The 144,179-nt window shown below is 39.4% G+C and overlaps 2 protein-coding genes across 4 annotated transcripts in view; both read left to right on the forward strand.

Moving 5' to 3' along the window:
* Positions 1–3,345: 3,345 nt before the first annotated feature.
* On the forward strand, positions 3,346–75,239 carry LOC120324841 (propionyl-CoA carboxylase alpha chain, mitochondrial-like; the record flags this gene model as incomplete). The annotated part of the gene is made up of 7 exons (XM_039389382.1): positions 3,346–3,603; positions 37,105–37,182; positions 41,681–41,728; positions 41,825–41,893; positions 70,217–70,330; positions 71,833–71,886; positions 75,177–75,239. Coding segments are annotated over 7 exons (684 nt in total), but the record flags the coding sequence as incomplete, so codon positions are not given.
* Positions 75,240–95,955: 20,716 nt separating this feature from the next.
* Positions 95,956–144,179, forward strand: part of LOC113993001 (propionyl-CoA carboxylase alpha chain, mitochondrial) — a 211,046-nt gene continuing 162,822 nt past the window's right edge. Inside the window, exons 1-7 of one of the 3 annotated variants that reach the window (XM_039389393.1) lie at positions 95,956–96,021; positions 104,306–104,437; positions 110,862–110,898; positions 116,682–116,760; positions 124,601–124,703; positions 129,724–129,818; positions 136,370–136,520. In XM_039389393.1, coding sequence (XP_039245327.1) covers positions 95,995–96,021; positions 104,306–104,437; positions 110,862–110,898; positions 116,682–116,760; positions 124,601–124,703; positions 129,724–129,818; positions 136,370–136,520 — 624 coding nt within the window. In that variant the 5' untranslated portion in view covers positions 95,956–95,994. Of the gene's footprint in view, positions 96,022–99,627; positions 99,649–104,305; positions 104,438–109,563; positions 109,736–110,861; positions 110,899–116,681; positions 116,761–124,600; positions 124,704–129,723; positions 129,819–136,369; positions 136,521–144,179 lie in introns of those variants that run through there. The other 2 variants (XM_039389398.1, XM_039389403.1) reach the window with 2 other exon arrangements.

A 144,179-nucleotide genomic window follows, 5' to 3' on the forward strand; every position in this document is an offset into this window, starting at 1 on the left:
TTGTGGCTATGGTTTTAATTATATGTGGGAATGTCAGGCCAAGATGCTGTAACCGTAGCCTCCCTTTAACACACTTTTCCTATTTGTTTAGTGCCAGAGCTACAAGGCAAGAACAGGCACCAAAAGCAAAATTGTTTCAATATTCTGTTTAAGAGCTTACAACAGGGAATCCCAGAAGTACAGGAAAACCTGTAGGCCTGCTCCGTGGAGGTGCATGGCAGTACCAGGCCGATTTTGTGCTCCTCGGCAGGTTTCGACGTGCAGGAGGGGAGCGGAGGGGGAGAAATTGAGGGAGGTAGAGATGCCCGGAGTAATTTTTACCCAGTAAAGGGGTATCTTGAAAGCCTCCTTGCTGTTCGGTGGCACAGATTCTGGGATGCTTCTTAGTTTTGAGTAGGGTAAAGGTAGACTTAATCTCTACTCCTCACGGTAACCTACTGACTACTCCTCCCCTGGGGCTTGAGATAGGGGCTTTGCTGTAAGTCCTTCTTCTTTCATCCCCTGTTTTTTTGGTTGTTGTTTTTTTTTTTCCCCGGTAGAGTTCGTATTGCCCGCTCCTTCGCCAGTCTTTCCCCACGTCATCGGTGTGATTGGTCAGGTGGGGGAAGCAGTATGTACCTGCCCGCATTTATTTATCTTGGGTACTCGTTTCGAATAAAATATTACTTTAGAGAACAAAGAAAAAAAAAATAAAGGAAAGAAAAAGCAAAGCGAAGGATCATTCGCTTTAGGAAATAGATCAAATAACTCCTCCTCTCGTTCCTCCAACTTATCCCCCATCCAAGCGGCTCCGAAGACCTCATCGAAGCAAGCAGCAAGCCTGCACCGTGCTCCAGACTGTGTTTGAGCAGTGAGGGTAAGCAGGCCCTGTGCTTGCCAAGCGGGGCCACGGCAAGTCCCCCGTGACTCCAGGCTCACGTCCAGCTCGAGGGCTCTCTGATCGCTCGCCGTCGCGGCCCGACGTGCTCCCAACAGCAAAGGGGAGCGGCAGGGGCTTTCCCCGCTGCAGAACCCTCCCGTGCCGCAGGTACCGCCGCTGCCGTACCAGGGCCCTCGCCATCCGCACTGTCCGCACCTGCCCGAGCGCTGCCCGCCCCGCGCTACCGCTGCCCGCCCGTCGCCGCGGCCGCTTTTCTGCTCGCTGCCTGCGCGCTCGCTGCGCGCACCGCGGGGACCACAGTGCCGGGACGGGCAGCAGCGGGGCGCAGGGGCTTCCTCGTCTTGGCCATACTACACCCGCTAAGACTCAGGGCTGTGGCCATCAACCTTCCTCCCCATCACCCCCACCCGCCCTCCCCCTCTCCCCTCCCCGAAAAAAGGAGGAGGCGAGTTTCTCGTTTTCAGATCTTTATTAAGTAAACTCCTGGGACTTTGTAAAGACAGCGCAGACATCCACGGAGGACCCGTTCCGCCCGTGGAGGCTATCGGACCCGCACGAAGGCGTTTTGCTAACGTGAATTCCCCAGCGGGGTGTCCCGCAGAGCCCCGCGGGAAGCTGCGGAGCGTCCCTTCGCCCGCGCTCCCCAGCCCAGAGGGGAACGTCGCTGCGATCCTCGACGGCACGTGCGCCGTAGTTGCCCGGGGCAGCGGCCTCACACACCCCTGCCCCTCGTGAGCCCCTTCCCTGCTCTCTCGTCAAGGGTCGGCCTCTGCATCCCCTCCTCGCTTTCTGCACAGCAGCCGCGCGGGTGCCTCGATAAAGTTGGGGTGTCTGCAGCAGGTGGGCTGTCGGTCCCGGAGAGGGGTCCAGATCCTGTCCCCCGTGTCTTTCCTTTAATGGATTGATAACAAACTGGTGCGATACCCCCACGTCTCTCCCTGTCAAGATTCTTCGTGCCTACAGATCTGGCAGGGGTGCACTTAGAGACTGCCTGCTCCGGTCGGAGAGTCTGATGCTCAGCGGCAAACACACACCGTCTGCCTCCCGAGAAGTAAAAACCTAACCCTTCTCGGCTGGGTTTTAACAAAAAGGGTTAGCTGCGTTTAATTAAAAGCATCGACGGTTCACCGAGGCCAGGGGAATTCGCGTTCAGGCGGTGCTCTCGCGGCTGAGAGGGATTTGACTGGCAAGTCCTTCGGGCTGCTCCCGCTCGCCTGAGGGTTCTCTGTTTTCGCGGCATTAGGGGGAATGACTGGTAAAAAGCAGAGACGATTCTTGCCGCAAAACCCGATGAACGCAATTTTGCAACGCGACGAGGAGATTTTTTTTTTTTCCGGTTTGTCTTACCCGGGGAAACACTGAAAGCGGCTCCCTTCGGCCAGTGCACCTGGCACTTCCAGGCTTCGATCACTGACCCCGGCGACACACAGACCCGCAGACGCGGGAACAGTCTCCGCAGAGCGCCCAGGCTCCACGGCGAGGGGCTCGGAACCTCCCCCGGCACGGCTGCCTGTCCTGTCCTCCGCTTCTCCCGTGGCAAGGACAGCGGGATGCCTTCTCCCTACCCGGGCACTGCAACCTGCTGCCCTGAATTTCGCTGCCGGGCGAAATGCTGGACTCCCACCAGCGGGGTCACAGAGTGATGGGTTCCTGAGTCCGCTTCGGTGCACCGAGAGAGTTTCGAGTCGCTTTTCCCCGTGCCCGTCAACTTAGCGTTTCAGCAAACGCCCACCCGTGGTGATCTTTAAACGAGTCCGCCGCGCCAGGGACATAAGGTGTTCTCGGGCTTTTGGGAAGGCTGTCCCCGCCGCCGGGGATACTCCAGCAACGAGGGGCGAAGTCCCCGTGGAATGCCCCAGCGCCAGTTCTCGGGAGGCACACGGGGGACACAGGCACACGCTGTGCCATCACTTTGTGAAATTTGCCTGCCGGGCTCCGGAGCCTCGGAGTAACCTCCCACAGTTAATCCCGGCCGCTCGCCACCCCCGTCCAGCTCTTGCAGCCGGAGGGACATGGAGGAACAGGGTTGCGGCTCCCTCCCGGTCCCTAGTATCCCCCAGAGCCCGCTCCGCAGTGCCCCCGGTGCTGGGAGCTCCTTGGGGCGCCTGTGTGTCGCCGCACCGCCGGGCGGGATCCTGTACGCGCCTTCGGAAGAAGCAGCGGCCAAGAAACCTCAGGGAGGTTCGGGGAGGGTGCTCTGCGGCGTCGAAGCGGTGTGCCCCGCCTCGGGGAACTGTGTGTGGGGCGGTGTTTCCAAACAGTACCCCAAGAAGCGGCGCGGATGGGGCAGCAGTGGGAGTTGTCAAGGCTCAGCCTCACTCCCAGGCACCGCCAATTTTGAAAGGCCGTGCCAGTGGCTGGAGACCGGGACCACGGAAACTAAACCTCGATACCTCGACACCTCGACGTCTGTGAAACAGCGGGAGAAGGGAAGAAGACATCTTTGTTAAACTATATATATTTTTTTTTTTTGTGGGATAGACAACATTCACGAGCTCTTTCACATTAATGCCCTTTATCTTTGGTTTCCACGGCTTACATTTTCAAGGTTTTCTAATGGCACCCACGCGGGACCAACCCACAGCTTGAGGGCTCCTCTGCTGCCAGCTCAGGAGAGGCTATGGCAGCCCAGTCCGCTGGCTTGCTGGCCCTGCCTGCCCTCAACACCCACATCTGCTGGAGACACAAATAAGATTGAAAAAAGATGCTCCACTGCACAAAAGGTAATGTAACTATAACGATAATCTGGTATTGGAACAGTTACATGGGAAAAATCCTATGTTTTCTTTGTCTATACAGTGGCAACAGGAATAACAAGCAGCAGGGACAGGTGGAGGTGCAAAAAACGGCTTCAGGGTCAGATTCTTGTTTCCCAAGCAAAACCAACCAACCACCACCAGCAGCCAAAAGAAAACTCATATGTTTTATTTGCCTTCCACGGACTTGTATATTTAGCACATCTTTTATTGTCCCACTGTGCTTCCAGAAAGTTGCTATACCTCAGCCTGAAATCACAGGCTACGGCATGAGCTTTTGGCAATCTCCCTTCTGCTACAGCTGTGAAAGGAGATTTAGCCTCCAGCAGCATTCATTCATCCCACCACTCATGCCAGATATTAAGTGACTAAATTAGCTGTTGGGGTGGTTCCTCATGCAACCAAAACGATCAACTCCCATGTGCAGCACACTAGAGATATCACCACCTAAGCCAGAGCAACACTGACATACAAAAAAACTCCCAACCAATTATAATAAGCAGTGATTACGTCATATATGGCTCACACCAGTTTTGCTGTTACCAAAGAATGGCAAAGTTAGGGGCTTGAGCCCTTGAAATGAACAGGTACATTAATCTTTCATCTTAATTTCTGCAGGAAATGAAGCAATAGAAATCATGTAGGGATTTTTGTCTTTAAAATATGTTCCTTTAATACTCTCAGATAATAATCCTTAAATGCATTACTTCTTGCCTTCATGGGGTTTAAGTGGATTTTAAATAATTCCTAGACCTCGCACAGTCCTTTCATGGATAAATACCTTTTATCCTCTGTACCTGCATGTATTTTGCTAAACAAGTCTCGTGGTGGGGTGTATTAGAAATATCCAGATGGGCAATGCCAACTTCTGTGGTACTATCAGGAGTTGCTGAAGAGATAATTGAGGTGTCAAGAGGCTGCACTGGGGACTGAGTAGCAAGAACTGATGAACTTATAGAGCAAACAGGCCATTTTAATTCAATATTCCAGAAAGGGAAAGACAAATAGAGACACCCCAGCAGAACTCTTTTCAAAGAATGTTTTCTATAAAATCTCAATGGTGTTATGGGCATATCCCATTTGCTTGAGAATATTTACTTTTCTGTTGGTTATCTGAGAGTCTTTGATGTTTACTCAGCTGACCCATCCTGATTTCTTGCCCTTTGCTTCCCGTAGGCACCTTTTGTCACTGCATGCCTACATGCTTTATATTCAGTCTCCATATGGATCAGAGTTGTCTCTTGGGCAAGCCAGACAAAATGAAACCTCCAGGTTTATTTCAGCTGATTTGAACTGCTGCCAAGGCAAGGACCACACTCTGTCTCAGGGACTGAGTTTTAAAAACCAAGTAAAGAACAGAATACTCAATTTCTACTTATTTCCAAAAGGTATTCCTGCATCTTCTTAAGGTTGAATTTTACGAAGACTCATCCCATCAAATTCTAGCCCCAAGCTGTGGTTTGGTTTAACACATCTGTAAGGCAGTTTTCCTTCTATTAAAAAAATGGTTTTAAATCTAGCATAATTGAATGTTTGATTGTGATCATTGTGAAAGGGACCTGGAGCTTAGCAGAGAAGTAGGCAATCAACATTTTTTTTTCTTTTTAGAATATATCTTAGTGAAATGAAAATATATAAAACAAGGACATTGGTACTCTTTTAGAAATCCATATAAAGTACTGAATTTTATAAGGCTAATTCAGCTCTATGCAAAATTATTCTTTGAGACATATCCTAATTTCTAGTATGCTCAAGAAAACTGAATTTTAGGCTTTTGTGTCTATAGAATTAACAGATTAGTAAACAAAAAAATCTTCAACCAGTTTCTCCAAGCAGATGCACAAACCATCCTGCGTACCCCAAGAAGTGGTCTTACTGGCTAGGTTTGTGGGCAGCCTTTAGTGAAGAAGCCAGGTGCCAGCAGGGGCTGAAGAGCAAAGATCTTTCTCTCCCCAGGAGATGTTTTCATCAGGTCAGGATTAAGGAACATAGCGGGGCAAGTTGGAGTATCTTGCAGGACTGTCAATCCAACATCTTCCAAGAACAGTAGATTCACACCCACAAAACTATAAGTAAGGAAAATGTGTGCTAACTGTAGCATATGAGCAGAAAACCTATTATGAGCCTCTAGAAAAAAAAAATCATCTGTCTGTTTGGGAAAAATAAAAAGCATATGCTTGAAGCTGTTGTCATATAAACACGTGCCTAGAACATGAACTTTTCCAGCATGCAAATAAATTGACTTGTCACTCAACATACTTTCTGTACACTGAAATTTAAAGTAATTAGAGGAGAGTTGCTGGGCTCCATTCAGAAATATTTTTTTTATTTGTATAACACTTGGGTTATTTTCTGTATTTTCAGAGGTATTAGATTTCAGTTTGCTACAGTTAATGCAATAGAAATTCTGTAGTCATTATTGACTGCAACTGTGAACATACAATTTGAGAATTAAAGTCTAATGTAGAAAACTGGCGATGGAAATTGAAAGCAGTTTGTGCTCATACTTCACCTTACAACCGATGGTTAGAACAGAGGTGGTTTTCGAGGAGTTACAGGGGGATGTGCAAGCTGGTTTCAGAGAAAAGCAAACATCCACAGACAGCACTGTGGTCTGCAATCAGTGAGTTGGTCTGAGAATTTAGGCTGATTTGTTCGGACAGGAAGAGATAACTGGAATTTAAAGGTTATGACAATGGATTTGATGATACATGATGACATTCAACATATCCTCCTGCATTAATGTGACTACTCATTTCTCATTAGGGTCAGAATTTTCTCATTAGTAAATTGGCCTGTATGATCCAAAAGTGCTCTTGCTTTCCCTGTGGCTGAAACAAAGTGCTGCCCTGATGAGAAGCAACATGTGGATAACTAAGTCCCAACCCTCTCTGCTTGGGGCCCTTCAGTGCTATGCCAAGCATAGGCTGGTGAGATCTGAAGCACACCCCTGTCCCAGTGCCAGGTAGAGTCTTGGCCCTTCCAGACAAAACAGCTTCATGTTCTCTTTGCAGTTCAGCATCCCTGTGATCTGCTTTTATTTTCTTTTCTGTAGAGATACAGAGGCTCAGGCTTACAACTCAGATTGTAGGGGACTCTAAAGAAATCTTGATGCAAGGGGAACTTGCCTGTTTCCATCAGGAATGACATCACTTACTCACGGGGTTTAAAAGGGACCCAAGCATCTGTGATTCCAGTGACACTGGGATTAGATGTTTTTGTCCCTGATTAGCTTTTACCTGAAACTATAATTGGAAAAACATTTAACTTTTTCTCAGCAAGGAGATGGGGGCAGCGTCCGGCTGTGTCCTGCTGGTAGCCAGAGCTCAGTATCTTCCCTGTCCACTCCCCAGAGTCCTCTTGGGTAACCTGGTCTGGGAGTCACCTAAGTAGCAGGATACAATGAGCAGTACACCTCTGTCAGCTCCTCACTGTACTGATCCCACATAAATCACTGTGCTGTGACTGTTGATGGAAAAATTGTGAGGCTTTGGAAGTAGAGTTAGGGTTCCCAAGCATGTAGTGCCATGAGCCAGTTTTGCTGTATGGGGTTTCCCCCTGGAAATCCCCAAACCCTTATACTGGAGAGACACTCAGTCATCTCTCAGGAACATGGGTTAAAAAGATGGAGATCTCCTATAATGAAATAACATAACCCTTCTCCTCTGACAGCAGCGGATTATCCCTGTGAAGCCACTGGACCCACGGAGTTGGGTTAAATCTTCCCCTTTCAAAGATACAGTTAATCTCAAAGGTATAAAATCTTTGGGAATATGTTCAAGCATTTTTGTCTTCCAACATTTCTAAGAATTTCCAGTATTTCCTTTCTGTTATCTTAAACTGCCTCTAAGATAAACAAAATCCATTTTAATTTATAGATATTTATTTTAAAAACAATGAAATGCTACCATGCTACAGAATCAGCTGTAGCTCAGGGGTATGAGCAAAGAGCAAAAGCAGCAGAGTCAGGCACACAGGTTGCCTTCCTTTCTGTGCTTTAAGGGGTAAACACTATAGACAAGGTAATTCAGATACCCAACTCACAGAGAACGATTATCAACCTTTGATAGAACTGACAAATAATACAATCCCCCTGATTTATTGCAGTGATGTCTTCTCACTGTACTTCTTTGAGGTTGAACAAGAGACCCCAATATGACCCCAATATGAAGTCCAGGTTTCATGGCTCTATGACACTTCCCATAGAAAGGGATGCATGAATGGTAGAGCAGCTCACCTTGCCTTATTGATGAAGTATTTGAATCTTAAGGTTTGTAGTCTCAATTCTATAGTCTCCATATTCCACGGGGATTTTGGGAGCATTGGTGAGAAAACACACATTGCTGGGAATCATAAAGTGATGCACACATAATCTGGCTCACACCTGAAATGTGACATGTATTGCATATAGTCAGCTTGTTCATGTGCAGTTCATACAATAAACACATCAGCAAAAGATTACCGGTGTCTATTATACTTAAGGTTGCCAAATATTTTCAATTTAATCATCTCCTTTCCTGTTTTCATGTGCTCAGTTTTCCTAAAAAAGTATCCTGTGGCTTCAAATTTCCTCTCTGTGGCTTTTGCTCCTAGATGATTTTCCTAAGTCTCTTTTTTACAGTGTTCTTTCATCCACTTTGAAGTGGCAATGGTTAAAAAAAAAGAAAAAGAAAAAAAATGTTTTCCACACAGATTAAACCTCCCGAACTATGACAGTCACAGCAAAGTTAACATGGACATAACCTTCATTGAAGGCCAGTGTCCTCCAGTCAGGTTTTGATTAATTTTCCACTAATTTTGACTGTTTTGTAGTAGGAACCTTTCATTTTGAGAAAGAATTTAAGGCAGATATTTAGCACAGGTTGTCCTCAGTCTGAAGCCTCCAGATATATTATGCTCATTAAGTGTCCCATTCCTCTGTCTGCATTTTTGTTTCTAAGAAGCAGAGCCTGTACCCTCTTCAGGATGAATAACATGGAAAGAAGGAATTTACAAGCTCCACAAGTTTATTGGTTCCAGATTTCTTTCCTTTCTTTTTTTCCCCCTCCACACATAATTTGAGATGCCTTCTCCTTAAAAGTTTAGATAAATATGTTGAAAACATTAATACATCATAAAGGTCAAAAGATTAAGCATTCAAAAGTCAGCCAACCTCAAGTACTATTATAGTGAGATTTGCATGATCTATATCCATCTCAAAAGATAAAGTATCAAGGACAGATACAAACTTGCTTCAGCATTTCAATCTGGTTTCTAAGCTTCCTAAAAGTTCATGTCCTGTTAAATTCTTTACTCAAACATAAACTAGAGAAAATTGACTTTACCATGTTATCAGAAATTAACATGAAACTCCCCTGATCTTGGTAAGCAAGACATGTGTAACACTGAATTAACAGTGCACTGTCATTATAACACTTGTATTTTTCAGATATGCTCTCAGCTTACCATTTTTCAGGCAAAATCAGTTAATCTCTGAGTTTAGACAAAAAGTTTATTACTTGTCACAGTGGCATAACTAATTTCAGGAAAACAAACAGACCGCCCCATATACTAGATGGGGCAGTCTAGCGATCTAGCAAACTAGATGAATTATGCTTCAAGGGAAAGAAAAACCCAAACAAAAACCAACAAACTAACAATGAAGTTACCCTATAACAATGGCTGCTAGGTATATATTTCCAATTAACTTTGTCTCTACAGATTAGTTCTGTTAATCTGAAACTACACACCAGTTATACAGACCAGAGCAAGATGGGAGGCACTTTGCCATCTCTTTCAATTTAGAAGGATGGCTACTCTGTTTTCTTAGTTTAGGGACTTCAGGACAGCAAACATGGGCCAGCTGTAAGGAATTAATTAATTCTCCCTATTGCACTGCAACTGAGGAGCTGGGCTGCAAGGTAGCCTGTTTTAAAGAGTGATTAAGCTTCATTTTCTCTCTAATCTTTATTTTCTAAGAAAGTGATATCCAGGACTGATAAATGCTCAGTATGGCTGTGGGTAAAACCTAAAACTAAACTACACTAAACTTTGTTTTGGAGTGAATCTGGAAATTAAAACTGCTCCATGTTTTCTCACTCTTAAAAAGGACTAAATCCTGACTCCCAATCTGCCTGAGAAAGCTCTGAGGGAGAACAGCAAAAGCAGCAGGAGCCAGAACCAGACAAGCTTTCCATGACAGACATCACCTGGCAGTTATCATGCATAGCAATATGAGAGATAGGTACTGGGATGCGGTGGTAAAAATCTGTCTCTCTCTAAAGAAAGAGCCTGAACTGCTGATTTACAGCTAAGGTAAAAGCTATTTACTTTTCTCCAAACACACTACAGAAGTTGACGTTACTGAACAAACATGTCTCAGATCATCTGTAGGCACATCAGCCTAGGAAACTTGCTCTAGCCAACTCTGAGTGTAAGAAATCCTTTTTGTCTTCTATAGTGCCTTTTGCCAAAATACCCTGTCTTATACAAAAAGAAGCCAGTAGAGCTTTTCAATATTCTTTATGTTTACTGACTCCACAGCTGCAGTGCTAGGATATTATTTAACTGTACTTTTTCATTATTTCTATTATCATAATTCAGATCTTCCAAGAACCATCTAACACTTTTTCCGTATCTATTAGAAAAGTAACTGCAGACTGGGGAATGTGGCAGTATTTGTATGTATTTCCCCAGATATTCACATTACCTGTAAGGACTGAGAAAGAGGCATATATCTCTTCCTCAACTCTGTTTATACCAGAGTGAAATTACATTTCCTATTTGACTGCATGTTTTATTTTTTAATCACTTTTTCTTCTTTTGAACAATTAGAAAAGGATAAAGAAAAGGTGAAATTGCTTACGTGAAGCAAAAGCAGTGCAGTCTCTGTAGGAAAAAGACACATCTTTATATAAAGCAGGTTTCAAAGAAAAGTTAATTTAATCAAATAATTTACAAAATAATAAATGAAACACAATTCTGCTTGGACTGTATTACTATTAGAGAGATCAACTATTCTCCCTTACAAATTTTATCAGCATCCTCATGGTACCTTAAAAATGTTGAAACCCTTACACTGCATCTATAAAGTCTACTACAAGATGTAGTGAGATGAACAACAAAAAAAGAGGTGAGGAAAGAAAATCCACCCCTTGGGCATCTTCCAAGTAGGCAGGAGTGCCTCTCCTTCCAAGAACCGGTGTCCTCAAGGATCATGTAGCACTTGGTGCCAAGTGTTTTATGGTCACCACACCCCAGCTGGCAATGGGTTTTGGACCACAGCATTGGCAGTGGGAGCAGGGTGAGCTGACTGCTGCGTTTCTGAATGTAGCGTGGTTCTGTCAACACTGGTGTGATCCAGAAAGGCACTTTATTACTTCCTGAGTAGGTTTCACAAGCAGATTAGGTTCCCGGTCCCTAGGTGTTAAAAATTGCAGTTAAATTAAACATTTAAATTCAAAAGGCAATCTACCAGATGCCCAATATCGGTTCGGGAGCTCCTCACAGCTGCATCAGAAATGCCGTGCTTTAGCCCTCATCCCTCGTTAGGGCTTCACCAGTCCTTTTTGCTCTGAATTGGGAGTCTGAATTTGTTTCCAGAGACAGTCTGATTGATAAGGGATAAATTTTAAGTGAAGTGGACTTAGAGCTGTTGAAGGGTCGAGGGGTACAGCACAACTTTCCTGGGGAGCCTTGTAAGTGAAGAGCAGCTGAGTGGGGGCCATATCATTTACTCCTGGATTGCAGCAGAGACAGGAATGCAAGAGTTATAAAGCCAGAAGGAAGGCAGGCAAGAAGAAACATCAAACAAAAACCTAGGTGGTAGGGCAGTCAGCCAGAAGAGGGAAGACACCTAGCCAAATACATAAATAATCCTGGGAAGCCAGAGCAGAACTCAGTAATTCCCCAGTGCCTGCAAGCCTGTGGTTAAGGAGCTGACACTGGATCTTCCGAGGCAAAGGACAGCCTATAACCTGGTGTCCCATCACTTTGACAATGTTTTTTGTGGCACTACATGCTCTTGCATTTAAGGGTCACCTAACACACTGGTGATACCAGGAGAAGCATACTATATATTTTGCAGTTAGGGCTTTCTTACACAACATTTTAGATTAAGGTACATTAATCACATCCAAATCCTATGCTGAAGTGCTTTTCTAACCATCACACATGTGGTAGTTTGGTGCTGGAACAGGTTTGCCAGGGAAGTGGCCATGCACCAAGCCTGACAGAGCTCAAGAAGTGTCTGGACAGCACTCTCAGGCACATGGTGTGAGCTCTTGAGGATGGTCCTGTGAAGGGCCAGAAGCTGGACTTTGAAGATCTTTGTAGGTCCCTTCCAACTCAGGATAATCTATGACTCTATGTATATTTGGAGTATGTTTGGAGACATAATAAAGCAGGAGCCTGTTTTAGACAAGAGGCTGCAAGGCCTGGTGTGACATTGACGTCCTGTTGTACAGGACAGCACCCATTGTAAGATGATGTTGCAGTTTGTGTGCTATTCCAGGCCACAGTTCCCTCTGCAGGGAAACAGGAATCAGCTTATGGTAGCTTCTTCAACTGGATAGGGACAATAGCCAAGCTGTAGGCTGAAATGATCACCCTAGATCAGTGAGGTTGTTCATTCATCCCCTGCAGAAGACAGCCTACAGCCACCTTGACCACCTTGCATAGGGAACCAGATGAAGAACAATTCTTTACTGAAATCACATACTTGTCCCATTTTTACCCCCAGTGCAATGGTACAATAAATAATTCCAGTTCTGCCTTATTATACGTCATACCTGACAAGCAGAGGCAAACATATATCTGAGAAAGCACAGCCAAGAGAGTGGATTTAGCCTACATACCGAGAGTGTCCTGGACTCAGCAAACTTGCTGTCTTTAACTTAACATAGTGTTAAATACAGAACCTATACTCAGGTAAGAACCTAATGCATTAACATCTGAGTAGGTGTAAGTTGTAGATTGTACAGTGGCTCAGCAAAATCTCAAACAACTCCCTTGGATTACTCACAGATACTTTTCAAGAAAGAAGTATTCTATCAAATGTTATCATTTTAGCTCCCAGCCCTCTAGTCTATAGGATAGGATAAAGAGCTGTTTACAATTTTTGTAAAGTATTTTGCACAGTATTGAGGCTCAAAGATTGCTGCATTGTCTTGATCAAAAATCCCATAAAACTGCCTTTGAGAAGACTGTAAGAAAGCAGATCTTTGAGAGGAATAGGCCAGGAGGTTGTATGGAACAAAAGATGGCAATTAACATGAGCTATAGCTCTGCTACATCAGCTGTAATAACTTATTAATTACATCTGGTCTTTGAAAATGTATATTCCTGTCCACTGCAGGCTAGAACTGTGGACTACAAACAATGTTTAATAAAAACTGAAGACACAATGCTATTCCTTAAGTAAAGCAAATAAGAACAGCTGAGGAAATAAAACATCCAGGTTTAGAGAAGAGTGTAAACTCAATATTCTTTAAAATATGTCAATCTGTCGGTTTCTCAGATAGAAGTCCTCAAGCCATCAGAATCCATGTAAAATTTAGGATTTAGGAACAGCAGCTATAAGGAATGCAATCTTTGCCCCTTGTGAGGGCTTGGTTCCCCGGTTATGAGCACCATGGTTTCAGAGATAATGAAATGTGTATATCACACCAGTAGATGAAGTTTCAAGAACAGGGTGAAAAAAGGTGCAAAAGAAAACAGACATCAAAAGAAACTCCAGATCCATATGGTAGAAAACTATTTGGACACACAGAAACTGTCTGAATAGTCATGCCTGTGAACACAATCACAATAGCGAAAAGGGCAAATTTTACTTTCCCCCCCCCCCAACTCCTGACCAGAAGGTACAGTCTGCATGGAAAATCATTGTTGTTTTGGGTTTGTTATGTTTGGGTAAGACCCCCACTCCTCATTCAGGATTGCTGCTAAAACCAGATGTTCTGTGGGGTGCAGCAAGAGCGGGGCTGCCCCTGAGAGGGCTGTGGAGTGGGGTGCTGCATGGACCCCAGGGCCGGCCATGCATGCCCCTGATGGGTGCCATCCCAGGAGTGCCAAGAGCCCTCGACATTTTTGTGAAGCAGTGAGCCCAGGCGACAAACTCTCTGAAGTGCTGGGCCCAGCCCTGGCCAGACTGCAGAGATTTGGCTGAGGTGGGGCATGGCTAAGCCAAAACAGTCCAGTGCCCTGGGTGGAGCTGGTTGTGCATGGAGGTCACTGGGAAGCCTGCTGGGGACAGTAGGGCTTGAAGGTGCCCTTAGGGACCTGACACAGAAGTCACAAGTCAAGCAGGAAGCATCAGTCTGCTCAGAAGTTTGAAGCATTTTGGTAAAGACACTTTTTCTGTTCACTACTTGAAGAGAAATGTGCCATGCTGTCGTCTTCTCCACTCAAGCACTTGCTAGCACAGCCCAGAAGACAGCCAGATCCCCCATGGTTAGGAAAGCAGGATCTCTTACATCATTGCAAAGTAACAAATACACCATGGCATAGCTGAAATAATGTAGGCAAATATCTCCTCACCAGCACAGCAGCAGGCAAACTCCAGTTTTTGCCTGGTTGCTCCGGTTCCCAATCAAGGGACAGTCCACTGCAGCTGTGCAACCCAACATCCCATTCTGTGTGCAGATCCCCACTTTCTAGTTTTGAAAACTCAGTCCAGATTTCTTTTCACTCTGGGGCTTCACGAACTGTGGATGTGTTTTCAAATACCAAATACACTGACTACATTTTGGAAAGGTCTCACTGTAAACACTCAATGAGTTTTTCCTGCAGACTTCATTGTTACAAAATTATAAATGATGTGGAAATGAAAACAGGCCAAACCCAATTACAAACATGCATTTTCTGTTAAGAATCCATTTCTTATGGTATGAACTCATTTTTTGGGAAGTATGCCAAAGCAGTTTTGAATTTATGTCCATCTCTACCAATGGGGAATTACAAATACGAAAAAGATGCCAGAGCTTATTGAAGGCAGAAGAATGTGGAAATAAGGATCAACTTTTGCTTAAGTCTGCTATATAATATTTAGTATCTGTGTCTATTACTGGTTGTGTGGGATATTCTGGACATTTTTAATTCAAATACCTATAAGAGTGTGATAAAATGGCTGCTATTAAAAAATGCCAACAATCCAAATAATGCATATCCAAAAGGTAACAAAGATACCATTCAGTGGCACAGTTATTAGCAAGGAGTCCTCATTAGAGATTGGTAATGTCCTGTTCCTTGTAGGTGCAAATTTATCATCCAATTCAGTGGTGCACCATATGAATGTGAAGACCATGGTCTGACTACTTCCCTTCCTTCCTAGATAAGAAGTTATTACTGTTCAGTCTTCCAAACTGGATGCTTAGTGTTACTCAATAGAGCAGAATTCCTTCAGTGGCTCTGGACTACTTGTGAGTTCTACCCCCTTGTTATATATATATATACTCATTTATTCTGAAGTGTCCCTAACTTCTAAAATATATTTCATCTAAATATTATATGTTGACAGTAAAAAGACTAATATACTAAAATATCTCAGTTTTCAGAAGCTGAAAACTACAAAAATATCTGCTGACACATCTTTCCTGTGGATGCTTTAGGCAATTCAAGAGCAAATTTAATTAGAGTGTTGTAAATTGGAATAACTCTCTTGATAATAGTTGAGTTCTTGTTTCAGTGTAATTGGTATAAAAACTTTTTGTTCCCTTTCAAATAATTTTTTGACAGTGAAACTACAATGACCACAAAAACTAGCAGCACAAGTAGAGGAGGAGGTGGAGTAACCAAACAGTTTAGACTGTTCATTATAAATTCCTGTGGAAGAAGAGATAAGACTACAACAGAGTGACTACTTGTGTGGTGGCATTATTTGCAGAAGGCTGCTGTTGACACCAGAACATTAAGTATGGCTTTAGTAATCTCCCAAGTCTAGTGTAAAAAGTTTCATTTCCTTTGAGATCTGCTTCAATAAAAGTGACACTACAGGATGCCTTGGGGACAATATCACAGTCTCACTAGCACCTTTGTCAGACAGAAAATGCCTGTCCCTGTTGTTCAGGAAACTGATATCATTCTGCCAATAGCAAATTCATTTAAGCAAAGCAACTGGTACTGTGGTTTGAGATGTAAAAGAGTTGCAAAACACATACCTGCCTCTTCCCACAACTATAAAATAGCTCTATGCTGGACAGAAATCTCTCAGGGGGAAATGTACAGAGGGATTTGAGCCAGAGCCTCCTACTGCAGCATGAAGGGATGGAGTTGTGGAGGCTGTTGTGGCTGGGCCACCATGACACGGATCCGTGTCTTCTTGCAAATGCACATTAAGAAGCCGTGCTGTCACCTGCCTCTGAGCTATACCTGCAGTTTCCCTATCGCTCAGGTCTCCAAGGTGTGTGGGATCTATCCTGAGGTCCTCAGCCTCATAAAAGTCTGCGTGAGGGGCTCAAAGGAGCACAGCAGTTGGTCCTCTGAGAGGGGACATTTTAAGGAGGGAGGTGTTCTCTTGCATTTATCAATATATTATTCTGCAGCACTTATTACAGCTGCATGCACTATACCAAGAAAATAATATAACTATTTCATGTAATACACAACAAGTAGCCACCTGGTATTTCCTACAGGCTTTCTTGTCAAAACCTCTAACTGATTTCTACTTTATTCCCTCTGTCCAAAAAATAAAGTTACGGTATTGAACTGAGCTGCTTCTTGTAAGGATTAAACAGCTAGCATTTATATTGCATTTTAAAATGTTACATGCTGTTTTGGTTAATAAGTCATGATCTATATTAGAAATGGCAAGATCAAAAACAGTTAAACCTCTACTGTACAAGAGTACCGCACTGTACACCTGCTCAGCAAGCACTGAACATTTTTTATGTACTTCACAAAATGGTAATATTTTGCTTTTAGCAACTGCTTTTGCTTTGGCCACAGTGCGTTTTCCTTTATTATCCTACTGGCATTTTGAAATTCATAAACAAGTCTCAAAACAGTTTTAAAACCTGTTTTAAAGAAATGGTTCAGCAGTAGAAAACAACAGAGCCTCTGTCTACATATATCTTCCACAGCATTCAGCCTCTTCCCTGAGGTGTTGGACTTCAGACACGTTTTATTAACATTCTGGAGTTGTACCCTCCTGACTAACCAGCCATTAGTTGGCTCACTGATCCTTAACTGCAGATCACTCTCTCTCTTATATAGGCTGCATTTCCCTTAGGTTCCAAAATAATTAGTCTCCCGGCTATGGATGTGATTTCTGTTTAAAGGAATGCAGAAGAAGCACCTCAGCCACTGCTGGCAAGCATCCTTCTTCACACTAAGCTCCTTGTCTGGTTGATATTCATAGAACACCAGATTCTAATTCTACTTAATAATTAGGCTAATACCAGACATACTTACATTTGCCTTCCAGAGCAATTTTCAGCACAGTAAGCAGGGAGTTGCACACACAGAGCTCCCATAGCAACATGTTATTATTAACCGAAGTTGTATGCACAGCTCCATGTGCTAAAAATTCACCAAGGATCAATTCAGCTGTCAGATACACAGGGGCAACTTCCATGGGATGTCAGTGGAAGGCTCAGAGGACAGAATAATCTTATAAAAATATAACAGTGTGTTATGGTAATAATCACCCAGAGCTTTGTTAGGTCAATACTGTGAGCTGACCTGTTTTAGATCACAGAGATAAAAACCCAGGCTCTCTCTTTTGTCAGAGATAAACATAAGGGCATCATCATAACAAAATATTTGAATACTGTTCCTCAAAATGTGCTGTACTGCTGTAGAGGTGTGATACTTCTATGCTAAGGAGGTGATGGTGCATCCTGATGAGCTGTGTGACTGCAAGTATCACTTTGGAGAACTGAAATGGAGAAACTCTGCTCTTTATCTTGGACTACTGAAAAGACACTGCAAATGATATCAGAAGGAGATAAGATAAGCTCAGGGCAAATATTCACCAAATAACATAATCAAAATATTTTCTTTCATAGCATATACTGACAACCTCTTCATTTAGGAAAAGGAAAAACAAAGGCAAAAAAATATGCTGTGCCTGAAGAGTCACTTCTGCACAGAGTCACAAAGACCCAGCAAAATTTCCCTAAGGGTTTAAGACTGACTAATTGTTTTGATTGTCTTTCAGTCATATTATGCCTTTTGTTTTTGCCTTCTATTTAGTGAATATATCAAAAGCAATCAGAGTTGTAATAGACTAAAGAAATTTTCTGACAAAAAGGATAGATACTGAGAGGCACTGGATTTTTATACTTATTATCGGATCGGACTAACTCAAGTGTGTGTGCGTGGGGGAAGAGACAGGTTGAATCTCACCGAAGTAATGGACTCATGGCAGCCCCCACGAGACTTCGGTGCAACCCCGGGGCCGCCGTCAGTCAAAGGCATCCTGGGAGCGCTGCCGACACCACATCCTGGAGCCCCCGGCCCAGCCCAGGATTGGCCGGCACAGAGGGAGCTCCGCTCCCCACCCCGCCCGGAGCCCAGAGTGGCCGGTGGGCCGAAGTCCTGCCTGGGAGGGGCGGCCACAGGGGGCCAGAGCAATAAAACCAGTGACATCTGCTGTCCATGTCGCTTGAGAGCTACCGCCTGGAAGCTGGACTCTCATAGGACTTTGGGGGTAGCTGTATAATTTTTTATTTTTCTTTCTTTACTGCTTCTTCTCTGAATGTCCTTTCCTAATATTTTGGGTAATTTGAGACTCAGTGGGCTGGATTTTGCTAAATTGTATGGGTTAGTATGTGCTAAGTTGATTGTGTTACCCTTTAAAGTGTTGCCAAGTACTCTTATTTGTTCTAAAGTTTACCAGTAAAAGTACCCTCTGAGAAAACTCGTGCAACTCTTCTACTGTGCAGTCTCTCTTAAGGTGTTAAAGGAACTGAAGGATCATCTAATGATCCAGAGGGTGGATATTGTTGGGGCCTTGTATGTTTTTAAAGTAAAACTCCCTTAGTGAGCTCGTAGCTTGAGACTTGGAGTCTTACAGGTGCCTAGTAAGTAGCTTTCGCTTCTCATACTTACTGCACTGTGTAATTTTAGTGACTCTAGGAATATGTTTTAGCTTAGGTTACTAGACATCATGAACCCATGAGAACAAAACGCAAGTACGTAAACAGCGATAGGTCCCCATAGAAAGTACTGAGTCATTTCAGCTCCCCCTGCACCCGTACACAGAGGTATGAGGACTGCTCCCTTCCTCGTGCCTCTGTTGGGATGTTCCTACCTTCCTCAGGTAGGCAGGACTAGGCACAATCTGCCTCCCTGCTGGGACTCCTGTGATTCAGTGTGGCTCTGTGCTCTTGCAAGTCCAATTAGTCTGCTATTTTTAGGTGCCTTCTTGTATCACAGTCAATCATATCTGTAAACGCTGTGATTCAGACACCTTGCTTGCAAATGTAGCAATGTAATGCGTGATACTAGTTTTACTTTTGCAGAAGTAACCTAGAAAATTTCTTTGGAGATAGAATTAATCCTCTGTACATGTGCATATATGAGGTCTGATGTATCTGTTTCTTACAAGGATGACTGGACAATCTGCATATTTACTTTCTTTTCCTCTTTATTTTATTGAATTCTATCTTCTTTGATAAGTAATTTTAAAATGTTCATGTCAAGCATTTGCTTTGATCTGTTTTCCTGGTAATTAAATTGCCTGTCTTTAAATTGACATAATTTAAAATAATCCTAATTAAGACAACTTCCCCAAACTTCAAATACTGGTTTTGAATTCCAGTGTGCAGAGAATGAATAATGATTCTCTGAGTATTCACTTTAACACTTTCTACTTTTCCCATACAAGGAAATTGATTTTCTCACCTGTCATGTTAACTAAGGGCACAATCCAGCAAATTTGTCCTTTTGCAAGTAGGTCTTAGTCAGAGAGCAATTCACTGGAACTAATTACAAGATTTGCTCAAGCGAATAAGGATGGCCTGGGTAAGATCATTTGGATAAGTGTGTATTTACATTAAGTGTAAGCCCTTGCAATAAGCGTTTCATACTGATGCTTAAGAAGATATCCCGTGTGAAACAGTAACTGCAGTTCACATAGAAAGTAGAAATAAAGATTTTTACAGGTTGAAGTAAAAATAATTATCGTGGATACATAGATATATGCAATAAATTGCTTTCAATCTGTATTTGAATAATTTATGATCAGATGATCTGACTGTACCTATTTCAACTCTTGAGAGAACCTAGTAGTGCTAGCAAATACAAAGGGGCTAGGATGATATTTGTGTCTCATAAAACATATCTAAAAAACCCCAGTACTTTATTTTAACCAACTACAAACATCACTGTGTTTTTTGCTTTTATGACACTTACAGAGCACTAAGACAGAAGATAGCTTATGGGCAACTGTGACAGTGAGGAGAATATGAAAAAAATATATATAACCTGAATGCCCAGCTAGGAGTAGTCTACGGAGGCTGTGAAACAATTATACATTACTATGTTTACCTTGGCCTTTTTACATTTACATATTAGAATGTGTGTTGGAGGGTTTAATTGTGAGGTTGTCAAAAGTAAAAACACTTTTAGAAAATGAAACCATGCAATATTACAGGGGAAAAAAGAAAGATTTGAAGGTCTTTTGTTCAAATGGAAATACAGAAAACAACATGTTGTTTAAGCAGGATTCTATTTTCTTCTACTCAAGTGATGAAGAGGCTTTTGTAAAGAAAGGCTTTCATTTTATACATGCAATACTCCATCACAACATGATTACCCTAATTTGTATTCCACTGTAGAAATAGGCTTTTTCAGCTTAAACAAATTAAGCAACAGTCACTAAGTGTACATGACCAGCATTCTTTCAAGTAACCTGTTATCAGCTCTGGCTACAGCTTTATCTTGATAAAATGGAAATCCTTTTTTATTTTCCTACTTTTCTCCCCAGGATTATGCCAGTCAGATTGCCTAGAGAGGCACCATGATTCACTGGCTGGAGAAAGGGACAGTGCATCCAGAGATTATTTCCTACAGCCTCACTAAATCACTGTGTGATCTGGGTCAAATCCTGACTGCCTTTGGGCCTCTGTTTAGGAGAGAGCCTAAGTACACACTTAACTCTGCTCATGTGAATAACCCAGCCACACTCAGAAGGTCTTTTAAGCAGCTGCATGTGCTCCCTGCTGAATAGAGATTGTTCTGCTGCTCTTTTCCTCTGGCTTTGGTTGATATTATATATCCTCAAGGATGACAGGACAAGCTCTATCTCTATCTGTATTTACATTATTTGTCCTTTAGTTGTATAACTATGGATATCCCTGCTGTTTGTACACACCCTTCTAAATCAAACTCTGACCTGGCGGATCACTACCAGTGAGGCTTTGCCTTCATCACCTTCTCCTCCTCAGTACCTCCAGGTATATGACCAGGGTCTCTTCTCCCCTACTGCTGAGTCTGGATGAGAAAGTCTCACTGGTGCCCACTTTTCAATGTGCAGCTGTGGGAATGGTATCTGGCTCCATATGGGCTTGTTAAGATAATTATACTAAAAAAAAGAGAGAGGAGAAATAAGGCCATTCTAGAGGTGTGGCAGGAGGAAAGGAGGTAACCTGTCAGCTCAGGAGGCAGTAGTGACCAGAATTTGGACACTTCCCCAGGGAATAAAAAAGATGCTGCCTTCATGTCTTCATTCTGCCTTAACAGAGGCTGCTTCATCACACAGATCTTTCCAAAGTAGGTAGCTTCTAGCAAGAATGAGCTGAATGGGAAGAGAACATATCTAGCTCCAAAGAGTGGGAACTATTGCTGCTCCTGCTGAAGTGCTGGAGAAACAGCACATTTGTTGTGATCTCCTTTGACACAGCTGAGAGCAGCTGTCAGAAACATGAGAATTAGTGGTGGCAGAATGCTACCTTTCCCAGACCTCTCCCATCTCCCTTTTTCCAGACATCCCTTGCCGGACTTTCCTTTCTCCTACAATTTCCATGGCCTGTCAGAGAGGAGCAATCACAAGGCTGCTTCATGTGGGAAGAGGAGCTAAGGGTGACCATAGCATAGACAGGGCAGTGCCCTCACTGTTAGGGCACAATCCCAACACAGCTGGGCAGGGTGAACAGAGCAACATCTGTGATAGCAATAGGTCTCATCAATAGTCCAACAAGCTGGAATGGGGCACCTGAGCATGGGAAAGAGGGTGTGGGTTGAGGTCCCAAGTGAGTCTGGTCAGGACAATTGGGGCTTCTGGGTTCACTCAGAGCCCAGCAAAGCCATCTCTCCCATCATGGTGTGACCTTTCACCTCACAACAGCCTGGGTTTTGAGGGGTACTTGATGTAAAAATTTCTCATTTTGGCCAGTCCCTCTGGTTCCTGGGAGTGCTTCTCAGACCTGTAACATGGCCAGCTAGTGAGGTATTGAAGCCTCTCCCAAACGAGTTTACAGTTTGCCCCAAACTTACCTCACTTGGTACTCTGACCTTGCACTATGACTGCTGGAGGGGCAGTGTGTTGGCAATGGATGGGGATTGGGTGATGAGGCTTCATGAAGGGAGGCATGAAAAACTGGAGTGAGTTTTCAGGGATCATGTAAGGCAGGAGCCAAGGATGTACACAACTCAGGTGAGGCAGTCTCACAGCAGCCAAGTGGAGCGGTGACAGCAAAGGTTCCACTGACAGTCCAACCATCATCAGGCAGAGACAAAGTCATGAGTTGGGTCTGGGGTCAACCCAGAAAATCTGAATAATAATTCAGGACCAGACAGCACAGAGCAGGCCTAATGAGCCAGACCTGAGCTGAAATGGGGTCAATGGCCTGATGGTATGGGTGCAGTGAGGCTGACCAGGACAATTAGGGCCCTGGAGCCCAGCCCAGCCTTCCCCAGTCACCAATCTGGGTCATGGATTGAATGGATAACAACTCTTTCTTTTTCTCAGACAAAAAAAAGCAGAGAGAGAGAGCAAGCAGTGGTGGTAGTGCTCTTCCTTCGGTGTTTAACATCTTATTTGTGCTCAGGCATTCCTGAAATCAATACCTCAAAAGTTAGTCTTTGTTAATTCCACCACCCTTTGAACTACCAAAATCCAGTCCTTCCTAGCACCATATGGTGAATACATTGTCCCCTCTTGTCATCACAGAATCCAAGGAGGAATACGAAACCCTGGGCATTGAGAAATTCATACCAGAGCGAAGTTGTAAAGACTTAGGGGGTTTAAACAGCCTTCAAGGGCAAGTGAGGACCTGCCAGGAATATCCTCATGGTTGACATGAGGATTATCACCCATGTGTCATATGTCATGCCACATACAGAAGATATTCTATTGCCAGTTCTGGGTGCCACTATCAGGAACAGAACTGAGTAAATACTTTTTCTCATGCATGTTCCCCTTTCCTCCCTCTGTTTCATTTCCATCTCTGTACTCAGGGGTATGGTTGCACTGTGTGCTCAAGAAGAAAGCTTCTTTTCCTTTTGATAAAATCAACTTCCCTCTCTGCTCCAAGCTTTCATGCCATGGCTGGAATCCAAGCAAATGATTTAGCCCCGTTGAATTTATTGCATCTTTTAAGGAATTCCATCATCTCCTTTAGCCTGTCCATGCCCAGGAGTAGCAAATTCTAAAAGCAATCTTAAATTTAAATGTACCATTCTGTTTACTGAGCAGTGAACCTTCAGGCAATAAATACTACGGCAGGAATTCACCAGGACTCTGTTAGGGCTTGACAGCCCAGACAGCCATTGCGCAAATCTTTGTTAGTCCTGACAACGTTGTTTTTTTTTTTTAATCAAATGAATTACAAATTTGTTTTTAATCTGTGGGTTTACTCGTAAGGCTTTAGAAAGGATCCAAAGCTGTTTAAAACTATTCACATTACAAGCAGGCAGTAAATTTCAGTCTACTAGGCAAACTCATTGTCACTCCACGTGAACAACAGCACAGAGAAGAGGCTCAGCAAAACTTTTGTCCATGTACTGGAGTTCTTTAATATTGAGCAGCAATCCTAGCAATCACTTGATTGTGCTAACTCCTCCTTGGTCCTACAAGTGTGACACCTCCTGGAGTTGTTCAGCAAGGCCCCAAGCTGAAGCTAATTTCTATACAATGGGGTCAATAACACTGTGAGTTCACGTTTGCTCAGACCTGTGGGGCCATCGTGTTTACCTGGTTCTGTAACACCCTTGTCCCAAGGCTCTAGAGGAGGAAGCAAGATCTTTACATTGGCACAGTCTGTGTCCTCCCCAGCCCACAAGTCTGTTTCAGTATTTCTTTATGGTTGTATTTACCTCCAGGCTGCACTGGAATACTTTTTTTGGTTCTTTTTGCATTCTTTCTGTGAATTTCAGATTCTCATCCTTTTCCTCCTGAAAGAACTCTCTCAAGTTGTCTGGATCCCAGCCACTTTGATGCAGTCTTGCAGAAACCCTTTAGTCCATGAAATCACAGGAAAAACACAATTCCCACAGAGACTTTACTCCACAGTGTCAAAACAATTGTGATTCCTGTGCTAATCTTGTACGAAATTTCACTAAGGGGTATCACTTCATCACATCCAAGTGTGATATCTTCCCGAAGTGTGCATGTGCTCTCCTTGATAAGTACTGCCATTTAGGGCTGCACCTCACGAGGGGCTTGGAAAGCTCTACAAGGTGCTCTGCTTCCCAGCCTTTCCCTGCCCTCCCTGCTGCAGGATCTGTGCAGACTCCAGCTAGCTCTGAGGCAGGCAGTGCTTAACTCCTGGTTTTCACATCATGCTTCTGTCAATGGGCTTTTAACATCCTGAGGATGTGAGAAAGTTAAAAGTTGTGTCTGATCCAAATCATCAAACTAGGGGTAACCAGACATGGTCCCCAAGACAAAGGGACCCTGCCGATATCCTGGGATGTCTGTTTAAGCTCAGGCCTGAGCCTTCAGCCTTGCTTTAAGCTATGTTGTTGGCAGTGTACTTGTCTCCAGTCTCTGTTCTGTCTCCTGGCTGGCCTTTGTCTTCAGCTCTGTCTCTTGCTACTCCACCAGTTCCAGGATAAAACTACACTCAAGTCATCACACCGCCTTCAACAGTCTGGGACTGTTGATGGACCTCGATACCAGCACCCAGGTCTGCCCACCCTGTTGAGATCCTACAGTACTGTGCCCTGTAGGTAAGGGCTCTCTGAGTCACCCCTTCCTAGGCTTTGAGGTTCCTCTTGGGCAGCTGGGAGCAGCTCAGGCTGCTACTAAAGAGTCCTAGGGACTGGATGGCTGGTGAAGGGGTGTGGGTGTGTGTGACCAGCAGCAAGAAGATGGGATGATGCTGAAGCTGTCAGTGAGGCTGGGCAAGGGTGGAACAATCAAGCTCTCTCTGAACAGTCCCTTGGCTGGCAGCAGGGCTCGGGGAATGAACAGGATGATTTCTAGAGCAGTCCTTGAGGGTGGAAAAGGGATCAGATCACCCCTTAGGCCATACTGTGTTGAGTGAAGGCTCGGACCTTCCCCGAGGAGACCCCAAGGGCTAGAGGGGTGACAAGTCACCCTGGAAGCCAAATGGGGAATCCAGGCTCCCAGGTGGAGCCTGTGCCTCTGGTCAGGAGTGAAAGCAGTATATCTCAGAGGAAGTATTCACAGGATGAGGATCAAGGCACCCATGAAGTCAGGGGTTCAGGATGTCCCTGAGAAGATTAGGAAACTGGAGAGAGGAATTGCTTCATGCTGGAGAGCACTGGAGGCTGGTAGTCAGAGTGGCTGAGGTGGCACTTATGAGAAATCATAGGGACTTGGGTATTCCAAGCCCTCTCTGATCAGCCCTCGTCGCTGGGGTGATCCAGGCTGTCCCAAAGCAGCTTCTTAAGCTATGTGATTGCACAAGGCCAGGTTGCCTCTGGGGGCCAAGGAGATCACAATGTCACAGAACAAGGCAACCTGGCCTGGAGATTAAGCCACCCCTGAAGCCAGGTGTAGAATGAGGTCAGGCACCTCTAAGAATGGGCCAGGGGTGCTTTTGTTGACTCTGAGAAGCTTCTGAGGCCAGGGAGATTCAGGACTTTCCTGAGGAGACCTGATGGCTTGGGAATTTGAATGATCATGACTAGAAGGTTCATGTTCCTCGGAGAAAGAGCACACACGGGCTTCAAACCACCCTTGAGGCCAGGCGGCCAAGATAAGGATCAAGTCAGCTCTGAAGCATGTGGGTCATCCTTAGGTGCCTTTACAAATGGAAGAATGTTCCTGCTGCAGAGCCCAAACATACTCCAAAGCCTGGGCAGCTGGGCATGGGGTTGAAATCAAGGTGCCCCAAATGGGTAGGGAGTTGGTAGTTTGGACCCCAGCCTGGTTTCCCAGTGTCTGTGGCTGGGCTTTGGGTCTTCTCTGGGGTGCCTGGTAACACCCTAGCCTCCAACTCTTGACACTCTTAGGTGAGTCTGGTATGAAGGATCTCTCCTCACAGTCAAGGTTTTTCTGTAGGTACATAGCAGAGAGATGTAGGGAGATATTGACTTGTCTGACTCTAAGGCTGAATTTCCATCTCTTGCAGTGCATTGAGCAGAATGCTGATAGGAGAAAAGGCTGTTTACAGAATATATAAGCGATACTTCAAAGAATTTTTCTAGCTTTGAGTTCTTCAGGCACAGGCTTTTGTGCATAAAGCATTTCACGTTCTATAAACCTGATACACTATCTTCCTTATTAGATGAAGTATTACAATTACTCCAGTTTTCTCCCTGGGTTACTGCTTAAAATTTAGGTGATGATACAATAACTTATGATTCCTGTCCTGAGTCTGGGGTTATGTTAGAAGATGAAGGTAACTTTCTGCTCTACAGAAAGGATCAAGGAGATTCTCAGTATTGAGAGCTGCAGTTCCCCAGGATCCCCTCAAAATAATGAGAGAGTAAGTTGCAGTGTATTCCAGTATCTTATAAACCTACTTAACTTTATGCATGTTAATAGCTTTAATAACTGAGATGGGAATGTGTATTGAGAGTTACAGCATTACAAATGTAGACATGCAGGACGAGGGTCTTTGTTTTTATCCAAACTCGTATATCCTTTAATTATTCTAGATATTTTATTTTTGCAATTCGATTTTTGTATATCTACAATTTCTTTTGCAATGGTGATGTATGTTAGGCTCTTTTCTATTTTTCAAATGTTCAGTGGTAATTGTGTATAATCTTGATCCATTAGATATCTTCCTTTTCTTACAGAAACAGAATTTTATATTTTGTGTGCAGTATCCATTTCAAAATAGAATAGGCAAAAAGACTGTTAGTAGAAATTTGTCAGTCATACTGATCAAATCATACTGAAAGCAGAAAACTTTATGTGCAAATGGAATAAGATTAGGCTTTTTTTTTTCCCAGTCCCTTTCCTAGTTTTTTTTTTCCCCAGTCCCTTCCATTTGTAAGGAGCCTTAGCTTCACTTGGAAACAGGCTTGCATTAGGCCATTTCTCATCAACTTCTTTATGCACCCAGCTGGTGGTGTCTGTGTGTAATCCCAGCCAGTTTCCCTTTGCAGCTGTGGGGGGCCTCCTTTGATGCGTCTCTGTAGGTGGCTGCCAGTCCCTCAACTGGGGCCGGCAAACAGAATCTCTTCTATAGAGGAAAAGAAAACACCCCCATAGATGCCATGTGACTGTTTGCTTTATGCATGCAGGAGGAACTGACGTCAGGTGCCTCAGGATATTGTTCTAATGCAATAACATGATGTTGTGGTGTGTATCTCTGTGCATCTATCTAACGCAGAGCCTGTGATGAAGGACAGTGTGGTCAGTACCTCCCTTCTGCTCTTGGTCTCTTTTACTTTCAAGGCTCTCCACATGTACTGAAAAAAACTCTGCAGTGTCTGCTTGTGACTTTCAATTGAAAATACGATGAACTCTTCTAGACGTACTAAGTACAGTTTTCTTGTGTTGTTCTCACCTGTGCAGTTGTAGGCACTGTTCATACAGCAGAGCAAATCATAAGCATGCAACAGAGGGGAAGCAATGCTGATTTTATTTTTGCTAGTCAGTTGGGAAGAAAGGAGGAGAAGTTATTTCACATATCCTTGGTATGCAGCAGAGATCACAGAATGGTTAAGGTTGGAAGGGACCACTGGATGTCTTCTAGTCCAACCTGCTTGCTCAAGTAGGGACCCCCTAGAGTATGTTACTCAGGATAGTTTCCAGATGGTTTTTGAACATCTCCAGGGAAGGAGACTCCACAACCTCTCTGAGTATCCTGTTCCAGTACTCAGTCACCCTCACAGTAAAGAAGTTCTTTCTCATGTTCAGGTGGAACTTGCTGTGTTTCAGCTTCTGCCTTTTGCCCCTTGTCTTATTGCTCAGCACCACTGAGAAGAGCCTGGCTCCATTCTCTTGACACCCTCCCTTCAGATACCAGTGTTCTTTTTTTTTGGTCGCAGCTTTCACCTCTTTTCAGTTTGAATGTACATACTGATACAAGAGGTTTAAAAAGTAATGTCAAACAGTAAAACTAGGCCAAATTTTTCAATATTATGTGTAAATGCAAGGAACTTGTGTTCTGCTGGGGTGACCGTGCAGCTAGAGCCTGATGAAAATATCCGCGTTTGGGTGAACCCACTTGCCCAGCAGTTTTTTGCCTCCTCTGGTTCCTCCCTGTGGCATGGGAATGTGCCAGTTATTCTGGGACATCCTGGCTCTCATTGCAGAATGTGATTGTACATACAGCCTGAGAGAATTTACTGAAGACTATAAAAGCATGGTATAAAAATGATGTAATAATGCGTGAATTGAGGGGGTGATGTAATCTGGTAAAACCTCTCTAACAATGGCTACTGCAGTTACACAGTCTTCTGGCTGTAAAGGAACTGCCTTCTTATCTGCTTGAGGACCTAGATTGTATCTAAATTCTGAGGGATTTATTCTTAATATAACTATGTGTATTGCCTATATACCTTTTCCTTATGGATTTTTTTTTTTACTGTCTTCTAGCTCTCTTGGGAGATTGTCACAAAGCTGTCTTGGGGGTGAACTGAAAACTGCATATGACCTACTCCCTTTCCTTTACTAAATGTCTTTCATCTTCAGAAAGTGTAGTCTTGATCTGCTGCTGGAGCAAGGATAAAGAGGACGCTCAGGCCTACCCTCATTTCGCACATTACCATTGTAGGAAAAAAACAAATATTGGAAATAACACTATTTAAAGGAAAAAAGTGTTATGCTTTGTGAACACTGCTTTGAACGTCTTGGATGGTGCCTTTTTTACACTTCTGTGTTGTGGGCAGCTTCTGCTTCTGTTGTATTTCAACAGAAGTCTGAGATGGTAACAGTGATGCTTCTTAGGCACTCTTATCATGGTAGAACTCTTTTATAGCGTTTCCTGGGATGACAGTTCACTTAGATGTGACAGAGTAGTGCCAATCCCTATCAGCTGAAATCCAGGACACCTGCAGTGGAGAACCCACACTCAGCTGCATGGGTCACTTTAGAAGAGGATGACTTGGAGTACTGTGTGCTGGGGAGCTGAGCAGTGAGTAGTTCCTGCAGAAGATTAGCAGCACCCCTCTCATGCCGGCCTTGCTTGTGTTCCACAGGGCAGGAGCTTGGATAAGGCAGCTGACACAGTTGCACTTTTCACCCTCACCCCGGGGAAGTTCGGTGGGTGGATGGGTCTCCTCTCTGTACTGCAGGTGCACAGGCAGCCCCATACGTGAGGGAATGGCACAAAGCTGTGTTGGGAGGTTTAGGTTGGATATTAGGAAAAGGTTTTTCACCCAGAGGGTTGTTGAGCACTGGAACAAGCTCCCCAGGGAAGCGGTCACCAAGCCTATCAGAGTTCAAGAAGTGTTTGGACAACGCTCTCAGGCGCATGGTATGATTGTTGGGGACGTCTTGTGAAGAGCCAGGAGTTGCACTTGGATGATCCCAGTGGGTCCCTTCCAACTCAGGATAATCTGTGATTTATTTGTTCAAGCATCACTGAATGAAATTCACGAGCAGCTGTGTCCCTTCCAACCCAGGATATTCCACGGTTCCATGTGGGCGCTCGGGGCTCGGTGCCGCCCCGGGGCAGCCCCTCACGCCGCGCGCGCACGGGCTCAGCTCGCGCGCGGGGGGGGGGGGGCGGGGCCACGGGCGCGCGCAAGCGCAGCCCCGAGGAGGGGCACATGCGGCGGGCCCCTCGCGCCCCTCCCCGCCCTGGGCAGGCGGGCGCGCGCCGGGATTGGCTGCGCGCGGCGGGGCCCCGGCGGCGCCGGCGCGGGTGAAAGGGCGGCCGGGCAGCGGCGGCCGCGCGCGGACATGGCGGCGGCGGCGGTGCTGCTGCGCTGGGGCGGCCGGCGGGGGCGGCCGGGGGTGAGCGGTGCCGAGGGGCCGGCCTGGGAGCGGGCACTGAGCTGCGGGGCCGCGCTCCGGGGCGGCGGAGGGTCCCCGTGGATGGAGTCGAATGGGCTCGCCGGGCGGGGGCTGTTCCCTGTGTGCGGGGGGGAAGAGGGAAGTTGGATGTCAGCCCCCCACGAGGAGCGTCCCCGTGTGACGGGCGGGAACCTCCGGCTGGGTGAGGGGAGCTCTCTGTCCGGACCTTGCGGCCGCGGCGGTGCCGGGGGGTGCGTGGGGGTGTTGCCCCTCTGGCCCCGGGTGGGCGGTGGGGAGCGGCCGGGGGTGCCCGCGGGTGCCGGCTGGGGGGCGGCGGTGCCGGGCAGCTGTAAGAGCTGCCTTCTGGTTTCTGTGCCTGAGGGCTGCCAGCATCCAAGAGGTCGTTCCTTGGTGTAAACAATCGGCGTGTTGCCGGGAGACCATGGCGGTTTAGTTATTTTTATTTTTTTTTAATTAATTTTATGCTGCTGCACAGCTTTTTGATGCTTCAGGGTGGTGGAGTCACCGTCCCTGGAGGTGTTTAAGAAAAGACTGGACGTGGCACTCAGTGTCATGGTCTAGTTCATGGTGATGTTCGGGCACAGGTTGGACTCGGTGATCTGCGGCATCTTTTGCAACTCAGATGATCCTGTCATTCTGTGATTCCAGTTTCCTTCTGCTCTCTCCCTCTGTTGAACGAGAGCTTATCAAAGCCCTGGGGTAGAGGGTAGTTTTGTGCTATTTTTAGTTGGAAAATCTAGGCTAATGGAGAAAGCTTCGTGGAACTGTTATCTCTTCTCTCCTCACCCACCCATTTACCCCAGATACTTAGGGTGCTTTCGCTGAGGCACTTGCTTTATTTTCATCTGTTACTTCTACAGATTGTGTTAAAAGAAGATTATTTTAGATAAGAACAAGCAGCATTAACACATAGTGTTGTGTAACAGTTGAATGACACTACAACTAGTTTCATTATGGGAGGAGTAGTGCAAAATATCTCTAATTGTTTACAATAGGAAGAATTATTTTTTTTTCCTGAAAAGGAAAATTTATGTGGACGTCTGCAGGTTCCAGTGGAGAAGAAAGGAGTGACTTGCAGAAAATGTTTTCCCCAGTGTACCCCTGGGGGTGTGGTGTAGGATAGATTTCTGCCTAGAAATGTTCCCTCCTAGCAGTACTGTAAAGAACTCATCACATGTCTTTAGGGATCATGTAAAAGAGGTGGTTTATGTGGGCAGGGCATTTTGAGAAGGGATTAAAGAGGAAAATAGCATGTGTTTTATGCAAGTATTTTTCCTTAGGAAATATACGTAAGTAAACTTGTTTTCTTGAAAAGCAAAAAAGTTGTTTAATTGGAGATGATGACTTGAAATTAACAGAGGGCTTGTCCTCCTTTATTTTTGGTAGCCTTAAGTGTGTGTATATATAGATGTGGAATGCTTCTGCTGTTCCTACTAAATAGTCCTAAGACTTTGGTGTCAGTCCTTTGGAGCCTCCCTGAAAAAGGCCTACTTTGTCTCCTTCTATGTGGCATCTCAAGGGCGTGGTCTGGCTGCACCAGTGTAAGCAGAATGGAAATGTTACATTAATGGCACCTTTGTGAAATAAAGTGTTTTTTTAGCTGCCTAGTAGTGTTGTGATTGATGTAACTGAAGTGATTTCTAACCTTTAATATCTGTGTATGAAAGTCAGCGTCAAGACAACAGTATATTGGGAAACATCTAATAAAACAAATTTGCCTAGAAATTGCTTTCATAGATTCTCTAATGTTTCGGTGACAGACAAATAATATAATTGATGTCTTCAAACTTTAGTGTGCTAGGAGCTGTTAAAATTTTTGCAAAGACTAGTGGCTAATGAGATGTCCTTAATTTCCTTTGCTACTTTCATGTGGGAGTCAATAAAGGACCACAGGAGAAGGATGCAAAAAACCACTGAGCTGCGGATTTGATTCTTTGCAGTGTTTCTAATTTAGTGCCTATCACTTCTGTTTAGGTTTTATGCAGAACTGGTTCTGTTTAGAATATAACCAAAATTTCATTTTGAGTGCTTTGCACTTCTGGAGCTGGGAGAAAATCTGATGTTGAAAGAAGTCTGTAGTTACAGAATGAGGATGAGAGATGGCTTTTGCTATTTCAGTTGTGAAACTCTTTTGAGAGAGCTGTCAGACTCAAAAGGTTTAAAATAGTGTAGAACAAAGTGATAAATACTTCATGCATTCAAGGGTAAACTGCTGATATAGATTTCATCAGCGTAGATCAGTTTTCTAATCACTGAACTAAATGTATGGAAAGTTTCTCTGCCATCTGTGCACCCAGCGTTTAAGTCATGGAAGTTATCTGTACAGTAGGAGCTCCTTGCTCTCTTCTGATATTGTTTTTAGCATGCTGTTATTCCAGGGAAAAATTTTCCCCGTTGTTTGAGAACAGAAGCATCAGGCTGATGGGATGCAAGATTGGTATCATTTGTCATTAGGGAAGGGAGTTCACATGATCACCAGTCTGGGGAGATGAATGTAGCCATAGACTTCTGGAGTTCAGTGATTGTTTCTAGTATGTAAACTACAGATTTTAGTGCTGACAAGCACTATCAAAGCGTAATGCAGGTAGAGATTTCTAGTTTTCTTCCTGCTTCCAGGAGTAGCTTTTTGGAATTTGTAGGGAAAGCATGCTGTGCCATGTCCTATGGGCAAAAGTTAATTCTGAAAGGACAAAAAGTTGAGATCATTAAAGTCTACACTGAGTAAAAAATGGCACTCTTGTTCTGAAACACTTTGTGCTTTAATTATTTCGTTATTTTGCCTGCCCCAAACTTGCATTGATTGTTACACTGCCATGATCTGTTTCACAGGTGCTAGCCAGCCTTCCTAGAGCTGTTTAAGCTGCTGCATGAGAAACTGTTCCAACTTTCTGCAGCTGCTAGGTCTTGATCACAGGCTGCTCCTTTTGAGCTCCTGTCTCCCTCCAACTTGTGCCAGCACTGCTGTGTAAATATCTTGGATAAGCTGGACTAAAGTCTGCCTGAGAACATATTTTTCCACACTCCTTTTGAATATCTTCTCAGGTGGTTGTATTCCCATGTCTGGTTCACTATGTGACTATATGAACTCCAGGGACTGGCACAGAGGAGAAGCTGCATGGGCATAAGAATGACCGACTTTAAAGAAACAGCCTTAGATGGATGAGTGTGTCTTTGTTTGTAGTTTGTGTGCTGTGTTGGCAAATACGAAAACCAGATTTTCTGTTCTTAGAATTATGAATGTTTCTCAAACCCGGTCAGAGGGAAAGAGCTCTTATGTGTAGTGCAGCGTGCTTTACAGAACCTACATCTGTGTTTGCAGTTGGCTTCAGGGGGATCTGCTTACAGTTACAAGTGCTTGGCTCTCCAAGACTCTGGGAGTACAAAGGAAAGGAAAGCGCTTCCTTAGAGAAAAGAACAGAAGCATTATGTTTGCTTTACCATTTACAAGATTCGTACAATATTGTACTAGGAAGCTGCGTTTTCTACCTTATGAATTGAAAGTCTTGCAGCCACCTGAAGGTGCCTGCTTCCTATGTGCTTTATACAGACTCTATCAGTAAAGTTCCATAAACAGGGAATTACGATGTCAAATGAGTTGAAATAAAAAAGATTTGGGAACATTTGCTGTATAATCAAAATGTGAAAAAGCCCCCATTGTCTTCATGTTTATAACTGCTCGTGAATACTGATGGTTACGAGTAGATACACCACGAAGATAAGGGGGTTATTCTCATAGTATCTGAAACCTGAATCTCTGAAAATGTAGGGGCAAAAACCTTAATGGAAGAAAGTCGAATTTAAGTCTAGTGAAAATAGGTGTGCTAGTTTGGCTGTTACTATTCGGTATTGCTTACTGTATTTTCTAGTAATTCTAAAATATACATTCCTTCCCATACTAGACTTAGAGCAAATGTTGATATATGATGCTTTTCCTGTCTGAAATCTGGAATTCTGTACCTCTGTTTCAACACTGAGACCTTTTTCTGCCTGTAAAGCTCAGTATCAATGAGTTATTTACAAGCTGACCAGTATGGCGAGGAAATTTCCTTCCTCAATGAGGGCATGTAAACCTTTAAAAACACACGGGTAAACCATATCTGAAAAACGAGTTAATGATCTATTTTGCTGTTGTATGCTGTGTCCTTAAACCACCTGAAGAGGTTTCCTAGGGCTGCACTGGGTCCCTGAGGGGAGGCAGGTTCTCTGTGAGGTCTCAAAGTGGCAGTGTGCGATGGGCATACTGTTCTACAAGTTACTGTGTAGTTTGAATTTTTTTATATGAAGTTATTCTGTAACTGTTACAGCTGTTTAGGTTTCAGCTCAGTTTGGCTATTGCACCATTAATAGATAAAGCAAGATGCTTTTCTATAATATAGTGCTAACACCATTTTCTGAAGATTCATTAGAGGTGGGAAACTCCAAGCCAAATGCAGAAGTTCAGAGTTGAGCTCTCATAAATTAATAGTCTGCATTCTTGGGCTTTCAAGAGTCAAAAGTTTTATCAAATTGAAGTAACAAGTCATGACAAAAATAGGTTATACCTGATGACTCTACTGCCCTCTCCTAGTTTTGCAGGGTACAAAAAAGTCACTAGATCAAGCTGAGCTCTCTTTGCAGTATTCTGAGGAAATCTCTAAGTAGGGTATAATACCTAGGGCATGTGTGGTTTTGTGGAGGCAGCCAATTAAGGATGTAGGTTGAGGGTTAGATTGGTTTTGCTGGGTTGGTGGTTTGAGAGTTCTTTGGGGGTTTCAGTGTAGCTTTTAATGAACCTACCTATGGCAGGAACTTTGGAACATGGAGTAGGTGATGACACCTGAATAGCTGTGGATTTGGAGATGGCAATTTAGCAGTGTTCCTTTGTGGCCTTAGACGTGAATTATTTACAATATGCTTGTTTATTTTTAAGTAATTATTCAATTGCTCATAGTGTCTGGGAGCAGACCTCTACAGAGACTTTTCTTGAAGTGGATTCTAGATTAAGCAAGCTCTTAAACCTTAGTGTATATTGGTACAGATACATACAGAACCTCTTCTTTCCAAAGCTGTGAATTAGAGTTGGAACTTCCCATCTGAGTTGAGCAATATGTTTGATTTGTTTTAGGAAGTTACCCCACATGTATCCGATTCAGGGCTGAACCTGTTTTTTTTACGTGATTTGTGTGTGTGTGTGAGAGGAGGCAGCTAAATTTTTAAACATAGGTACGTAATTAGGTTAGGCTATTGCAAGATTTTTATGTGAAATCTGTCCAATTCTGTAGTGTAAAAACAGAGTTGAGTGTTTTTTAAAGTTTTTCCATTTTTTTTTAATTGCTTGGCGACTTTACTGTTTCTGTATAAAAAGTTTGAACAAGGCTTTTTTCAAGATGGCTAAGATTCTACAACCTAATGCTAACTGATTTTTCCCATCATAGCCTTTTCTTCCAGTCTCCATCTGTGCATAGCTCTTCTGGTTTCTCATAAGCATTCAAACCCATTTTTTTATAAAAGGTGTTTACAAGAAAGTTCAGAAGCTTTTTCTCCCTTGCTTGGTTGTCCCCTTTTGCCCTGCTAACTGCAAGTATTTAGATTAGCCTCACTGACCCTTAACAAGCACTTTCTCCAATGAATAATATTAACTCGGTGGAGACTTTTTGTGTGTGTCCTGTATGACCTTCTGTAGACTATTTGCTGTCCCTCAAGCACTTCTGTCAATAGTGTTTCAGAGGAGAGGAACTCAATCTGCTTGACTCTGTGTACTCTGGAGCAGGAGAGTGTACTCTGCTGCTACTGCTGTAGCTATCCTTCCTCTGACAGTATCTAGAGCAGAATACAATCACTGAAGATGTTACAGTCGCTCTGTAAACTTGCAATAAGGACCAGCTGGTAGGTGTGATTGCAACTGCAAGAATTCTGTCCTTAACTGCATCCCTTTAATGCCTGAAAAGGCTTGTACTGTTACATCCTCAGGTAGGAGTAATATATCCCTGCAAAAAACAAACAAACAAACAAAACCCCCCAAAAACTCCCAACCTCTGGTTGTTCTGATTCTAGTATATCAAATGATTTGCATTTCAGTTTGCTCTGGATTTTATTTTTGAGGAGTAAAGTGAGAAAAATGAAAGAAGCAAAAAACCCTCAGTGAAACAAAAAGTGAAGGGGAAAGAGCCCAGCATGTGAAACAGGGTGGAACGGTTGCTTTCAATTGACTTTTTCTAGTGTCAGAATAATTAATATACATGAATCATTCTGGAAGGTTTAAGCACAGCTGGATTAAATGGGAACAATGTATGCTATGTCTGCCACTAGTGAATGGCATCTAAATGGTTTGTGAAACTATAGTAGCTTTCTGCTCATGAGGTTTGGTTGGAGCTGGCATGAGATGGTATGCTTTAAGGCTTCCTTTAGTTCTGTATTACAGTACTTTTATTGAAATATTTTTTTCCTTTATAAGATTATAGTATCAGCTGCATTACAAATATGATGGCCTTCTCAGTCCTGGGCTGTTTTCTGCTTTCTGTGATGCAACATGAGAATTATTTTCAAACTTGATCAGACCAGAGGGCTGTGTAGGGAGTGTGCTCATTCCAGTTGCTGCCAGCCACTGTTACTTCCAGATCAGTATAAGCTTTCAGGAAACTTAAAATTTTAACAATTTTTCAATTATCTCAAGTTCACTACCCTTGTGGAAGGTGCAAGTGAATTCTCTACTTAACCTCCTTATGCGAACCTATGGTTCCTTATTTTTTGGTCTTCTAATGTAGTCCATATTCATATTGTTTTCCCCAAAAATACAGGAGAACCTTCTCGCAGGAGAGCCTTTACTTTCTACTACTTAGATTTCTGCAGCTCTTGAAAACAGTTCGTTCAGATAGAATTGACAGATTCTGAGTTCTGGCAGTCGCCAGTCACTACTGTTTCATGCTTCCTGCTAGACGATATTTAGTGTTAAGGATTTTGCAGTCTTTTTGATTCCAAGTGGGTGATCAAGTGTGGCTCTGCTTATACCTAAGCTAATGACTTCATATCTAGAATTTCTGAATTGTTTCTGGTTACTGTTTGTGGGTGTGTGCTTGGGGAAGGGCAGTTCTGTATGAGCTTTCATCCACTTGATGAGAGAGTGAAAGGGATATGGAAGTTTCCTCAGGATGTCAGTGTGTGAAATGTTTTTAATGGCATACGGTAACAGGAGAAAATGGTTTAACTCCCTCTTTCTTCTGTAGTGTGAAACGCTGTGTTCAAGATGGTGCCTTATAACTTCACATAAACTGTATTCGTCTGTGTATGATCCGAATGAAAAGGTAAGTAATATGGTGCATGTTTTCTCTTTGACATTTTACTGTACTGCTGGCAGTTGGTTTAAGCTATCCTCTCCCTGGTGCTGCTACTAACAACGGTAGTTCTGGTATAACCTGTCACTGGTTTAATAGCATGTTTTTCTTCCCTTTTTTTTAAACCAAAAGGGAAGTTACTTTTGTGGGATGCTTGTCAAGATTGGATACTACTTCAAGTGTATACCAAAAGGTTGAATAAGTGATTGTGAGCTTGGAAAAGTTGCATACTGGCCTGAACATGTTATTATTATGAAACAACTGTTAATGTTTTGCATAGTTGTGGGTGGTAATGGGCCTGTTAAAACATCTGGGAGCTAGACTAGCCAAAAGCTTTTTGTGGAAACAGAAGTATGTAATAGTGGCAGCATGATTTGTTAGATGATCTGGCGTGAGGGTGGGAACTTCAGAGCTTGGATAAAGATGGGCCTTTAAGGCCTGCAGAGAATAGCAAATCCTCATCTTGGGTCTTGTGCAGCAGCAATCTCAATTTACAGTTATGAGCCAAGAAAAACTTTCCTTATAGAAGATTGTCTTGGCATGGCCTACAAAGTAACGCACTAATGTGACTGAAGGTAAGCTAGTATTCAAGGGCAAAGATGATAGCAATTCAGGACTGATATTCTACCAGTGTAGAAGCCCTTTATATACAAGTGTAGAAGCAATTAACCATGAGTAAGATAGTACTAGGAAACAGGGAAAAACAGTATGGCTTTACAGATTTCTTCAGAAAATTTATTTTTTCTTTAAAGTCCTTGCTTAATCAGGTCTCCTTCCTTTTCTAAATGCATAGTTATGTTTAGATAATGTAATTGGGTATTTGGTTTCTCTCAAATAGGAGCTGTTGTTTCAACCAGTGGCTACTACGGATGGTTTAAGCTCTTTTCTGCTTTTTTCATTCACTACCCCTTCTAATGTTTTTGTAATGATGAGACTTTCATGTGAAACCTTTTCAGGCTAATTAGTGGAAATGACATTAAAAAATGTTACTTCAAAGCAGTGTGTGGTTTTTAATTTTTTCTTATTGTGCTGGACTTGAGACTAGCCTCTAACAGCAGGAGCAAGAGACCAGTCTCTCAGTGTCTTTATTGTAGAATTGGAAAATTAAAATGAATGTCAAATATTCTTAACATCTTGATACTGAAAGTCTTGTCTTGTACTGTGACCTCAGCTGATTAATAAAACAACTTTTACATACCAAGAAGTAAGTTGAATGGAGTATTCGATTCATTAAACTTTTCAATGCCAGGTATTTGGAAGTATTTTTTTAATTCCCCCTCAAGTCTGTGTGCCTAAAAATCTTTAGGTACCTAGAATGTTGAAATTTAGATTCAGGAACAATTGATATCTTTTTTAGATCAGATCTCCAGCTAAAAAAACCTCTCCAAACAAATTGCTGGCTCCTGTGGTGTTCTTAAAGTATTTGTACCTCTGATAATTGAGCTTGCTTAAGAGCGTTTAAGATCATCTTTTGAGTGTGGTGTGCCTGTGTCCTGGGCAGTGTTATTCAGCAGATCTGGCTGAATTTGCTGTATAAGCTTGCTGTGCAGCTCTTACCTGGAGGGTTTCTTGTCACTTAATTTCTTTATGGTGTTATCATGTGGTAGTATTTTTAAACTGGTCATGTGATGTCAGCTCAGCCCTGACTTTGAAAAAGTAAATTTGGTTAAGGGCACCTTGAGTTTGTCTGTTTGGAGTAGGGGAACAAACAGTATGTATTCTAGTTTGTCAATAGCACTTCCTGTTGGAGTTTTGTGGTGTTCCTTCCTCTCCTCTAACACCTATCTTCCCCTCCCCAGATTAACTAATGACTGTGAGGCTAACAAACAGTTTAATTGTTACAGCGGCAATACTTCCTTCCCCCCAAGTCCATATGAAAACCAGCTGTTTGGTGTAGAGGGGGAGAATAGCTGTTGAATGTCTTAGGGTATAGTTGGATCAACCTGATGTGGTATGATTGCAGGTTGCCCCTGAAAGGGAGAGGTCCTGCTGGTTCCCTGTCCTGTTTTTATTTAGAGCATGGGAAACAGAGTAAGACAGTTCGATTACTGGTTAAACTGGTGCCCTGTCCTGGAGCTGGATCCCTGCTAGGTCTGGTGCATGGAAAGCAGTGGGGATAAGTGTGTAAAGCAGGACTGTCCCTTTCAGTGGCAGTCTGTATTTACAACAAAGCAAGTGCAGTATCAAACTGCACCTGTGTATTTAGTAGCAAGGTCTGTGACAAGAATAATTTTTACTCCCAGCAACGAGATTTTTATGCTGAGCAGCTATGCTCTTGCACCACTCTTTTCTTAATGGGAAGGTTTTGCTTGGGGTTTGAGGCTTACTGACTTCTGACAGCTTGTTATCCCCTTCTTACAGCCATGACAGAAGTATTGAAGCACTAAGTGCACTCCAGTGTGAAAGGTGACAGTGAATTTCAGTGGCGTACTAAGTTTGATTTGCTGTTCTGTTGCACTGTGTATTGAGTGTGTAACAGTGTCTGGTAGTTTGAGACCCCCAAAATCCAATTCCTGAGTCCAAGCCCCCCTCACACAACTCACCCTAGTGTGAGATGGGGTTTTCCAGACACAGCACAAGACAATATAGGGGAAGGGAATTATATTACAATCACTATACAAATAAATATTATAATACATCATCTACATAATCTTAACTATCTTTCCTGTGATAAATCAGTATTTACATTGGATCAAATCTCTTCTCCCTCCAATAAAAGTCCAGAAGGGAAGAAGGAAAAGATCCTTTCCACTCTCAGAACAGCAGTGTCTCTTCTTCCATGCAGCAGCTGTAGCTGGATCTCTTTCCATTATACACAAGGGGGGTCTCATCTCGGCCCTTCGACTCCAAGCGAAGGTCTCTCTCTCCCGTGGACTGCGGTAACCAGGACAAAAAGGCTCTCTTCACCACGTCATATCACGAAGTTCAGGGATCTTCGTGACGGTCCCTTTCCTCAGGGGGTTTACCTCTGAGACACAACATCTCGGGCAGCTTTCAGTTGCAAGCCTTTACCTCAAGAGTTCTACCAGAGCTCCTGTGCTCTGTCTCAGGCTGCCAGCCTGGCAGCAGCAGCAGGGGGGAGGCAGGCCACTTCCCCCACATTCCTTCTGGCTGTCCCGGTCCAGCTCCGGGACATCTGAGCTTCTTAGCTCCTCTCGCTGGTACTGCTGCATTCCAAGACTCCCCTCAAATGGGAGTCCACCACCCCTCCTCTCTAGGAGGTGTCTCAGAAGGGGTTTTGGGGGTTTCTTGGTTCAGTTCTTACCCCAAAAGTCTGTCCGTAGAGCTTAGTTTCTCTCTCTCTCTCTCTCTCTCTCTCTCTCTCTCTCGCCTCTTCCATCCCCCCCCCCCCCCCATTAGAGATCTCTCTGTCTTCCTGCTTGGCTGCAAACTGCCTCTGCTGTTTCTTCTTATCTCTCAGTTTTCTGCCACTGTTCTCCGTTTGCTGCTGCTCTGCCGCTGCTTTTCAGCATCTCCTGCTGCTGCTCACAGAGGAGAAACTCCTCCAGCTCTCTGCTACGGAATTCGGCCCAGTTTAACGCTGTTCCAAGTTCTTGTAGCCCCTCAGCCGGGGGCTGGGGGGGCCCAGCCCCCAACGGGGCTCCTGCCTCTTCTCCTCGTGGCTTCAGAACATGGCCACTCTCATCTTCAACTACAACATCACCCTTCTTTTCTGGTTTGATGTGATGTGTTTTAATTTTGCAGGAGCGCTGATTGGGTTAACACCAAGAGAGACACCACCCCCTCGGGGGTTACCATTTTTTTTAACTCCAGGGGGAAAAAGCACTTTTTTTCCCCACCACACAGTGTCATGATGGCAATGAAAGATTTTGCCGGGTTCCTCACCTGAGGCTCACATACGAGTAGGGGCTAGCTGGTATAACTCAGCAGGAGTGCCTGGACAGCATGGAAGTGTTGGTCTTTTACCCCCCCATGCCCTAGGTAGAGAGAATTCTCTCTTCCTTATGATTGGAATGTCTTTTAAAGTTCTCCCATAACAGATGAGTATTGTATTCCAGGTCATCTATACTGATTAGGGGCACTGACCACTGTACCTGTCAGCACCGTATCTGCATACTGCCAGTATGTACCTGTGCTGATGCGAGGCAGCATACCTGCTGGCACCTCTTCCCTGGACTTGACTGGTTCCTAGAGCTGCTGCTGTAGGGTTCTAGTTTCTGCACAGTGCCTGGTAAGGAGAGCCAAAGAATGCTGGTGTGAATAGTCAAAACTTTTTTCTTCTAAACCTGTGTGTGTGCTAGGTAGATCTAGTAAAGCATACTGTTTGTTATATCATCACCGTTAAATCAGCAGAACTCTTTCAAAAGTAGGTGATCTCAGAATTACAAGCTCATGGATAAACCATGGTTTTAGTGGAAGTGGAGGAGAAAAGAATACATGTTTCTGGAGGGAGAAAAACTTGTGTTCTGTTCATATCTCAAGATTCTTATTGTTCTTTTCCCTTCAGACTTTTGAAAAACTCCTTATTGCCAACAGAGGAGAGATTGCATGCCGAGTAAGTATGTAGTCTTTTAATTTTTTCTTTTTTTGTAGTTAATTCTTACATTATCGGTATTTTAAATATTCATAATTGTCACTTCTTATATGGTAGGTCATCAAAACGTGTAAGAAGATGGGGATTAAAACTGTTGCCATACACAGTGATGTGGATGCCAACGCTGTAAGTACTACTTGAATTCAAATGGTAAATGGGGTTCTTAGTAATTCTGCAAGACTTGCCGCTTTTATACAGGTTTGTTAATTATTGTGGTAAGCATATTGGCAATTCTGAAGTATCTTTCTGTATGTCCTTTTCCTCTGTGTGCTTGAACGGAGTGGAGATACCAAGTTGGAGGGAGAATTAGACAAGTATTTAGCATATCTTTTCTGTGAACTCTTCTATGTTTTGCTTGTGTAAATGTTACCTTCCTCTTTGTGTGGATTAAGCTAGATACATGTGCACACAGATATGTGCACCTAGTGTGAGTGGCAGTGACACTTAAATTATGTTTTGCTAATGTACACAAAAAAGGCAGTGAAAAGTGGATCTTAGGAGATGGTGTAGAGCTTAGTATAAATTTTTCCTGTGCCTGGTAAATCCAGCTCATTGCTTCCCCCTTCCCAGAGAAGTGCCCTCTCCTACCAGGTGTGCTGAACAGGCCTACTGGAGCTGTTCCATTTGATTTGGATATTGAGGTGCCTTGAATATTCAGCAGCATGGCAGGAAGGTGGTAAAATGACTTTCTGGACAAGTAAGGTACTTGTCTAGCTACTTGCCCATTTTCAGGTCCTCATAGTCTCTATTTTAGAAATAATTGAAGTCATTCATGGGAAAAATAGGGGGATAATTTCTTCTGTGATATAACAGCAAGTGTAGTCATACTTGCATATCCTTGTTGACTAAGAGAACACACTACTACAGTAGAACTGCTACAGGAGAAATGGCTAGGGATAATCCCATGTCCCAGGATAGTTTGTTGAAATCTGGAAGGGAGTGAAAACCCTGTTATGATTTAATAAAAGAAGTCACTCAGACAAGATATCAGGGAAAAAAATTGTGTATTGTATGCAGGACAGGACTTGTGAATATAGATGTTGAGTTACTCAACTTTGGAAGAACTGAAGCATGGTTGATGAAATCTGAAAGTAGTTAGAACTTAGGTGTTTTCAGAGTTAAGTGAAAGGTGAGAACTGTTGGGAGTTCTGGACTTTGACAGTGTTTTTGTCAGAGTTCCTTTGTGGTTCTAATACTACATGACAAGCTCAGTTCATATGTAGATAGAGCAAGGGACTGAAATGGGACTTTCTGGAATGCTCTACTGAAGGATTTTTATGCCAAGTAATTCATTTGTTTGAGGTGAATGGAAAGTATACTTGGTCTGGATTTCAACTGGTAGCCGTAACTGGTAGAGTGTAGTAGCCTGTGAGTGCTCAGAGGACTGAAATGAAATTCTTAATGGGGAGATGTCAGACATCATGATAAATTCTGTTTCTTTTGGAAACCAAGGGTTATGTGAATATGAATACAAACTACTGTGTATGACCTATGATTCCTCTAGTAAAACCGAAGCATGCTGATGGATGCTTGAATTCCGTCTTATATATATGATATCTGCTGTTAGGATAAATGGATTGACTGTTTAGCAGCACTGCATAGCCTTGTTCACTGGGGTGAATTCATCCTGAAAATAGACTTAAAAAGCTGTTTAAAAAAAGAAAACATGTTCTTTCACCAGTCCATAATAGACTTGAGAAAATGAATTGGTCTTCTCTCCAGCGTGTCTGTTTATTGTGTGGACTCTACGATCTGGAGACTATGAAAAAAATCTGAAAGCAGTAAGTGAAAACAAAGATTGAAGAACATAATGAGGGAGTTAAGAATGACATGAAAAAGTATAATGACATGAAAAAGTATAACTCATGACCTTAGGGAAGGGAGTACAAATAGTGCATTATAAAGAGGAATTTGAAAATGTGTCTGTGTTGCTTCGATCTACAGTGCTGTCTTAGCTTTAAAAGACAGATAGGATCTTTAATTTGTAATAGTTCACGAGAGAAAGGAAATCCAAGCTGGTATCTCAGAAATGCATTAATATACTTATGGCAGTTCATAAAGATAACATGAAGTGTGCTAAATGGGATGCTGACATTCTGAGTTCATGAACAAGAGACGGGACTAATAAATGCTGTAAGGCTGACAGTGTTTGCTTAGCTCTTTAGATCCCTGCTTATGGACTGATCAAACTGATCTGTGCAAGGTTAAGCAGTAGCTATGTGCATTGAAGCTCCAAGTATTTAAAGAAAATGAGAGGCAGGCTACTTGAAATACTCTTCTGTAGGTTTAAAATAAGGAAGTGGTATTAAGTCTAAGCTAGTTTTTTGGTCTAATTATACACATCGTTTATGTCTACCATACATCCTTTAATCACTGTGTTGTGTGCTTGCACTGGAAATAGTTTAGCTGATGTTGCCTGTCTTAATGACTTGGATACCTCCAGTTATTCATTGTGGGAATGGCGTGGCCCGTTGCAGTGATGTGTGTGATTGCCAGTTTGGATGATCTTGATAGATGAGCCCAGAGGCCAAATTCTTTGACTCTGTTGCTTACCATAAAGTATCCAACCATAATTGCCCATAATTGTGTTCAGGATCCATCAACAGCTGCCTTCTCAGTTGTACCAGTCATAGTGAAATCCCAGACACTCTGAAATCAAACCTGGGAGCTGATGCAACCTACCAAAGGAACCTCTGTCCTCAAGGAGCTAGGAGAAGCCTGTTTGTTTAGCAGTGGGATGCTGCAAGAGTTGTTAATATTCTTTTGATTTTCTGCTTGACAGAGCATCTCTCACTCCTTCATGACTTGTATTGCAAAGACATCAAATATGATAGGCAGCTACCCTGATGATGATGGTCATTGAACCAAAGGCAGAAATAAATGTCAAGGCATGCAGTTGAACTAGTTGTCCATCCAGTGGCATGTGGTTTTAGGTGACTAAAGCAGGTAGGGATGGTTTACAAAAATATTTTTTTTATTAATGTGTTTAGAAATAGCACTAATTGGAGTAGATAAATTTTCTGTTTAGAATGTGGAGTAACCTTTGAGGTGTACTAATGGCCCCTTATTACATTGCCTGTAGCTATATAGATTACATCATCTCTATAGCTACTTGCTGAGAAATGGGTAGCCTGATACTCTTAATATGAATTCATTGTTACAAAAATAACTGTAAAAGAGGGCGATCCAGTCTGTCTGTTCCATCTCTCTGGCTTTCTGTCATATTGGTTGAAAACAGAACTGAAATTGAAGTGAGGCAGAATTCCTTCAGTGCGTTCACTAAATATTTAAGGGGAGAAAGAAAACTGTCCCAAGGTTTCTAGCAATTCAGTGATATCTTTAGTAATAGCTTCTAATTTATTCCCTATCCAGTGATATGCATAAATGACTCAAGCAGGCATTTTCACTGGTGTTTGGATAGGAATGGTATACAGTCTTAAAATAATCGTCTTTGAATGCAGGTAGTGTAAGACTCGCTAGTGAGTAATCTTATCCTAGAGCTTCATTTTGGTGTGGTTTTTTTGGTGAATATTCAACTTTTCTTTCATTTTTTAAAAAATTTTAAAATTATCTGAAATCCTTGTGGAGTTTACGGTGCTGAATAGAGGTGCTGGGAATAGCTGAAATACATATAAACTTTCCATGAAATGGCTTTCTCTTGGTCTTTAGACTTAGTTTCTGTAGAGCACCAGGGCAAATGTTTTGAATATGCTGTTAGAGCAATATTAATTTTGACATACTTATCATTAATAGATAAAACTGGCCACTAGACTATCAGAGCATAAAGGAATTTTCATTTCAAGGAATTAAAACTTTACCATTATGATCAGGAAGCAGCAGAGAGGACTGTTATAAACTGGGAATGTTGCAAAAATTGAACAACCTGCCAAGAGCCAAATAAAGCTTACCTGAAGAGGGAAAATACAAAGAACAAACTGCTTGTGCTCTTAATTTAAAAAAATGGCCAAAGATCTGAAAAATTTTTATGGATTAAAATTTTTACAGTGATAGTGAAGAGAGCATTAACAAAACTTAAAAGGAGATGGGTGACTTCAGAGACTTTTGGATGCATCTGTATTAATGCAAAATTGCAGATAGCTGGAAATGGTATTAAATGGGATTGAATTGCATTTATCTTTGTGGAGGTGAGAGCATGTGTGAACTGGGAAAAAAAGTTACGTCTAAAGTTATTTGTGCTGTGGAAGAGAAGCTGCTGCTTTAGCAATTGTCCTGATGTAAAAATAATTGTGGTGGTTGGGGAAAACAACCTGACAAAATGGCTGCTGAGACCCCCATGGAGCATACAGTTGCTCACGTGGTACTGAATGTTTTGAAAAAAAGTAGGTCATAATGGATGCTTTTAGGGTCTTGAAAATCCTGGCCAATACTTTTTTATTACATTTGTTATTTTGGGGAAAGTAGAGGAAAAAAGTTGTATACTGTTCAAAATGCTGGGTTTTGTTAACTTCAGTGTTCAACTTTCAAAACATTCTTTACACTTAGGTGAAGTGGGGAAGGACCAATAGAATTTGGATTGTTTTTTTAATTAAAACATCTGGTGGAATTATTTTTGATATGAGAAAACAAGCAAAGAAGTTTCAGCTGAACAAGAGTAATCCTATGTACTCTTTCCCCCTGAACTGATTGGAATAGAGGGTTAAGATGAAAGAGCCTCCTCAACCATAAATGTAACACTGATGGTGCAAACATTGTCAAGGAAAGCTAGAGAACTATTGTAATGCCTAATGTAATCAGCTAAAAGTATGATAAATGAAGAACAAGCTTTCACTAATTGGATCTGAACAAAAGAAGGTATAGCATAAAGCAGTGAATGAGATATAATTTTACTTGGCATTTTTTAACACAGCAGGGATTCTATAGCCATATGAAGCAATGAACTATAAATGACTGAAAAAATCCCATGGGAAAGTAATGTAAACTACTAAAACTTAACAGAGTAGTGGGCAGTTAGTTATACTTCTTTCATATAAGGTTTTTTTCAGTCAGTCACTTAAGACTTCAGGTGTTATTGTATTAAATTGCCTGTTCTAAATCTTGTTCTGCTAGATAATACAAAACCAAAAGTAATGCAAATGCTTTTATTGGTGTAAAGGTAATTGCACAGATTTGAGCTCTTCTCCCAAAACTGTAGTCTTTTTCAGTGTCAGAAAATTGAAAAAAATCAAATTAATTAGAAATAGAAGATCTGTATTCCTTTCCTGACTTTATTTCTTTTTTTAAACTTGGAGTCTGAGGCAGTTTTTCAGAAGGAAGTTGGGGAAAATCTCATTTACGAAAGTTGCAAAGCTGAAGAAGAATGTAAGCTTCTCTACTAAGTCTGTTTTGAGCCGAATGAATTTGGGTGAGCAAGATGAGCTTTTTGCTGAAGCAATAGAAACTTAGAATTTTGCTGAAGACTTCCCTATAGCTTAATGGGATGCTGTCAAGTTCTTTTGTTCTTAAGAAATCTAGGTGGCAAAAGTAGAGAGGAATTTGGCATTTAAGTTTTAATCTAAACTTTTTTGTGTTTTTTTAGTTTGAAAAGTGGAAGTTTATCCAAAACTGAGGAGTTTCATTTACTTGTAACTAACTTAGTGGTCTTAACATTTGTCCAGACTCTTGTTTACTTGGTTTTTTTCTGTTTACATCTTTAAAATGTGCAAAGCTTTCTTCCGTCATCTGCTACAAAACTAAAAATTCAGTAATTTTGACAGCTCGTTGTATCCGAATGGCACTTCAGGGGTTTGTGCTCAGATAACTTGAAGAGATCTGTTTGAGTACCTATATGAAAAGGAAACTCTAATATTTTAATGCCTTTTTGAAATACACGATTCCCAGGCTGCTGCGAAGGGTATATAGAATGGACTCTGCCTCCATGTCCTGTCTGGAGAAATTCATTCTTCATACATGGTGTTGTTTGCAAGGTGTGCAGAACAGGAACGTGCCAGATCACACCAAGAAAACATTAGGGTCAGGTTTGCAGTTGCTGTTCTCCTCTTCCTTCAAAGTATTTGCCTCTTGTTTCAAAAGTGAGACAACATGTTGCTTATTTCTTCACCAGATGTGGCAGAGATGATGTTGCTGTCCTGTCTCTGCTTTATTGAGTGAACTACTGAACAGTTTTGTAAAACATGAGGAATGCAGGTGATGGTCATCCTAGGAGGGGAAATATCTCTGTGGAAGGAGTGTGAGAATTGTATCTTGCCTGCCAAGTACAGTCTGCTTTTTCTTTTTTAAAAGTGTATCATTACTTTGAAACTGTGTGGGTTTGTGGAGGGTGGTGTTGATGAATCAATTTTTCATTGGCTATAAGGAGCACTGCTGTAGTCTGTTTTGCTTGTGCTGAACTGTAGACTTTCTAGGGGTGGTGGTGGAAAGTGCTGTATATAGTAATTTTAATGCAATTAAACATTGTCAGTTGACAAAAAAAAAGATAGTTATACCACGTTGCTCTGTAAGAGAGGCACTGCAGCAGCATGGTTTCTGTCTCACTCTATTGGAGACGGAACAGAAGGTCCCTTGGATGACTCCTCCTTTGAGGCATTGAGAGTGTTCTGTCTCTTCCCTAACTTCATCCTGCAACCATGTCCTCAGCAGCAAATATTTCATCGTGCAGATTCACATCTGCTGTTCCTGTGGTTTATGTTGTCCCAGCTGTGATGTTTGTTATCAGCTGTGGTTGTGGTTATTCACAGATGATCTGTTTTCAGGCACTATTAATGAGCAATACTATTTGGTAATACTATCTCTTTTTTTGTCTGTGTGGGTGTAAATACTGGTGAGCAGGCCCTGGGCTCAATTTCCCTTTACTATAATGATCACTTCTAGACAGAGATAGACCTGATGAGGCAGGATTTTTGTGAATAACATTCACAAGTACTTAGAAAATGACTTTTTCCAACTCATGTAAGATGGTGCTGATTAAGAGTAGTTCTCTCCCCTTCTTACCTTCCTATCTTTTGTGTACCTACAGTTTTGTACTACTTGTGCAGCCTTTCGTTAAGTGGATCCAGGATGCTTATCTCTAGGAGAACAGTGGAGAAAAGAAAAGAAAGAAATGTGGATCAGCAGGCTGATGTGACTCTTTGCATAGGTTAATGAATGCTAAAGATAATGTCATCAGGACATGTGGTTGGGAACAAGGAGAATACCTGATTAACCTTTTGAGAGACATTGTAGATTTAATGTTTTGAGTTAGTCCCATCACACATCCCACCAACGTGGGATGTGGGGAAAAGGGAACGGGAAGGAAATAAGATATCCGAGATACAGATTCACACTACGTGAAAACTGGATTAGGAAGCAGAGCCATCTTAAAAGATCCTTGTAAGAAGCGCGGTATTTAAAGCCAGATACTTTCTTAGATTGTTAGCTGCTAGGGTATTGTGGAGTCTGTGATTCCGTGGATGGGATCCTGGTACTTTTTTTCTAGGGAAGAGTGTTAAACAAGGAACTGACTTGCTTATGAAAGGCCTGAAAGATTGAAAAACTCAAGGTTGGAGACAGGAAATGAAATGAAGGTGCAGTTTGCAAGATATAAGGTATAGATGCATGTCACTTTTACGGATATTGTGGTTTTAGGTTATATTCTTCTACTTGTTCACAAAAAGCATCTGTCACTTGTTTGCTTTCAACAAGGTAACACTGTAAAAAAGATGTGTTTGAGATACCTTTTTTTATTACCACTGAATTATCTATAGGTATCAACTAACATACTTTTATAGTTGTTTGAAACCAACCACCTCCAACCCTTATGTATCTTGTTTATTATAGAGGGAGAATGGTAGTCAGTGTTTGAATAGTTGGTGCAAGGTAATAGCTGTACTGGGTGGTAACTTGGATTTATGGAGATGCATGTATTAGGTTTAGGTACAGTACCTCTTGGTTTCTGTCTCTGTCTTGCTGTGCTAATAGGGCAGTGCTCTCAGTTTCATTCCTGGACTTCAATTTGATATATAGTGTTGTATGAATTCTTGCAGTCCCTTTGTAGCTGGTGTTTAATGTCTGCTCACCTGTTGACCTGTAATGTTACTGGCCTTGTAAAGTAGGGCACTGACAGTTGTGAAAGTGAAACTGCTTTTAATGTGGGCTTTGCTGTTGACAAACTTGCGACAGCATGTCATCTCCCTTGTTTGCTTTTTGTAGTAAGGGAACATCGCTGTCCCGGAAGCATGTCTGTAAGGTTGATCTCTTGTAATTTTGTTTTCATATGTTTTATTCAGTGTGTAGTATCCTGAAGCATTATGAATTAATCTGAGAAGCAGCTGTAGTTTCAGAGTGACCTGATGATACGTGTTGGGGGCAGTGAGTCATAGTGCTTTGGAAGGGGGGAGCAGAGGAAAAAAACCAGTTCTTTACATTCTTTCTTCCACATAAGTAGTCCGAGCTGCCTGACTAAAGACATGATGTACTCTTCCTTTCATCTTCAAAGACCTTTTTTTCGCAATAATACAGAAATCTTAGTCTAGACTAGTGCCGGTCTGAGAAAACCTTTTGAGAAATCGTAAATTTGTTTTGTATCCCTTTGACTGTACAATTTCTTTGTAATATTGGATTATGATTTTGTCCCATAGCTCTCTTACAGCATACAGCTATCATACAGTGAAGTGCAGTTGGTGCGTCTTGGTGTGTGTTGGTGCATAAAAACAGATGTCACCAGGTGATCTTTCAGCTCTTGTTAGTTGGCACTTTTTGGCAGATTCTTATCTAAGTATGTTACAGGCACTTTCTCGAGAATCAGGTGACCCACCTCAGTACAGTTATTGCGGGGTTATATCTTTATTTACCTTGGCAGTGGTTGTCTCCTGAGAACAAAAATAGCCAGATTTTTCCCGTTGAGTGGCTTTGTTTGTCATGTGGTCCCACACAAAGTGGTACTTTGTCAGATGTGTGAAACTGCTTGTTGTTTGGACTACTTCTTTCTAATGCTCTATCATCATGCTGAACTGTGAAGATCCTGAAAGATGTTAAAAGGCTTGGTTTAAGTTTGTTCATGTGAATGTCTAATGGCGAATTAATGAAAATCTGTATGTTTTGGTATGGACTTGGGAATGCTTTTGATTTTGTCTCGTTTTTCAGTAACATGGATATATAAAAATCTGTGGGTAGCTCCTAAGACTTTTTAATAGTTATTTGTCTGTTCTTGGATGGTATCAATGCTGTATTTTCAAGGGATGCTTTGAAAGTAATCATAGTTAAATTTGGGGACTGCTTTCTTATGATACTCACTGCAAAAGTTGTTCCGTGCCCTCATTAATTCCTTATGGTACCATATTGTAAGAGTAGAAGAAGAGCGTCTTTGAGTAGCTGAATTTATGATTAACATGTGTTAATCATAAATCTCTCCAGCAGTCATAAGTTGATATTTAAAAGTACATGGAAAGAGCAGGGCTGTGGTCTTTCATGTCTTGGGCTTTAACAAATGCTTGGTGTTTCTGCCGGGCATCTGAGGCTGAGACTAGGTGCTGAGTTCCCTTGTGGATTGCGCTCTGGTCCAGATGCTGAGTTGCAAGTGAAGGAGCTGCAGGGAGGAGATGAGTTGACGTGCAGGATCAGGAAGGACAAAACAGACTGACAGGCTCTTTGCAGAGAAGCTGCAGAGCCAAGAGCTTTGCAAGAGACTGTGCTGAATGAGCGGAGGATAGAGAACTTCAGTATAGGGGAGGCTGTGACTTCTGCCACTAGGCCGTGTTGTGGTGAATGCCATAGATCTGATCAAGAATAAGAAGCAGATAAAGCCAGCTCTAGAAAACTGAAGGAAACCTTGTGATTCCAAGACATTAGTACACATGTGGGGTTTTAGTCATCCTGATACTTGCTGGAAAGACAGAGTGAAAGCACTTGAGGAGTCTTCTGGACTGTGTGGAGAGTTTCTTGGCACAAATGATTGAGTTAACCAGAGGAGATGCTGTGCTGGACCTCTTAGAAAAAGGAAGGAAGTGATCAGGGATGTGAAACCCTAGGACCACTCTGAAATGGTGAGGTTTAATTTTCTGAGAGGAGCAAGACAAACAGCAGAATCACAACCATGGACTTCAGAAGTCCAGAGTTTTTTTGCCTGAGCCAAGGGTTTGCTTCCCAGGATCTCATGGAAGACTGCTTTGTAAGTCAGAGAGGCCCAAGAGAGCTTGTTGATCCTCAGGGGTAATCTTCTACAAGCACAAGAACCAGAGCAGAGTTCAAATGCAGAAAGTGAATATAGAGCAGATAAAGGCAGAGCTGAGTTACCCAGAGTGTGCAGGGGCATAATTAAGGAAGCCAAAGCTCTGCTGGTGTTGATTACATATTGAAGGGGTGACAGGAAGTTTTTGCAAAGGAAAAGGAAAATGAGGGCTCATTGAGCAAGGTGACCTGATAATGGCAAAGGGTATGGAAAAGTCTGAGATACTCAGTACCTAATTTGCTTTGGCTTGTACTGGGAAGGTCCACTCCTTGGCCTCCTAGGTCCATGAGCTTGGTTGCAGTGTCAGGCAAAAGTGTAGCCCTGTTCACAGTAGGAAAAGATCAAATGGGATTATATAAGTGAATTGGGACATAGAAAAGTCTGTGGGAGGGATGGCATGCATCTGGATTGAAAGAATGAGCTGATTTCATTATGAGACTGTTCTCTCCCATCTTTGAAATGTTAGTATTGTCAGAGCATCCTGATGACTGGAAGGGGATAACTGTTTCTTTGATCCAGAGAACTACAGGAAGTAATTGGAAAAAAACATGGTGTGATTTTTTTTTGCAGGCTGTGTCTTGTTCTCATGAAGTATGAGAATGATTGAGAGCAGTCGACATGAGTTTATTGCGGCAAATTGTGCCTGGCTAATCTGGTGGCCCGTCTTTGATGTGACCTGCTCTAAAAAAAGCAGTAGATATCACTTACTGTGGCTTTACCAGGACTCTTACTGGTGTTCTGTAGTATCTTAGTAGCTGAATTTGTGAGGTAGTCAACTTAGGTAAACTACTAAGTGGTAGAAAAATTTGATCAGCTCTTTAGAGGTCCCATCCATCCTCAATTATTGTTCACTTTTGTTTGTTGCTTGTTTTAAAAGCTCACAAGGTTGGAGAGAACTCAAGTAAACAGACTAAGTTAATCTGTATTCTGTTGTCAAATGGGCAAATACATGATTAGTCAATAGTCCTTGGTTTTGCAACATGAAAGAAGGAAACTGTCTCTTTGACCACTTATTGCATCATTCATGGCTGGGCTTTGCGAAGAAGATTATTGCATCATATTTGATGGGAAAAGGAATACCTCTTCACAGATAATTTAGATGCTTATGGAAGTATGACCTGTTTGTGTGGTTTTTTTTTTTCTAACCTGGGGGCTGTTTTTTAAAATTTCTTTTCACCCATGGCAGAACTATCAAGTTCAGCTTTGGAGAAGCTTTTTTCAGCGAAGATTTTCATTGGCATATGCAATTATCCAAGTACTGATGTGATTCTGAGAAGGTATAAAAAGGGAATAATGAAAGTACATATAAGTCTCTACTTGTCTCTTAATAAAAGTTGAGTGTAAAATTTTGAGAATAATGTCCAGGAAGTTTAATAATAGCTCATGTTTAAGACACTTTCTTACATAATTTTGCTATTCTTGTGCTTAATGTTTTTCAATTTTGCATGTGGTGCTTTAGCTGTTTCAAAGCTCTTCGCTTCAACTTTCAAGTGATGGTTTTGTTCCAACACGCACAGCTGTTGCTCTTAACTAGCTCTTCTGGATGCAGCTAGTTAAGTATTGGAACTGCCAATCCCCTAGAAATTCTCCTGAACCCAAGAAAAACTTAATTTGCTGAGCCTGATATTTCATTTTTTTTTCTGTAAAGGCTTTTCCTGAATATAATGAAGGTAATGGTAGTGCCTGGCTAATGTTTGTGCTCTGTGGAGGTGAGAAGCTGGTACTTGGAATGTGTTGTAGACTAACTGGAAAAAAAAGCTTTAAAAAAAAAAGCAGGGGTAGGTTGGGTGGGAGGGGGCAGCAAAAAAACCCCCCAAAAAACAAAAAACAAACAAAAACCACAACAACAAAACAAAAACCCCAAATCAACTGTGATAACAAGTTTTAGGTACTGTGACATTTCGGTAGCATTAGGACCTTCGCAGGTTGGCTGCATGGTGCAGTGAAAGCTTGGTCCTGGAAGCCTGCCTGGCTTGGCCTGCCTGTTGGCATTTTGTTTGGTCACTTACTTGTGCCGTGAGAAATGATCCCAAACGCCTTTGAGTGTGGATGACTTAGTGCTATTGCCTGATAAAACCAGATCCTGGGTTTGTGAACCTTCCTTTCTATAAAGGAGAATGAAGTGTAGAATGGTTGGGCTTGGTAAGCTTCGCTATCTGCCACAGTTGACCACCTGCTGGGATTTGAAAACCCAGTGCTGTTCTTTTGTTTCTTCTCTACTTTGCTTGCTCCTAACTTTTAGGTAGATTGAAACTTAACAATTTGTGTGTTTGCTTGTGTTGTTTGCCTTGTTAAACATAGCAAAATTTTGGAGAACTGTGGAAACCACTGTAACACCTCTTGTACTTTGGGTTTGAGAAGACTTTTTACTGTGTGTAATACTTGATGAATTCAGCAGTTGGTGATTCTTTATGCAGTAATTAAATGATGAATTCAAAGCTTTATTTTTACTCAACCGTAGTACTGATATGGATTTTGCTGTTGTATTTTGTCATTTTAATGTTCTTTCATGTTTTTAGATCAATGTTAGCTTTTATTTGATAAAAGAACAGTATGTAGAGGGTCTGTTGCTACCTTAAATACGTTACTGTTCTCTGTAAATGCAAAGTTTTGACTAATGTGGGATTTTAGATGTATGAATGATTGGGGTTTTTTGGATAATAACCTGAATTTGAATAGTAAATATGGTTTTATTTTACTCGTGATACAGTTACTGTTGAAGTGCAATTTGTATTTAATTTCTACTTGCTGAATGTTTTGAAGAGTTTTTAGTACCATTCTTGAATATGGGTTGAATTGAGCCTGAAGTTTTGTTATGTGCTTCCTGTTCAATATCTCTGGAGCTCAAGATTGGTAGATAAACTTATAGACTGTGAATTCTGCAGTGGTGACACTTGCTGACAGCAGTTTCCCATGTACTTTTTTTTTTTCCTTTAGAGGAAGTACTGTAATTCTACTGCAAGTTAACTTCAATAACTTACGAGAAAGGTGTAGGTTTTTATATCTTAATGTGTCCATCTCGGTATTTGTCTGATATTAAAGTTTGTTTCTGTGACAGTTTTTTTTGTTCTTTCTATGGGCAATTCTTTTCCAATTTAGCTAACAAAAATAAATGTGGGGTTTTTTTTTCTGTCAATTAGTTCTGAAAGCTAATTTTTTTTAATTAGGCTACTGAGATTCAAGAAGTGGCACCACTGTGTTAAGATTTTTTTTTTGTAAAGCAGTTATTATAGCTCTAACATAAAGAAATTTAAACAAAGTTTTTGATTTGAAGATATGCCCTTTTAAGAAAGTCTTCAACTGCTGGTGTGTCATTTATTTCCGCCAGCTGAACTGAAGCGTACAATCACTATTATAATTTTCTGCCTTCAGATTCCTGTGAGTAAAGCTAACACATTAACTTTCGTAAATTCGTTTTACAGGCAGGCATGCCTGCCTGTGTATTCCCTGCACCAGTGTTCTTTATGCAGAAGAAATTTCTGTTGTATGCCTTCATGCTGTTAAGCCAACAGTGGCGGCCTCACAGTGCAAATAGTCAGATCATGTGCTCTTTAAGAAACCAAAGGTGTTAGCCTGGGATGAAGGTGGCTGCTTGCTTTTAAGTTAAAATGAAAACACACTTATATATGAATTTCATAACTGAATGACATTTCTAAAATTTTTTAACTTTGAAGCTTGTTTGGAGTGATACTTTGTAGAGTTGCTTGTTTCTTTTCTTGTAAGTGCTCCACTTCTGTAAAATACTCATTATTCGTTCCCTCCCTAGCAGCCCTACTCTAAAGCTGGGAAGGAAAGCACTGAGGTTGCATTCAGTGGAAAAGGGTTCTCTGTTTCTGCTCTTAGTTTTGCCCTGCTTGATGTGCTAGAGCAAATAGGTTATATTTTATTTTCAGACCCTTTGGTTCTTAAGGGGAAAATGCTTCAAGGTCTGTTGGCCAAGCATGTGGTGTTTAACCTTTCTGGGCCAAGTTGTTGTAGAATCATTTGTGTATCGTACTTAGCATGATAGATAAGGCTGGTAAGGTATGTTTGATAAGCCAAAGAGGTGAGGGGAGTGGGTCACAGATTTGAGAGTAGGAAATCTGTAAGCATTTTTAGACGAGAAGCTGTCTTTACTTAGCTTGAGTATTTTGACAGGAAGCTTATGAAGAGCTCTTCAGTTTTGAACTTTGTTAGTGATTCACACCTGCTTTAAAATGTAGACTTTGAATAGTGTATGTGTCAGGTAGGTAGTGCAGCCACACCTAAACGACTTCATTCAGCGTTTTTTATGGAGCTTTGCATTTCTGTTATATTTGCATTTACATATATTTTAGAACGTTTAGAACATTTGAAGGAGAAACCTCTGAGCTTCTCCTTGAAAAATGTTATGTTAACATTATCTGAACAGGAGTCTGTAAGTTGCTGCCTGTCCCCTGTAGCCCCACAGGAGGAGAGTACTTTGAAATGGGACAAGGGTTTCATTGTGAGCCTGTGATCCTATTTCAAACAGTCTAGGGCAGCGGAGGTGCAAGAAAGTGTATGTGAGGGTTCCTGCCAAGTTCAGGCTCAGTTGTGTGGGCTGGCAGCCGCTGGATGCAGAACGAGCATGCCTGTAACAGTATCATCCATACCTGCAAGAGAGCGCTCTGCTGCTCTGACTGGGATTGAGTGTTTAAAATGTCTTCAGCCAGAAAAATGCTGTGCAATGGTAGGATGTGCATCTTTGTACTTTCTTTGTTCTTTGTTTGTTTCTGTAGTGTTCTTAATTTTTGGTCTTTAGTTTTGACTGTTTTTCTTCTCCCTGACAGTACATACCACACATGGTTGTGGAATTCCCTCACACTTTCCCCCCACATTCTTTCAGTATTGTTTTCCTCTTTTCTCCCTCACCTCTTCCATAAGTGATGCACCATACATTGAACAATATGATCAATCATTGTGCAAGTTTAGCGATGGTGCATGATTCTCTTGGGCAAGAAAATGGAGTGTGTTACAGACCTAGGAGATGGTCATATGTGTTATTCCCTCCTCATTCCTTAGCATAAAGAGCAACTCTTAGATCCTGTGCTGGATAGCAAGTCCTCGTCTTTATCTGTTGGATGTTGCTTTATATGTGTAATTGGACTGAGAGAGATGGAAGGACAATATTATTTTGGAAGTAGGGAAAGAGTCGATATTTTCTGAGGAAGCAGCTCCTACTAAATTTTTGTTTTGCTCCTTGACTGGTCACACACACACATCCTTCCCATCCCGCACTCCCTATCAGCTATTTATTGAACCAGAACGTTGCTTTTATGAATATCTGCTTTTTGTCATGGAAAAAGTGAACTTTGTCAATGAGTTTCAAAGCTGGCATTACTTCTTTCGGAGCTCTGAATACATTTAGATTGTTTCAGCAGGAAGGATACTTAAATCATTAAACTGAACTTTAAAACCTCAGATAGATTGATGAATTTTCTCCTTAAATTAAGGAAATTTACCCGTCCTCCTCCTCTCCCCTCTGAAGAACCTAGATTTTTTTTTTCTCACTTGAACCCTCAAGATGAATTGCCTTGCTTTTCAGCATGTCCTTTTCTGCCAGCCTATATACACATGGTAAAATGGATGAATATTTGACATTTACCATGTTAAAACAAAAAGCCAACAAAATTCATGAAAATCTCCAAGAGCTGCATCTTATCCAGGTGGCCTGCTGTTTGAAATATGACTCCTGGTGTGTATTGTACTCTTAGCCCTAGGATTCAGTAATGAGATTGAGTGGTATCTTGCGTGAGCACTTCTGGATGATTGACAGTGAGGTGATGTGAATCATCATTTATCAGGATATTATCATGCCTACCCTTGATAATTTTTCCCTGCTGTCTGGGGAGGTGGTGAAGACAGATAGGACTTTGTGATGTCAAAGTAATTAGTGTGTGTTGGTTTCCAGCTGAACAAACTGGAAACTAATGATCAGGTAAATGAAGATGAAGTGCATTAGTGTAAGGATGAAGGTGCAAGGACCTTGGGGAAGAGCTTATCAAAATTTCATGGGGGTTATTTGAATATCTTACAATTTGTGCAGTTGCAAGCAATATTTTAAACTACTAGAGGATACTTCTGCAACAGTCTATTTACATGTCCTTTGTTGATATCTCTTCTAGTGAGAGGGTCAGCACTAGGGTTAAGGACATTAGACTCTATAGGAATCATAGGAACTCCTTATGATTTTTATAAAATCTGAGTAGTCAATTTCCAGCTAATGGCAGCAATTTTGAGTTAAATGTTAAGGAATTGTGGTGTACGCTGGAAAGATTAGGTTTTCCAGAGACTCTTTCCATTTTGAATTGGGGAGATTACTATAATTTGGCTGTTATATATTTGATCCATGACTGGCTCCTTTCTATTATTAAAATATTTTAATGTTGCTTGATACCTATGTAAATATCTTTAAAAATGTGGACTTCACCATATAATCTGTGATACTGCAGCAGGCCTTTAATAGGCATGGTAGTTTCTTGGTACAAGTTCTGAATTTTTTATGTATGGGTCATTAGTGCAATATTTTTATAACCTGAGAAAACCTTTTGTGTGGGTGTGCACAGCTATGCCAATGTTTCAAATGATGCTTAATGCACAAGACCAGCTGAAAATAATTGCTATACCACCAGCAAGTGATCTGAGTTAATTTTATCACATGTGATTAGATATTGCTAATTGTAATTAACTGATTGAAAAGCTATCTGCTTTACATGCTTGCTTTTCAATTATTAAAATGGTAATTTACTCATTGTCACTTATCAGTAAACTTGTATTAACATGCCAGTTTCACGGATGCCTCCATGAATAGCATAACTGTAACTGCAAAGTTTTCTAATTGAAGCTTCATGGCAAATCTATTCTTCTGGCTAATTTTTATGTACACAGCTTTCCTCTTTTTATTTCACTTGCTTCTTTAGAGGAAGTGAGTGGGCTAGAATCTCAGGCAGGAATTTGTCCGGATTAATATGGCTCATCAGAGACATTATATTTAATTGGAGAGCCTGTGGTATGGTCGCAGGAGGCTGAAGGGAATTATTTAGCATTAGCAATGGCTCGTTTGGGATTTGTGCACTAATCAAGGAGCTTGTGTGTTAACTGTAGGGATGATGGGAGTTATGACGATTATGACATGTGAGCACATGTCTGAATGAGAACTGGACAGGCAATGAGTTAATCAAGAAATATATTAAATGGCTCCCATGCTGCTTCATTATTACTTGGTAGAGTGTCTGTCAGATTGTGTACTTTACCAAAAATAAAATCTAATGAATAGGTGTTTTTGCAGGTAAAGTTAATACCAGATTTTTAACAAAGAACCTTTTTTTCCCCCCTCTGTTTTTGACGTGCATGTGCGCTTTCAAATGCTGTGTTGAAAAAGAGTAACTAAGTGCATAGTCTGAAAAATACATTTAAGCATATGCCTCTCCAGTTTTTGTATTTTGTCAAGTGCTTGTTTTCAGTAAATATGAATTATTTCCCACTCTCAGCTAGATGTTTTTAACATATTTAAAATTTTACATAATAAATAGCTTGCTAAAATATAAAATTGATTTTCAGTGTTAGCAACTTAGCTTCAAAGAAATAAAATTGCTAATATTTTCCATTATCAGTATGCTCCAGGCCTTGTGAAGTAAAAAACCAAACCCAATACCCTCTAACTGTAGTGCATGGACTATTTATATGCCAGGTAGACATATTCTTTGCCCAGCATGGTTAGAGGCATCCATTTCATACCCTCATGAAATTGTCAGTTATGCTGGAAAAATTCATATTTAGAGGACATGGAACTAATAAATTGAGCTCACCTTAAAAAAGTTGTGTAAACCCATAAACCAACTGAATTATATCTGTAGGAACACTTATCCCAGAGCTAGTGGACAGGTGACCATGTGCACTTTTCCTGCTATTGTAAGCACTGCCAAATTTAATACAACTTTCTACCAAACTGTAACCTTCATGTATTAGCTTAATTAGAGCAGTACTGTGGCTAGTACCCAAAGTGTTAACCTGTAGGAGGTTGTTATTGAAATCCATTATCTGTGGAGTCAGTATTAGTGGTCAGCAGCAGCAGAAGTAAAACTGCAAGTAAGACCCTCCCTTGGGTGCTGTGAGCTCAGCAGGTTAAACTGTCAAAGCTTCTTAAAGGATGGATAGTTAAACCCCCTGGAGTTATAGGTAAACCAATCATTTGCTGTCAGCAGGAAATATGACTTTATTTAGCAGGTTGGAGGGGAAAAAACCCAAACCTAAATGCTAACAGGAAAGAGGATTTAGAAGGAAATATTCTGTAAGTGCATGTGTTGCTGTGCTATGTAGATTCTATGCAACTTTCAAAGATTTTTTTTTTTTTTTTTAATTCCAGGCTTTTTTAAAACATTCATTTTAAAACATTTAGTCAAAACTAAAGGAATTTATTTATACAGATTTGCTCCAGTGACTTATAAAACTACTCATAAGATTGAGTTAATTTATTAAACCTGTGAAGATTATCTATATCTTGTGAGGAATGCAAAAATTTATGCCTCTCTTAAATGGAAACAGTTGTTACCTTGCAGAAATAGGTTGTTTCTTTCCTTCAGCGTTGTGTCCGTGTTGCCTATATTGAATGTAATTATCTCTTTTTACCATATGAAATATATTTAACATTGACTAAGTGTGCAATATTTAAGATCTATTTATATTAAGATATATTTAAATATCTATTTATAGAATTTATATGTATAAGTCACATGTATTTATGATACTGTAATTAAGCTATTCTGATAGTGGTACTTCCCACATTTTCTAGTTTTTAGTTAGCATTCAAAGGTGAAGAATGGGAGCATTTGACTTAGCACTTAAATTCTTGCCTCAAAAAAGAGGATCCCAGAAGTGATAGCTTCTTGTAGAAGGGGGTGAAGTAGGTGTGGGAGAAGACCCGACACTTTACTATTGTTTAGTTTATTGGAACAAGATTTGGGCTTAAACTCTTGGTCGGGAGGAATTTCATAGTGTCCTGTGCAGAATGCTCTTCTATATACCAAGACCTGTTTCCTCAATACATGCACTGTTTTTAAACTAAATCTGCTTGATATCCTGAAATAGTAATGTCTGAGATTAAGGGGATACAGCGGAGACTAAGATTCTACTTGCTATCCCTAAGTTACCTTAAGATAGAAAAGTGTGCATCATAGAAAATAAATCGGGAGGTGGACACATTGTTATGGAAACTACTCAATAATCTAAAAAACCCCAGACAAATCAAGGATTTTTCTAGGGTAGTGCTAAAATAAAATTTTTACACTTTGAGATATAGCCATGACAGAACTCTGAGGGCTGTAAAGAAAAGAAAAACCCTTGTTGAAGAAATTTTTGTCAGATGGTCTGGAAAAGGGTGGGATCACATAAAGTCTGGCATTGGCATCTGTGGGTTGTCCAGTTTTGGTATTAACTGTGTGAAAATTGTATTTGAACAGTGCTGGTTTTCTTGTCTGTTCCTGCCTGTTTGTTAGGCTGTGCGTAGTCCTTACAGACTTGGTGAGCCAGCTACTTGTCTGGACAGTCATTTTCAGATTTACCAGATACCCATTGCTTCACTTCATGTATGGATAATGTGTTTGGCATTGTAGAATATAGACATACAAGTTCTCTTTAAGGATGGAATGGAGGTTACTATAGTGGTCTGTTGATCAATAGATGCCTTTTCTAAAAGCATTACACCATAAGATGAAACTGAGAAATACGTTTTATGCCTAGTTCAATTTTTTTTGTAAGCAAAGATAACCTTGTGCCATGTCTAACAGTCATCTTGAACTATTAATCTTGTAACTTAGTTCTGCTGAACTGCACTTTATTTTTTTTGTTGGATGTCCTTGACCCTGCTGGCTGTTAGCTACTTTGGTACCCCTTTACTGGATATATTTTTTACATGTAATTCTTTATGTACTTGACATTGGGGTCTTCTGTCATTATTTTTATCTAGTACTACACAAAATCTGCTTAAACTTTCTTTGAATACAGTGTTGCAAACACTGACAGACCCTTTTTTAAAATCTAAGTTAGGGCTAAGAGTTAGTGGTGAGTTGACTGTTTTGTAACAAATGCTGCTCTGTGTTTTCTTACTGTGTTTGTAATGTGATCAAGTGACTGTCAAACAGACGGCATAGAAGCAATGACACTTCTGGCATGGGCAGATTTCTAAAAGTCATATTTTTTTAAAAAGGTAAGCCTGTACTGAAAAATTACTGAACAAGTAGATTTTATGGGACTTCTGGCTTACTGTGTTCTGTGAGTTCCCACAGCAAGCATGCTTGGTGCTTTTTCTCCATTACACTGTTTTTATAGTCTTCATCTTGACATCCACATCTTGAAATCTCAGAGCTGACTCATCTTTCAAAAGAAGACTTTTGAGGGTAAAAAAAACCTAGGATGGGTTTTATATGGAGGACTATCTTATTCAAAGTTATCCTGTAATGAATAATTATAATACATTGGCAGAGAATTAATTTTCTTGTAGAACTAACAATTTTATTGAAGACCTAACAAAGTATAATTTTTAGAACTCTGAATGTTTACATTAATGGAATTTTGAAGGAAAAATGTGCTACTTTTATGAATGTTATGTAATAACCTATTATTAAGTACCAATATTTAATAAGGCATTTAAAATTATTTAATTTCACTTAAAGCATAATCTTATGCTGGCCATGATGATAATTTTAAGGTTTTATGACTTAATTTTTATTTATTGTAGGTACTGCTTTGGTACTTGGCCTCAGTGGTAAAACCTCTCTCGCTGGGTACCCAGAAGTGGTTAAGGGGTCTGTATATGTACATGTATACATACATACACGTGCATGTATATTTTCTATTGTACATGCATGTATTGCATAGACATAAGGAAAATCTTTGTTTTAGAAAACCTGCACTGGAAGTTTCTCACCCTTCTGTGAGTGAAGGCATTCTTTATTCACTCACAAACTGTTTTTTCTGGTATTTTCTTTGAATTATTTGGCATTTTAGAACTGGTTTCTTATTATGTCTGAATTTCTGTAAGTCTAAAGTACTTCTGAAAGGACTGTTTGGGCTCTCTTGTCCCCTCTCATTCATTCACTGTACTGGATCTGATGATCGTGTGGCTGGGAAGATGGTTTAACTTGCTGATCTGAAAAAGTTTAGTCTTCCCTCTCCTTAGATTACTTTTGCACTGGGTCTGTTCAGTTCATTGATCTGTCTCAGCAGCATTGCAATTGCTACGACTGAGTGTGGAGGAGAGTTTAAGGGTGGAATCCTTCTGTGAGTGGCATCTTGTATATGCCTAAAGTGAGGCATATTATAAAACTTAATGCAAGTCTCAATATATTGTTCATTTTGGGCCTGAAGTTAGTCCCCACACTGGGAAGAACATAACTCACTGTAGGGCCTGCATCTTTTGTTTCTGATTTTTTTTTTTTTTTTAATCTTCCAGCTACTGATTGAGAATATGTTGCCTTTAGCTGCTGTCCATACTTCCCTTGTCACCTTTCTTTTAAATACTGTTGCATAGCTGAAATGCCGGGTAGCTGTGAATTCACCTTGCTGTTGCTGTGAGCTGTTCTCTCAACCATGGAACTGGTTTCAGGGATCCCTGAGTTTACTGCTGTCTTTGGATGCTGGAAGTAATTTCTGCAGCCTATCATCTGTAGACTTCATCTGAATGGCTGTTTCCTGCGTTCATCCATCTGAAAGAGGAGCTCCATACGAGTTAAGCTGAAAATGGTGGATAGGAGCATGCTACCAATGTGTTGCTTTGTAATGTGGCTCAGTTTAAGCTACTTTCTCTGAATCCCAAATGTCTTGTAGGATATCTAGCTCAGTTAAGAGCTAAATCTCTACTATAGGAAGTTCTGTAGATGACAGCCCTTGCTACCATGAGATACTGTTTCCTAGACCTGTCTAAATAGTAGCTTTCCTGTCTCCCAGGTGTCTTACTCCTATGGAGAGCAAAAGGAAGCATGCTTGGTGAGCTTGTTTTTGGGAGAGGCAGGAAAAAGAAACAGCATGAGAAAGATGTGTCCTATTGCTTTGCTAATGTGCTTAGAAGCTGAGATTCCATTAGGGAAAGGCTGACATGTGGGTGCAGATGTGTTTGAAATGCAGGGAGGCTACTAAAAACACTGTAGGGCATCACTATTTTGTTAACATCACAAAAAACTTATTTCTTTTTCTAAAACACTTAAAGGTGCAGAATCACATATACTCCAAAGATGAAACTCTTGCATCCAGACAGTATAGTGGGCTACTCTAAAGAAATCTGATGAATTGCTCAACTCTTGCAACTCTTCCTTTGGTAAACAGATTTAAATGTCTTCCCAAATTGTTAGTGTATGCTCTGAAGTAAAATTCTGTTACTCCTGGAGACTTGGTCTAGATAACGTGCTCCAAAATAAAAGCGGTTGGCAGATGTATGACTGCAGTTGCTAGCTTGCAGATTGTTTCTTCGCAGCACCCCAGACATCAGCAAAAGTTGTGTTGAGTGGCTGTGCTGCCTCTAATCTTCACTTGGGTGAAGTAACTTGCTAGCTGCCCCACCAAAAGGAGACACGAGTGGAAAGAGACAAGGGAAATGCTTTTCCTGCAAGATTGTGGCGAATGTTTTGTTGATGCAATGACTTGGAGTTAGAGGATAGGACATTCTGGTTTTCCCCTCCTGATTCCTCAACCTGTGTTAATTCTTCAGTTCATCCAAAAGTAGACTAGTACACAAGATGACTATCGATCTACTTTTTCAGTGATTCTACCAAAGAAAGACTGATTGTTCCTGACTGATGTTGATTAAAACGTGGAAGGTTGCAATACAAACTAACCATTTAATTCTGCTAAATTTTCAATAGCAAACGTGCGTACTTGTTTCTAGTCTTTGCTGTGTTGGAGGATAAAATACAGGAAGTACTTGTAACAAAATTGATGGAGAAGCCTTCTTTTTCCCCATTGTTCTAGAAGGTGCTTCACTGAAGTTACTTGTCCAAGAATAAGCATATGGGAAAAGACTTTAGGAGCCAAAGCCATTCTGGAAGACTCTTCTCTGGATTCTTATCTGTAATGTCTTCAGTACTCAGGAGGCATTCTCTTGTTTGCTGCAGCAAGCAGAGCACAGTTTGAGTATCACTTCACGACAGCCTTAATGTGGTCTCCTTTTCGCAGTAGGAGTGATCAGGTCTCTAGGTACAGTGGGGAATCCTTTCCAGTTTATGAGGCAAGTAAAATTGTGTCTTATTAACAGCCAGTGAAGTTCCAGAGCTTTGTTCATGGGAGGGACAATTTTGAGATTATTTTCTCTTTTTTAAAGGTTATAAAAATAAATCAGTGTTTATAAGTGAGAGTGCAAACAGATGAAAATCTTGATGTGTGTTGAAAAGTGCATTCTCTTAGTCTTGGTTAGAAATGCAGTCTTCCTCACCTGGTTTATATTGTCTTTTAAAGACTGTTCAGTTCAACCTGGATCCATTCATTTTAATTTTAGTTGAAATTGGTGGATTTTTGAGGCCTCTAGTTAATGAGGCTATTACTATCTTCAGGTTTTGACCAGCTGGCAAACTTGAACGGCAAGACAGGGAAGTAAAGGAAAGGGGGTTATTTTTTTTCACATTTATTGTTCTCAGCTGGTGTCCACCAATCAGGGATCTAATCCCACAGATGCTAATGGATGGGCTGTTTTGAGGGTCATTGTAGACTTGGAGGGGATTGTAAGTAAATACCCTTCACCAAAACATGTTTGAAGACCACTGAAGAATTGTTTTACATAGTCCTTGCATAACTGTGGACCATCAAATTAAAATGTTTTAAAATAGGCTTGCAGAGAAATCTACTTTTGCGGACTCTGTAGATTGGCTTGTTTATTTGCATAAATTTTTATTTAGGTTTTTGAAATGCTGAGTAAAAAGAAATATGGAAAATATGGGATAGTTATGCTATTTGTGCCTTTCACAGTTCTGTTTTTCATGTGCTATAGAAATGTTTCCATTATTTTATTTTAAGGTTAAATGCTGTAATCGTGTGGCAGTATTTCTTTGCAGACAGCACTTTAAAGGCTGTGTGATACTGCACACTGTGTGCTCAGACTTATTGTATTATTCCTGTGTGTATTTTAGTGTGAAGCTGCTAAAGACACCTAAGTCACATGAAAAATGTGTTTTTGCAAACCAGTAAATTTGAACCTTTTTTGCATCCATTTGATTTTTTTTGAACTCAAGGCTGTTAAATGTCACAGGTTTTTTGTTCTGTTTTGTCTGTCTCTTTTGGCAGTGGTGCTGGCAAGATTTGAGGTGGTTGCGTTTTTTTTAGCTACCTTACAAAGGATTTACTCATTAGCCCTATTTTATGGGTTGAGCTAATTGTCATTTGTCTTGCTGAGCGTATTATGCAGTTTGGGCCAATTAAGTGAATCCACTTACACCAACGGATGTTGTTCCAATGTGTAATATTGATTTGAGCTATAAAAGGAGAATGACTTTGTTTGATTAGATTTCTTTGTCTAAACAATGCTTGATCTTATCTAGTATACCAAGCAAAAGTGTTCTCTTCATTGAGGTTTTTTTAATTGCTCCTTAGGTTTGATCAGCTGTAAATGCATCTATAAGAGTTGACCTATAATATAAATTCTGAAGCAGTACAAAAGAATTAGGGGGGAAATACAGCTTGCAACTCAGTATAACTGTCTCTGCTGAGTGAATATCAAGTTGTATTGAGATCTGGGGATGTGTAGGCTGACCCACCCTGAAAAACTGGGACACTTGGGAATCCCAGACATTTACCGCCTTGGAGATGGAGGAGAAGGGGAGTGAGTGTGTGTGTGTATGTGTTAATTAGGCATTTACACTGAAGTACATTACATCTGTCACATGATAAGCCTCAGAAACTGCTGAAGTATATAAAATCTCTGGAAACTAGGCAGGTGGTATTAAGCACTCTGTTAGGAAATGCATGTAGATGTATTTTTCTTTGTTGGCTCTCAAAGTCAGCCTTTACTTTTTGGAATTAGTAAATGAGAATCACTGTGAAACAAATTGGGAAGAAAAACAGTTTTGTCATGAACCAGGTCCACATGAAGGTAACAAACTCTGGAGTTGCTGAATAATTATCGTACTAGGGATCTTTAAATTATCTTGGTGTCTTTGTTTATATATTCATATGCACTAAAACTAAGTGGTTAGATTGCATATGCATTGCATATGAATGTGGTTTAGTTCCTTGCCTTAAAGTAATTTTTAATACATTCTATATCCATACTGAGAAAACTTTTCTATGTTGCAGTGTTGAGAGGCATGCATATTTAATATGCATTGTAAATAATATAGATTTCAACTAGTGATCTGCAGCAGCTGAGTGACTCCTGAAGAAGGTTACCTTGATTCTGCTGTGTGAAACAGAACATCTCTAGGAGACCTACGTATATTTTAGGTATAAAGTTATTAATTTTGATATCTTGAAATCATGATTATTTGAGATACAGTTTTAATTACAGGGATAACTCAATAAATTAAGAGTATGGCTAGGCAAGAGAGCATGTTGCTGTCAAATGAATATATGTGCCACTCTCCAGGGTAAAGGAGAGCTAACATAAGCTAGGTAATTTGGGTACTTACAAGCTCTGGTTCCATGCAACCCTACTAAATTGGGTTATCTCCTGCAAAGCAGACATTGACTGTTTTTGTGGTGCTTATATACCAAACTTTGGGTTGTGGACATATTTGTCTTCGGGGGTGTAGTGGCAAGCCCTGGCACCAACCTTGGTTTATAAATCCTCCTGAAATACTGAAATATGATGTAGAAGGGTCTCTGAAACAAATTGCTGTTCCTGTTATTACCTCTTACTGCACTCTGAACCCTGAGAGCTGCTGCAGCCTGGAGCAGTGTTTGGAACCAGTCCAAGCCAGAAATGACTGGCTAGTCAGCCCTGATAGACTCCTTGCTTTACTTGCCTATTTGCTGGAAAGGTGGTGAAGAAACACGAAGCTGTTCCTGTGTAAAGATCTGGCAGGATTTGCTGATTTAGGTGCCTTGCCGTGAAGGTAGCTCCTGGACCTAAACTAGCTTTGGAACTAGTGGCCATTTCTGTGCAGTTTGCTTCTGGATTAATAAGCCTGTTGGACTTGAGCTAGTTCTTGTGGTCAGGAAAACTTATGCAGTAAAATAGTTGTAGTACTTAAAATTGTTTCCAGTTGACTTTGTACCTTAATCCAAAAATAGTTACATGACGTAATAGTATTCATTCTGATGTTCTTCAGTGGCTGCTCTTTGTAGTAGTAGGACTGTGTTGGTGTCTCAGTGTGTGGGTGTGGAGTTTCTCTCTTAATACCTAAAAGTAGCTAACTATGTTAAGTTAGTTCTTGTCTGTAAGGAAGCTTTTGGTTTTGTAAAACATACATGCTTAATTAAGCTTAATCTTGAATGACGTTGTTTAGACATGTAAACCACATTGGAATTCAAAACAACTTAAAGCATATAAATTGATCGTGAATATAAAGGTATTCAGGGGCCATGCTGTTTCTTGAACTTACTGCTGTAAGAAGGATGACAGGCTAGTCTTGATAGCATTTGGTCAAAATAGATTGCTGACTTAGTTGCGGAGGTGTACTTAAGAGAAAACGTTAAAATCCTGCTGCGGGATTGTCTGTGCTAGTTCTTAGGATTTTTTGTTTTGGTTTTGCTCTGTTTATAGTGCGAGGCTAATGCTGCAGTGGTAAAACAGAACCGTTGTGACTTTACAGAAGCAGTAATTCAAATGTGAAATGTGCGGCAATTCCAGGACATTATGTGAACTCTCATATACTTGAGTATATAGCAAATTCAGAAGCTATTTAAGACATACCTCCAGAAAGAAACTTCGGATTAGGTGGCAAGTTAATGTTCCTTTCTGGGATTAACTTTTGCAAAATTCAGAAAAAGTCACTAAAACAGAAGAAAAAATGCTTAATAAGGACTCTTGTCCTTTTGATACATGTTTATTATATTTACCTGACTACATACTTCTCATTGTGTTGTTCAAAATACTGTCTGACTATTGCTTGTCAGTGTTTCTAGATAATTTTTTTTCTGGCCTTACTTTTTCTGAATGAGCCAATAGTGTATGCAGGCTACTTTACTTCTTACTAGTTTGTCATACTTGACAGCCTTCGTACTACTTGCAAATTAAATTCCTTTTCACAAAGAATGAAATTTCATGTTTATAAACCAAAAATATTTTGTTTCTCCTATGTTAATACTCATCTTCTAAAAGAACACCCTTTTTAGACAATGTATTTTCAGTTTCAAATGCTGAAGATGGTATCAAATAGTTCATAAAATAGCTTTTAAAATTGGTAAGCATTGGAAATGTCAAATTGTCATTCCAAACAAGTCTTACTGACATAGCTAATAATCTTACACAGTTTAGGCAATGGCATGCTTTCTTAAATACACACTGAAAGGGAGCTTACAAAAAGCAGAATGAGATAAAACTGGTTGTTTGGTTTCTTGGTTGTGTGTATTTTACTACAAAGAAAGTATTCTGAACTCTGAAAGCACGTTAAAGACCAATCTAATTAAACTTTCAAAACTTTTCTTAAAGTTAAGTGTGCATGTAAGTTGTACGTAGACTTTTAACTTCAAATCTAGCTATTTTATTTTTCCTGGTAAAACGTTGGAAATGTTTGTCCCTTTTGTATTTAACTAAAAGTATTTGGCAAATGCATAAAAATAAGTATACAATGAATTAGGAATCAAACATGAGCCTGCTTAAATAATTCTCAAGATTTTCTGGTTCGTGTGTAGCGATATTGAACTCTTTAGTCATAGGCTTTAATTTGTGCATGGTGCTGACCTGATGCTGTGCAGGGACACTCATTGCATCCCTTCATTCAATTCACTCTAATTATCCCCAACTTCCTGGGGAGCCTGCTTAGAACTGGTCATGAATGTTTGTTATTAAGTATTAAGATATTAGACTACCCTGGTTACATGTAACAAAGTAGTTTTTGTCTGAATTTACATATAGATGATCAGTATAGGAAGCTGAAATTATATTTCTCATGATTTTATTTAATCAAATTAAAAATAATATATTGGAATAATAAAACATTTTGACAGTGACTTAAGCTCAGAGTTAAATGAAATGAGATTTATTGTGCAAGTACTTGTATGTCAGTGTTGGTAATTTCAGTGTGCATTTTAGAGTGGTTATGGTATGTAAATTATCTCTGAAACAATCAGATTTGTGTGCATGTAACTGGGTGATGGTAATTATTTTTGCTGGGAGCATCTGTTAATGCAGAATATTGCCTCTTCAGGTTCATGTGAAAATGGCGGATGAATCTGTCTGTGTTGGCCCAGCTCCCACCAGCAAAAGCTACCTCAACATGGATGCCATCATGGAAGTCATTAGGAAAACCAGGGCCCAAGCTGTGAGTCTGAATGAGTCTATCTGCTGCAGCTGTTTCATATATAGAAAGCAGAAAAGCCAGAGTTTGTATTTTTTTTTTTTTTTTAAGGTGTTGGGGGGGAAGTGATTGAATATGCTATTCCAGTTAGTTCATGTCACATGAGTTAAATGTGTCTGAAATCGCTACTGGAAATCAAAGGCTTTGTAGCATCTGGCAGCACTGGTCGCTGATCCTGCAGGTGGCTGCTGGATTCAGCTTTCACACCAGGGAGCAGCTTCAGTTCATTTCCAAATTTGCTGGGGGAAAAAAAAAAATCCCAATTAGTTTTAAGCGCTAACCCTTTATATGCCATAATGGCTTTTTTGAATGTTTTACAAAGTGTGTCCAGAAAGGCTTTTGCCTAAACTTAGTTTGAATTACTTTCTATGTTATATAAATGTTATTTGAAGGATGGTAAGGTAAATAGTGCATCCTGTAATTGTTTTTGGTTCAGAACGTTTATAAAATGCACACGAGCTTGTGTGTAAATGTGGGCTAGTCTGCCTTTCTTCTTCCAAATTGGCCAGAGATTCAAAGCTTAGCAGGAATCAGTTGGAAAAACTAATATGTAGTTGTGTTCACATGCCTAATGTTCTTTGTTCTGTCAGCGAAATAAATGTATTATTCAGAGCTACTCTACACAGAGCATTTATTAAAATAAAATTTGTGTATATATGAGCAACACTAATTACCCTGGAACAGTTTGATCAGCATTGTAACTTCTTTCAAAGATGATGTTTTGCTATGGTGCTTTCAGGGGCCAAAACCTTTCCTATAAATAAAAAAATATTATCTTCCCTTTGAGTTTCTGAATCTGGAACTCTGAATCTGGAACTGAATATTGGCTCTTTTTAAAAGAGGGGAATAAAAGGGCTTATACTTTATCTATCAGAGTATTAGATCAAGAACCTTATGTGAATTGTGAGAAGTAAAATGAAAATTTTTCCCATGCGCATCTCAAGTAATTACACTGGGTCTATATTGGGACGCGCGTAGCAAACCAGGGTGCTTCACTTAGACAGCTGAAGACCCTGTACTGTGCTCTCCAGCAAGGGTCACTAGAGGTTGGAGTGACCTCCTGTTACTGTGGACCTGTGCACCACTGTTGTGGTCAGTGCTGGAAATATTTTGGGATTAGGAGTTCTTTATGGTGGTTATTGAGAAGAGCATGGATGAACATACATGTGGAAATCTGCAATGGAGCTAAAAATTTAGACAGAAAGCAGATCACCAAAGTTCATTGCTCTTCAAACAGCCCCTTTCTCCCTAGTTAAGTAAGGAATGTTTGCTTCAGAAATGCTAGCTCAACAGCTTGACTTAGGATAGATAAATCAGTGTGTTGAGATAGTTTCTTTAAGGTATTCGACCTATTTAAATGCTTAGTGATCTACTTCGCCTTCCCCAGTATCTGAAAAGGTGCTGACAAGTTTGGTGTCTGGTTTCAGAACTCAATCAGCTTGAATTTTTTTTTTTTGTCTTCCAAGGTACACCCAGGATATGGATTTCTTTCAGAAAATAAGGAATTTGCTAGACGTTTGGTAAGTTATTTCTATTTTCTTAGCTGTGACTGCTGCACTAGGTGGCATATATTCATTCCGAGGTATCTGAGGAATCGAGATAACTTAGAGCAGATCTAAAAGATACCATAAGATAGGAGATTTCAGTATGCTTTCTGTGCATGTGGACTTCTTGCACTTTGAGGGTGTAATTGCAGCCTGTGTTTTCTTTTGGGAAAAGAGGAGATGCCTGTTTGTAAGAACCTTATCCAGGATGTAAGAACCTTTTGGCATTTTCACTTATGCCTGTACTGTTTATGAGGCTGCTCTGCAAAACTGGGTCACTGAAATCATCTAGGTTGAAAGTATGTGGTTTTAAGTGATCATTTTGGTGATTCATAGCACAGCTGGTGAACAGCTGTATCAGCAGCCCCGAGAAGGTGCTGAACTGCACTTCAGGATGGGAATAGAAAGCTGTTTAAAAACTGGCTTCTCTGCTGGTGGTATTTTATCGTGGAGCTGCATTCTCTGAAAGGGCCAAAGAGCCAAGAGGGTGCTGTTTTCACTTCATGTCTGAATTTATAAAAATTACTGTTAAAAACCTCTTCAGTAGGGTTTTTGTATATCACAGACTGATATATGGCCTTTTTACTGATTTGATTTTTTTCCCAAAAGTTTTCATGCAGCTGCTTATAAATTTGAGCATTGCTAGGAGAAAGTTACATGCACAATGTTTGAACAAAGTCCTGAGTGGGTACTGTATGTGTAGTCACTGCACATCTTGTGTTATTATCTACTGGTTTTGCTCAGAATAAGGACAAGCACATATTACATTGAAGTTTACAGTAAAAAACCATTGCATTACCAACTTTGTTACAGAGTAAATGAAGTATATAGCTGAAGAAACATCTTGTTTTACAGGCAGCAAGATAAATTTGTTTCTGGTTTTGAGAATGATTTGCACCTTTTTGATTCAGGGTAAAAAACTTAGATGAAGAATGTGATTCTAAAGTGATAGCTCTTTCACCTTCAGCATTTGTGGAACAGGTCTTGTTTCCACATATCTTCCTTAACCATGTCTCTTTTGGCTTGAGTTCTATCTGTGATACAGATCCTTACTATTTAGTTGATTATTTGGTGTTAGAGAACACCACCTGCTTATTAAGGAGACTACTGGAGAATGAAATCCAAAAATTCTCATACTTCATAGTTGCTGGCATTTTTTTTAAAGCCCCTAGATAAAAACAAGTGCAGATTCTATGTGATGCTGAATAATCCTGCCAGGTACTGGTAATGTTTAAGTTGAAAGGAATTCTAAACACTTGGTGTTTGCCAGGATTTACCGAATCTGGGGTAATCTCTTACATGTTATTTTCATGCAGTTTAGCAGCTTTCTTTTATCACTGTTCTGCTTCACGTACCAGAAGCTCTTCTACAGGGAAGATTCCTGGCTTAATTTATAACAAACTCTGTTCTCACTGGATTAGACCAGCAGGATAACTGGCTTTAGTTGGCAGTTCCTGCTTTTTAATAACAAAATAGTTAATGAAACAGAAGTGCTTGCATATGCTATTTTGCGTTTTATTTTACTGCCAAACTTTGAAATTTGGTAGTTATTACTCTGAACTGGGCGCATATCCTAATAGTGTGGTTGTTATTTGGTGATGTGACAGTCTGGAACACTTTTTTTGGGCAGAATTAAGAAGAAATGGAGGAAGTACAAACATTCCTGTGGATCCCCTGCCCCTTTCTATTTCTCATCTTTTCACTCGGAATCTAGGAACAGTTTCTGAACAATTTCCTGAAATAATGTGGTGACTAGAAACATGTTTGAGTTTGGGTTGGTGCTACAGTCTCAAAATAGCTTTAATTATGTTTCAGAAACCTGGTGTGTTCAGTTCTCTAAAAATATACTAAAACAAGGTAATGCTACTTTGCTTTCTGAAATGCACTATTTAAAGTCTCAATTAAGACATAATCATGCTTCCCTTGTTGTCAGTAGCTCTAGAAGATCAAACCCCTAGTGAGAACTGGTGAAGTGATCTGTCTTTTTATCACTCGGGCTGCTTATATTTTTTCCAGATACCCTGATTAATATAGTTAGGAAGAAAACTTGCTTGGTGTTTCTTTATTAAAGAAGTAACAAATGTGTTTAAGCTGTTGTAAAGTTGAAGATGTTTTCATTCTGTTTTGTTTTTCCCTCTCTCTTTCTTTGCGCATATACTATTTTGTTCTTTTGTACTGAAAGTACAACACTACTGAAAGTAGTGTTGGAACTTGTGAAACCTGGGCTTATTTCCTGGTGTGCACCTGTACTTTTAAACCAAACTACTTAAATGCAGAAACCAGGGAATACAGTAAACTTTCTAAACTTGCCAATTTATGTGTAAGAGCAGTAATGAGCTCAAAGCAAAGCTTTGTCTTCAATTAACACATGGAGGGTCAGTTCACATGTAATCCCACTTGTGTGATTTGAACAAAAGTGTGTCTTTATGTTCGTTATTATCTGAATGATTTGTGGAATAGCATACAGCTTTAGGCAGTACTTTTGAAGAATTTGGATGGATATATTTGGAGTATTGAAAATTGCTGGTTTTTATTTTTTTCTTTATCAAAAAAAGCAATCAGTAGATGAATATCTGACATGTTGTTCATTGTGATCCAATAAAAAAGTTGGTGCATTCAGTTCCCTCTTCATGTGTATCTATTTTGGTTGCTATTGATGACTGACAGAAAAGAGATCCGTGGCGTTTATATTGAGTAAGACTGTCAAAGATTTCATAAACATTAAGATAAATCTCTTAAAGATTGGTATTTGAACATGGAATCTTGTGATGAACTTACGTAAAGCTGATAACACTATTATGTAGAATGACAAAACATGGATTTGTGCAAATGTTTCTTAGAATCATGTAGTTTATGCATGTGAATGTATTTTCATGTAAGTAATTTCTGTCCTTCAAGGGATAATTGCATAATATTCCATATTGTCATAAATGTAAAGGTGAAGCTAAAATCTTTTGCCACGCTGAAAAAAAAAAAAGAGTCAGTATCTTTTGCCAAATGCTATGCAGAGCTGCAAGATCAGTTTGCTCCTTCGTGCTTTAGAAGAATTTGCTAGTGATCTCTATATTTAGGTTAGCTTACTTATTGTTTCGTGTTATAAAATTAATGGAGACCCTTTCTGAGAAGCTCTGTCACCTCTGTTGTCTTCAGCAGGCCTTTGGAATTTGGGAAGGAGAAAGGCCTGAGACTAAGGTGAACCTTTTGGTTGGCCTGTAGTTGAAAGATACACTTTTCTGAAATTGCCATGTTTCTTTTCTTGCTTGCAGACGTCCAGGGCAGCTGTTTTGGTAGGGGATGGGAGTGCTGAGTCAGGTCTCTTCACCTATTGAATAGTTTGGGGTTGGCCCATGGTCACAGTGACTCTTATTTCCTTTTTTCTTTTTTTTTTTAATCTGGGTGCAGAAGAATATGGGGGAGATAAGAGTGAGAGAAAGGAAGTGTGTAACTGTGTTACACAGTCATTATTTCACAGTCAATGTTGCTTCTTATGGTCTAGCTGATGTTAGCAGCAAGTAGTTGAGGTTATTTATGTTCGTGCTTCCTTGTAATGATTACAAACACGAACCATGATCCACGGTGACTCCGTGTGTCAGTTGGTCACAATGGGATCAGTTTTCTTTTTAATTAAATGGAAAACGCAAATGAACTTCACTTTCCCAACTGCCATGAAAGTCTCTTGGGAAGCTACTGTTCAAAACAAAACAAACAAAAAATCAACTAAATTATTCCTTTGCAAAGTCTATGAAAAATACCAGTTTTCAAGATCATAAATCTTCAGAGTATTTTAGTGTCTTGGACGCATGTATATGATAGAGTTCCTGCTTTCATAAAAGGTGATGTGATGTATTTTCTCCAAGAAAACGATTTAATATGTGCATAGAACAATCTCAAAATGATAAGAGTTAAAGCTACAAATGTGACCTTTATCTGGAATATTCTTTTTTGAATGCAACCTTGACAATATTCTGATGCTCTGTTTCTTGACAAAAAAATAACCAGCTACTACCCCCAAAATCTGCTCCTTGCAATAGAAACCATAAACATGGTGGGACAAAAGGATTCAATTTTGGAATAAGATATGAACCTTCTTGGCATTCTGAGTGATACCTGGTTTTATATGTCTTTTGTGCCCTTTTAGCAACTACTGTTTGGTGTGACTAAGGGGACAACAAAGCAGACAGTGCTGTTTCTCTTTACCTTTGAAGCTAGATTAACATTCTTGGTGGAATTAAAAATCCCAACAGTGTATTGTCTGAAATAAATGGTCAGACAATGTATATGGAAATGGTTGATCACATGTTTGTAAATGGCTGCTAAGTTTGAGAAGGAAAAGGTAAGCCAAATAGCAACTGGTCATCTTCTGTAAGGGTACATGTGTCTGACCTGTGAAGAGCTTTGTGCAAGTGGATCTACAACATATGCATATCTAATTATGGGAGTCTCAGGATTGTTTCTTTACAATTGTTGTGCATGGCTGTTATTTGTGAGCAAATTGTGAAGTTCCCTTATCGCTTAACAGTAAGCCTTTATTTTTCACTTGTATTTTTTAAAGCTGCCTATTTTCTTAAGTTGGCTTGGGTTGAAAGCTTTAACATGTGCAACTGTCCTTAGGAAAAATGCAAACACAAACCCTCTCAATTTAAATAGCAATGACCAGTAACTTGAGGCTGTTGGTGGATGAACTGTGGGCTCGTATGACTTCTGGAATAATTTAATGCTGTGCATGTGATTAGAGAAGATATTAGAGAGATTTTTGCCTATCTGGACTATTGTAAGTCATTTAGTATTTCCCATGAGATGCCTTTCAACAGCAGCACTTTGGCTTGACACACTTATTAGGGTGTGTGGTTCTGCAAATGAATGGATTTATGGACTTCTAATTTGTAAAAATTCTTTTTCTTGACATGCAGTGTTACTGCAATAGCACTTATTTCCAGGTTTACAGAATCCTTCGTGTTTCTTCTGAAATCCTTTGTTCTGTCCTCTTTTTTCCCCACTGTTGCTATGTCTAGTTGTGAGAAAAAAAACTTATTACTCTCTTTCCTCAATTGCAATTCTGTTAACAACCATATATGCTTGTGTTTTTCCTCATTGCAATAACAGAAGGCTTGACAGTGTAATGCTATGTAATTCTTTTTTTATATAGGTAGTACTTTGAGGTTAGAAGGGACCTCTGGAGGTCATCTGGTCCAACACCTCTGCTCAAGCAGGGATACTCAGAGCTGGTTGCCAGGGCCATGTCTCGAAGGCTTTTGACTGTCTCCTAGGATGGAGACTTCACAACCTCCCTGGGCAACTGTATTTGGCCACCCTCAGTCAAAAAAGTGTTTCCAGATGTTCAGAGGGAACCTCCTGTGTTTCAGCTTTTGCCTGTTGCCTCTGATTCTGTCACTGGACACCACTAAGCAGAGCCTGGTTCTGTCCTGTTTGCACTCTTCCTTCAGGTATTTGTATTCAGGTACATTGAGCTCCCTGTGAGCCTTCTTCAGGCTGAACAGTCCCAGCTCTCTCAGCCTTTCCTCATGGGAGAGTTGCTCAAACAAAAAAAAATAAATCTATGAACGCATATCAACATAAGCACTACTTAATAGTAATGTACCTGGTTTGTCAGATTTTGTCAGCAAAAGGCTTTAGTGAGTGCAACAGGAATGATGACCCCTAGGTAAGAGTAAGAATTTAATAGGTTGCTTGCAGCCACCTAATCATGCTTAGTGTTTCATTTTGCAAATCTTCTAAGGAATTCTCTGGAACTTTAAGACTTCCCACCCATTATTATGAGTGTATCTACCTTTTCACTTTAATTGTATTTGTAGATTTGCTTATAAATAAGCTCTGTATTTTCCCAGCATATTTCATTCATTTGTATTTCAGTCTGAATGACTGTGATCAATAACATTGGTAAAGTACTGTGTTGATTGAACAGTTCCTGCTGGAGTTATGCATGTGTTTATGGAGAAAGTCATTAAAATACTTAGCACTTGGAATGTTTTCAGCAACGAAGTTTTGAATTAACAGAAATATAAAAGTTGATTTCCTAAAGGTGGGTGATGTGACTTGTGCAGAACCTAGTATGTGCTTCTGACTTGCTCCTTGAAGGCCAACTCATGTGTTCAGCTCCTGAAGATTAGGTTACTAAGCGTGTGGTCAGATTGCTGTTCTGATTGTGACCATGCTGCCTGAAGAGATTACTGCTCCCAGTGGCTTGTTATTGTCTGTCCCCATGAGCAGTTATTGCCCTCCTTGGATATGCTGGAATGACAGTGACATGTAGTCACTTTGTAAACCTGTTAAAATTATCTTTGTTTAAACACATCACATATCTCTTGCTCCCAACTCCTACCGTATTAAAGTCTTTAAGCTAGTACAGCTCATTATAGCAGAGTCAAGTTAGGTTTCTGCCTGACTTGGAATGGAGGTAAACTCAAAGGGATGCTATCTTGGGATTAGGGTTATAGGGGTATGAGGGGGAAAAAAAAGGCAACTGACATTGATACACTTTTAACTTATTTATAGCTGAATTGGTATTTGACAGAAACCTTACTGAAAGGGATTTAGGTACTTAATTTAGGCTGATTTAGGTACCTAATTTACGTTTTGAAAAGTCAGTTCTTAATGCAATCTGTTCATGATGTATCATTATCAAAAATGTTATTTAATAGGAGCATTTAAAGAACTTATTTAAAGACTGTCTGTTTAATTAAGTTCTTTCATACCCCAAAATACGAAGGGGGTTCACAGAATGGTTTTCACCAAACATTGTCTTTCCCCCTTCTCCAGTATGTAAATTTACAGTAACTTCTTGAAACATTGCTAGCCTGAATTATTGAAAGCTTTGAAACTTGGAGTGACGGTATATTTAGTAGGGCTTTTATTGCACAGATGCCGTGGAGGCAAAGGTGGTGTTTTCTGTGACTCAGCAGGCCATTGCTGTTTGGAGAAGATGATTTTCAGGGTCTTCAACTCCCTGTGAGTATAATAGGAAGGGAAAAGTTGCTACAAGTTGAGTTCCTAACCTTGGAGCTTATTGGTAGATAATCCTGTTTTATTTGATCAGCTAAGATTTGACACTATTAATTGTGTAAAGTTGGCAATTTATGTATGTTGTCATGTGATTTTTTTTTTTTTTTACTGATCTCTTGAAAAGTTTAATGAAACAAAAATAAAGCTGTTATCAGTGTGTACACATTTGTCCATCATTCTGATTTTTACATGAAACTCTATAGGAAGCATACACCTGCTGAACAGTGGCTTACTGTTTAGAGGTGGGTTCTTAAATTGTAACTAAATTATGGCTTTCAGTACACACAGGGTTAAGTGAAAAGGTTGCAGTAATATCTAGTGAGCTTTTTTTCTTTAATGTGCTCATTAGCAGTGGCAAGTGCAGGTTTTAGCACATGTCAGTAATTTACATTTCATTGCTGAGTGGCTGCCCTTGTTCAAGAGTTGTTTTTAAGCCTGATGAATATACTTGTGTTGAGAATAAACTGAGTAGAAGAATTGAAAGCCAAATACCCTGCCAGGCTTTTCAATGGGTGCTGAAGTTTCTAGTGGGTCACTGATTAGTAATGCATGGAGCAGCAGAAGAATGCAAAGATGATGTCTAGAAAGGTTACTTCAGGTAGGTTTTACCATCAAACTCCTCTTTCTTTGTAACTATCTTTACAGCCGTTTTCCTCAAAATTTCTCTTAGCGGTCTTCTCTTAATATGGGAATGTGGTACATTAGATGGACATCCCAACTAGGTTACTTAGAGGTGGCATAGGAAAGTAATACTTGTGCAATGAGTCCTAGAAAGAAATGATCTTATGGGTTGTGCAGTTTGCTGCTATCAGGTTGTGATCATAGGAGTCTCAAGGATATTTGCTCTCATACTTTTTTCTTTCCTCTGTCTCATCTGATACTGGCTTGAAGATGTGTGTCATTCTCTGCAGTAATAGCAAATATATGTGTGTTGGGATGCAATAGCATTGCGGTTGGCAATTGAGATGCAAGACAAAGGTTGCTAGCTTTTTGGGGGAAAATTGATGCTTTCATGTAGCAGCAGCTTAGTTTGGTAACAAAACCATATGATTAACTAAATGTATTCTTGCTATTTTCCAAGCTGCTCTATTTTCAGAGCACTATGTGGAAACTTATACTGTGAAATTATACTTTCCTTTGTAGAGAGGCCTGCATATATTATCTGTCCGAAAGGATAGGTATTGCTGAATTTACATATGTACCCAGACAACTGAGCATTTTTATTCCAGATGCCTGTTAGGATCATACTGACATGTTCTTCAGAGCTCTTGCAAAAGAGTGCTGGTGCTTACTCTCTCCCACTCTCTCTGAGGTATTGTGAACGCTGTTTATATTCAAGCTACTTATTATACAGTTTGGGGATGGGGAATGCATTAAACATTTAGAATGGGGGAGAAACCAGCAAAAGATATTCCAGAACATTCTTGTGAATAAAACCCTCCAGTTCGCTGTGTAAGAATTTGTGAACCCTTTTATTAGCTTATCTGAACATTAGGTGCATATATTTAAATGAGAATGTTTGCAGAAAGTAGAGCCATTTGAATATTTTTCACATGCTTGAAATATTTTCATAGCTGCCTTGGTCAGATTTGGAATTCCTGTTGTTAATTTGCAAAATAGTTACTATTTGGGTTGTCTGGGAAGGCCCATGCCCTTAGCAGGGTGCTAACACCTAAAAGGTATCTGAGGTGGTAATTCAGAACCGTGATTGACACAGTGACTAGACAACAGCTACTATTTTATGAGTTAACAAGTAGCAAAGTATAGATGTTGCTGGAGAGACATTTTTGGTTATGAGCCAAGACAGTTTTCATGGCTTGTTATAAAAAAACATGAGGAAAATTATGCTTTTTTTTTAATGAATAAACTTGTGTCAGATGTTTTGCCTCATGGTCAGGACGCTTCCATGTTCTTTACTCTCTCAGAAATCTGGAAGCACTTGTGTGGAAAAGAGTCATGGAGACTAGCAAAGAGGTTACCTGAGTAGAGCTTTTACAAAAGCGGGGAGAACATTTTACCCTGCACACTTAGAATGGTTTTAGTTTTTCTTTTTCAGTAGTAACTGCCATAAGATATTTGCATATTTCTGTCTTTAGAGTTGGATTATGGTTCTGATTGGATCAAATAGGAGAGGGGGTGAAGAGTGCTTCCAATTAAGATTCCCCCTTGCAGGTTTATGGAGGGGCAGGCTTCTGGGATAGTAGGGCTTAGTCTGTGCCAAATAGGTCCTCTAGCTCGGACCTACTACTGCCTGGCTGAAAGAAGTGCTTCCTGATGGCTAACAAAAAAACCATGGCTGTTGTATGTGCCACCGCCCTAGTCATTTAGGTAAGATTAAGTTGTACTCTGAGGCATTGTCTACTGTATGTATTTGTGTTCAGAGTTGTGCAGCTATTAAAGGCAGGTGAACTGCTTGCTTTCTGGTTCTTATGACTTCTGGTGCTTTGATCCTTTCCTTGATTAAGGAAGAGTTGTGGCTTGTAGCTTCCTGTATGTGATTTGGTAGGAATGGTTTATAGCTGTGTGTGCTAGGACAAAGCTGTTGCTCCGCTAAAGGTAGCTCTGAGTAGATAAATGATTCTTTGGAATGGGATCTGATCTCAGAATACCTGTTGTTCCTACCAGTTGGTTGGTTTGGTGTTTTTGGGGAGGAAGTTGTTTGTTCTCTCAGTTTAAATTTTGAATTGGCTTTCTATGGAGCGAGAGGCAGATTCTTGTCAACCAAATTGGTGTAGTCCATAACCACATTTGTCTTCAAGGAGACTTTTGGTAGAAGGCGTCTATGAATTCAACACCCATGCAGCCCATACTGCAGTGTTCAAAGGATACTTTTCAAGTTGGTAATTTGAAGTAACAGGTATTGCAACGTATGTGGTACTTCAGGCATTAATTTTTGTATCCCAAACCTTGATTAAAAATTTTTAGTCTTTGGAGGACAATGAGTGTATGTGAGTTTCTGTGTATTTTAGGAAGCCAGAGAATAATATATGTAAGGGATATTGCAATTTCTTATTTTCAGTGTATACTTTTATTCTACTTGCAGAAAGAACATGTTGTTTTAAGGTGGTACCAAACTGAAACACTTGAATTCTGTAAGACTGTTACTTTTATTGATGGGTTCTGTTTTAATACTGTTGTTAAATAATTCCTGTAGTAGCCATGTTATAGAGCTGTGACTTCTTTCGGTAAATGAAGTAGGCTACCCAAATACTGTGTGTGCTGTTGCATATACAGAAGCTGAAAATGCATTACATCTATATATGGGGAACATGCCTCTTAGCACAAAAGGGCTGCTCAGGAATCCAGTGTGTAAATTTGCTTTTCAAAGGCAGGCAGCAGGTGTGCTGCAGAGTGGTGCTTCCACCTATCCCACCCAGAGAAGTGCAATTTAATTTGCTCTGGCTGGAATTTAGAAAGAATTTCCCTACCCAGACTTTTGAGCAAGGCATCTTGCTAGCAAGCTGTGCCTAATCTTATGGTATTAAATTCAAAACTAACATGCTAGAAATAACATCAGGCTTCTTAAAAACAGGTTAGTCAAAAGATAAAAAAATGCCCAAATGAAGACTGCTCCCATTTGGGTCTTTGGTGTGTGTGTAGGCATTGACACAGTTTAGTGTTACATAGTTGCTTGGTTGTTTCCCTGGGACTTTCGCTTTACTTGGAGGCTGAATTTCTTTGTGTTCATTCTTCAGTGTTTGGCTTCAGAACAGTATTCAAACCTAGCACTGGGCACATGTATATTTAATTTATCTGGTAAACTTTGTCTATTTCTGTCATATTTGTGAATTGTATACATGTTAATGCATTTATTCTCAAAACATCTTGTTGCTCTTGAGCCGAGCAGGAGAGGATCATGTCCTGCTACTTCCTTGCATGATCTCCTTTTTTTTTTTGGTTTCATACTTCTTTGTTTAAGAATGTCTTGGTTTTTCATCTAGAAGGTACAGGAAACTCAGAAGATAAGTGGCCTTATTTTCAGTTATTTCCAGTTGCAAGAAACAATTTCAGATAGTCTGTTGTCTAGTGGGTGGAGTGTGCTCTGATTGTAATGAGTTTTCGTGGTACCTGACAGCTAGACTCTCCCTAGAAGGTTGTGCAAACTGAGATTTTCAGTGGCTTATAATCTGAAATATAGGTAACTTTTTAATTGGAATAATAAAGGCATTATTTATGGTATATCATGCTTAGCATGATACAGTATGGTTTTGATTCTGATTTCAGAGTTGTTAATTGAAGTCCTCCAGCTTCTGTATGAAACTCCTTTTCACCTCATTATAAATAACAATTTAAACAGTATTACAGTTGTTCTTTCTCTTAATTTTTTCGCTGAAAGTTTCAGCTTTTTGCAGATGCTGAGAGAAATTCTTGTGAAAGAAATGCTTAGAGTGGAAGACTTGAGTCCAATGAGATTCAGAATTTGACAAAAGTATATTCAATTAACAGAGTGAATAAAGGGCAGAACTTTAAAAGTTCTGCTGTCATATAGACTCGCTCTACCTCCCAACTATACTTTATAGGATAATGTATATATTATATTAAAAAATGTCTGTATAATAAGAAATTAATGGTTTATCTACAAGATTTTTGTTTCAGATGTTATGTTAGGTTGTATAGTAGATTATAGTTGTATTTTTTTTTACAGCAGCTTTTTTTTTTTTTGTTATTTGGTTACTTTCAACTATACAAAAGACTTTTCCAGTCATTTCAGTGCTTGATAACTTCAGGGTTCACTGCCCCTGTACATTTTTCAAATTATTAGTTTCCTAATGCATACAGCTTTAATTTACCCCCTACTGGTATCCTTAAATGGGTTTTCAAGAATTTTGAAAGTGGGCTACTATAGTTGTATTTCAGTGTTGGTCCTGACTGACATAGAATTTCTTAAGTAGCCTGCACAATTAAAGGGATGGGAGGTTCAAACAACCCCTATGGCAAGAAGCTAAAGATTCTCTTAAATAAATTTATATTTGGTTTCCTAGAGTGTTTTTGCTTTACTTTTTTCTAGTAATTTGCCTGTTGCTTTTCCAAGTGCCTTTCCTCTCCAGTGTAACTTTAATGTGTTAAATTCAGTATCTGTTCTTCTAACGTAAAATACTTAATGTTAAAACATTTGCTGTGTTTAAAAAATAGCAGCTACAAATCTGATACACTGCATACCTCACAGCACCAAAATATCCGTAAGGCATGGCTTAAAGAACTGAGCACACATATTGTATCCATGGAAGGGTGTATTACTGTGTATTTGCATATTATGTTCTGAATATAATTCAGGCTGTTGTTTTAGCTCCAAGAGCGAGAAAACTACAGAACTACTTTGCTTTGAATTTACAGTTTGAATTTTCCATTACAGCCTAAAATTGAAGAAGTAATGATAAAATATCTCCAGTATGAGCATGCATGAGCTGAAGTCTATATGACTTTGAGTCATTTAGCATTCTGCCACATTTTCTGTGGAAAAAGTGTTGTTCGTGAGGACTTCAACATCAGGCATTCTTCTTGTAGCTAAACTCAAGTGTTGTCTTTCCCTCTCCCCCTTGAGTCTGTTTTCTGGTAGTTTTTTTTCCCTGGTTTCTGACTACTGTATGATTAGGAAAAGTACACAAATCCATTCTTATGTTTGATGTTCCACAGAACCGGAGACTAGGAAGCTTGTGACCAAAGTTTAAAACCAGATAAAGAGCAACAGAAGAATAGGGGGGGGAAAAAAACCCCCACCAACTCAATCCCCCCCCCAAATTCTTGTCTGTAAATTATAACTCCAGTCCAGCTAATTTTTGTAAAGTCTGCATTATCATTCAGTGCAGGAATGGTTTCCTACTGAATGTGTGACTCCATGAACAAAATATTTACGTTGCCAGGTATTCTCAACGTCATGATAGTACCATATGCAGTCATTGCAACTGCATTGGAAAAGTAGTGAAAGAAAACAACCTTAGGAAATGAGAAAATGTTATCCCCTTTTAAGGAATTTCTAGTGTAGAATGTTTTTATCTTGCTCTGCTAGAGTGAAATGAAATCTGATGATTGGATTCCATTCTAGGAATGACAAACCTTCCTAATATATTTGGACTGAAAAGCTACTGCAGGGATGTTAGAGGAGTTGAAATGGAGATGGAACCTGGCTAATAAAAAAACCTAATCAAGTTTCAGCACAAATGAATAAAAGTTTGTAGCCTGTGTTTCTGTGATAGTTGAATGCCAGTGATAAAATGAGTGATGTAAAGTAATTAATGTTACTATCAACAGTTTAACTTCTGATTACTTACTCTCCTTTTTGAGTATAAGATTCATGGTTTGGTCTTGTATTTCTGTAAGTCACATAGCTGGAGTTTGGCCTTTGTTACTGTCTTGTAACAAAGTTACAAACCTGAAGTTTCTCCTTCACATTGGAAAGTATTCTGAGGATTGCTATAGGTATCACTTTAATGTAGTAACTTTATGTTAATTATGCCAAAACTGAGATTGATCAGCATACTGAACTGTTGCAAAGTACAAAAAACTGAACCTCAACCTCAGTCTTGAAATTGTCACAAAGTTCTCGGCTTATGACTTCAAGGTCAGTTTTTGAGCAGATTTTTTGTTTGTTTGTTTTTTATTATTTTTTTAAGAGTGGAAAACAACTGAGATGCTTCGGTGAGCAGGAAAGGAAATGCTGTTAGGCATCAAGCAGTTGGCACGTCTTGCTGCTTTTTTGAGTTGTGTGTTTTAAAGGAGTTTAGCATTCAGCTATATTATCTGCATTGTAAGAGCCTATAATGGAGGCACTTCCCTAAAAAAAGAATCCAGTGTGATCTTCCAGGGAGTTTTGAAACTGCTCAAATACATCATGGTAATTCAAAAAACTTGTCTGAGCTGTTTAATGTACTATAGCTTTCCATTGCTAAGACAGGTGGCATTTACGGGATAATAGTGCTTATGTACAGTAGTTGAGCCTTAATTCTTCATGCCTTCTTTAAAAATTAAACTGGCTGTAAGACAATATGTGTGGAGATCTATACACTCCTTTATGGATTACATTTGTACATATCATTTTATGTACAAATGGTATATGTGTTCAGACCAAGAGAAGAACATTTAATATATTAAGCATTGGCAAATTAATTTTTCTTCAGAGGTTAAAATCATGGGTTCCAAATCTGTTGTGGAATTGGAGCTCCATATGACTAAGGAAAACAGAAACTGTCCTTTCACCAGTGTATTCAGTGTGTTTGTTAAAAGGTGTGTTAAATAGACCAATGAGAGGATCAGTATAAGACAGCAGAAGTGTAAAATACCTTTAAAAATATATATGCACATAAAGTAGTTGAGAGCTAATACATTAGAAGGAGAGCTTGAGATTATAGGGCGAATGTAGTTTTAGTTTTGTGAACAGGAAGAACTCTTGTATGAACCATTTATACATCTGCAATGAAGAGATTTGCTCTTAGCACAAGGGTTGCTATGTGTTTTCTGATCTAATGTTGAAGAATAAATAGCAGTGAAGATGTAGTCCTGGAGATGAAGAAAATTTGCTTGTAAGAGCAAAGATTGTCACAACTTCAATCACAGTTTTGACTGTTTAACACTTAAATGACACTCCATTTTTTAAGTGTAATGCTGAATATTGCAACGTGTAGTAAATTGAATTACCTTACAATATCAGTCATGTCTGTTGTTGACTTTATCTGTATTAGGGCAGAATCCAAAGAACCTATTTATGCTCACCAAATCCCCGTTGTGCTCGATGTCATATGCACATGTATAGTGAAAATCTGGTTTATGCCTTTTCCCCCTTCTTCCAATTCTGTTAGCATCTGAAGAAAAATAAAAAGGAGTAAGCTAAAAAATAGATGGCGAAGAAAAGCCTGAGGCTCTAAATGGGAAACCTTAATCCCTGCAACCACAAAAAAGTCTCAATCCCCACCAGTCTTTTGAAAATAGAGAAATAGAAGCAGTCCTTGTGACTGGGTAAAGCAATATTTAAAGATATAGGCATTTGTCTCTGCTCTTTTCAGTTACCTGTCAAGCTTCTGCAGTGGGAAGAGTCTCATGTCCTCCATTAATAGCAACTTTTTAGCATTTGTTTAAAATGTGACCAACAAAGGCCAAGAATTTTCTAACCTTACGTATTTATGGTACAATATAAGCTTGAGACTACTTAATGTAACTTTTGTTTTGTTTTCATAAAGGATAAGCTCTTTATTAATTCATGGAAATTAGGATTAGGGGCCTGGTATCTGAAGTGTAGTCCTTCAAATTAGAGGACATAGTTGCCTGGAAAAGAGTGACAGTATTGGTCTTGGTTTCTATAGTTTTGGAACTTCCCCTTCTTATACATAATATTTTTGAATTCTTTTGAAATGTATATATATTCAGAGCGGAAAACGTTATTTATTCCAGACATGAATTAATGAGTTCCTTATTTTCACATTTCTTTTCTGTATTGAAAATCTTGGGAGCCAGGATCTTTGTTTGTTCTTCCAAAAGAAAGTCTGTCTTAAGCACCAGTTCTAGTTCATAAGCCATTTTCTGTATGGGAGTATCTTCTGTCAGAGCAGCTAATTTTTTTTGTATAGCTGGTGTCTCCAGCTCTCTTGTCAGTACTCATTTAGTTGTTTTATTTTTGAATTTCTAAGTTGTTGGAGAGATAATGAGCATCAAATTTATTTTTTTTTTAATACACAGAGACTAATAAATATGCTCTTCAGATTGTGTTTTTGTTCAAAAATATTTACAGATTAAAATTTTGGCATAGGGAAGGAATAAAATCAATTTGTCTCTGTGAAGTTAATGAAATCTTTTATTATGATAATGTAGAGAGATCATTGCAACACCATATTTAAAATAAACAAGTATTTCTCACTGGAAACGGCCTTTAAGGATTTTTTGCTGTAGCTTTGAGGAACATCTAGGTGCACATCCTTATCAAGCATTCAACTCACAAGTGAAAATCCAGTTTGCTAGGAATTTTAAGGTAATTCTAGCCCAGTGGATAAACTGGAGATTGGATTTCTAAAACTTGTTCCATTTCACCATTTTCATATAACTTAGCTGAAATACTAAAGTAGAAAAAGTTTTCTGGGGTACCGTGATCTTATTTACTATCTTATGCAGTTATGAGACATCAGTTTGTGTTAAAATGAAATATATATATACATAAAAATTGATAGTTCTCTAGTCTCTGCTTATCCAAGTTTCATTCCCCTCTTGCCATCCCCATTTCTGTGAGGACCTTTGGAAAGAAAGAAATATCAACTTTTCAGAAAGATTGCCATCATTTAGTAGGCTAATTTCCTCTACAGGCTAAAATTTTGAAATTTAGACTCTGCAACTGTTTAAGCCTGCTTAATTTCAAGTACATGCTTATTTACAGGATCCAGATTTGTTTGTCTAATTACTTTAATAGCATGAGTGAAGCCAGACTGTCCAACTCTCAGACCCATCTGTTGGAAAGGGGGGGGTGAGGAACTTGATTGTGACTGTTCCAAAAAGCCTGTTCTACCCTTAACCATCAGATGAAATTTATCTTTCAGATTCAGAATTGGTGGTATTCAGGAATACATGGCAGATACTTTTGTTGTAACACATTATCCTGAGCTCTGAATAGTTGGGGTCCGTGGGGAGCAGGGCCACAAGGGGATCTCATGAATTGCTTGATTTTAAGTGCCTGTAAATTCTCTGGTACTACATATCGATACATATTATTGACTTGTTTTATTTATGACACTGAGATTCTGAGAGGTTGTTATCCCAAAGTTGTAGCATTATGAATGATGTAATACTGCCTGTCCATCACATTTTGTTCTTTAGATTTAAATGTGCCCAATTCCGCTGTTATTTCCTCACACTAACCAAGAAGTATAATGTACGCATACTTTGAAAATAGTTTGAAACTTCTGTATTATTTAGTGATGTTTATGGTCACACATTGTGTTTACTTTTACACTGAAGGCAAAGAACTAAGGGCCAAATCTGCATTTTTGATTCATACAAGAATATGTGCAAGTAAGAACAGGGCTTGGTGGAAAATCCAAATTTGTATATATAAGTCCTATTACTTAAAGATAATAAAATCAGGAATAATTTTTTTAAAGTTTGGCTACAAAAGCACATGAGCCTCTTTTCTTAACTTTATTTGAACATCCCCATTTAAGAGGATAACATAATCACACATATCTCTGTTCATAATATTGAATGTAAACTTCATGTAAGTAGAGCAAAAATGGAAATCAGAGGGAGAACTATATACATTGACTGTTGAAACATACAGAAAAAAAATCAGAATTTTCTTAGAATGCTTTCCAAAGGAAAAAAAAAAGGAGTTTTTCATTTACTTAAATGCAGTGGGCAGCTGTAAGAGGTAGTTATCTTTCTTTACAGGGTAATTAGTCTGGTTTTCTCCAAGAAACTGTGTGTAAGACTTGAATAAGAACATCTTCTGTTACTAATACTACTACAGGTGTCCTTTTACAAATAAGTAGTGTAGGAGATGAGAGAGTAGCGCTTAACAGAATTCTGTGAAATGGTATCTTTTGCTGTGACTGTGTTGTCTGATGTTATTATCCCATATGTACAGTAGTGCTTGCTCAACTGATGAGAGGGTATCATAGAAATACTACTTTACCATCTTCCCTCCCTCAGACTTTAGCTGCTTCTCCCAAGTGCTTCCATTCCAGTGCTGGTGTAGGGAGTTCCCTCTTGCCCCTGCTTGCACCTCCAGTTGTGTCTTCCTAGCACTGTTCTGTATCCTATGGTAACCTAATGCAATTGGATGGGCTTGCATTTCAGAGATGGGAACCTTTTGGATTTTTTTTTAAACAATTATTTCATTGATCTAATGGGTATCACTTGTCTGCAAAGCTAAAGGAACAGCATACTTGAGTACAGATGTAGGAATAAGTGGCCAGAGAGACCAGCAGTTACAAGAGAAGAAAGATCAGTATTGCAAGGCACTGCTTTCTCTGCAAGAAATGAATGTTGTGAGATTCAGTAGGAAGATCCATATCCATTTATCTCAGACAACCTACAAGAGTCTTGTCTTGCTTTTTAACAAGGATTGTGCTAGGTTCCTCTCTACTGTTGGTTGCTGTAACACTTCTCCTCTGACCAGAGACTATAATCTTCCTGGTATTCTTCTCTTGGCTCTATAGAGTAAATGAATTTGGAAGGAAACTCTGGAGACCTAGTTCTCTCTTGAAGCAGCATCAACTGAAACAGATTGCTTAGGACCATATCCGGTTGAGTTTGGAATATCTCTAAGGATGGAGACTCCACAGCCTCTCTGAGTTACCCATTCCTATGTCTGACCACCTTCATCCAGTAACTCTTGCCTTTCTAGATTGCAGCTACCACACGTGCCAGTCATCTCATCACCTCTGCCTTGATGTAACTCCCAGTTCTTACCTGCTGGTGACTGCCACGGGCATCTCTAGCCACAAGCATAGTTTTCAGTCATCCTGCTTATACCTTTTCTGCATGCTTTCCCTTCTGTACCCTCTTATATGTCTGGTGACAGTATATTTGTGACAAGTTGTCACGATTGCCATTGTCCCTTCTAGGAACTGTCCTTCACAATCCTCTAAGCACTCCTTGCCCTTTTAGCTATTTTTAGGTCATATGATTCCCAAACTGATGGCTGCACAGATGCTGCTTGGGCTGTGAGAGGCAGGAGGAATTGGATCCTGGGATGGGGGTATTTTCTTTGAGTCACTACTTTGTGGCAGGTTTTTTGGTTTTTTTTTTAGTAACTCCAGGGTCAGTATATCTTGGCTTTGGTAGAAGGCAATGTGTTGGTTCAGTGAATTAAACCTGATTTGGTGTGGTGGTGGTGAACAAACAAAACCACAAGCAATTGTGTGCAATGCATGTTTTTGTTGCTGATTTACTTACTGCTTCTTTAACTCTTAACTAATGTTTATTAATATAACTTACAGTGAGATTTATTTTTTCATAAATATGCCTGTCTATAATATAATGTTGGTTTTTGACTGTCAGAAATTAAATCTAATGCTGTTTAATGGCTCTCTTCTTGTGGGGAAAATAACTCCAGTTTACTAATGAGATGCAGATGCTTCCAGTTTTCTGAAGTGAACTTGATGGTCTGCTCTGTGTCTTCGAGTGTAGTTTCTGGCATCTTTATAAACTCTCTGAAAGTCTTTGAAACAGTCTTTATCAAATGTTCGATGATGACTACATCTGCTGAAGAAATAACACTTGTCTAGATATCAGCAATTGCAGCTATTTGTCAGGAAGTAAATTAGTAGCCTTCTTGTGAGGACAGGGAGGATTTGAAAATACACAAGCCAGCTAAGAAAAGGGCACTGTAGGTCAGTAGAATGGAATTATCCGTGTTAGAATTTAGTCAGGGCAGTGGGCTTTTAACACTCTTGTTTTTATCAAGTGTTGCTTATTCAGTGTCTTTGTTTTCTACAATGTTTGAGAAATGACGCTTTTTCAATGTATTTATTAGCGGTTATTATGAATGTGATTCTAGGGTCACTTATCTTCCTGGTTGTGATTATGCTTAAATCATCAGTAAATTCAGGGTGGTGAGAGCTTGAACAGTCATCATGAGTTTTATTTTGGTTTCTGAATATACAGTATAAATATAATCATGGTCACCTAACTTTGAAAGCATTGTAGAATGTCTGGAAAAATACCGAACAGGTTTTTTTCAACATGCAGGCATATAATTAATATCCTTTGACTGCAAACTCAGTGTAACATCTCAATAACAGAGTGCTAATTTTTCATTACTTGTTGACTTCTAAATGTATTTTCATGTTTGGTTGGTTTGTTTTTTTTCTGTCCTTCCCTTGAAAAACACAAGCTAAGGTATTGCGAAGAGTGCTTACTAATCAAGCTACATGCTTGTGTTTTGTATTCATTTGCAGAGCTTCACGTGCAGCTTTAGGACAGGAGAAATAGTATGGCTGTATTAAGAATATGTCTTGTGCCCATGCATTTTCTTGATCTGCTCTAACATTGGGGTTTTTGAACTGTTTGTTATTTAGTTTGTCTTCCCTACTGAACTTTCAGTTTGACAGAAAATTTTGTCCATGTCATATACTTGGGACCTTGATAATGTGAGGTATTGTTTTAGCTACAGTGATCCTCTGGTGTTTCTCCCCCTCATCGTTCTGTCCTGTTTTTTGCTCCATGACTGCCTGGTTTTCATTTAGACTAATGTCTATTTTCTGTTAAACATCTCATTGAATGTTCTTTGCAAAGCTGAAGACTTTTTCCAAACTAAAACCAAACGTCCTAGAAAATAAAGTGCTGCTAGCTTTCTCTGCTGAATTCAGTACAGTAATTCCAAGTGCTTCTCCCTCCTCCAAGCAAATTAAAAATATGTAACTTGAATCTTAATTAAAAAAAAAGTCAATAGATCTAATACTCTCAGAGGACAAATTGTATTTAATTGTATTTTCAAGGAGTTAGTAGATTTGGCTATTTGTGGCTCAAATTTATTATTTAATTGGATGGAGTACTTATTGATAAGCAAGGAATCTTTCTTACTTTACTAACATATTCAGGATGGCTTTGTGCAACACTGGCACATCACATTTTAAACTAAGTTTGAATTAATGATTAAACAAATGCTGCTTTTACATCATGCAAAATCTTGTGTGGTCATGCAACTGATAGAACTATTTTGTGTTGCATGAAAAATGAAATGGTCTTCATGAGTCTAGATGATCCGGAGGACTAAGATTACGCTTGTTAGTGTTTGCCATTTCCTTTGTGCATACCTGATTTGTTCTCTTTATCTTCATGTAATCAGCAGCTATATCCATTGCCAGGATCTAATTGAACTTAATGAAGAAAGAGGTTCTGCTGTTAAGCTTCCGCATTCTCTGCTCTTTGTGCTGCTCACAGTGCTAAAAAGAGATGAGTTAACATAAACCTGAGTAGGCTGTTTAACCTTCTTTCTTTTCTGGAAATGTAGATGCAATAACATTTGCAGCTGAAAAGGCTCATTCGCAGTTTCTAATGTTTAAGGATGCAAATGAAGTATTTTGTCTTTTCTGTCGCCTGGAGGTGCTAAGCAAGGAAACAGAGAGAGGTTTCTAGGATTAGTTCCACAGATTTCTTTTATCATGTAAAAATCAAGGATGGTTTCAATGCCATGAAGTAAAGAAAAGCAATATGGAAACCATCCAGGGAAAATTCTCAAGTTTCTCCCTAAATTTTCTGGGTATTTTTTACTCCTGATATAGTCAAATACTTAAGCTTTTTGCAGCATACCAGGGCTAAGTTCCTGTGCATTTGGGTGGTGTGTGTGTGATGTTTCATAGATGGTGAAGCAATTAATCATTAACAGTGGCATGTCATGCAAACTCCTGTATGTTCAAATTTTATATTTTATAGTTGAGAAATGCTTCTAAAATTCAATATTGAATTTAGGTTCTGGACAGACAAATATATAGATCATCTAAACCGTTTAATTGTTTCGAAGTTAAATTATCAAGTTTGGATCTGATCAGCAAGCTGAAGTTCTAAGTGAAAACTTTTAAGTGTAGAGCCACAGAGGTGGTACTTGTTCTCAGTCTCTTGTGCTTTGAGTCCTTGGAAAAAGCTGCTTCTGTGCTTCTTTCACCTGCTAAGATATGACCTGGAACGATTTTTTCCACTTAGAAGTTATAATATACACTATGAAATGTTTGGTGAATGAGAGTGTTTAATTTTGAAATGCAGAATTAAATCCCTTCAAGTACATTTATTCTTTGTACATATAATCTATGATAGTACGAGTTCACAATTTGTGTCTTTATAAGGAAGATGTCTACAGATCAGCCTGATCCTTTTTTTGACTTTGTAAACTTATCACTTCTGTGGAATTAAAGGGTAGATGACTTTAAAGTTTATTTAAAAGCTATTTTCCATGCAGCATTTGTGCTCAAGGTGATGCTGAGCATCTAATTTTATTCTGGTCATTCCCTGGTGTTTATGCAGGAGGTCCTGCACCTCTTCTGAGGTGCACACTTTTTTGGAACAGTGAAGTTAAGTAGCCTTAGCTTGTGTTTACACTGGTTCAGCAACTGTGCTTTTTGTTTAAGCTGAGTTTTAGAGTAATCTAACAGAGTTCTCTCTTCCCACCTCCAGCATTTGAATATACATATACTGCATTAAAAAAACCCCATAAATATGCCTATATATATATATATATATGATATATAGCTATATGCTGTTCCTGCATTCTATTCCCAGCCTGCTTCAGAGAAAGCATGTTTGGGGCTTGGATAAGGCCTGTTTGCATTTGGTCTATCAGAAGTTTCTGGTTGTACTGGTAGCTGATGAATGGGTTTTCGTGGCTCTACATAGTTTAAACTATACTTTGGAGACCAGTATTAACAGATTCACACCAGGGTTAAATGAATCAGTTAATATTTCTTAGAGTGATGGTTTAAAGGGAATTTATTAACACATCTCCCTCCCCATGCCAAAGGTTAAACATGGAAACTGGTATCTGTGTTGGTTCATTTCCAAGAAAATGAGTGTATTCTAGTTTTCATGTTTTTTTTGGTATTGCTGCTCATCAGTTTTCTTAAGGTAGTGATTTTGAAAATGCTTTAGTGTTCTTTAAACTCAGTTTTAAGAAGTGAGACAAACTTCTTGCTGCTGTGTTCAATTTTAGGTAAGGCTTTTTTATTCTGCTAGCTTTTTCTTTTCAAAAGAAACACTTGCAATGTATTACTTTCTCTTACAGTATGTACTCCTGTTTGAGACAACCAGTACAGATATTTAAAATGGCACAGTAGTGTCACATAGCTTGTGTGGTGAGTTCTGACCTCTAAATTGCTGTGTATTTTGGACCCAAGTAACAGTTTTGATTTTGAAGTAGAATTTGGAACAAGCCATGAGGTCTGACAGTCTGGGAAGCACAGTTCTTTGTCACCACCTACTTCCTCTAGCAAGGTTCATTGGGCACTGTCACTTTTCCAATTGTCAATTTACATTTTGCTTTCGAGGCTAGTTGCTGTCCCAGTCTACCTGCCTGCTGCTTCTAGAACTCAAGGTGACTGTAATAATCTATCTTCTTCCAAAGCTCTCAAACAAAACAAAAGGCAAACCTCCAGAAGTAACTACAGTAGCCAAAGGCAGGTATAGTCAGAGAACAGTTGGCTACAGCTCTTCCCCTTCTAGCATATCTATCCATTGGTTTACACCACATACTGTATTCACTCTGTTGTAAGCCTGTACAGAAGGTTGTAATTTGCTTTTGTTCAGCATGGCTCCTTTTGTAAAAATACTTGTTCTAATGAAGGATGCTATTGTACAGTTAGTATTGTCTTTCCTTTCATGTGTGTATATTCTGAAGATCCTTTGTCTTCACAAGTTCTGCTTATTTCATTCTAACCAAGACTGAAGGAACTGTTTTTCACTGACCTGCTGCAGAGTTACTACTTTTGGTGATCCATGGCAATACCTAGGCTTTAAGTAACAAGCTTTTTCCAGCTTAAAATAAGTGTACATAGAATGAAATTTTCTATTTCTTGGTACTAAATTTGCAGGTTGATGCCTGGACAGATCATTGAGCACTCCTGCATATGTTCTGAATTGTAAGCCTTCAGGATAGCAGTAACAGGGCCCAGGCACTTGAATTGATTAGGTTGTTTCTGTGCATCTAGTGGAAAGCTTCAGGGTGTTCTTCCATGTCCACCACATCCTATTGTAGAGCATTTATCAGTTCAGTATTTCCTAGGTTATTGAGTGGATGCATCATATTATGTATTCTTATAGTATATTTCCTTGGGGGATTCCTTCCTAGTGTTGAATGGACAGTTCCTGTATTGTGAAGTGATTTGTTATGTCCCCATCTTTTTCAACAGATGTCAGTATGCCTGCTGTTTTTTTTCTTCCTGGTGTCTTGTCTGAATCTTGCCTGTCTTTGAATGTTTCATCTGGATTTTTCTGTTCTGCTTGTTTTTTTTCTAGGTTGTTTATACTTCTCTTGGACCTTCCTTTTGCTGCCCGCTCTGCTTTTCAGCCCTGTATTCAGCCCATGTGTCTTAGAGGCTTTTTAGCCAGCTGACTGTTTCAGTCATCCTTGAACTGTGCTGCTTGTCTGCTCTGCTTTGTATGTGGCTGCAGGCAGCTGTACTACAGGTTTGTGTCCTTCTGGTGAGCTATGAGCTGTAGATGGGAAATTATATTTGTGGAAGATTCTAATTTTTCTGGAACACTGTGATTACCGGACTACTTGTGCTTATTCCTTTCCCCTTTGGGTCTGCCTCCTTCACTGGTTATGTGTCAAAGGGGCAGTACAGTGGTGAGAGAATTCATCAACTGCATGTAGGTATTTCATGGAAACCTTTTCCATATTTTCCAGTGAAGAAGACTTGTGGGTTAAGACACAAAACCCCTTGAAAACCAGACCTATGATAAAGTCTCTACTGGAGTTCTTATTTGTGGACCTTCCTTCCTAATCTTATTCACCAATAAATTCTTGAGTAAGTGTGGTGACTTGTTACTCACACTTGCTGATCTTGCTGTTACCTCACTGACAGAATCTTTCTTCGGCTTTTCTTCTGCCCTCGGGTTGTTCTGCTACTTGACACCACATGTCAAAGAGTTGTTTCAAGCAGTGACTTTGATGCTTCAGACTTCAACTGTGCTGCAGTTCATACAGTGCTCGTCAGAGAAGCATCATGTTTGATTTTAAAATTAACCTTAAAACAGTAATGCAGATATGAACACAATACGGCAGCGTGCAGCCCCCTGTGCACCTGAGAGATTGAGAATGTGTCTTCCCCCAAAAGAGCGTTCTTGTTCCCAGTTGCATGCACCAGCAGCTCATGTGGTCCTTCCTTCAAGTGCCCATTAAGCTTCTTTCTGTTTAGCTCATTGCATCTCAGGAAAATGATGGAAAGCACTCTAAAAAATAGACCATTGTCTGCCATGTTGGTCATCTAGGTCAACTGAGGAGTGTTAAAGCCTGCCATTAAAGAAGGGGGATACCCAACCAGCAGGTCTGGGGTTAAGCCCTTTCCTCCTGACTGAATTACTGTTACTGTCTTCCATAAGTATCACTCTGAGTTTGGATAATCTTGAAAACATCAAATGTAAGTCTGAGTTTGAGAACCTGTGATTCAATGGCACTGTGTAACAGATTGTTTGGGTTCTCCTGTAAATTTCATGAATTTGTTTAAAAACAGTTCTGTGTTTACATAGGAAAGCTTATTTTCAATAAGGTAGAGCAGCTGCATTTGCTCTTGAGATCTCTATCCTCTCATCCATTTCTTCGTCAGAAATGGGAAACATTTTCCTATATTAGCCATTTCAGGTACCAGGGAAGGAACAAGCAAAAAGTCTGCATTATTACCACTGCTTCTGTGTGGTATATTCTGTGGATAATTATGGGAGCACTTGCACCTGGAAGCAGCTGGGCACTTGGAGTGTATTTTGCCACATCAGCATGCTGTGAATGGAAAAATCCCCTCACTGAATGATTCTGAAAGAGAAAACCTAAGATTCTTGAGAGTCATGTTTTTGTACATGGCATACCTCCTTGTTGGTTGAAGCTGTTCCTGTTAAGCTGGTGTCACATGCAGATTCAAATATCTTGGCTCAAATGAAGACACCAAAAAGTGTGTTTAATTGTCCATTACTAACATAGTAAAAGACAGAGGATAAATTTCAATATCACGTGTTTTGTTTAAAGCTGGATTGGAGCTGTTCAGTCATTTCCTGCAGCTTTTGGAGGCCTGGCAGTGAGATGACTGGTTTGCCACAGATTCATAAGCCTACAGAAGAGTGTATGTTGCCAAGGGAGCTAGTGTGTATAAAAGTTTATTATGCAGTTTTCCCTCCTATCTTTAGTTCTGTTTGTGCTGTCACTGAGTCTGGATCCACTGCTGACTGTATAATGCAGTAGTTGTGAATATCTGCATTCATAATTTCAGGGAGGAGGTGCAAAGGAATCTCCTCTTCTAGAATCAGTCTCTTCAATTACCTCAGGTCCACAAGAGTTTGTCAGATGGGCAGGTCCTTTCCAGATGTTGGGAATATGGTGATTTACACTAACATAGGTCTGTTTGGCCCACTCTGTTCCCAGAGCAGTCAGATGTGTTTGACAGACTGTGAAGGTAACAAATAGCTCAATCATGAACTTCTCAGATGGGTTTTCCAAATTTTGCCTTGACTTGTCGTACTTTGCCATTTAGTTTTTGCTATATTATGAGTCCCACATTTCCTGAGGGTAGAATAAGGCTTTTGTCAGGCCTAAAAAAAAACCAAAAGGGAGGGAGCATGAACTGCTCACAATTCTTCTTACATGACAATTACACGTATTGCTACTGCTTTCAAAAATACAGGGGGTTTGGGGAAAATTCAGTATCTACTACTTAAGGCAACTAAAAATTAACTTTCTTTTATATTCCTTGTTGTTTGCCTGTACCTTTGACTGTGCAAAGTAGAGCAGTGATACGCAGGTATCACAGACATGTTTCTAAAGAAAATGCTGGTGCATGTTTATGGTGAAACTTTATATGTTCCCTCCAGCTGGATAATTAGTCTTCAAGGCTGAAATATGCTTATGAATATGTCGAGTAACAGAACTTTTGGAAGAGCTTGTTTGATATGCAGTGTGTAAGCTTGTGTATGTACAGCAGAGTTTCTAGTATTTGCTGTGACACTAACAAGTCTGTCTGTGGACAGACTGTTATCAGACACTAGAAGTTTTTCTGGTACAGTTTCACCACTTCTGTGTGTTTGATAAACTAAGGATGCTAATGGTGAAGTGCTGGTAAATCTCTGTGGGAGCTGAAGATGTTTCCACCACATTCTTTCTTGTGGTCTATTTTTTGCTTTTTCAGTATTGGGCAGTAGAGTTTTGAACAGATCGTTTACTACATTATGTGATGGTTGGTGGTGAAGAAGGCGGGATGCTTTTCTGGTGATGAACTGAGAAGCTTTGGCAGAGGGCTTGAGCAACCATCTTTGAGTTAAATTGACTTAAATTATTGTAGCAAGACTTTCAAGAGTTTGTTCAGTAGTACCTTGAGCTGACAAAGTCTTCTTTTGTGTGCTTATCTAAAGTTAGTTGCAAGTCATGTCAGGCAATGCACATTTCTTCTGTGTAAGAGATGGTTAGACATACTGGCTGGAAACCAGTGGAACTCCTTTGGTTTGATGACTTATTTTTGATTTATGGATGTTGCAGCATGCAGAGTGATGTGGTTTTAGGTGTCCTGTGATATCACATTGAGTTAAACTATTTTGTTTCAGGTTTTGTTGCTGAAAAGTAGTTGGCAGTGGTAACTGCCCAAATTGACTAACCATATCAGGGAATAGCTGGTGGTGCTAAGCTGTTGCTTGTTCACCATGTGTAAGGTACAAAGGTTCAAAGTAGTTAAAGCCGACAGGTGCATGTCTAGACAAGTGCAGTTTGTAAATTCTGGGTTATGAAAAGTATACATTAAAAAAAGACAAAGATGCACGTTGCACCAGGTTATATTTGCATTAGAGTAATGTGAATCTGCCACATATCGCCTGGTACCTAATTTTTGATAAGTAGCATTGGCTGTATCCATGTGGAATATTACAGCTCTATAGGATTCATGTAAAAAATATAATGGATGCAAAGATTAATTTCTTGAAATGGCCTGGAGCATTCCTTCATGAATCTCTCCTGAGTGGTGCTGTTCTCTTCTTATCCAGCTACCTGTTTGGACAGGAGCAGGGAATGGACCAGGTACTTGGAAAGTCCATGCCACAGGCCAGTGAGATGAGACAGTAAGTCAAGCACGATGTCCCCTATGTGCCTTTTGCTGGAAAGGTGTGTGCTTGCTGATGTCATGAATGCAATTTCGATCCCCTCCAGTGACCCCCAGTTGGAATGAAGGTTTATTTTCTATCAGAACAAAGTCAGAGGAGAGAGAGAAATACTGTGAGAGTACGGAAATAGACTACAAGATAGAAGTCTTGGATGGTCTGTTAAGGCAGCAAAAGTTCTGGGCCCACTATCTTGACCTCTGGTGAGTCCATGTTTTTAGTGGTAGACTTTGAGAAGAAAGTGAGGAGAGGAAGCAATACATAATGGAGTTTAAAGTGGTATTGATCAGGATGTAAATGCCAGTGTTGTGGCAGAAACTGTAGATACAAGATGTTTCCAGGTAAGGAGTGATACAAGAGGGACAATGTAATCTCCAGTTGTTAAGTATGTAAATGAACCTTTTCTACACAGCTTTTTGAGATTGGAATACAGTCTGATGACAGAAGAGAACTCTGCCTTATCTTCAGGTGTATGCAGGTGCCTGTTTGCAACTCCCTTGTTAAGAGAGGATGAAGTATCAGTTTTCAGGCTAAAATCTGTTTTTTTCTGAAAAAGTCAGATCCAAACTTTGTGCCACAATGGTTTCATGTGTCAACTCTTTGCTTCTTTAAAAAGTAAATTTCTTGTAGTGCCAAAGGATTTGAACACTAAGTAATTATAGATCTGCATCCTTGTTTTGGTCCTCCTTTCTCTTCCTTCCTCCTATTGCACTCTTCCCAGCTTGGTAAGGCATCCATTAATCAAATCAGTATTACTGAGTTGCTGAGCTAAGAAGCTGAATGTAGTAGAGAAGAGTTGGGCTGAGATGAAACCTCAGCTGGTTCATTGTGAATTGAAGCTAACAATCCTTTGTAGCAGAACTGATGCTCTGCATTTGGTTTGGGTGTCTTTGCACTGAGCTTCCTGGTGTGTCTGTAATGCTTATCTGATCTTTTCTCTATTTCTAGCACCCTGTTAGCTAGGATGATGAGAACTTGCCTGCTCAGAGCTTCTGCTGTTATACTCTTCATGCTAAGAAGCTGCTGACAGTGAAAGTGATGACTCCCAAGCATGTTGGGATCTCTCAGGTCTTGTAAGATCATGAATAGAAGGATGTTGTTCCCCAACTTTAAAAAACAGCATCACCTCCTAAGGGCACAGGAGCAGACAATTCCCAAGTGTCAGAAGTCAAGCAGACAAGGCAGAAGGTTGGCTTGGCTGAGCAGGGATCTTGTCTTAGAAATAACGCAAAAAAGGAACGTGTATGCCCAGGGGAAGCAAGATCAAGTGACATGGGAAGAATTCAGAGATGCTGCTTGCCACTGTAGGGAGAAAATTCATGCGGCCAAAGCTCAACTGGAGTTGAAGCTGCCAGAAATGTGAGTGGCAATAAAAAGAGCTTTTTCAAATACATTAATGGCAATAGGCAGTATAGAAATATCATTGTCCTCTTACAGATGGTCACCTCACAAACAGGGTCAGAGACAAGGCAGAGGTGTTTAACACTTTCCTTGCCTGTCTTCAACACGGATGAAGGACCAAGGGGGTCTCAGTGCCCTCAGCTGGAGGATCGTGACTGTGAGAATGACCAACTCCCAGTCAACCCTGAAACTGTGTGGGATCTGCTGTTTCAGCTGGATCCCTACAAATCTATGGGGAATGATGTGATTTGTCCCCGAATCTTCAAAGAGCTGCTGATGTCATTGCAAAACTGCTCTCGATGATTTTTGAGCAGTCTTGGGAATCTGGAGAAGGTCCCAGCTGACTGGAAGCTGGTGAACGTTGTCCTGATCTTCAAGAAGGGCAAGAAGGAGGACCCTGGAAACTACAGGCCTGTCAGTCTCACTTCTTATGAGGCACTTACTTACCTGGTAAAGTTATGGAGCAGATTATTTTGGGAAGTATTGAAAAACACCTGAAAGACAACACAGTCATTGGTCAGAGCCAGCATGGCTTCATGAGAAGGAAGTCCTGCTTATGCAACCTGATTTCCTTTTATGACCACCTAGCTGATCAAGGGAAGGAAGCTAGTTGATATAATCTTTTTGGATTTCAGTAAAGCTTTTGATACTTTCTCTCACAGGATCCATCTGGATAAACAGATCATGTGATGGGTGTGCAGATGGCTCATGGATGGAGCACAGAGGGTAATAGTGAATGGGGTAACATCAGACTGGTGACCTGTCACCAGTTCCACAGGGCTCTGTCTTAGGCCCTGTGCTCTTCAACATCTTCATAAATGACTGGGACACAGGACTGGAAGGGATACTAAGCAAGTTTTCAGATGACACAAAACTGGGAGGAGCTGTTGACTCCCTTGAAGGCAGGGAGGCCCTGCAGATGGACCTGGACAAATTAGAGGACTGGGCAATCACCAACCATATGAAGTTCAACAAGGGAAAGTGCCGGATTCTGCACCTGGGATGGGGCAACCCCGGATGTACAGACAGGCTGGGAAATGAGGTGCTGAAAAGCAGTGCCATGGAAAGGGACCTGGGGGTCCTGGTTGATGGGAAGTTGAATGTGAGTCAGCAGTGCCCTGGCAGCCAGGAGGGCCAACCGTGTCCTGGGGTGCATCAGGCAAAGCATCACCAGCCAGTCGAGGGAGGGGATTGTTCTACTCTGCTCTGCACTGGTGCAGCCTCACCTTGAATATTGTGTGCAGTTTTGGGCACTGAAATATAAGAAAGATATACAGCTCTTAGAGAGTGTCTAAAGGAGGGCAATGAAGATGGTGAAGGGCCTTGAGGGGAAGCCGTGTGAGGAGTGGCTGAGGTCATTTGGTCTGTTGAGCCTGGAGGAGATGGAGGGGAGACCTCATTGCAGTTAGAATTTCCTTGTGAGGGGAAGAGGAGGGGCAGGTACTGATCTCTTCTCTGTGGTGACCAGTGACATGACCCAAGGGAGCAGCCTGAAGTTGTGTCAGGGGAGGTTTAAGTTGGATATTAGAAAAATGTTCTTCACCCGGAGGGTGGTTGGGCACTGGAACGGGCTCCCCAGGGAAGTGTCACAGCACCAAGCCTGACAGAGTTCGAGGTGTTTGGATGATCCTCTCAGACAGATGGTGTGACTCTTGGGGATGTTCCTGTGCAGGGCTAAGGGTTGGACTCAATGATCCTTGTGGATCCTCTTCAACTCAGCATATCCTGTGATTCCTGTGTTCAGGGATTGGATCATGTACTACCATCACAAGTGCAGAAAGCTTCAACAATGACTTTTTATTGTTAGTGACTTTAACTGCATGGTATATACACCACAAGGCCCCCTGGTGGTCTAGTGGTTAGGATGCGGCGCTCTCACCGCCGCGGCCCAGGTTCGATTCCTGGTCAGGGAACCCCTCCGGGCAGATGGAGCTCATCGGCCCTGTAAGGCCATCCATCTAAGAGAAGGTCACTCTAAACAAACCTACATCCTGAGGACCTCGCTGCCACTGTCCAAGCTTCGCTTGGCCCCGGCAGTTGAACCTTAGGATTAAAGGGTGGGCTCAGTTCAGCGCACACTGTGTCTCACCTAAAAAATCCACTGCGCAGGCTCGAAGGGTAATGACCTTTCCCAAATTGTCGTTCGCGAAGACTGGCCATACTATATACAGCACAAGGATATGTCAAAAAGGCAAAATATTAAGACATAAGTTGAGATATAAGAAATTGGCTATTTGCCATTTTGTCAGTGTTGGTATTAAGTAAGCTGCCCATTGGCTAGAAACAAGTTTGTTTTTAGGCATTTTGCAGGTGTCTTAGAGTTGGGAAAGAGAAAAAGGAATGTAACAGTTGGAAACATTGTGCAAGGCTTGAATTTTTTTTTAATCTTCTCCCCCCATGCCTTTTTCTCCTCATCTGGTACAAAAGCTGTTCAGTTGCCTGAAACACGCGTGTACTTGTTGATGAATCAGTAACTTTCAGGGAATAGTTCTGATAGAATTGCCTTTAACTTAGTATAGTACTGACCTGAAGAGGTTTGAAAAAATGCCTGTATCTGAATCATCTTTCTGAAGTCTGTTGTTGGTATAGAGAAACAGGAGGAAGAAAAATGCAATTCAGTGTTCTACCTACATATTGAAATTGAAGTATTTAAGTATATTATGTTAACCTGTTTCCACATTAGTATTGGACAAGAGAGTTTCCTAAAAGAATCGGGAAATGTGTTTTCACTTATTACCTTTCAAGATCTTAAATATGTTGAGTAAGAGACTACATTTTCGTTGTGATGTTTCATTGAGGTTTGATTTTAGGAATGCATAATAAATAGAATTTTAAACTATTAGAGTTTAGCAAGTGTGTCTTTGTAAATCACTTACGGCTGTTTCAGGGGTGAGTTAACTAGCCTCTATTTTCTAAAGGGATATTTTGAACTTTCAGACTGGAGTACCTTCACTTGCAGCTATTTTTCTCTGGCCTGGCTTTGATTTATACAAATGCTAATTATAGGGGCTTTGAATCTATGTGTATACATAGTTTCACAAGGTCATACACATTTTTAATGAACTGTCTGAAATGTGAGTATATTGCTAGGTTGTTACATAAACAGATTACTGTTTTATAAACATTACTGTATTAATCAGTTCAAAAGGAGAAAAATACCTGTGTAAAGAAAAGCTGATTTTTATTTTTGTCTCCTAAAGTTTTGTTGTCTTCACAGGCATCGGAAGGTGTCACCTTCATTGGACCTGACACACATGCTATTCAAGCTATGGGAGACAAGATTGAAAGCAAATTGTTAGCCAAGAATGCAAAGGTCAACACGATCCCTGGCTTTGATGGAGTAGTCAAGGTGAGAAATCATTTAATTACTGTCTGCCCACTGTAGGAACAGTGTCTAAATCAAAGTACACCTATTGAAGGTCTGATGCAGAATCTAATTATAATTCTATCTTCTTTTTCAGTAAGATGTAATTAAAAATGGAGTACAGATTTTTGCTAGCAAGAAAGCTTTGGAAAAGAAGAGAAAATCCGTGATAATAAATGATGTATTAAGGAGTTCTTCAGTGGAGTCTCTAAAAATATTTTAAATTTAACATGAGGGCAGCTAAATGTATTAAATGCCAGATGTGGATTCAACTATCTGCATATCTTTACATTTCTCAGGTCTTCTTGTTGGCCAACATCTTGACAGTCCTGAGTTTAACACTGGAGCTTGTTAAAGGGCGTCAGGTTTCCATTTTATGGTCTCTGCTGATGGTGCAGATTTTCATGTGTTGCAAAACTCGGGGCGAGGATGGGGGAAGTTAGTGGCTCTTTGTCAGAATCTACAGCTAGTGTTCTTCCTGTGGTTTTAGAAGGAATGATTTTCAACAGTTCTCTAAAGAAACATCAAAAATATTTTTGTAGTTTGTAGAGTTAAAGTAAATTTTAGTTTTCATTTATTTTGTGCTATAGTGATTAAGTACTGGGCTCTTAAAAGCTTTCCTGCATGTCTTGTTATATTATCTCTGTTAATGTAGTTAAAACATGCTTTTCTCTTTTAAAACCTTTATTGTATACACTTAAAACTTTTGTGTATTATAAAATGTTGACTTCCTATATTGAAATTTTTATGCTTTACATGTCAAGTTAGATTTTTTTTTTTCAAATAAAGTTTGAGTGAAACTTTGAGATGCATGAAAAAGAGTGTTAGCTAAGTTGGATTTTAGACTCTTAAGAGGAAAAAAGCCAACCCAAAACCCAACTAAATGAGAAAGGTAAGTAGAGCGCTAAGGGACTGAGCCTCTACAAAATTACCTCTTTCAGTGAGGCTGCCTGGAGAACTTGACTAGTGAGAGAGAATGATAAAATCACAAAATAGCTGATGTCAAAATGCCCAAGAGAACTTTTCAGTACTTGTGATGGAAATGTGTGGTCTGTGTAATGACTGGTAGTGGGATATGCTGCAAGAGGTAAAAGTGGAAAGACTTCTTTCTTTTCTGGAGAGCTCCATATGAGTGTTAGGCTGGCACTTGTGCCTATGCTGAAGTCTGGCAGTGGCAAGTTGAACACTGTACTCTCTCAGGTTTTTGTGGCATGTTTTAGCAGTCCTTGTGTATGTGGTCCTTTAGTACTTATAACATTTAACAGCAGCCAAGCTGTTGTGCTTAAGGTTCTCTGTTCTATCTGACATCCTGTATCTCCTCCTAGAAATCCTGAAAAATAACTTCTACAAAAACATCTAATTAGGAGATAACTGTGAGTTAGTCATTTAAACACCACAAAAATTCCTCTAATGCAGAAGCAAATACTCAAAATACTGGTTTTTTTCACTTTATCAGTTAAATATTATGTAAAGGTCTGTTATTCCTCTAGTACCAAGAAACAAATATGACAAAATAGGATAATGAAACAGGTAGACATAGAACCAGTGAAACTGATCTACTTACTTGTATGCAGTTGTTTCCAAAACCTTTACTTGCATTGTTTTTGACAATTATCTGAATTTCCTAACATGAAAGGGAAGTGTAAGTGATCTGGTTGGCAATGGGCTATATGCAACGATACCCTTAAAAGCAAATGAACTGGAATGTAGGATTGAGTTGACAACTCCAATCTTCTGCTATTGAAAGGAACTATGTGGTAGTTGCTTAACCCCAAGGTGTCCATATCATATCAGTTTCACGTACCTCAGCCTTGCACCAGTTCTAATTATTTGAAGAGTGTTGATGAAAAAGAATACATAACTAAACCCAAAAAACAACTTGCAGTATACCCACCAAATAAGAAAAAGGAAAGTCCACAGACGCCAGCATTGTAGTTTCCATCAGAAAGGGGAGCTGAAAATTTTAGGTTAACCAGTGCTTTGATTACCAATTCTAGGAAATAAAGCTTCTGATAATTGATATTGTCGTAGTTGCTATGGATCTAAATATGTGCCTCAGAGGAGCAACACACAAAGACTTGGAGGCTGTTCAGGATTTTTGTCATTCCTGGGAGACCTATTTTGATCAGTTATGAATCTTTCAAAATCTTTGAGGGTTTTATTTCTTGAGAAATAAAAATTTTAAAGGTCTTTGAAAGGAGTTAAATGTCGGGTTGACACTTGAGTTGATTATAGATGGCTTCATCTTTAGAGTAGACTCTAGTGAAGCTGGAAGAAAACTGTATTGATGCCTCTGACAATACCAGAAATTAAGACAGATCTGTTGCACATATTCTTTGTGCATTAATACTTAAAGCAAATACAGAGTAATAACTTTATTTTATTCAACTTCATTATTCACCTCAGAACTGCACTGAAAATCTTGGTTACTAGAAGAGTTTGTTAAATAGTGCTGCAGATACTTAGGTCCCTCATGAATAAAGAACGTTTTTCCTCTGTTATTTATGTTGCTTAGCACTTACACATAGGAGGCACTGTAGTTGCTAAGCTTTTGTATTGTCTTGGAGAAGCTGCATGCAGAAAAATTCCCAGTGAGTAGAAATTAAATGTAAAAGAAGGAAGCCCTTTAACAGTATACTTAAAGACCTGGAAGGATTGAAGAGGAGGATGCTTGGCATAACAGACACAACTAACTATTCTCATACAGGCAGATGCTCTAGCATTTGAAATATGAAACTGAGAATGGAAAGATGTGGAATGGGAGTGGAGAGGGCAGTTTTATGAAGAGTAATTTTCTTCTCATCCCTGGATAAGTTTCTCAGTTGGCTGGGGCAAGGGTTATCCAGTCTACACATGTAAGGAACCAGAGTCTCGTGCTGTCAGCCAGAGAGCATTTGAAAGTAATTAATTTCAAAATTAACTACTGCTAATTGTAACTACAGTTAGTTTTCTAAAACCCGATTGGAAGAGGTAGTGGTAAACAGTCTTGATCAAAAGAATTAGCATTAATCCTGTGAGCAATGGCTGTACTCAAGTTGGAGCTCAGATGATGTATTGACTGTAAATAAGTAAAGGGGAATAGGTGACAAGGGAAAGTAGATGCTGAGTAATGAGTATAAGGACATGTCATGGTGAAAAACTGGCAAAGGAATGGCAGGGGAAGAATGATTTTTGTATTGTTTCACCACATACAATCTGGTTTTATGGCTGGTAGAACACAGCTGGATGTAGACCCAGAAGAATAATGTCTCTGTGTCTGCTTAGTTTCACTGATGTCAGTAGACACATTAAAGGTCTTCAGCAGGGCTCTGAATTTACTGTAATTAACAGTAATTTTGGGTACCTGTTTTGGATGAGTTTTGCATTGGGGTATTGGTATTGGTATTGAATTGATCACTGTATTGCTGAAGAGATGGTAGGAGACTAGACATGAACTGGAGGTTCTCTAAGGCCAATGCCCTCAGCCATGAGAACTGTTATGTAGTTCTTCATAATTAATACAATGTTCTACAGTTCTAGGAGTCTCTTAAAAAACAGCTTTATCCTAGCATTCCTTTACATCAAGAACAGTTTTGCTTTTCTGTCTCTACCTGCTGGTACCTGGCTGAGAGGCATGTACATGAAATTAGGAGGTTAGGAATTCTTATGCTAAATGAGTATTTTATGTATCCCTAACTCAATGGAATCACCTATTTGTAAAAACAGTATGACATCATTTTATAACTCTTAGGATTTTTATAAACTTCTACCGTTACTTGAACATTTTTATTTGTACAATAAAAGGTGGTGCTAAAATTATATATTTCTTTACAGTCTCCAATTTATTTTGGGAAAATGGTAGTGTAGCTAATGTGTTTTTGGAGGAAACAGCAGTAAATCATTGAGGACTCTTGCTTTTAAAAAAATAATTCAGAATGCTTTTAGTTCCAGTGTGGCTTTGTATATTTTGCACATATGGACTTGTGTGTTAGGCAGTGTCATAGCATTCAGTTTTTTGCTCTCTTTGGGCAAATGTTGAATACCATAAGTTCTATGCACCAAAAATCTAAAATAACCATCCTAACCTTTTCTGAGTACTCGAACTGATTCTGTATTTATGTAATCCACAAGTGAAATTCATGATACTAAAACATACTTTCTTAGGGAAAAAGATTAAAAAACTTACCAGAGACTTCAATATGTCAGTTGTTCCGGTTTTTTTGTGCATTAATTTTTCTCTTTAAAGCGCAGCATATTTTTGTTTTCTGGTTTGGAAATTCTCTTCGAAGGCTAAAGAATTTGAGTATGCATTGATTTTTTTTTTCCCCCTTGTATTTCAGCGTTCGGATTCTAGTATATTAGAACTGTAAAAGAAACAGATGTTGAAACATTGTAAATTAATAACTGTGCTGGGGGGCAGTCTTTTCAAGCCAGAAGTGACACAATTAGTGCTGCTGATACGATGCCGCTTATTACTTAAAGTTGTTGTATGCATGTATAAAAATACAGTGGCAGTGAAAAGTTCCCCTATAATGATTTGCAGCTTGTCTTCCTGCAGTGGACTGCAGTAGACTGCAGTGTATCAGTTAGCCACTTGTTTGCAGGTAACTAAGTGAAAAAAAATTACCCTGTTTGCTTCCCCCCCCTTAATTCTGTTTTGCAAATATATGGGTGAATTTGCAAGAGAAAAGAAATGTAAAAGTTTCCTTCTCGACTATAATCGTAGCTCTTCATCAGTCATCACTCTTCCTGCATTTTGTTCAAGAGGCTCTAATTGTCTGCATTTGGCAGGTTTAACACTTCCTGACAGAGAGGCTATTAAGGGGAAGTATTCTCGCATAACTGTCACAGGCAGGAACAAAGAACCTTCAAACTCAATGTGTGGAAACCACTAACATTCTTAAATGACCCTTTTCATGCATTTTATCCCTTTTTAGCTAAAATTTGGAGGGTGCAGGGTCATGGAAAGCAGCAAGGTGTAATAAAACAGTAAACCCTGAGATTTTTTTTTTTCGGGGGGGTTGTTTTTTTTGCTAGATTTATCTCTTGACTTAAAAACAATTGTTATTTGGAAAAATCTCATTAACAGATGTGACTGAAGTAAAAAGACTTAAAACTGATGTTGCTTTCAGGACTGCTTTGAACTTAACAAGCACCGATTTGTGGAGCAGACTAGCTAATGAAAGGAAATTAAATTTTCTGACAACTTCCCCTGCCAGCCCCCTTATTCTTCATGGGGCTGTTACTAGGTACTGAAGACTTTTAAAGAGGATTTTGTTTTATTATCGGACATAAATGAACCAGGTATGAACATTTCTTATGTATTTTTTTTAAAGTTCTGACCTGGGTGCTTTTAAAACGGATTGCCTTGAAAGCTTTAAAAATATCAGGTTTCAGTTTAATGTTCGTAAGTCAGCCCCTATAGTTTCAGACACACTTAGCAGCTGGTGATTTCCAGACATTACTGCCTTCCATACAAATTTTTTAATGCATGTCATGGGATAGTATAAATATTAGCAAATTTGGATGGAATTTTCAAACTTAACCCATGGCACTATAATTTAACCCGTTTTCTTTCTGGTTTTTTATAATGGAAGTGTATTCTTATCAGTAGAAGAAACTAGAATTAACTACTGCAGGAGAAGCAATTTAGTTACTGAAAAGTAAGCAATATAAGTATTTTGTTTTTTATTCTCTGAATTTCCCAGTACTTTTTTCTGTACCAGGCTACAGTAGTATGAGACAGCTGAAGCAATAGGTGGCATCAACAAAAGGATTTTTAAAATTGTCATAAGCTAGTAACATGGTGACTCTTAGATGGAAACAATTATGGGGATCTTCTGCTTTCAGATACAGTTTAAAATGATGCATATAAGGTTTATTCTGCATTCAGAATGCAGAAGTTACAGAATTGAAATCCTTGTGTTTTTTCTTCAGTAAACAAAACCCATTTGTCTTTAAAGAAGTCCTGCAAGATTTTTTCTGTACTTGAATTACTCCCAAACAATAGAGAATCAACTCCCCCTACTGACAGCAACCAGGAAAACACAAGAAATGTCTGCGAGGACAGAAACAAGCTGGTAGTGGACAAACTTTAATGATGTGATTTATGGTCCATTATTGATTGTAAACTTCTAAATTCTAGCATTAAATTCCTGCAACTGCAGAAAATCATTTTGCGATCCTGGTTGTGTTTCCTGTCAGCTGATTCCTTGTTGCTTTGAGTTTCTCAGTATACTAATGATGAGGTAGAATTTACATTCCACTTATGGTATTAATTTTACATTCCTCTGGCTGAAAAGGGTCAGAAGGTTGTAAAATCAAACATTAAATGAATCGGAGGAGACAGTAGTGCAATATATGACTGCCCTCAGGACATAGTGCAGTGGCTGATGGGATTAACGTTGGGTCTCATTTCCTGCTTTTACAGGATGCAGATGAAGCTGTCAGAATTGCAAGGGAAATTGGTAAGTTCTTAAATTAGCTATGGTGGGATTTGTGTGCCTCTCAGCAGACATGGTTGACTAAATTGAATGTGTAATAAGTAATCCCTATAGAACAAATAATGTTTTAATAGTTTTTAAGTTCCCTGTTGCCCGTGGGGCTAGAAGAATCTAGACATTAACGCCCTGTCTCTTAAATCATCACATTTGAGCTTTCAAACTGGACTTTACAGAACAAGTGCAGCCATGATTTGTGGAAGGCCTGTAATAGGCAGTAATGAGTAGCTCACTGAAGGAGTTATTTCAAAGTATATCTGCAATTGGACATGATGGAAGTTAGGCATGGTGTATTTCTCTTTATATGGAGGCTGACACCAGTGATGTTATGATCTTCATTTTTGATTAGTGTGTGGACTGCAGTTAGCTTGAATATCATCCAGAGCACCAGCCTTTCTTCTGTGCTTGCTGGAATAAAGTCACTATTCAGCTTCTGAATATCTTACAGAATGGTGAAAAGAGCAACCAGCAAACTGGGACTCGTTTTGATGAAGGTTAAGTGTAATATGTGTTTAATGAGTTTTGGCTTTTATTTACTAAAGCTTATATTAGGGAAAATACTAAACCATATGCTTGAAATTACATGTTATTAAATGCTTGCTAAAAGAAGAATCTAAGGCAGTAAGATTTTTCTGATTTTCCTTGGGATTTTTCCTTCATTTTTACTTTGAGACAGTAACCATTAGAAACTATTTAGGTTTATCACAGGTACCTAATTCAAAGCAGATATCTGCATTTGAAGCTTCTCTTGCTGATCTAGCTGCAAATACATTTCACCTGTGTCAAAAGCAATGGCTGTGCCTTGTGTGCCTAATAGAAAGTGGGACTTGCACTGCTGCAGATAACTTTTAATCGGTGTAAGATCTTTCCACTTTGAGTTTGAGTTGGGGCCTTTACTCTGGACTGGTTAACTGTCCTGAAACCCCTCAGTGTAGGCTTGTCTGACTTTTAGGCTGACACAATTGAAGCCAGTGTTTCTGTGGGTCAACCTTTGTGTGGTTGTTGGGAAATCAAGGGATCACTGATCACTGTCATGGGAGCAGAAACAAAAGGAAGAGGTTATCAACCAGATTGGAACATTCAGAAGAGAACTGTAAATAAATCCCAGTTCCCTCCAAAAAATTGGTTTTGCTCCTGAATAAAGGCATATGATTTTTTATGAAATAAAGTATTATGACTATATTTCAGTTCAGTTTCTGTTCAAAAGTCTGTCTCGCTCTTGTGTTCCCACAAGTGTTTTTAAAGCTGTTTTGTTGAATGTAAGTTTAAAGGCATGCAGTGGCTTTCTAGACACTCTTTAAAATTATTCTTGTTTAATTTACTTCTTCTGGTGTTCTGTTGACTGGTTCCTGTCTTTGATATCAGTCGCACTTTGGAGGTCATTATATCAAGGCAGTCTTAAATCTGTGATATTAAAGTCAATTACAGACAGCTGGGTTGTGCTTTATCTAGATGGAAAATTCTTGGAACTGTTTTGATACAAAAAAGTTTTGTACTGTGATGCCATGTAGTAGCAAAAGAAAAATGTCCTTTCTAGCTTTTTCCTCACATGTTTCAACCAGTTGATTAGTTTGGTTAAGCTTCTGTCTAATTGTGACCACTGATCGTAATAAAACTGTGATTTTGATCTCGAAGGATCTAAAATGGGATGAAATTATAGTCTCTTGTGTATATAATGCATTTGTCTTTGTGTATAAAGCACTTGATATGCAATGGAATACTTTCAGATTGTTTTTAATTTCTCTTATCCAGAGTCTCGATCTCTGAGATAACTGTGGGTCAGTGCTTAAAACAGTAAAACTGCATTTTTACTCTTTTACTGCCTGTATTTTTTTCCTGCTTCTTCCTGGTCTGTTCAGGCTGAAGATCCAGTAGTAGTTAACCATGACACTTCAGGCTTGAGAACACTGCCTTTATGTGTTTCAGTGATTATTATCTATGGCTACAAATTTTCTAGGTATAAAACCTTATTTTTGCCCTTGATTTGAGATATGCTCCTGAGCTGTCAAGAGAGAATGTGACAGATATACTAGGCTAAATCAGGAATTGGAAGAAGTTCAGGCACAAATTGCTGTATAGGCTCCTTTCTTTAGTCTTCCTTCTCTATTTTTTGGTGTGGGCTGTTCTTTTGTAATCCTGTTGGTAGTGCTTAATTACGTTGTCTCTTTTCCCATGCTGCTTTTAGGTCTGTTTGTAAAGTTGTACATTAAGAACTATTGGCTTCTTGATTTCTGAAGCCTCGATGAAACTCTAGGAAGTTTTATTCCTCTATTTGAAAGGATTGAACAGTTATGCAGTGCAATCAGTTAAACTAAAGGAAAGTCTGTACAAAACTGAAGAGGTGAAAAAGTCGATTTTTGTCATGTTTCATTTGACATGGATTTAGTTACTGCTAGCTTTTCAATAATGGATATTGAAAAGAACCTGATATTGCCACATGCAATATTGCTAAAACTGATATTGCACAATGCATTCTGTGGTCTGCTACCTGCAACTTTATAAAAGTGGTTAAATGGCATCTAAAACCATGGTGGCAAAGGGTGGGAACTAACAGCTGTAGGACACCAGAAGTTTGGTTACTCCTTTCACCATTCAGATTCTCAGAATAGCAACTGCCCTGGAAACAAAGCAGTCCTAACTTAATAGTACCTATGTAACAGCGAAAGTATGCCCAATGATCTTCAAATCTGGCAGCTTCTTACCTTCTTGCCTTTTAGGATCTTTAGACCCATCCTTCAGATGCATCACAGGAATGTAAAACTATAGAATGAGAGTAGATTTTAATCTGACAAGCAATTTTAATTTCATGTGAATTGGCATCTAATTTGAGGGAAAGATTGAAAACCTAACACCTACTCAAAAATGTGTCTGCTTTGTATGAGACTCTTTGCTGTTGTTGTGGGGACTTGTAAATGCTGTTAAAAATTGTTTGCATGCCTCTCCTTTCCCACAACTAATCCAACCAATCCATGTGAACATACTTCAGCAGTTTTGATTGCTGCTGAGTAGTACAAAAGGGGCTAGGAGAGTGATGAGTAATGCATCCTGATCCCAGCATCCCGTACCCAACTCGTATGCAAAACTTAAATTTTGCGAAGCCTTCCTTTCAATCTTTGGTGTTGGCTGAAGAGCTGCTCTTCAGCTGAGTGCCCCTGAGAGCAAGGAGTATGTAAAGGCATATCTGAGCAAAACCTCAAGTACCCTTATTTTCAGAGGACCAGCTAATTTACATCCTAACATGTAGAGGTTGCAATTTTTTCTTCTCAACCTGAAAAGCTGTATGTATCTTTTCAAAACAATCCTTACTTTGTGGTCTTTTTTTTTTTTTTTAATTCATTCTACTTTTAATTATATTGTGGATCTTTGGAATCTTTAGCTACCTTGCATACAAATGTGGCTGACATATAACTGCTATACATGAAAGGTGGGAGGAAGGGGAAGCACAGTGATCCTACACTTGGTGAGCAACACTAATAATACATGTATGCTATCTGATAATTTAACCATGTGATATAAGCTACCTCTTGTAGCATATAAAGACTAACCAAGGCTCACTGTCAACCTGCCTATTTTGCTTTTGAATCTAAAGAACAGTACATCAGGACTAGACTGCTTACAGAATTAAAATCAGCAAACCATGCAAGAGACTGATATTGTTAGACTGAAAATGTTAGCATAACTGATCATGATTTTTTTCAAGTACATGTAACTGAATAAGATAGATTAGGTGATGGAAATTGCCACAGTGAGTTTGCCATATAAGGCTTAAAACAATGCTTGTTTCAGAATTTCAGTCTTGCAACCTCTTAGGTTGGAGAGAGTCTCCAGATGGTAGCAGTGTTGCCAGAGGTTTACCTTCGCTGGTGTTACCTGTATGTATATGTTAACATTTACTGCATTTCATGAAAATCAGTTGAACTTCACTGTTGCTGTATGCAATCTAGTATTTTGTCTTTACCCTTTAATCTCTGGTATTGTAGAGGCCTTGAAAATACTTAATAGTTCTGGATTGAACCCATTTTTACTCTGTGACTTATCCCATACCCCTATATGGACAGCATCAGATTTCATAAGAAAATGTAAAAGACTCTAGAAAGGTTATTTGCATAGCTCTGTTCGGTCTTACCCTTATATCTAGTAAGTAGAGATCACTTTAGACTTCAAAGCCTGAAAATTTGTAGCCTTTTGGTCATCCATGCCTATAAGAAGTTGGTTTGTGCTCTACGTATGCTTAATTATTACCTCTCTACAGCTTTCAGCCACATGAATGTTTTACAGCATGGGGGTTTCACAGTCTAATAAGGTGTTATGTTGGAAACTATTTCATTGATTTTTTTTTTTCTGTTTCTTTGTTAATGTTCTCTTGTACTGTTGCTCCTGTCCTGTCTTCCAGTCAACACTACTGTTTCTTAGGCTTGTATCATGCCTTTTTTTGTGTCCATTTCAGTCTTTTTAAGAAAAAGCTTTTCCAGATCTTGCTGTTTTAAGTATCTTCTCCTGAACCTCCTTTCAGTTAGATGACTATGAGGAGGAGGTGGGTGTGTTGTATTGCTATCACTAGAGAAAGCAAGAGTAGATCCACATTCCAGGAGGAAACTGTAAATGGCAGTTACACATGTGATAGCAGACTGGACCGCTTCTAGGAACCATAGTCAAATGTCTCTTTCCGTCCCCAGATCAAAGCCTTTTACAGAATATGTCTTCAGTTTGCAAGGACTAATAGACTCTTCTTGCCAGACAATATCAGCTGGTCTGATATTTGCCTTAGTGTTGTGACGTTGATTAAACATACTGGAGACCAAAGACATGAAGATTTTCTGCTGTCTTGGAAACGTCAAAAAGTTTTTAATTAGATCCTCGATTTTCAGTTTTCTATATGTTCATGTGGAGAAAGGTGGAGTTCTCTGATATGAAGAAGTTGTTTCAGGAAGTTGCTTTAAATGAACAGATTGTACTAAAAGATAATCATTACTATTTCTAAATCTTTTGAATTAATAGATATGCTTTTCAAATATGTTCTTTGTTACTGTAATTTTCTAGCTTTCAGTAAACTAAGATCCTGACTCATATCTGTATTATATCTTATTCTGAGAGTAAAATATTGCCAGTTATGTACAATGCTGTCAGATCTATACTGCTCATTTTTTCTTACTATTTACTTATTTGGGGAAAATACTTTTTTATTGTAAAAAAAAAAAAAGCAATAATCTGTTTTCTGTGTTTTCTGATTCAATTTCATAATATCCAAACAGCAGTGCTCTTGAGATGCTCTTTTATTTAGAATGTACTGCACCAGAAATGTTGATAAGATACAGATTTGTTTACTCAATCTCTTGACTATTAATTTATGAAGATCTGCTTATTTTGCTATTAATTTTTTGAAAAATTTTGTCACAGCTTATTTCAACAGCAATAAAGGAACAAAATTTTGTTCATAAAGAGATATGAGCTTAAAAAGGTCAAATGCTTTATTCATAAATCACTTTATTTCTTGGGAATAATTCATTCAGTGTTTTTTTTTTTTTTGTATAAATGAATTGGAGAAGACAGCCTTCCTTGGCTTTAGAAATTACTACATTGACAGCTAAGTTTTGAAAAGAAAAATTTCTCCTCTGTTCTCCCTCCAAACAAAGTGTTTTAATAAACGAAGTTATTGTCTGCTGGCTTTATTGGACATGTGGTCAGTTGTCATGTTCCTCTGACCAACTGAACAAAGTTTGAACTTCTGTCTAATTGTTCCCCGCTGTTAGGCTACCCTGTCATGATCAAGGCCTCAGCAGGTGGTGGTGGGAAAGGCATGAGAATCGCTTGGGATGATGAAGAGACCAGGTGAGATGCTGTCCAAAAGCTTGCCTTGATGAATGCTGCAGTTACCAAAGTCCCATTAAGCCACTGTGAGCTGACAGTTGAGCAGATATGAAATGTTAGACACAGAAATTAGATATTATTTGGTTTTCTCCCTTTCACATAGTGAGTGATGTACTTCAGAAGTTTGCATGTGCCTATTTCAAATTAATTCTTGCATGAACCTTACAAAACATGGTCCATTAATTTGAGTAAAAAACCAACACTTACAACTACCTTTAGTCCAGTGTGAGACTGTAAATTTAGAGTGTAAATAACATTTTGCTTTATGCCTTTCAGAATGCTGATTTTATTAATTGTCTCTCTTAGGGAGAATATTTATTGGCCGTGATTTGCAAACATTAATGCATGCCATTAGTTCTGTTGAAGTTGATGAGACTGATAATTTATGTGTGGAAACACATACAGTGTTACCAGAATGTACTCTAATAAATTGTGTACTTCTGTGTTTAAAATATTTGCCTCAGCAAACTACTGTGCTTTTGTCTGTTTTGAAACAACATTTGTTTAAACACACAGACATTTTCTTGTCTCTTAGTGGTTGTCTGAATCCTGAACAGTTCGTGGTGCTTTTTGTTGATTCGAAGTTTTACAGTCCGTTCTCAACTCTACATGCCACTGATCTTTCAGAAAAATGTATTTTCTGATATTTTCAAAGACTTGTGACAAGAAGCCTGTTTGATCCAAAATAACCTGACTGTTTTCCTTTCCACACATGTACATGTACTGGAATTAACTCAAAATACAACTAAAATTTTAATTAATTTAGTCACCTGCAAGATTTCCCTGCCGTTTTTCTGTCCCCTATTAAATTTATGTTTGCCAAAACCTAAAAACTGGATAAAAGAACAATGAATGTCTAGCAGGTAAATTTTAGATTTAAAGAAAACACAGTGGGCTTATTTGTACCTTGTTACCTCTAGTCCATTTGTATTCAAATGTAAATAGGAAAAGAAGGTTTTCATTCATTAGAATGAAAATCTAGAACAACCTGCTTTCTTACAAGGATGCTTCCTTCCTACTGCTTTAGAATCCAAAATTGTTACCTTGATCTTATTCAGGCAGCAATTGCATCTGTTGGACTTGAAAGGAAGGCATTAGTTTCTTGTTTTGTTCAGAAAGGAGCAAAGGAGCTTGGTTAAAGTAACTGTTTTAAAATGGATCTAAAATCATCATTGCCAGTTTGTCTTGGAGAAAAGTTGTGGTTACTGTTTAGAAAGTCCCCTGGTAAAGCTGATTGGTATTAATAGAAACTGGCTAGGGATATTTTGAATATCACTAAATTAATTGAGTGATATTACTTTGACGCCATCCTATTTAATGATGATAATTTGAGTTGCTTGCCTTGTTTGTGGAAAGCCTTTGAATCACAGAATATTCTGAATTGGAAGGGACCCACAAAGATCATTGAGTTCAACTCCATTCTGAAGTATCATTCAGCTCATTGTTTACCAGTGATGTTCTTATAATAATTCTCTTGGTTACCTATACAAGCCTTGTGTTTATAATCTTATATTAGAGTAGTCTCTAAAAGACTAATATTACATTATAAAGAGAATGTTAAGAGAAGGAACACTTAGATAGTCACAGATCAACACTGTTTACTGAGCTCGTATCATGAAGAAATGCTTATTTTAACATTTATGGGTAGGCAAAATTAAGTTGACAAAATATTTGTTGCAGGAAGGTAAAAGTGAGATTTGAGAGAACTTGAAGACAAACGGATTTACTTTGGATTTAAATATAAAGTAGAGCATTTGGGTTTATCTTCCAGTCTGTGTTGACAAAATATCTGTGAGGTTGTAAAAGATGCATTGTACATGTCCATCAGTTGTGTTATGGAACTAAGACTGTTTTGGAGGTGACTGAACTTTTACTGACAAAATAACGTATCTGATAGTTTTAATATTGCATAAAAAGTTGGTGGTCTCATGTATAGTCTTGCTGCATCCAGATCCATGTTAATCCCATAAATAAACCAGTTTTCAGCTGTGGGCGGACTCTGAAAAGCCAATATCTGAATGGTCTTCTGCATTTCAGAGTTCATAAATGCAAGGTGAGTGTGAAGAACTGTTGGTAATATTTTGGCTTTGTCTCATGGGATTAATTTAAAATACTGTTTGAAAACAAAAAGCCTTTATATAGAAATATACAATACCCTGAGTTGAAAGGGACCCACAAGGATCATTGAGTCCAACTCCTGTCCCTGCACATGACAACCCCAAGAAACATACTGTATGTCTGGAAGTGTTGTCCAAACGCTTCTTGAACTGACAGGCTTGGTGCTGTGACTACTTCCCTGGGGAGCCTGTTCCAGTACCTAACCCCACTCCAGGGGAAAAACCTTTTCCTTGTTTGAAACATACTTTTGGATTTTCAGGATAGTTGAAAATCTTTCTTGTTTCAATTGGTTATGTGTGCTTCAAGAAGGCTTAAATGTATGTGTGGCATGACATGGAAATAGCCACTGGAAGTGGAAAAGATGGATGTGACCAACTTCATTGCTACTGTTACAGAATTATTCACTGTGGCAACTTACTGGTGCTTCATCTTTCACGTCCCTTAAATATGCCAAGTGATGGCAATTGTTTTAGATCCTCTATAATTATTATATTATTACAACTATAGCTAAAATTTGTTAACTTTCAGCTAATATTTCTAATAGAAATACTGGGATAATTTTGCCACTGTTAGAATAATTTATTTATTTATTTATTTATTTTTAAATAGCCCTTCAAATGCATGTGACTGTGAAGGCTGTGGTGTTGCCCCCTGCCTCTGGGTAGGGTTGCTGTTTTTCTTCTTACTTTCAGATCTGAATCCCTCCTGACTCTCCCTTCTATTGCTTTTTTCACAATTTTGGTCAAGTTCTAAAGTGGAATTTTGTGTATAGTTCAAGCCACTGACCCACATCTGAAATTAAAATAACCCTATGTTCACTCGAATGTAATCTCTAGCTAGTTGTCTTGGTTTGGAGAAATATAATTTAGCATGGCCTCTCTTCACATAATAGATACCCACTTAAAATTATATTGAAAATGAAGTGCAGATTTCTGGAAAGCAGTTTACGTTTAGTTCAGGTTGGTAGGTTCTTCACAGCCTCGAAGTTCTGTTGTGGACTGTAACTAATAGTAATTCTCTTGGTGTAGTTGATCATCCCAGCTCTGGTCTTGTATATGAAGAGCCTCTGTGCTTGCATCCCAGAGAGCCTGATCCAAAAGTGCTTTCCAAACGTAGGCAACATGAAGTTAATGATGAAATACAACAAAACATGACTAGGGTATGTGTCTTAATATCTAGACATTTTCTGTATCATTCCTTCTTTGACTGTGGAGAATTTGAAGGCTTCTTGCTTTTACAGAATATCCTGAGTTTGAAGAGACCCACAAGGATCACTGAATCCAATTCCTGGCCCTGCACAGGATCATCCCTAAGAGTCACACCATGTGCCTGGGAGTATTATCCAAACACTTCTTGAACTCTGTCAGGCTTGGTGCTGTGACCACTTCCCTGGGAAACCTGTTCCAGTGCCCAACCACCTTCTAGGTGAAGAACCTTTTTCTAATATCCAACCTAAACCTCCCCTGACACAACTCCAGGCCATTCCATTGTGTCCTGTCACTGGTCACCACAGAGAAGAGATCAGTACCTGCCTCTCCTCTTCCCCTCATGAGGAAGTTGTAACTGCAATGAGGTCTCCCCTCAGTCTCCTCCAGGCTCAACAGACCAAGTGATCCCAAAGCAGTGCATTTGGCACCTCAAACTACTGGATAAAAATGGGAGTGTCAGGTTTGGCATCCTTGGTCTGTTCTGCACAGATATGTGCTGTTTGGTAAGGGGAAGGAATCAATCAGATGAGTGAAGAATGGTGTTTCCTTAAAAATTTTGTTTTAAACACAGATTTCTATGCCAGCTACATGTGTAAATGTATGTAAAATGCTGTGACTAGGTAATTTCAGGTTGTTTTTTTTTTTTAAGTTTGTAGTCAAGCTGAAGCAATGAATTTTGGTTTTGTGTGTAAAATCAAATGACATTTGAGTATTTATTGGTTACTTATCATCATCCTTTTAGAGTCTCTACTGTACTAATGGTTATCAAGCATCTATTTTTAACTAGATGGCCTTGAAAAGAAAAAACTGTGTTCTTTTACTATTTACTAATACTTGAAATATTGCATAATGACTGCAGTCATTTGTTAGTGTCTGGCTGCCTCCAAAGAAAGTTGTTGTTTTAATTAAAGCAGCAGTGCTGACTCTTAGGGATGATCCTGTGCAGGGCCAGGAATTGGACTCAATGATCCTTGTGGGTCTCTTCAAACTCAGGATATTCTGTAAAAGCAAGAAGCCTTCAGATTCTCCACAGTCAAAGAAGGAATGATACAGAAAATGTCTAGATATTAAGACACATACCCTAGTCATGTTTTGTTGTATTTCATCATTACCTGGAGGCAGAAAGTTGGCGTGGTTATCTTACTTCAGACAACCACAGGAAGGCTTGTGGCAAGATCAGTAGTGCTTTTGTACAACTCAAACTTCAGTGTGAATAAATGTACTGTAGGGAGAGAAGGGAACCTTAGAGATGTCCTGTTTTTCCCCATACAGAATTGTGCATGTTTGAAGGGATCTAGGGATGTCATCTCATCCAACTTCATCCTTAGTATCATCAGCACTCAGTTTGAAGCTGATTGCTTAGAGCTTTGCCCTGGCACTGAGATTACACAGCCTCCCTAAACAGCCTACTCTGCTTCTCCATTCTTTCCAGTAATTTTTGTTCTCACAACCAGTTTGAAACTTCCACTTCGTTTTATGGCCACTGTGTTGTTTTTTTGCTGTGCATTGCAATAAAGAGCTTGGCTTCATTGTTTTGGAAAACTCCTCTGGAAGTCTGCTATTAGATGTCCACTAAAGCCTTGCTGTGTTTCAGGTTCCACAAACCTAGCTCTGTGTGTGCTCTGACCACCTTACTTGAGCTTATCAACATCTTTGAGTACTAGGTGTGTCCAAAATTGGATGCAACAGGTCTTAATAGGTACTGAGCAGGTCTAACAGGTGCTGAATAAAGGAGAATAATTGCTCTGTTGGTCTGTTGCAGCTGATGCAGCTACTATTTCATTGGCTTTCATTACTCCCAGGTGCACTGCTCACTTGCTCTGCAGCCTGTTATCCTTCAGGACCCCTGAGTAATCTTAAGCAGCTAGTCAGTTCCACAGCCTGTACCAATGCAGGGGTGATTATTCTGTGATAGGTACAGGACTCTACTTTTGTTCTTGTGGAAATTCATGAGATACTTGTGAGCCCATTCCTGTCTGAGAGACTGTGTAGGTCTCTGAAATGCTGCCTTTCCCTTGAATATATTGATGTACAGAAGCTTTAGCATGATCCACAGACTGGTGGTGGTACATTCCAGGGCAATAATAAAGTGCTAGGTTTTCCCCCGTGTAGTTGTGCACCTATGTAGACTGTAATGTTCTACCTTAGAAACAATTACACTGTAGTTACAGTCACTGTCTTACATGTCTAGAAATAGCTTTCAGGAGATCTTGCTCTCTATGACTTTCCCGGAATTAAAGTGAAGCTGACCAGCTTGTAGTTTTTATGATTCTTTCATGGTCTTCTCAAAGTTGGGTGCAATGTTTGTCTTCCTCCAGTTATTATGAATCTCTCCGGACCTCCAAAGTCTTTCAAAGGTGACAGGACAGTCTTACAATGACACAAGCTACCTCTTGTAGCATCCCGTTTGATCTTGCTGACTTCTGTGGGTCCGTTCCTTAAGAGATCATTGTCTTCTGCTACTGGTAGTTCCTCTTCTTCAGCCTATCTAATGTCTGTGTTGAAGTTGTTCCCAACATCGATCAGAAACCTCCCTGCTTATGATCTTCTGTATTCCTGTTCCAACAGAGGTCAGGGATGTTATTTTCCTGGTAAAAACTCCTCAACAACCAAACAGACCACTCTTCATGCCCAAATTGTAAACCGTACCTGGGCTTAGACAGGGACATTAAGCTCATGTTTCCCTGTCCCAAGTTCCCATGCCCTTCTTTCCTGGGGTTAGCATGGGCAGGAAAGTTTTGGACATGATTACGTGTATTGCCACAGTTGTGCTGCATCTTCCTTGCAGAGGGGCTCTTAAGACAAATTCTTTTCTAGCCTTAATGGCTGGGTATGTATTTATTTATTTTTAATATTCATAAAGAGATTCATTGCCATCTCCATTGGGTTAGTATGGTCTCTAAGGAAAGTGAAGTGTACTTATATTAATTTTTATCACTGGATAAGTGCAACTGCACAGTTTTGTAAGATACAAACAAGGTCAGAATACCTGAGATATTTGTTCCTGTTATAAATAGTTCAAAAACATTTACAGATGTATGGATTAGATAATTAGGCACCTGCATTTTTTTAACAAGTATTGCAGTTTAGGTTTTCTAATTAGCACATACTTCAGTAAAAGAAAAAGTCAGTTGTGAATAATTATGTATAAAACTATGTGACACCAGAATATTTACAAAATAAAATGGTGCCTTTGATATAGGAATTAAAATAGCTGTAAATGTATTTCAGTAAGAAATGCTGTGTGTGGTTGTTTGTTACAGCACTTTGGTTTTTTGGACAGATCAGGTAGTGTACAGAATCACAAATTTTGATGTCTCTTTTTCTCCTTCAATATATTGAAGTTAAATATGAATTTAGGAAAGTTGTACATTGAGTATACTCTCTCAAAATTATAGCATGTGTTATTCCACAATTTTGAAAGAAGGCGAAGGTATACTTTTAAATATACAAATTTTTCTACTGTAAATTTACCTGTTTTGTGATTCTGTTGTCTGGGTTTTATTTGTGGAATTCAACTAGATTCAAGAGATGCAAAGCATGGAAACTTCTACTCAGTTGTGTTGTAGTTCTTATTCTGGGCCCAAATGTCAGGAAAGCTGTATTTCCCACAGAAATTTAGACCAGTTTACCATATGTATCAACATAAATAGGACTAATGTACCAGAGCCTGTAGAAAATTTCAGTGAAGCCTTTGGGTCCCTGCATTATGTTCTGTTTCACCCTGAGAAAGCTGTCCATGAAGTTGTTTTTCAGGTTATGACCCAAGGAGTATTCTTTAAGCCATTAAAAAAAGAAAGTTAATAAATGCAATATCTTGCAATCTTTATTTGTTTGAGTAACTAGATATGTAAAAGAGAAAACAGAGGGAAGCATGTGTAATGTTCCATGTAACACTCACACCTTAATGCGGGGAAAAACTTGTAGTACAGGTGATATGCTCTATAAAGTGATGTATTGCATCTTTAGGTTGTGTGTTCCGTGGTAGGATTTTCAATGTCTGAAATATCACATTTGCAGTTCTTTAATGTGCAACTAACCTCTGCTGTTCTTGAGTATTAAGAGGGCTGTGTGCTTTAAGTAATGGTGAACTTCACCTTCTGGATAAGAAGTACTTCGTAATTACTGCATCTTAAAATTCTTTGTTGGTATTTTCTTCTGCTAAAGTAATAGAAAACTAATATGAGTAATTGTTGTAAATGCTCAGACTTTTTAAGCACATTGAAATTTTCTGCACTTTCAGAATGTTTTGTTTTGGGTTTGTTTTGGTTTTTTTTTGTCTTTGTAAGAAAAACAAGTAAAAAAGGATACTCATTACAGAATCAAATGCAAATGGTAAAACTTGGTTTTTGGATGTGTGTATTCACTGATGAAGGCTGTTGGATGACTGAAATGAATAAGTGTTCCTTCTTGTATACTTCAGGAGCTGATACTTTTTAAAATACAGATTATTCTTTTTGTTTTTGTTATTTAAGGGAAGGTTTTAGGTTTTCATCTCAAGAAGCTGCTTCAAGTTTTGGCGATGATCGCTTGCTGATAGAAAAGTTCATTGATAACCCTCGTCACATAGAAATCCAGGTTTGTACTATTATTATTGCTACTATTAATTATTGTATATTTATTTAATAAGGTTTGAACTCATAAATGAATCAAAGTTCAAAACATTTCAAACACTCTACTAAAAAAGGCCTAGAGTCTTGTGTTTTCCGGTGTCTTAGGTCATTGCTCAAACTACATGGCTATCATGCACAATACAGCCTTCCTGTTTTTATTCTCTAGCCTTTCTGTAGCAGGAAGACTGTGAACTGTGTTCAGTTTGTTGGGGGAGAAAAAAAAGTTATAGGCATCTGTCCTGAGGGATGGAGCTTGAACTCTGGATCCTATTAGAGGGCTGGAGTGCAGCAGAGGATGTAAGAGTTCAAACACTCCCATTCTTAACATTTTTCTTGCAAGGTCTAGGTGGTTTTATCAGTATTTTGGATTCTGTTCCGAAGTATCTAATGCTCCCTGGGAACTCAGGAGGATTTGTGTCCCATTTTTGGTCAGTTTGTGGTTCAAAATCAGTTGTATTCTCTTTAACTTCTGGATTGTGACCATTTATGTATTTCATTGAATTTAGCGTTAAGTCAGATGTGCTAATGTGGAACAAAAGTTGTTTCTTTCAGACACTTGATAACAAAATTATGATTTCAAAATTTGTGATGTGTTTGATCTTATGTAGGCAACTAAATTTTTGTGTTCGTCATTAACCTTGAGATAATATTTCCTGACAAGAAATCTATATGAGACATTTTTGTTTCCTCAATAGAAACTTCACTTGTTACACAGAAATTTCATTTATTTTTATCCAAAATATAAACCCTTTCTATGTTGTTGAGACATGGTTTTTTTTTTTTAACAGTGAGAGCCTGAAGCAGCTCAATAACTGAGTGAAACAGCAGTAAATTTGATAGTGTGGAATGATTTGTAAGAGAGAAATATTTAACATTTTTTAGTCTGCCAGATATGTGCCCTCGGACTGATACTTCGTATGTTTTTATTTATTTTATGTACACAGGCTAACCTACTGCATTCCATAGAATTGTAGAATACTTTGGGTAGGAAGGGATCTTTTAAAGGTCATCTAGTCTAACCCCCATGCCATGGGAAGGGACATCTTCAACTAGATCAGGTTGCTCAGAGCCCTGTCCAACCTGACCTTCAATTTTTCCAAGGATGGAGTATCCACCATCTCTCTGGGCAACCTGTTCCAGTGTTTCACCACTCTCATAGTAAAAAAAAAAAAAAAAAATCTCTTCCTTGTGTATAGTCTAAATCTGTTGTAGTTTAAAGCCATTTCCCCTTGTCCTGTCACTATGGGCTTGGATAAAAGTTTGTCTCTATCTTATCAGCACCCAGTAAATACTGAAAAGCTGCAATTGGGTCTCTCCAGAGCCTTCTCTTCTCCAGGCTGAACAACCCCAATTCTCTCAGCCTTTCCTCATAGGAGAGGTGTTCAGTCCCTATAATAATTTCTGTGTCCCTCCTCTGGACCTGTTCCAACAGATCAGTGTCTTTCCTGAACTGAGGACTCCAGAGCTGGATATAGTACTCCAGGTGGGATCTTACCGGAGAGGAGAAGAGGGGGAGAAGTGAAGAAGAAGAAACATTGAAATAAATAAATAGTCTGTAAACAGCAAAATGAAGAAACAGTAAAAATGAAATTTAAACCCCACCTTATTCTCTTTTGAAGGGTCGTGGAAAGGTATATAGTGAACTCTAAATTTCAGCATTTATCTTAGTTACAAAAGAAGTCAGATTACTAGAGCATCTTTCTGTATTCTCTTGCTATGGCTAGTAATATTTATCTACTACGTCTTATTTTTTCTCTTTTTTTTGCAAATAACTACACCTTAAAGATCTGTTTCCTTCAGGGCTTGCAGATTTGGGAGCTTCAGCAGATTCCTACTGATTCTTCAATGAATTAAGTTAAATGGGATTGATTCCTCTATACTTCCATGAGTTGGGGGCAGATTTTACATTGTCTTGATTCCTTTGGGTTTAAAAAGTTACCTCAAAAAATATGGTAGTACTGTATTTAAGAACTGTTAAGTAATTTCACTTAGAGTAAACAAAATGTCTTTGCTATTAATAATTTATAGTTGTGTTTATAATAAGTGTACAGTGAATGTTGTTTTCCTTACACAAACACTTTGATGGTACCTTTTAACAATATCATAGCATATCATTTTAACTTCATGTTCTAATCAGCTTTAGGACGTTGACCTTGGTTCATTTTCAAACTGCTGAATATACAAACAATTTGAGACCAGATGCCAAATATTTATTACTTTAGCAGTAACTTTTAAATAGAACGTTTTTTTAGCATTCTCATATTTCTCCAAAGCATTGGTACTTAAAATTGTTAAATAAGGAGTTTCCTGTGTCTAGCTATAAAACAATCACTTTGTAAAACATGAGAAAAACCGAAAACAATTAACAGGAAAATAGAGTCCAAATAGACTTTATGCTTGAACTGATTTGAAGTTTGTTCTCCTGAAGTATCTGAAAAAAAGGACCTGAGTTTAAAGTAAGAGTAGGTGGACTGTCTATTACTTGGCTAAATAGCAATCCTACAACTGGAAAGAGAACTTAGCTGAATCATGCAGGAGAGGTTCTGCTACATAATATTGAATTATTTTGACATATAGATGTATGTAGCATATACTAACGTCATAATCATCTAATCCCACAAAACAGGAAATTTTCTTTTAGAAATACTTAGGTATGTAAAAAAACCCCTGTAGCTGTGACATGCGTTTTTAATGAGATGTGTACTGGAATCTCATGTCACCTCAGAGATGATAATTTCAGTATTTTGCAAGTATCTTCTGAAAGACAATTGTTGTATGATTAGTTTCTGATAAGAAAAACAGTGGTCCCAGAATAAAAGTGAAGGGTTAATGCTACATATTGTTGGCTTATTCTATTTATAATTATCTTCTCATTGTAAATGTTCATGCGTGTCTCTTTGAGCCATATTAACTAATAATCTTGAAAAACATTTATTTAAGATCCAGGTTGCTGAAATGTAGTAGGATATGAGAAGTGTCCTGAAGTGAAAGAAAATATTTACTACTTGGATTGAGAACTTTTGTCTTCTTCAGAAAAATACAGAGAGAGGAGAGAAGCACAGGAACTCATTTTTATTGAAATATTCCGGGACTCCTTTGATTGTTTTGGTGAAGCTGAATTCTGTGGAAAGCTGTAGACTTTCTAACAGTGAAACAGAAGTGCTCACAGGGAATCATTCTACTTACAGGACAATGATTTTTTTTTCCATCGAGTCCCATTTGTGTTCTGTAGGTGTAATATTTTAATATTAAAAAAAAAAATCACAAAAAACCAGTCAAAAAATCTTAGGACCTCCCAAATGAGTTTCTGTAGAGCTCCACTCATCTGGATTGGATGTGTGAAGACTTGGGTAGGAAGTACCTGGGTATTTCTTTTTTCTATTTTTTTTTTTTTTTTTAATCTTTGTGCTGTGTCCCCTGTTAGGGAATCGAGCAGTTGGTTGGAGCCACCCTGGTGCTGCTGCTGCTAAACCTCCCCCTGCGCAGGGAAGAAGAGGGGTCTGGGACATGCTGTAACTTAGGGAACTCTGAAGTTGTCAATCATCAAGACATATTTGAAGGGGCTTTTTTTTTTCACTAGACAACTCCATAAATATATGGGAGCACAACAGAATTTCTGAGGAAAAAAAATACACCTGATCCTACGATGCGCAAAGCACCCTGGATCTGATGCTGCACGGCACATGTGAATTGTCTTCATGAGTTCACTGCCTCATTTTCAGTCACATCCACCCAAATTATTCACGCCTCAGCAACCCTTGGTGTCATAGATGCAGGAATTCATCTTGCCTAGTGCCATATTCACTCTGGTGCTATAAGGAATAATAAATAATACAGATTCGTTGTCACAAATGTGAGTAGATATGGTTGAGTTCACACAGTTTGAGGAAGATTGTCTCCTTGTTTTATCTTGTTGGTTTTCAGTGTAGAAGCGCACTAGTAAAGAATGAAGCATGAATATTGGCATGGGTTCCCGCAGATTGGAGCAGCAAGATAGATGAGAAAAAAATGGGTTAGAGGGAAAATTTTATAAGGAAGAAAGGGAGCAGGTGTGGTCTGCGATGAAAGAAATTGTTCTAAGAGTAAGTGTAGAGTATAACATCATAAGAAGTCTACTTGAATCCCCAAATCCAGTATCTGGATATTGGAAATGGCTGCACCATACCATCAATTTCATAGAGGTACAGAGTTCCTTTTCTTCCTTCTCCCTCTAGTTTGAAATTATGGAATCATTTGGGAGCTCTGCTCTGCTGAACTTGTGGTTTTTTTTTAGTGTGTAATTTAGGTTGTTGGATCTAGATACTTGATTCTGCATTCTCTCTTCCATGAACTGAAGCTTCAGCTTCAACTGTAGTTGATACCTGATTTATAAAAAAATTCCTCAAAACTACTGCTTTAGTTTCCATTGAAAGTACTAAGGAAGTTGCAAATTTTCTCCTCCTTAATAAAAGATAGCAAAGTTTCTGAAGATTTTTTTCTTCTTCATTAAAGACAAGGCACTGTGGTTCACCTACTAAGAAAGCTACGTTAGCCGTTCTTTCTGAAAACTCTTCTGTGTAATTCAGGAGCAAAATTTGGCATCCTTGGAGATTTTTCTCTTCTTTGTTGACACAAGATTTTGCCTAGCAATATGGTTTTGTGTAATTTCATAATGCAGTACAAACTTAAAATGCTTCTAAATGTAGTTTTAATCATATTTCAGTCTTTTGTAATAAGCTCCCAAAAATTCAGATATCGTATTTTGAAGCGAGTGGGTTTTTGCCACGTACAAACTCTATACAGACTCTTTAGAATAGTCCTATTCAGAATTTGAAGGAGTGTTCTGTTAGTAGTTCATATACAATTAATTTTCTACATGACCTTTTTTTTCCCAATCTCTATTTTTGATTGGAAGAAACTGAACAAATAAATTCTGCACAATAATATGAAGTCAAAGGATCGTACACGTGCACATCTTTGTTAATAGCAGTGTGTTATTGTTTCAGATTTTGGCAGATAAGCATGGTAATGCCTTGTGGTTGAATGAAAGAGAATGCTCCATTCAAAGGAGAAACCAGAAAGTTGTGGAGGAAGCACCAAGGTATGAATGCTAGATTATTGATGCAGCTTCATCGTAATTGAAAGTACTTTTGGAAAGCTGGTGATTCTATTTACTGTACAAATGCAAGCAAATTTTATTCTTTTGAAAACCCACAAAGAAAATAAATGTTTGTCATAGTCATTTGACTGTAATGCAGTTTTGATGTTGTTCTTGAGTGTGTTTTGACAGTTTGTTAAAATGTCTTTCAAGAAAGCAGGTGTTGTGTAGTTCATTTTTTTTCATGATCTTGTATAAAATGGATATAGGTCTTATCAAATATATGTGGTATGAAGTGGCTTAGTTTATCTGAGATTTTTCTTTGTTCACTTTTGGATATAAAAGTAAAATAAAATATGGAATAAGTATGAATTTTACTACAGATACAGATATTTGACTGTGTTAGAGTAATTGTGGGAGACCCACATAATTCTGTATATTTCTATTTAAAATGAAATGGTTGAGTACCATTTGTGGTAGTGAACTAGAGATGTATGTGTCCAGTAACTCAAAAGTGCTAAATGATCTTAATCTCGCTGGTTTCATGTGAAGCTGAAATACATTGCTGCTGTGCAAAGTATGGTCTTGCTTAGTTTTCTGTTGCATGGCATTCATTGGAGAGTAAGTGTATAAAATGGGCGGCAGGAACTTCTGATTTCAGAAAGCCAGACAAGGGTATATCACTGCCTGTGGGAATTCCCAGTGTAATATTTTCCTCAGGCAGGTGGGTTTGATGTATTTTTTTATAGCACAGCACTGTGATGCAACAGTTTGGGATGTGAGGAAAAGCACATTATCCAAATGGTGTTTATTTAGAGGCGGTTTATTAGTTAATGTTGGATCATAACTACAGGACTTACACTGTTGGACCTAGATTTCAAATTAAAAAACAAAGTTTAAAGATAGAAACCCACTAATAAATGCTTCTTCGTCATGCTTGTGGATTTCTTGGAAGGCTTACGCTGCTTCTGTGTCAAGATCTTACCATGTTTTTGTGAAAAGTGAATACTTCAGGTCCCACTATGATGTGCATGTGCACATACATATACCTAAGCACTTAAAAGAAGAGTGTCTTTTGCTTCACAAGTATATGTAAGGTGATGCCTGTCACTGCTGCCTGCTCATTCTCCATACCTGTGGTCAATTAAAGAGGGTCATCCCTCTTTCTCTCATCGGCCAGCTGTGATCAGAGTGTTTCTTTCATCAGAAATATCAGCCTTTTAACTTTCTTGGGCTTCTCTGTTGGAGTTGCCAGTAAGTTTCCTCATCCCCTCTTATAGCTCTACAAAAGAGTTTGGGCAAGTCAATAGCTTCCAAAATTTGGTGTGAAAACTCTTCCTTCTTGTTGTTGAATGCTTTAGACTCTGCCAGACTTCGGTTGACAGCTTTGGAAGTCTTACTTGCCTTATAGCCCCTTGCAGTTGGCTGCAGAATCCATTAATTTTCAAAGGGTTACAAGATTGCAGGACACTGACTTCTGTGAGACACCATAGAAACACTAAAGGCTCAAGTTAACCCTTCCTGTGAATGCTGTGCTGTTTCAATTAGTCTGATTGATTAATGGCTCCTGGACACACCTCTTCTTATATAGCTGAATGGAGGAAATGTACTGTCCTTCTTTTTTTCCTATTCTAAATAGTAACTGCCATTAAGACCTCTGAGATAGGTCGAAGGAGGTTTTTTTTTTTTCTTTCATGAAACCCAGGGGATAGGAATGCTATGGGCTGAAATGTTTTTTCCTTTGTATGACCTCAAGACTTTTTTGATTTACTCTATTCCTGTGATGGCATTTTCCTAAGTGTCTAATTTTAGAGACTGAGGGCCTTTTGGCTTTGAGAGTAATATATAATTTTTTTTAAAGCTAAGTCTGTTGAACTTGTCCTTATGTGGGATCATTTTGTCTTTGAATCTTCAGTTTTCTTAGGGAAGTTCAGTCTTTTGTTAAAAACAAACAAAAACCCCTCTTTCTTATGAGGAGGGAAACACCTTTGGTTCACACAGAGATGGAGTTACAGTATTCAAGGGATCCATCCAGGGGTCCGTGGTGGTCAATCCCACAGATTCATCTAGGACACCAACAAACTTTTCTTATACCCTTTTAACATTGGTCATTTGTCCTACTCTGTTCTGGGAAGCACATTTAATAAGACACATCCAATCATCACTAGTTTATTTTGTGCTGGGCAAAGTTAGTGATGCACAAAGCTTCCAGTTGATGTACTGTAAATTTTTTGCTTCTGGTTTTACACACTTTTGTATATGCTGTTGTCTTCTCATTTCACCACAGAGGCTGACATTTGAAGAGATGAGTAACATTAATTAGTCTTTTGTTCCTTAGTTCAGTTTTTGTTCCTCTGCCGCCCAAGCTCTTCTCTGTTCATTTTTAGAGACAGTTGCTGTGAGACTGTACTTTGGCAAGAAAAAAATGCAAGGATGTGGCTGCATTTTCCTGTTTGCTAGAGTGATTAATAAGAGATTGTTTCCCGTGGGGAGAAACAAGGCCTATAAGCTTATCAGAAAATCCACTGATTCCTTGGGATCAATCACAAGTAAATGCACAAGAGTATTAACTGACGTCCTATTCAATAACTGGAGGAGTAACTCAAAGGAGCGCTCTAAAACTTCACTTTGGTGAGAGCACATGTCTAACTATTTCTGAACCTGTTGGAATCCTCTTAAAGCCCTTTAAATTTGCCTCACCGCTTGGGTGAAGGAATGTTCATCTGTTCGGAGGCACTTGACTATCTGCACTATTTGATGCCCAAAATTAAGATTTTTGGAATGTTGTTATGGAGAAATGCCACACAAAGGCTCTTCAACTCACTGTGATCATCCACTCCTGTCCTTTGCTGTAGTAGTAGAAGACATTAAATGGTTGATCCTTCATGGAATACCACTTGGAATCATAGGGTTGTTGAGTTCAACCATAAATGTAACACTGCTAAGTCCATCACTAAACCAAGAGCCTAAGCACATGTTAAGTACTTTCAGGGATGGTGACTTCACCACTTTCCTGGGCAGCCTGTTCCAAGGCTTGACATTCAGTTCTGTGAAGAAAATTTTCCTAGTGGCCAACTTAAACCTCCCCTGGTACAACCTGAGGCCATATCCTCTTGTCCTGTCACTTGTTGCCTGGGAGAAGAGGCCGACCCCTATCTTGCTACAATCTCCTTTCAGGTAGTTGTAGACAGTGATAAGGTCTCCCCTGAGCTCCTTTTGTCCGGACTAAACAACCCCAGGTCCTTCAACTGCTCCTCATGAGATTGTGCTCCAGACCCTTCACCGATTTCATTGTCCTTCTCTGGACATGCTCCAAGACCTTGGTGTCCTCCTTAAATTGAGAGGGCCAAAACTGAACACAAGATTTGAAGTATGATCTATAACCATCATATGTCAAAATGCTGAGCTTCAGGATGCTGTGTTAAACCTTCTCTCTGTGTTTTCAGGCCTACCTTGGTCAAGGAATGATGGAACAGTGCCCTGATACTGCACTCTGTACTGGCGTGCAAGATCCCTATTAGCATCCACAGTGAGCAAGTCCTTAGAAATTGCTAGCTATCTGCTTACTTTTCTTCTTTGTCTCTACTTTTCTGCATTGATTCCATGTCCTTGAGGTTAAACCTTAGCACTCAAGATTTTCAGAATAAGGTTTTAGAATAGTCTCTTAACAATTTTGCAAAATTTCAAAGTTTAGTCTCAGGCACAAAATAATTAATCTATTATGCTTTTGTCCTTGGAAGATGACTTTCCCTTTCTCTAAGCACTAAACTCTGAAAGATCTCAATATGATGTCAGGTATGTCAGGATCAGATTCCAAACTAATAGCCTGAAGTGCTGCTTGAAGCCACTGACAATTTGAATGAACGTATGTAGGCAGGAGCTTAGCAGAAGGGTGCACTGTTGAATTGGACTCTATCTACATGTTCTCCTTAGAGTTGTACAGCATGGATGTGTATCAGACTCTACATTTCCTATCACTTTGTCTAGAAATCCTTGAAGGATTTTGGCTTAAGAGAAACATGAGCCTGTTCTGTTTGTGACTGTGTACATGATTCATAGGTGTGCATTGTTTAGATGTGGGGGCAAAGCTGTGTTCTCAAATGCTTTTTTAGCATATTTATGACCATGAGGTTCATCTCTCTGGCTGCAGAAACAATGTCATAACAAATTGTATTGTCCTTGATCAACTTTACAGTAGCTTAATGAAGTTCTTATGAGTAAAGTGTAAGGTCTTATTTTTCTTTTTGATACTTTTATCTTGTGAATCTTTATTTTGTAGCCTCAGTGCTGCCATAGGAGCTGTCAAAGGAAAAAGAGGTGTATGTGTGAGCAAAAGATTTGAAGTCAGGCTTAAAATGCTGTTTTCAAGTGGTGCCTAATTAGATTTGACAAGTTATTTGGTTGTAAAAGGTACATTGTTATAAAAGGGAGAAACAACGTATATGAAAGGTAAAGCAGCAGAGGGGAATATGAAGACTTTGGTTAATTAACCAAGGTGATGGCAGGGATGATCCAGTCATTTTTAAGAGCATAAAGCCTAACTGTGTGGCAGAGATCAAGTTTAGCAATGTCACAGCTGTGTTCCATTCTTTGGTTACAGCAGGAGCTGAACAGTGAGATCTCAGACCTGCATTTAACAAGTATAGGGAAGACACCACTGTAATAAAGGGGAGTAACCATCTTTAATCTGTATGAGAAGTAATAATGATTATTCTAGAAAGAGAGTATGAAGCTGATATTGAGAAGGTTCTGTTCTTCATAAGCCACTCATTGACCTTTCATGATCAAAGCCCTGCCGAAACCCCACACTGAATTATAAATTGTTGATTTTGGGTTGTATTATACTCTTACTGAATCAAAATAAGAAATATTATGAAACTCTTTTACCAGTGTCTATTCTTGATAGGTACAACATGGTTTTGACGTCTTGTGATCTTCCTTTTCATCTGATATAGGATCTGGTAGCTTTCTTGGAATGAGTCTTGACTTCCTTTTCCTGTTGGTCCCGTTGTTTGCCAAGAAAGAAATTTTTTCCTAAGTTCTGGAAATGCCTGCCTTACAGTCCATCAGAATCTGCTTGTGTGGGCACTGGAGGGATGGAGTGAAATAGCACTTTTCCAATAAAGAAAAGGATTCCACTGTCTCCTAGTTTGCTCACTTCTTGTGTCCTGTCAAATATGGTTTGTTGTGGCAGACATCTCTAGCTCGTCTGTGAATTCAGGTCTCAGTGAAAAACACCCCAGTAAGTATTGAAAGATAAATTCTGACCCAGCATTTGGCTTCTGTCTGAATGCAGTCCTGGGCCTCAGATGGAGCTTCGCTGACTTTGGGGCCACTTCAGACAGGTGGAGGCTCCTGATTGGTTTTTTTTACAGAATTAGGGCTCACTGCTGAAGCCATCTCAAGAAATATGTAATATTTGGCATTTTAGTTTTAAACAGTAACTTAGAGGTAAGGTAGAAGTAACTTTCTATTCCCTTGCAAAAGTACTTTTAAAATTATAGCTGACTTATGGGCCTAATGTAAGTCAAAACAGAAATATGATGAGTGTATTTGTAATCTTTTATAAGATTAGCAGCTACACATTGTCCTTCACTGAAGATCAACGTATCAGGTCGAGGGGCAGCCAGTTTCACAGCTTTGATGGAATGCCACAGAAATATATCTAGCTCTAATTACTAGAGGAGAGTACAGAGGAGAGTAAGAAGGAGAACGTGTACTTTCCAGAGTCTGAATTCACTCGACCAGTGGAAGTGGCATGGTGCTCTCCTAGAATGAGAAAGCTTGGCATTTGGACAGTGTTCACAGTCCTCCCAAGGTAATAGATGAGCTGCTCTTTGGGTGCCCTTGAGTGTGTCCAGGATTTGTGGAAAAGAAAGAATTGCAGTCAACATGGATAACTAATCTTCAGCTTACAAGAAAAGTTGAAAGAGTAAATAGAGGATATGAAGATTCAAGTCATAATAGTGTTGATGGTGTTCAAGTTGAATATTATGAATGCTAATATATTCTTTATTGCAATCAATAAGAAGCCTGAATAAATACTTCATTAATTTCCAAATCTTCTTTATTGCATAGAATATCAATTAAATGGTCACACTGTTTTAATTCAGACTCAGAAAAATTCTGCTTAGGCCTCTTGTCTTTTGGTATTTTGGCATTTATATTTCCACTGGATGGATTTTTTTAGTTACAGTTTTTTTGCAAATAGATAGGCCTTCTAAAATAGCATGGATTTGTATGTATTTTTTTTCATTTAATTTACATTATTATAGATCTCACTGTTCTAAGAGTTGTCTTCTGTTATTTTACGTTGTAGAGAATGTGGTTATTTATCCTGAATTTCCTGTACATTAGAAGTAATTGTAAAGCATGCAGTCATATCTACTTAGGGGTAATACAAATGTAAAGACATACATTTGACAGTCTTAACATGTTTTCATAACTCAAACAATGATGCTGTCCTTTTTTGACTGTAGTTTAAGCAGAAGATGAAATGATTGAAGAATAATTATTTTTTTTAACTAAAGAAAGGCATTATTTCTGTATTGTAGCACTTTTCTAGACCCTGAAACTCGAAGAGCAATGGGAGAACAAGCAGTAGCTCTTGCCAAAGCAGTAAAGTATTCCTCTGCTGGAACAGTAGAATTCCTTGTGGACTCCAGTAAGAATTTCTACTTCTTGGAAATGAATACTAGACTTCAGGTAAGAAAAACAACTCTTCAGATTCAGAAAAGTGTTATTTAAATAAACAGACCATAACCTCCTCCCATACTTAGGGGTCTGCTCCTGCAAAGACTTAAACATAAGTATCTTGATGCACTTCCCACTGAACTTAAAAGATGTGCCCACTCAAATAAGGTTGCCTATACAAGACTTTGCAGCAGTGAGCCCTTGCACAGCACTCAAGTAAGTGTTCAGAGCTTTTGCTCTTTGTTACACTTGACCTAAAGACCTTGTGAGAGGTCATTGTTAAGTGCTACTGTGAGTTCACAGTAAGTGGTTAGCCACTGTGCTCTGAGACTTCTCTCCACTGGTCCCTGAAGTTTCTTTCTTATTTTTATACTTTGATGATCGCTTGCTGAGTTTCTCTAGGAGGGTGATTAAAACTGTATGTGTATATCAGCAATAAAAACACTAGCAATCTGCATGTGATTGAAATTTTGACTGGAATACAGTTGTGTAAGAAGCATGCTGACATGGTGTAGGATTTTTGTAACAACTTATATACTCAGTAGTAGCTATTGTAATGTACACTGCAAGTGAAGGGACAAGCAGTGTTTTGTGGAAAACCCCTTCTACCTCTTATTTGACTCTTGTGATGCATTTGTGGTCATAGGGAAGAAAACTGGCACATTCCATTGTCTTTATCCTCCTTTTCTCACTTTAAATAACACCCAAAAGACTGAAATATGGAACCAAGCAACAGTTTGATTAGCACCTCATTCTGTTTTAGCTACATTAGGGCCATGTCCTGCCTGTTGCTTGTTCACATGGGCAGTGATTGAGTGTAAAGAGATCCTCATAATTCTGATATCTTTGCATGACTTTGTATAATAATTGGGTAAATTTATGCTCCGGTTTAAGAAGTTGGAGAGAATTTGGGGGTTGCAATCTTCTGTGCCAGGAGAAGGTTGCTGGTAAAATTTTTACTGCCTTCCAGGACAGCAGTGTTTTTGGAATTAGCTATGACCAGTCATTTCATATGACTACAGCTAGGCTCTATCAGGTCTACTAGAGAGGGTGATGTTTAATGGCAATGTATAGTTCATTAAAATATTAAGACGAATTCTATCTCTTTGGTCATATTCTTTACACTTTTCCCAGTCTTGTCATTTTTGAGCCAATGTTTTTTAGTAACTCCACGGTCTTGTTTACACAGAAGAAAATTAATTTATGGTTTTCTGCATAACCCACTAGAACTTCAAAACCATTTCCTTGCTGTAGTATATTATTGTCCATTAATTTCTAAATGGAACTAGTGATGGAATATCCTTGGTCTCCTTTTTGGGATTTGTTTTTAAGATGTTATCTTTGCTGGTTTTGTGGTGTCTTCCCCCTGCAATGCCCTCTAACTTGCTTAGTTGTAGATGTCTCCACATATGTAGTAAGAAAACTTTCACAATTTCATCTTTGAAGACTCCTTTTGAAATGTAACCTAAGCAGTTTGGCAGTCCCCTATAATAGCAAACTTATTCTTTCAAACTCTTAAAGAAATTTACTAATCTTAAATTAGACTACTTGTTTAGATATTCTGTAATTCCTCTATCCTGACTGTGCATTGTCTCTAATTAGCATTTCAGCTTGAGTCTGGAGGGTAGTAATTTTCTGGTTCTTCCCCCTCACCCCAATCTTACCTGATTGATCTGTCTCTTCTCCCAGGTCTCAGGCTTTACTTTCTGTTCAGCTAAGTTACACAACTAACATCATACTTGCTCCCTTCTATTAAGAGCCAAACATAGAAACTCTAATGAAGCTTGTACAGATTTAAATTCAGAACCAGGATAGTGTCTGGATGTCCCTGTATTGCTTTAGTCTTTATTTTCCTTTTGCATCTCCTGTGATCAGTGGCTAACAGACTGACTTGCCTTGGTCTTGCTGAGCACTCCACAACTGGAAGAACTTTCTAAAATGATGGGTGTCTGATCCATAAATGCTGCTCTTAAGGTCTTTGTCAGTGTGCATTAGACATAGCTACCTGTCAGCATCATCAGAATATGTCTAACTAAATTATGCGATTTTCTGTGTCTGCTTTAATGTTTCAGCAATCTCTGATCAGATCACTGTAGAATTTTTACTTGAGATACATACTTCAAAATATACTTGCGAACTAATCTGTGGCCAGTACTTTGCATTGCCTGCTGATTTCTCCCCTCTCTCCCTTTGGTGTATCTGTCAGATGCCTTTCAGTGTTTTGGTAAATTATTTTGCAGTAACCAAGAGTTATACTGTTACTTGGCTGTCTTTTTGGGAACTCTTTGGGAATATACCTTTTCTGTTATATGGTAGTGCAAAAAAAGGCATAAACAGCACTTTGCATGAAGTTTATATTTTATTTAATTTTCGTTTTAAGTGTTGTTGCAATACTATACGAGATTGGAAAACGAAAAAATTTGGTGAATCAGCTCCATTGTGTCTCTTGTATGCTACACAAATTTGTTACAGATGTTTTACTCCCTCTAAGTGATTCAGCTAGAAAGACTTATTCTTCGCTGTTGGCAATGTTCTTTTTATTGCTTCTGCTTTTCTGTTATCTTTCAGATGCTAGCTGATAAGTACGAGACATGAGATTGGATAATTGCATAGCAAAACTAGTTATTCTTTCTTTTCATAAGAGAGTGCAGGGATGTCTGCCCTAGCAGCTACCAGAGAACTTCTGTATGCTGTCATTTAGGGCACTTTTAGAGTGGTTTTCAGGCAGAAAACCACTGTTCACTGTTAAAATTGAGGCAGACCAGATATTGAATATATGATTTTTTTTTTTTATAGCTGCTCACACTGTGATGTGTTTTGTTGCCCATTTGTCATCAGCCTAATCAAGGGCAGTCATAGTCCAAAACAACTAAATGAGCTTTGCAATAAATAAAAATTTTCTGACCCTTTAGATTGATAGCCTTTCTAGCTTCCAAGTTGTGTCAAATTCTTTTCATCAAGTTACTATCAGAAGTGCCGACTTTCACTAGAAAAATTTCTTCTGCTCTTTACTGGAAGTTTAGAGATGTTACTCTTGGAATTTATAGGAAGAGAGTGTATGGTCTGTACTTAAAGGATATCTGTTAATACATGTGTGTATGGTGTGGCTAAGCTTCCTGCATGTGAATCAGTTTGTGACAACAAAGGGAAAATATCCCATATTCTGGATGTTTGTAGTACCTTGAAAAGAGAAACATCCCTTGTTAGCTAAAGAATAATTGAAAAAACATACCGTGAGTGGTGCGACGAGAGTACTTACAGTTTGGATGTTTGTGTCTCAGGTCTTTTCCCAACTTTCTGCCTCCCCCATGAGTTGTGCAGTTTAAATAACAAGTGAGTACTCCCTTCCTCCTCAAAACGTGTCTGAATTTCCTTAATGTAATTGAAAAGATCATTTGCGTAGACTGGAGTTGAGAAAGATGGTAATTTGAGTAGCAGTGTGTTTTCTCTTCATGTGACAGTTTGCATATTTTTGTAATAACTTTTTAGGGAATAAAAATTAATTTTGTAGAAGAGTCTGACGTGTTTGTAAGAGACTTATTGAACGCAAATGGCATATCTGTGTTTTTAGTTTAGTTAGTTATTGTGAGAGTATATATTTTATGTAAATGTTTTTAAGTCCTTTTAAAGTAAGCTTGATTCTAAGCATAAAGTGAAGGTAAATAATCTTCCATACACCCATAAAACATTACCCAGTGTTAAAATTTTTGTTTACCACTTTCAGGGGTTTCAGCAGATTTTACCGACCCCTGGAAAATTATATATTCTAGAGCTTTGTCTTAGCACAAAACTGGCTGTGCCTAGTCTAAAAGACGGGAGGGTTTTTATGTGCAACATGTCTCTTTCTGCTTCCTGTTTGTCCACTCATGAGAGTATAAAAAGCATGGTTGGCAAAGGTCTAAAAATACATAGAAATCCTGTTGCTGATTGTTTGGAGCTCCACTGCTTATAAACTCCTGGTTCTACAGCTTCTTAATGGTATCTGTAATCTGTTGCATGTGAAGAGTCACCTGCTAAACGTTTGGTCAGTGGAGAGAAGTGCTGGAAGATATTGCAGCTACACTATGTAAACAGTTAGCAGCAAAATACAAATAGCAAAGGAATGAGCTGAGTCTGGACTGCCAGCTAAAACCACAGGGAGGTGGTGACTTCGGTATCCATAGCAGACCCATGGGGACGGGGAGCTGTCTTGGTGTGTGTCGCTGCCTGCAGGATGAATTGTGATAGGTGAGCAGGAGTATGGGAGCAGTGAAAGGGGCTGTCAGGCGTTAGAGGAGTAGATTTCTACGAAGTCTGAATGGTGGGATTTTTGAAGTAAAGTCTCAAGCAACTGTTTGTGCTGTTTGCTGAGACTCTTCATATTTCTGAATACTGTTATCTTGTTTTACTGTGACACTTAGCTTCTTCAGTCATTTTAAATAGGCTAACGAACAGTGTCAGATGGTAAAGACTTTCAATTGCTGCTAACCTGGGCTGAATTTGAACTACTGACCTAAAGGTGAAAGGTCTCTTATCCCATTACCAATCTCCTAAGCCCACCAGAATCCATTCTGCACACAGTTTATACCAGCTGTTCATGGCCATTTTTAGAACCGAAAGAAAAGGTGATTTTGCTGCCAAACAACACTGTTTCACACAAGAGGGTCAGCCGACAACAGTTAACCAGATTTTTGCCACGTTCTTGCCTCCTAATGCAACTTCCATTATGTAGCTACTGGTTGTCTGCTTTTCTGGCTCCCCAAAAGAACTACAGAAAAGCATTGCTAATTGTTGTTGACAGAAGAGAACAACATTGTTTGTGTAAGTCATTGAATCTGAAAGATGCCATTAACAGTGCTACCAGGGCATGGAGTGATATCTGAGAGACAACATTGCCACGTAACTATCATAAAAGACTATCAAAAAAAGTAGAGAAAGAGGAGACTCCCTTCCATTTTTAATAAGTAAAGAAGCAGAAGGTAATTCTTCAAAGAGTACATTAGTTTCTTTGCTTTGGTGAATTTGATGTAAAGCAAAACCAAGAACAGCTGCAGTTCTTGCAGGATTTAGTACTGCTGCTAAATACAGTAAAAGCAAGAATTGCATTTTTGGGAAAGAAAGTATAAGTTTTGTGGATGAAAGTTTCTTTATTTTTTTACATGGAGTGTGTAGCAGAAAGGAAATTGTGTAGAATTAGTGAATTGCAAGAAATTTTTTTTGAAGTGCAGGATGTTAATTGAGAAAGTTATATTGGAATTGTGAGCTAATTTACTTGTTGACCTCAAGTGTGTGCTATTCATTTAAAACACAGAAAGGGCAGATTCAGAATTCATAGGCTACGAAAGCTGCATCTGTCCCATGCAATTTAGAAACAGATCCTTGCAAAGAAAAATTGAAAAAACAGTGTCAATGATTATTGGAATATAACTTTGATAACTTCCTATGAGGAAGTAGATTAAACATTTTTTCGGAATTAATGTTGTGATTAAAAAATTAGTTGGTACCAAATGTTTGTGTATTAGTTCTTTTTTCTACATCTTACTTGGGAAACCCAAGCATCTTAGCTGGTGGAAATTTTTGTAGTTCTGGTCACCTTGAGTTGTTTGATCACATAATAATAAATCAGAAAACAAACAGCACATGTTGTTATATACTGTGTCTATAGACAAGGACAACATAGGAGTTTGCCTGTTAAATATTCCTATGTGCTTTTCATTCATTCTGTGCATTAATCCAACCATTGTCTGTTCTTCAGCAGCCTTTATGAAAAGCTGTTTTTTACTGTGTGCTGCTGAACCCCATATACATGTGAACTGTTTTGCAGAAAGATGTGACCCCAGAGTGTTCCTGCTCATAGTAGTGAGGAAACCCGCATGCCTGAAGAGCAGAACATGTGTGCACTTCTGCTGTTCAGTTCTCCGAAATAGAAACCAGGCTTACTGAAATACAGGGGGTTGAGAAGCATCTGTAAGTTGGTGTGTTTGGGTCAATTGATACTGGATTTGGCTGCAGCAGCAAAGCCTGTGGGACTCCAGGTGAATCACATTTCCTGGAACCTGAGGTGTATGTTGAAAGTTAGTTTTGAGATTATTTATCTGAATGTAAAGGGGTATATGACACCATCTAGGGACTTACAGTAGTAGGGGTGACATAGGCTATAGTTTTAAGTCTACTGAAATTTAGATTTTCTTGGCTGATGTGATGTGCTTGAATGCTCCAACTGGTGTGTGAGTAACTTGATGCCTTATACACAGAGGGACAAGAGCAGTCTGTGAGAGTGTCCAGAAGTGTTTGCTATTAGATCTGAGTACCTTGATAGTCTTGAGAAAAATGTGTCCTGAAATTATTCCCCTGAATATAAGGGGAGCAGTCATTGCTAGTTTAACTTTTAGCTCCAACTGTCCATAAAAACTGCATGACTGTTTTTTGAAGCTGTGGATGAACCCTACTATGGTAGAGCTTTAAGACTGCTGTCAGTCACAGAACAGGAGGAGAATTAGCAGCCTTTCCATACTGTTCTGGTGATGGATGCTAATTGGACTGTGACATTGGTAGGTTTTTCCCTTATCTTTTGTACCTGCTTCACCATGTTTAAACTGTCACTTAGTTATTATTTTCTGATAGGCTTTGCCACTAGTGTCTCTTATTGTATATACGGGAAGAGGTTACTGAAGCAAAGTCACTTGCAATGCTCACAGGAAATCTGGTTGCTGTGAGATGTCTGAAGAAGAGCAGATCCAGCAGGTCCATGAAGGGGCAGCGCTTTCACTTTACTGTGTATAGCTATTGCTGGCCATAGCAGGTATAGCTTTGTGGACTTGAAAGCAGGAATATAAGTGACAATTTACAGAAAAAGTGATGATGCGTGTGTGTTCGTGTCACAGAAAGTGGGGAGTAAGACTTTAAAGAGGTATGTATGGTGCTTAAGTGCATTGAAATGATGACTTGGTATAAATTGTTTATGACCAGATTTGGTATAAGTAAAGGAACTGATAGTAAAGGTGTTACTTTTGGCAGCTGATTAATTGAGAGTTATTGCTGACCAATTTCTTTGCTTGTCCTGTTGTTCTCAGCTGACCCCCTCGTGCTGTCCCCTTGCCAAAAGTAGGCTGCAAATGCTGAAAGAAGTGCAGTTTGAGTTGTGCATCTCACTGGAAGGTTAAAGTTACAAATAAGTCAACTAGGATTTCAAGGTTAAAGTTCTTTTCTACCCCATTTTGGTCATCTGATGGTCTTAATGAATACTAAAACATATCTAAAATGTATTTGGTACCCCCAGATTAGTGATATGATTGGAATTGCCTACATTACACCTAAACAGTGCTAGTTGAAGCACAGTCCTAAAAGAAAGCAGAACAACTTCTCCCCACCCCTAAAGAAAACCCAAAACAAAACAAACAAAAAACAAACCCTCAAAAAATTTTCCTATACATGTTTTCTGAATGCTGTTTTGTGTGGAGACACAAAGGGAGTATTTTGAAGAAATAGAAGAAAATATTGACCAAGTCAAAGATCTGTATTGAAGAATGGATTAAATAAATGTTTGTGAGTCGTAAGAACCAAACAACAAAAATATTTTTCTTTCCAGAAACATTCCATCTTATTTTGATCATCAACAATAAAACTGAAAACAACAATGAAGCTATTGAGTCTGGAATGCCAATTGCTATCCAAGAAAAATGACAGTATAAC

Source organism: Pipra filicauda, unplaced genomic scaffold (genome assembly GCF_003945595.2).
Source record: "Pipra filicauda isolate LSUMZ 115617 unplaced genomic scaffold, ASM394559v2 scaffold125_size2111803_pilon, whole genome shotgun sequence".
NCBI classification, from domain to species: Eukaryota; Metazoa; Chordata; class Aves; order Passeriformes; family Pipridae; genus Pipra; species Pipra filicauda.